This window comes from Chenopodium quinoa, unplaced genomic scaffold (assembly GCF_001683475.1).
Source record: "Chenopodium quinoa cultivar QQ74 unplaced genomic scaffold, ASM168347v1, whole genome shotgun sequence".
Classification (NCBI taxonomy): Eukaryota; Viridiplantae; Streptophyta; class Magnoliopsida; order Caryophyllales; family Amaranthaceae; genus Chenopodium; species Chenopodium quinoa.
In genome coordinates, this window is record NW_018742846.1 from 1 (window position 1) to 125,287 (window position 125,287).

At 38.5% G+C, this 125,287-nt stretch overlaps 8 protein-coding genes and 2 non-coding genes across 11 annotated transcripts; 7 read left to right on the forward strand and 3 right to left on the reverse strand.

Moving 5' to 3' along the window:
- The first annotated feature begins 13,938 nt into the window (after positions 1 to 13,938).
- LOC110726044 (glucan endo-1,3-beta-glucosidase-like) lies at positions 13,939 to 15,352 on the forward strand. Its single transcript, XM_021905513.1, has 2 exons — positions 13,939 to 14,002; positions 14,409 to 15,352. Exons 1-2 carry the CDS (start codon positions 13,939 to 13,941, stop codon positions 15,350 to 15,352), a joined length of 1,008 nt encoding a protein of 335 aa, XP_021761205.1.
- Positions 15,353 to 30,260: 14,908 nt separating this feature from the next.
- Positions 30,261 to 32,669, forward strand: LOC110726050 (glucan endo-1,3-beta-glucosidase-like). The gene is made up of 2 exons (XM_021905519.1): positions 30,261 to 30,451; positions 31,116 to 32,669. Exons 1-2 carry the CDS (start codon positions 30,358 to 30,360, stop codon positions 32,057 to 32,059), a joined length of 1,038 nt encoding a protein of 345 aa, XP_021761211.1. The 5' UTR covers positions 30,261 to 30,357; the 3' UTR covers positions 32,060 to 32,669.
- A 112-nt stretch (positions 32,670 to 32,781) lies between these two features.
- LOC110726049 (pentatricopeptide repeat-containing protein At5g42310, mitochondrial-like) lies at positions 32,782 to 37,426 on the reverse strand. 2 transcript variants are annotated; one of them, XM_021905518.1, is made up of 5 exons: positions 35,533 to 37,426; positions 35,044 to 35,196; positions 34,866 to 34,937; positions 33,995 to 34,179; positions 32,782 to 33,287 (listed from the first exon to the last, which is right to left on the reverse strand). In XM_021905518.1, exons 1-4 carry the CDS (start codon positions 37,288 to 37,290, stop codon positions 34,072 to 34,074), a joined length of 2,091 nt encoding a protein of 696 aa, XP_021761210.1. In that variant the 5' UTR covers positions 37,291 to 37,426; the 3' UTR covers positions 32,782 to 33,287; positions 33,995 to 34,071. The 2 variants fall into 2 exon arrangements, with proteins under 2 accessions (XP_021761210.1, XP_021761209.1); XM_021905517.1 differs by having other exon boundaries at positions 32,784 to 33,292.
- Positions 37,427 to 45,627: 8,201 nt separating this feature from the next.
- On the forward strand, positions 45,628 to 47,422 carry LOC110726046 (protein C2-DOMAIN ABA-RELATED 7-like). The gene is made up of 3 exons (XM_021905515.1): positions 45,628 to 45,913; positions 46,381 to 46,476; positions 46,871 to 47,422. Exons 1-3 carry the CDS (start codon positions 45,806 to 45,808, stop codon positions 47,177 to 47,179), a joined length of 513 nt encoding a protein of 170 aa, XP_021761207.1. The 5' UTR covers positions 45,628 to 45,805; the 3' UTR covers positions 47,180 to 47,422.
- A 1,072-nt stretch (positions 47,423 to 48,494) lies between these two features.
- LOC110726051 (pre-rRNA-processing protein TSR1 homolog) lies at positions 48,495 to 61,290 on the forward strand. Its single transcript, XM_021905521.1, has 21 exons — positions 48,495 to 48,726; positions 48,828 to 48,901; positions 48,989 to 49,066; positions 49,204 to 49,335; positions 51,303 to 51,353; positions 51,466 to 51,606; positions 51,689 to 51,811; positions 51,992 to 52,069; positions 52,709 to 52,801; positions 52,898 to 53,020; positions 53,618 to 53,701; positions 54,420 to 54,512; positions 54,676 to 54,859; positions 55,984 to 56,055; positions 58,066 to 58,169; positions 58,267 to 58,526; positions 58,622 to 58,708; positions 58,807 to 59,037; positions 60,004 to 60,082; positions 60,230 to 60,293; positions 60,702 to 61,290. The coding sequence occupies exons 1-21, from the start codon at positions 48,636 to 48,638 to the stop codon at positions 60,818 to 60,820; spliced, it is 2,361 nt and encodes a 786-aa protein (XP_021761213.1). The 5' UTR covers positions 48,495 to 48,635; the 3' UTR covers positions 60,821 to 61,290.
- Positions 61,291 to 62,453: 1,163 nt separating this feature from the next.
- On the forward strand, positions 62,454 to 62,524 carry TRNAG-GCC. Its single transcript has one exon. It is a non-coding gene; the product is annotated as a tRNA-Gly (tRNA).
- Positions 62,525 to 64,258: 1,734 nt separating this feature from the next.
- On the forward strand, positions 64,259 to 64,329 carry TRNAG-GCC. Its single transcript has one exon. It is a non-coding gene; the product is annotated as a tRNA-Gly (tRNA).
- A 3,534-nt stretch (positions 64,330 to 67,863) lies between these two features.
- Positions 67,864 to 68,946, forward strand: LOC110726047 (putative germin-like protein 2-1). The gene is made up of 2 exons (XM_021905516.1): positions 67,864 to 68,071; positions 68,191 to 68,946. The coding sequence occupies exons 1-2, from the start codon at positions 67,948 to 67,950 to the stop codon at positions 68,736 to 68,738; spliced, it is 672 nt and encodes a 223-aa protein (XP_021761208.1). The 5' UTR covers positions 67,864 to 67,947; the 3' UTR covers positions 68,739 to 68,946.
- Positions 68,947 to 70,989: 2,043 nt separating this feature from the next.
- Positions 70,990 to 72,883, reverse strand: LOC110726045 (uncharacterized mitochondrial protein AtMg00810-like). Its single transcript, XM_021905514.1, has 2 exons — positions 72,481 to 72,883; positions 70,990 to 71,408 (listed from the first exon to the last, which is right to left on the reverse strand). Exons 1-2 carry the CDS (start codon positions 72,881 to 72,883, stop codon positions 70,990 to 70,992), a joined length of 822 nt encoding a protein of 273 aa, XP_021761206.1.
- A 2,995-nt stretch (positions 72,884 to 75,878) lies between these two features.
- On the reverse strand, positions 75,879 to 104,330 carry LOC110726052 (pentatricopeptide repeat-containing protein At1g76280-like). Its single transcript, XM_021905522.1, has 15 exons — positions 104,175 to 104,330; positions 103,685 to 103,819; positions 103,522 to 103,582; positions 103,285 to 103,342; positions 102,187 to 102,380; positions 99,357 to 99,464; positions 97,966 to 98,148; positions 94,904 to 95,416; positions 91,460 to 91,555; positions 91,187 to 91,360; positions 83,394 to 83,621; positions 81,166 to 81,306; positions 80,893 to 81,081; positions 77,793 to 77,912; positions 75,879 to 77,023 (listed from the first exon to the last, which is right to left on the reverse strand). The coding sequence occupies exons 2-15, from the start codon at positions 103,696 to 103,698 to the stop codon at positions 76,622 to 76,624; spliced, it is 2,481 nt and encodes an 826-aa protein (XP_021761214.1). The 5' UTR covers positions 103,699 to 103,819; positions 104,175 to 104,330; the 3' UTR covers positions 75,879 to 76,621.
- Positions 104,331 to 125,287: the final 20,957 nt, after the last annotated feature.

A 125,287-nucleotide genomic window follows, 5' to 3' on the forward strand; every position in this document is an offset into this window, starting at 1 on the left:
TGTTTCGGGGTTTTTTGATGTGTCCTGTGGAGAGTTACAATTCCAAGAATGCCCTTCGCCGCCTGTACCTGCAAAACCACGAAGACTCCGGTTGGTTGGAGCTCCGCCTCCAACGATCAAGTCAGTGATGTACGGGAGGAAGAAAGTGCGTAAAAAGGATAATTACTTCTCGCGTAATGGGAGAATTCCGCAATTAAGATTGCTCGGTTTTCGTGTAAAATGTATTTATGATAGTATTGAATTGGAAGGAATTGAATTCCCATTAATGAGGATTCTCCCACTATTTATAGTGGGGAGCATTGGTTCCCCATTTAGGGTTCCTAGGACACGTGTCAACAGGGGATTGGAGCCCTGCTGACCAATGGCGAGATGCCACGTGTCGCGCTGCCATTGGCCACGTGGCTGGGGTTAAATTACCCCAAACATTTGCCCCTCTCAGGTGCTGACGTGGCAGGGTGCCACGTGGCACCTGAGAAGAGAGCTGACGGAGCATTTTTTTTTTTTGATCCCTTCGAATTCTAACTGAAGGGGGAAAAGCAGAAGGGGAAGGGTCGCGCCCCTTCGCCTTCCGAGACAAACCCTATAAATAGGGGAGGAAGCACACGAAGCCTCATTTACAAACTTCGTGAAATTTCTTGAATTTTGAGAGCATCCGGCATTTGAGAGCATCCGGTACTTGAAATTCAGAGCACACGGAGATTTGGTAGTTTTACGAGCAGCCGGTATTAGACCGCCTGTGCAATAGCAAGCAAGCAAAAGATTTTTGAGAGGGTACTTCAGATAACCCAGCCGGTATTCAAACCGCCTGTGTCTTCGCAAGCATCCCCAAGAAATTTCTTGAGGTTCCAACACTTTTCTTCTCTAGGTACCGTCTCTATTCCTTCTTGCTTTTCCATGTATTTCCGTTTGAGTCTTTTGCTTGCATTTTTGTTTACAAGTCCATAGGTAGATGGACCCTTTATACCCATACCCGGACCATAGTTGTGAACTCAGCCGGTCAATTAGTACGGCTGAGTCTAGAACTGGATCTGCCGCCTCTGATCTTTGGAATTTCCCCTTTTCAACGCCTGTATCGACCGACTCCGTGTCTGTGCAGGACACCATGGCCAGAATTAGGGGAACAACAATGGACCCCAATTACAGAGGCGGGGACTCGAACGAGTTATCGCCTGAAACTCGAGGACCAGACGGGGAGGATAGAGAACCATCCGGCAGTACCCCCGCCACCCCAAGCGATAACATTCTAGGCTCTTACAACGAGGAGACCTCTCCGGCTGAGGAGGCTGAGCAGCCAGGAGCTGCCAGTGATGCTCCCAACTCCCCAGTCGGCTCCGATGACGGATGGGTTGAAAGTAGTAGCTCCAGCTACTTAACCGTATCGGAAGATAGCGAGGAGGCGGAGAGGCCTTCGTGGCAAAGCCGAAATGACCCTTTCATGATCGCCGTCTCCTTAAAGGACCGCGCCCTCATGCGGTCTTCCCTTCTGGACTTTATTACCAGGCGGCCGCTTGGTGAGGGGTACAAGATGACCGTGCCGGGGGAGTTCGGGACGGTCGTATGGGAAGATGACCAGCCCAATGCTAATAGCTGGTTTGGATGCTACGAGGCGGCTTTCCTAGCCGGCGTCCGCTTCCCTCTTCATAACACTATCAGGGCCATACTTAGGGGGTATGTCCTTGGCATTTGGCAGCTCACCCCAAATTCTTGGGTGAATATCTTAGGGTACATCTCCGCCTACGAGATGCAGGGTCTCAACCCCGGCTGGGAGGCGTTTGCCCACATGCACTATTTGAGCCGGAGCCCAGGCGGCTGGAGGGCCTGGTATACCTTGACTACTCACCCCAAGTACATGATGACCTTGGACAAGCCGTCCAAGTGGTCGGACTGGAAGAACCGGTTCTACCTGGTCAAAGCTCCGTCTGAAGAGGAGAACAAGGAATACCGGACCTACAACCGGAAGCCAGAGCTTTTGGGGCAAAAGTGTCGGCTGCCCCTGTCCCTGATAATGACCGGGTGGCCATTCTAGACTCCGGTTTCTTCGAACTGACTTCTACCTCTCTCACATCCGGAGAGATAATAAGGGTACCCAAGAACTGGGTGCCCAAACACGAATTTTTCAAGGACGAGTGTTTCTTGTCCGCCTGCGGGCTTAGAAAAATGTGAAAAACCAAAGGTTAAGAACCCTAGCCGGTTAATTTTGCTGTCGGCTCCCCTTCTTCTCTTGATTGCAATGTAATTCATATTTCTGACCGGGTGTATTTTCGTTTTGCAGAAGAAGCTAAGAAGATGCTACCTTCCGCCAAGACACCCGCAAGGAAGGCTTCAGATATCCGCAAGGAGAATCTGGAGAAGAAACTTGCCGCTCAGGCGGCTAAAAAGGTTAGACCGCCTGACCTTCTCTATGTGCTTAGCTTTGATGTCGCTTTGGCTAGTTATTCATCTAACCGCTTGTGGTTTTGTTTCAGGATGGGGGTGTTATTCCCCGCTCTTTACAAAAACAGATCCGGCAAAGGCCGTCTATTGAGGAACCGGCACTCAAGGTGCCAAAAACTGCTTCTACCGACCGGGCTACAACCGGCGGTAAAACAATAAAGACCTCAGGCGGGTCTAACTCTGAGAAGGCCTTAGAGGCCACTCCAATAAGGACCGCAACCGGTCCATCTGCTTCTGGAAGCCAAAAGGCTTCCCAAAAAGGTACAAACCCTTTTGATCTCACATTGCTCGACATACCCATACGGGTAAAATCGTACTCCTCTTCGCAGCCGGGAGATTCTCCGATCAGCCAGCTGTCCGTTGGTGGAGCGTACGCAGCACTCACCGTCTGTTTCTGGTGCAGATAACTCACCACGCTGGCCGGACGCTGCTCAATACGCCCGGGCCATGCTAAAAGCCGTCCCCCGGGACGAGAAGGAGGCGATTCCTGGAATCAATATCTTCAATGCCGACCGGGTTATGGTCGACCTGGCCGATGTAAGTAATTGAGTACCCACCCGGCACATAATTTGTTATATACCCATCCGGTCTTTCAACTAATACCGGTTGTGTTGTTGTTGCAGGCACTGCTCCGCGTTGAGGGGCTTAAGAGGGCCTACATCCGCAAACAGGAAGAGGTAAGAAGAGCCAAACGTTCTGCGGATGACGCGCATAGCGTTGCTCATTATTCAATGATTGTGCATGACTTAGAGACTAAAGCTATAATCATGCAACAGGCGAATCAGGTCAAGTCCCTCCAAAAGGCCCTCTCAGAGCAAAAGCTGAAAATGGACAACCTCCAGGCGGCCCTGGATAACGCTGAAGATGAGCTGAAAAAGCATGAAGAGCCCCTCAAGCGGCTCGACCAGGCGGAAAAGGACAGCAAACGGCTGCAACAAGAAAATGACCGCCTGGTCAAGGAGGCTGCCGTTGCTCAACGTAATTTCCAGTCAACCCTAGAGGCTGATCAGAGCCGGCTCATAGAGGAGAATGAGCAGGACTGCCAAAACCGAATGAAGAGGGCGTTCTCCATCATCCACCCGGGTGCAGACTACAACGTCTGGGAGCTCGCATATAAATATGCAGACCTGGCCATTCTGGCTGAAGAGGAGGCTCAGCCGGGGCCCGGACCGTATGAGCAGTGGGTGGACGCTGAGTTCCAGCGTATGCAGGCGGAAGCGGCTGCTTTGGAGGCGACAGTCGAGGATGAGGATTCCGGCTCCGTTCCCAACACCGACCCAACTCATCCGGAGGGGAGCCAGGCTAAGGGCGATCGGGTAACAGTGAATGTAGAGTAGCAACGACCTCCCGGCCTGCGCGCCGTTCATTATCTTGTAATAGCGTCGGAAGGGTCGGACTACTCTGCTATTGTCTTCTACTTTGAGCATTAACATTTTCACCGGCTATGCCGGTTTATCTTTTTGTAAACAATTTTAACATTTTCACCGGCTATGCCGGCTAATTCTGCTATAATTCAACCGGTTGGTCCGGTTTTTGAATGAATTTGCTTCTTTTCATTTCTGCTGTTTTGAATGTTTTGAATGTCGCATCCTTCTTGCTTTGATAATTTTACAAGGATAGCCAAGAAAACCCAGCCGGCATTAACGCCGTCTGTGTCTTCGCAAACTAGGCAAAGAAATTTGTGAAGGTAGGCAAAGAAATTTGCGAGGGTAGACAAGGGAACCCAGGCAGTACCATTACCGCCTGAGTCTTTGCAAACTAAGCAAAGAAATTTGTGATTGTATATAAAGAAATTTGCGAGGGTAGACAAGAGAACCCAGGCGGTACCATTACCGTCTGAGTCTTCGCAAGCAACTCTACTTTTTGCCTTGTGTAAACCATGAATGTTTTTCCGCATACTTTTTGAATGAATGTGTTTCCGCATGACTTGTTGGGGTTAGGGTAGTTAATTGCCCCTGGATAGGAGACTGGTATAGACGAAATGTTGCCAGGCGGCTATCCATATGCTATAGCGCAAATGTTAAAGTTTTAGCTAAGTGCCAAGTATCAACCGTTTGTAACGGTTGCCGGTTGGGTTTTCGCAAGAACACCCTTCATAAATTCTTGGCCTAACCCAGATGCTTGTCCGCCTGCCTTCTCTTAGTCGATTAGGCGGGACATTAGGTACCGGCTGTCTGTTTTGAGATCAGCCTTTAATGGTACTCGATCCAAAGAGGGGGCCGGATGCATGTTTGGGAATGCGAACCCGCAATTCTTTGGTGCCATGGATCAATCAGGCAGTCAGGGCCGCCTGATTTTTTATCACGAGAACAATTTTCCACCAAAATGGGAGATGTTCTCTTCGATGAATTAACCCGAATGGGCGTCACCGGTTGATTCATTTAATTTCTGGGCCTGCTTGTGTTGGGCACAAGATAGGGCGCATGGGAAATAAGTAAAGGGTGCCGCCTGTGTTAAGCATAAGACATGGCGCATGTAAGCACTATATGTAAATTTTTCTCATTAATTATATAGAAATATACAAAAACTATACAATTTCTAGAAGTAGTACTTTTTGAGATTATCTACATTCCAAGTTCTAGGCAGCTTTCTACCGTCTGGGGTTTCTAGGCGGTATGTGCCGTCTCGTACTTCATCAAAGATCCGGTAGGGTCCCTCCCAATTTGGGGTTAATTTGCCTTGCTCATTGGCCCTACCAGTTTCTTCCATTTTGCAAAGCACAAAATCTCCTACTTTCAGGGGCCGTTTGTGAACCCGCTTGTTGTAGGCTCGGGTCATTCTCAGGCGGTAAATCTCATGGCGTAAAGCTGTGTTGCCCCTTCGCTCTAGGAGAGCATCCAATGCAAGCCGCATGGCTTCCCAGTTGGCTGCCTCATCATATAGCATGATGCGAAGCGTTGGCTCATAATGTTCGATGGGGAGCACCGCCTTAGTGTCGTATGTCATGAGGAATAGGGTTTCACCGGTTTCCCCTTTTTCAGTGGTCCGGATGGCCCAAAGGACATGAGGTAGTTCCTCTGCCCATAGTCCACCGGCTATTTCCACCTTCTTCTTTATACCGTCTGAGATTAGTTTATTGAAGGCCTCAACTTGACCGTTTGCCTGAGGACGACCAACGGATGCAAAACAATGGGAGATTCCTTAGTCTCCCAACCAGCCCTTGAGGACAGGCGTTTCGAATTGAGGTCCATTATCAAAGACCATAGACATTGGAACCCCAAATCGGGTGATAACGTTTCTCCAAATGAAGGAGATCACGTCTTTTGTTTTTATGCCTTTGACCGCCTCTGCTTCAACCCATTTCGTGAAGTAATCTACTGCTACCAAAATGTATCGGCGACCGCCTGATGCAGGCGTATACGGACCCAAAATGTCCATGCCCCATTTTGCGAACGGACCCGGACTATGAATGGATGTCAAGTCAGTTGCCAGTCGATGTATCAGCCGGGCGAACTTTTGGCGTTTATCACACCGTTTCACCAAATCCATGGCGTCTGCCTCAAGAGTGGGCCAAAAATAACCCTGCCGTCTGGTTCTTCTTGCCAAGGACCTTCCGCCTATGTGTGAGGCACAAAAACCCGCGTGCAGATCCTCTAGAACCTCTCTTCCCCTTTCAGGGGTTACGCACTTTAGAAACGGTTGTGGATAACCCTTCCGGAGAAGTTCTCCATGATGAATAACAAAGCTCAGAGCACGCTTCTTGAGCGCCATTGCTGTTGAAGGGTCATCCGGTAAGGTACCGTCTGCCAAGTAAGCCCGGATGGGGTCCATCCAGGTGGCGCTTCGATCCAGGATACCTATGGGGTCATGATCGATACTTATTTTCTCAATGACTTCCCAAAAAATCGTTCTAGGTGCATCACAGGAGGCGGGTGATGCCAACTTGGAAAGGGCATCCGCCTGATTATTCTCGGACCGGGGCACCTGACTTAGATGAAATTCGTCAAGTGACATGGCCTCCTCTCTGACCGCCTGCAGATATTTGATCATAGCCGGATTGGTGGCCTCGTAGTCACCATTGTACTGGCTAACAATCAATTGAGAGTCTGAGCAGGCGGCAATTTTTGTTGCCCCTGCTGCCTTACACATGCGTATACCGGCTAGCAGGGCTTCATACTCCGCCTCATTATTAGTGGCTTGGAACCGGAACCGTAGTGCATACTCAAACTTATCCCCTTCCGGGGAATGACATATAACGCCTGCACCACATCCGTTCATCGTAAAGCTACCGTCTACGAATAACTTCCAAACCTGATCAGGATTTTCCGGTTGTACCGGCCTAGTCATCTCGACAATGAAGTCGGCAAACGCTTGACCTTTCACTGCCTGCCTGGGTTCAAAATTTATTTCAAGGCTCTGTATCTCAACAGCCCACTTGATCATTCTGCCGGATGACTCGATGGTGGTCATTGGGCGCTTGAGCGGCTGGTCTGTATATAAAGTCACCGGGTGAGCCAAAAAGTAAGGTTTCAACCGTTTGACTGCGACGAACAGGGCCAACCCAAATTTTTCGATCATGGAGTACCGGAGTTCAGCATTCTTAAGCACATGGCTGATGAAATACACCGGCAGCTGATTACCGTCTCTCTCAGCGAGGAGAACGGCACTGAGGGCATGATCAGAGACGGCGAGGTACATGTAAAGGACCTCCCGGGGCAGGGGGCTCACTAGCCTTGGCAACGAGTGCAAATGCTGCTTTAGCTTTTGGAATGCCGTTTCCGCCTCTTCACCCCACTCGAATCTGGACCTCTTCCGGATGGCCTGGAAGAAGTAGAGGCACTTGTCACCTGACCGGCTGAGAAATCTTCCCAACGCCGCCAGGCAACCGGTCAATTTCTGGGCTTCTTTCACAGTGCGAGGAGACCGCATGTCTATGACCGCCTGCACTTTTTCCGGATTAGCCTCTATGCCCCTTTGATCGATCAAAAATCCGAGAAACTTCCCAGACTCAACACCAAACACACACTTCTTTGGGTTAAGCATGACCCGGTGCCGCCTGAGTGTGGTGAATGTTTCTCGGAGGTCCAGTAGGTGATCCGTCTGCAGCTTGGATTTGACTATCATGTCATCAATGTACGCCTCTACATTCCTGCCAATCTGATTGATGAAAACGCTATTTATCATGAGCTGGAATGTAGCCGGTGCATTCTTTAACCCAAACGACATCACCTTGTAACAAAATAACCCCTGATCAGTGACGAAGGCCGTCTTCTCTTGATCTTTTTTCCATAGGGGTATTTGGTGGAAACCTGAGTAGGCATCCATGAAACTCATCAGAGCATGACCGGCTGTAGAGTCGACCAGATTGTCGATCTTTGGAAGTGGGTAACTGTCCTTTGGGCATGCTCTGTTTAGATCTGTATAGTGTACACACATCCGCCAGGTACCATTCGGCTTTTTCACAAGGACAACGTTTGCTACCCAATCCGGGTAGTAGCATTGCCGGATGAACCCAGCTTCTAACAATTTTTTGACCTCAGCCGCTGCCGCCTGAGATCTCTCTTCACCGTGGTCCCTCTTTTTCTGCCTAACCGGCTTCTTTTTAGGATCCACGGCAAGCTTGTGGACAGCTAGATCCGGGCTGACGCCTGGCATCTCCTCCACTTCAAAGGCAAAGATGTCTTTAAATTCTCTTAGAAGTTGGAGCAAGTCTGCTCCCAACCGTTCATAAGCAACCGTCCCAACCTTGACAGTTCTATCAGGACGGCTGTCGTCAAGGACGACATCAATGCAGTCACCAGCCGGCTGAGGTCGTTGATCATCTGACCTTTCCCCGGCTAGTGATTGCTATTTTTCTTGTTTGACGGGGTCCGTTTGGCCCGCCTTTCTTTTCTTACCGGCTGCCCTTGGAGCCGGGACTGCTGCATCGCAGTTATCAAGGTCTATGGGGTTGCCATCTCCGGCTGCCCCCATAGTAGGTCTGACTTCAGAGAGATATCACTCCCTAGCCGTCCTCTGGTCCCCTTTAAGGGAACCGACTGTACCATCGTCCTTTTCAAATTTTACAAGCATGAGAGAAGGAACGATGACAGCTTTGGACTCATTGAGGGTCGGACGGCCAAAAATCATGTTGTAGGCGACAAGCTCTTCTACAACCAGGAATTTAATCACCATATGGCGTCCTTCCCCTTTTCACCCAGCTGGATTGGAAGATCTATCCTCCCTACCGGATGCACTACACCTCCCCCAAAGCCAACAAGCGGGTGGGGCGCCTGGTGCATGCTACTAGATTTGTACTTGAGCTTGGTCAAGCATTGATAGCTGATTAGGTCAGACGAGCTCCTGGTATCTATTAGGATCCGGCCAACTCTCTGATTGGCAACCTTGCATTCGATGACTATGGGGTCATCGTGAGGCCGTCTGACCTTGCCCCGGTCCTTTTCAGAAATAAGGACCTCAGGAAATACGTCTTTCGACGCCTGGGTCCCCTCAACTGAGTTAACCAGCTTCCTGATGTTGTCTTTGGTGCCCCGGATAGTGGGACCCCCACCGGCAAAGCCGCCTGCTATTGTGAAGATAGTCTCTTCATCCGTTTCTGAATTTGCAAGAACAACTTTTGTCGCCTGCCCTTTCTTGGCCAGGGTGTTGCCCTTGGCTTTGGGCAGGTAAGACTTTAGAGCCCCTTCATCAGCTAGACGGTCTAATAGCCGCCTGAGGCTATAACAACCATTAGTGTCATGGCCAACATCCTCATGGTACTGGCAGTATTTGCTTTTGTCGCGGCTGCCTACGGGACTTTTCATAACAGTCGGCTTGTCGAGAGACATCCGGTCCTTGATCTCCATGAGGATGGAGGAGCAGTCCTTTGTGAACTCGTACTTGGGGACGTACGGTTCAGATTTCCGTCTAAGCTTCTGAGCCGGCTGACCAGATCGGTCTGCCGCCCAGACCTCCTTTCTCTTCTTTTCTTCCTTTTTAGCCGGCTGCTGTTGTTGTGGTCGGCTGTCTCTTCTGTCGGATTTTTTGAAATCCGACGGCTGCTTTACAGCACAAAGCTCCGTCGCCTGTATGTAGGCTTCAACTTCCATTAACGCCTCTTGGAGGGTGGCTACCCTTTTCCGGACGAGGTCAAACTTGAAAGTCGACCATCCTTCAGACCTTTAAAGAATTCTGTGTAAGCCACCTCATCAGACAGTCCTTGAATCTGAATTCTCATCTGATTGAACCGCCTGACATACGACCGGAGTCCTTCTCTGTCACCCTGCTGTATTGCCCCCAGATCGAGGCTTGTCTTTTTAGCCGGGATGTTCATTGAGAAGTTTGACGTAAACAAGTACGCCAAGGTCTTGAAGTTGTTGATGCAGTCGGCTGGTAAGTTACCAAACCACCGTTGGGCAATGCCCCTTAAAGTAGCCGGGAAGCATCGGCACCAGACGGCATCATCCAACCCCTGTAGGTACATGAGGTTGGAATAGGCCATTAAATGATCTTCTGGGTTGGAGGTACCATCATAGGCTCCTACCAACACGTTTTTTATCTTGGCCGGCTGTGCCGCCTGGGTTATCTCAGGGGAGAACGCCGAGGGTTGTTCTCCCAAGTTTAGCAGGCGCTGCTGCCAGTCCATGAGTTGGAACGGCTGCTGCACATTTCTGCCAAACGGACCCGTTTGGGTAAAAGGGGATCCACCCAGCCCATTCGGCGAACCGAACAGACCAGGTTGGATCACTTTGGGTCCAGACCGGGCGGATGGTTAGCCCGTCTGACTCCCTAGACTTGTTCCCGTACGCCTGTTAGAGGTGTCACGGAAACTATCAGGAAAGGTCGACGTTGAAGTCGACGCAGACGCCAGACTTCTCTTCTCTTGGAGAAACGTCCGGGCGTCAGAAAACACCTTTTTGGAACCATCCGGCTGCAAGTGCCGGATGGGTTTTCTGGGCTCTGCTTGCGGGAAGCGGAGCCGATTTTGATCGAACCGAAGGCCTTCCCCCTCCTTCGGCTTTGGATGAGGGGTAGGGACTCGGTCTTTAATAGCCTTCTTGCTAGAAGAAGGCTTCCTGGCCGGCTGACTCTTCTTGGGAGTAGCTGACCGGATAAGGTTCTGGATCTCTCCCTTGAAACTATTCATGAAGGTCATGAGTTCGTTCCTAGTAACGGGAGCAGAATCCTCTGCCGTCTGGGCAGCCCCAACCGTGTTGCCGGCTGGGTTGCTTGGAGCAACTTGGATGTTTTCCCGTTCCTTCTTATCCCTGGAACGGGTGTGCTTTGTTCTGAAGGACCCGTCTGGGGCCACATAGGTGTTGAGTTCGTACTCATCACCGCTTTCATGGTCCGTCTGGACCTCAGGCTCAGTCGATGGCCGCATGTCCTGATCCGGTGGTACAGGGTTAGAAGCCATCTCAGACGTACTCTCCCACAGACGGCGCCAAATGTTTCGGGGTTTTTTGATGTGTCCTGCGGGAGAGTTACAATTCCAAGAATGCCCTTCGCCGCCTGTACCTGCAAAACCATGAAGACTCCGGTTGGTTGGAGCTCCGCCTCCAACGATCAAGTCAGTGATGTACGGGAGGAAGAAAGTGCGTAAAAAGGATAATTACTTCTCGCGTAATGGGAGAATTCCGCAATTAAGATTGCTCGGTTTTCGTGTAAAATGTATTTATGATAGTATTGAATTGGAAGGAATTGAATGCCCATTAATGAGGATTCTCCCACTATTTATAGTGGGGAGTATTGGTTCCCCATTTAGGGTTCCTAGGACACGTGTCAGCAGGGGATTGGAGCCCTGCTGACCAATGGCGAGATGCCACGTGTCGCGCTGCCATTGGGCCACGTGGCTGGGGTTAAATTACCCCAAACACAAAGTATGGATTAAGTTCGATAAACTACCCAAAGAAGCTTTACTAGCTCCAATGGTACAGCTATTACAAATAAAACTACTAAACATCATCCTTGCAAGAAACAGTCGGCTTGAAAAACCAAGTGTTTGCCTTCGAACATGATTTGGGAGATACCCAATGTTACCATTGTTATCTTTGCATCCCATATATCGTTGATCTTGGAGAATGGACGGAAGAGCATACAACACACAACTGTTGGTTGTTAACAATAACAGGAGCTCAAAAGGACTCTAATCCAATAGTCCTTAACATTAGGCAATAGGGGTAGGAACAACAGACGACCCAGGCTTAACAACACATTCAGAGTCACTTTGAAAAGTGACTCGGTATCCTTAATTGTGGGTACGTACCTTTGGCCTCTTCTCTAAGAAAAAGACCATTAGCATACTAAAAATCCCCAAAAGAAACTTAAGGGAGCCCCATGTTGGAAAGCAGGGCTAAGATAAAGATTTTTCAAAGCAATGAATTGAAAATCCATTACTAAGCTGAAATAAGGCTACCAAGGGATAACCTTCAAAAACTCTCTTGACCATAGAGATCAAAAGAGCTAACAACATACAAACAATAAGCCAAGACCAATCCTAAGAACCTAAACATACCACAGAAAAGGGCAGTCCCCACAATTACCCGAACCAAGAGACTTTATAAGGAGGCTAACACATCCCCCTAGCTCCCCTAAAACCATGTTACAACACATGATATAACACAACCAGCCCCAAATAGTACAACGACAAGAGCATTGAAGAACATCCAACTTATCAAACTTTTGACAGAGAACCAAAAACACAAGGAGACCACAAATCGTACTATAACACGAAACTAACTCCACCAAACTGAAAACAAACAAACTAATACACAAAGGAGCTTGACATGGAGAAAGGCTGTAAATGAGAAATAATAAAATTCCAAACAGGTAACCCTAACTAAGTCTTTACTTTTACCGTATATTTCGGTTGATCAGAAACCACACACGGCGGCGACTTAGTTAGCTTTGAAATTAAACGTATATTTCGGTTGATCCGAAACCACACACGGCGGCAACTTAGTTAGCTTTGAAATTAAAGCCCCAAATTCATGACAACCAACAACTGATTGAATATACAACACAAATATATAAGTATGTATAGATCAATATTGATAAATAATATATGAATTAGTAATAATGGGCTTATATTAACATTAACAAATCAATGATTAAGCTGCTTTCACTAGCAATAATGGTCAATACAAAAATTAAGGAATGTGATATGAATAGTATTCTATGTCATTTGCATTTCTTTTAATTTATTTTATTTCCTTTTATTTTTTATATAGTTATTTTATTAATTTTTTTTAAAAAAAATGTTATTTTATTAATTGAAAAATGAATAAATTATGATCTATACAAGAAAAGTCATTTCCTATCTCCCGCAGAGGGAATTAAAACTAAAAATTTCTTGTGATATTAACCGGTTTAGTAGCTATACAACCTAATACCTATTTTACCCGTCACATTCAAATCTATTAACACAATAAAAACCTTATATATATATATATATATATATATATATATATATATATATATATATATATATATATATATATATATATATATATATATATATATATATATATATATATATATATATATATATATATATATATATCTTACCTACTTGCACATAAGCGTTGTGCCATTAACTTTCACATAATAGTATGTAGTACGACCAACAACTGATTGGATATACCACACAAATATACTGGTGTTGATCGATATTAATAAATAATATATGAATAAAAGATATTTATAACTTGTATGATTTATTTAAATAAACATCAATTATGTCATGTATTTTTATTTTTTTACAGACATGTATTCTTATAAATACGAATGACATAAAAATCATAATATATATGTATAAAATTAAAATATGATGAAAATTAAATGATTATTATAAAAATGAGAATGTTCTTCATATTAAAAAAATTACATTAGATATTTAATTTAATTTAATTATAGAATTGTATAGAATCTTTAATTATTATTATGTCATGTATGCATAAATTTTTGGCATGCTTTTTGCTAGTTGAAAGATACGATCATCTAATAGTGGTTTTAAGCTAAATAAATTAAATTTAAATTAATATGTAAGGAAAATATCCTCTATGATTCTTTATATTGTATGTAGATACAATGTATTAGACAAATGTAGTTTCCTAACTTTGTTAAACACATTGTATTTAGACAATATAATGTACTTAATATTCCATACTTGCTATAATTTGACACAAGTAAAATTTACGTCATATTTCTATGTGAAAATCATTACATATAGAACGAAAATGATGTTGAAGAAAGTTTTATTAATGTCCAAATATTATGGATTTTATGTGTAATATTAAGGTAAATGTGTCTATTGCCTTAATCTACCAAGGAAAATATATTGCTAATACTGACAGATTGAATTGCTTAATTTAATATGGCATGCATGTCTTTCTTTAACTTTTCTGTCAAAAAAATATATGGCATGATATTGCTTTTGTACTCTCATTATTACCATAATTAAAATTACAAATAGTATAAATACATGCATGCATCGAATGAATTTTAAACAACCAACTAGAGTTTACATTGTTATTTCTCTTAAAATACTCAATACAAACATTTATCAACAAACCTGTTTGTTTTATAATGGCTGCTACTGCGTTGCTATTGCTTGTTATGGTATACTTATTTCTTAACGTACACCATACAGGTACATAATTTAATTTTAATTACAACTTGCAAGTATTAAGTTTTACTAGTGTTAGTCTAGTTGTTCTAATTTTTTTTTTTTTTTTTTTTTTCTAACTGTTTTGATTTGACTTGGTTTGGGTTGCTCTAGTATGATGTTCAATTATGACGTTATTTTTACAATAATGAATCAAGTTTTACCTATTGGATTACTCAATTTATGATTTGTAATTTTCGTAAATTTTATAATTTAAATACATAAACTAATAAAAAATTTAGTCTACGCTTTAATATAATTATTGGAATAAGTTGAAGCAAACACATTTCGGATCACTTTATTTAATTAGCTAGTCTTTTTGTTCTTTTCTTGATCTTTGTTTTTATATTTTACATAATCTAAACCTTATATTATGATTAAATACTTGCAGTGGGACAAGTTGGAGTATGTTACGGTAATGTTGCAGACAACTTACCATCCGAACTAGATGTTATTAACCTCTACAAGTCTAATGGAATAGGAATCATGAGGCTATTTAATCCCAACATAGCAGCTCTCGAAGCCCTACAAGGCTCCGGCATTAAAACCATTCTTGGTGTTGTAAACGGAGATCTTCTGGGTATAGCTTCCGACCCAGCAGCTGCCACCCAATGGGTGCAAACGAATGTCGTCCCTTTTGCAAATGTGATCAAGTACATTGCAGTTGGTAATGAAATCCATCCAGATTATCAGGAAGCCCCGGCAGTATTACCAGCCATGCAGAACATTTTCAATGCACTAGTTGCAAACAACTTAGGTGGACAGATTCTGGTTTCGACGGCCATTGATACGAGCCTACTCACAAATACTTATCCACCATCTGCCAGTGAATTCGGTAATGCAGGATACATTACCCCGATAATCAACTTTTTAACCACCAATGGTTCGCCTTTGTTGGTTAATATCTACCCGTACTTTGCTCGAATTAGTGAGCCTGAAAATATAAGGCTTGACTATGCATTGTTTACTGCACCAGGTCCTGTGTTTTCTGACAGTGGAAGGGACTATCAGAACTTATTCGACGCAATTGTGGATGGCGTGTACGTGGCTTTGGGTAAGGCGGGTGCACCGAATGTAGGGGTTGTGGTGTCAGAAACTGGATGGCCGTCGGAAGGTGGAGCTGATGCCACAGTCGACAATGCAGAGGCTTATTATCGGAACGTGATCGGCCATGTGAAGCAGGGGACTCCATTCAAACCAGGGCAAGGAATTGAGACTTATTTGTTTGCAATGTTTGATGAAGATAACAAACCAGGACCTCCAACTGAGCAGCATTTTGGACTCTTTACTCCTGATCAACAGCCTAAGTATGGTCCACTCAATTTCAATCCATAATAGATTACATTTCTAAAATTAAAAAATTGAAGTGATATTCTGATGGCAATTGTATAATTCATAGTTTACTGTTTAGTTTTTAGGAGTATTAATTAAATAGGAGTAACTTCCCATTGTTACGACTTACGAATACTAGTTTGATCTTGATAAGAAATAAAATTGTTATCTTTTGGATTTTATGTTGATTTGTATTAGTAGATAATATACTTATATTCATGTTGAAATGCCTCTAAAAAAAAAAAAGTTGAAATTTATTATGATGATATTATTCATTAATTCGGAGATTTTTTTTTTTTTTGAATAGTATATTATTCAGAGATTAGTTTGATTATACTTTCTGGGGTTAATCTATTAATTATTACTAATTAAAACAAAATGTGTTGATGTCATCAATTCCTAAAGTGTCGTATGTGTCAAGCTCTCATTAAAAAATTTCCCTCCAAACTTCAATATGATGTCATCATTTTTTGTTTTTTATTTTTTTTTAATTTTTATTTTGCCCTTTCATTTTACTTGCTAGAAATTAGGACAAAGTAGATATAAAACTAAAATTCTAAAACTTGAATTTTGTATCAATATTGTTGAATACGCCGTACTAATTTTGGATATTCCTAATACAGTACAACAATATTTAATAGATATAGATATTGTGTCTTTAACTTCCACTCTAAACGTATAAGCTCAATAGATAATGCAACCATTAAATATATTTTGTCTAACCATCATTTTAATATATTTTCAATAACATAGTAAATATTATGATGTAGCATAAAAAAATAACCATTAAATTAAAGGATTATGTACATTTTTTTTATATTTATAAAAAATATCCTTAAAAAAATTTTTTAAAAAAATTAAAAAGTTATCAGCAACAAAAGATATAAAAAAAAATATGGATTAATTACTTATCACCACCGTACAACGCACGGGTACTAATCTAGTAATTAATTAATTAAAGAATGTGGTGACGGAGAACTGGAAGAAATTTGGACGGAATGAATCAGATTTGTAACCGTTAATCTTGGCTGAAATTATGGAATAAAATAAATTCTAAAGGATACATATAAAATTAGGTCCCATTCACTTCACCTTATTTTTGCTGAACTGAAATTATTTTTACTGAAATGAAATTATTTTGGCTGAACTCAAATTATTTTTAATGAACTGAAATTATTTTTGCTGAACTGAAATTATTTTGACTGATTTTCAGTTATAATTCTTCTATAAAGTTACTGATTTTTACTGAACTAATATTATTTTACTGAACTGGACTTATTTTTGCTGAACTGAAATTATTTTTACTGAATTGAAATTATTGTTACTGAATATTATTTTTTTAAGGTGAAGTGAACGGGGCCTTACATGATTTGTTTCCTAAAGTTAAGGAAAAAGAATAAAGTAGGTGTATTTTATCCCTTATAGGCCCTGTTCAGTTCACCTTTAAAAAATAATATTCAGTCAAAATAATTTTAGTTCAGTAAAAATAATTTCGGTTCAGTAAAAATAAGTTCAATTAAGTAAAAATAATTTCAGTTCAGTAAAATTAATTTCAGTTCAGTAAAAATAATTTCAGTTCAGTAAAAATCAGTAACTCTAAAGAGGAAATATAATAGAGAATCAGTAAAAATAATTTCAGTTCAGTAAAATTAATTTCAGTTTTATAAAAATAAGGTGAAGTGAACGAGATCTTATGTAATTATAGAATTACATGTGATTTATAATATGACTAGTAAATTAGTAATGTGATACAGTATTTTATTGTATACTACATTGTTGACTATAAACCTCAGTCAAAGGGAGACCCACTACAGTACTATTATGGTTATGATCTCTTCACCTTATGTTTTGGTTGGATCGGTTCTAGTCTGATTTAAATATTTTTGAGGTCTTGTCTAAATTATTTCTACTTTAGTATGATATGAGTCGTTTTCTTTGTAACTTTTTGCATAGCTTAGTCGAGTATGATCTTGTCTAATTTTAACAAAATCTGGTAAATCATGCATACGAAGTAATAGTAAGTAGTAGTTCACTGATTACTGATGAATTTAATTTACTTCTCACTAAAGAATATGCCTATAAGAGCTAAATAGCTAATACATTAATGATGCAAGTCATGCAACATAGTGTATTGCAAGCATTACAATAGCATTACACTCTTGCTCTTAGCAGCTAAGCTTCATGGCTTTCAAACACCAATATATCCGACTCATATGTTTGCTCGCCTTAGTCCTTTCTTTCTAAGGATATTGTACCTCCCAAGCCTTGTCTTAGCTAGTAACAACATCTTGTTGATGAGAGCCCGGCATGAGCTATGGATTGCTAGCTATGGACGCGCACATAAATTAAGTTCTAATTAGGAAGGAGAAGTGTGTTTCAATGTATTCAAAGATCGAGAGAGTGTATAGGGAAAATTCAATCAAGCTTCCTTGTCAAACTTTTGGTAATTTATAATTCTGTGAATATAACACACGTCTTAATTTTGAACCGTTAGAAAGAACTTCTATTCGTAGACTTGTACTCCGTAGTTGATACTCCAATAAGCTCCTTTCATGCATTAATTGAAGTTGTTTGGGTCCAATTTAGTCCAATTGGGCCTAAGCACTAAATGATCCAATTAAAAGCCCAAGGTCAAGGTTCAACTCTCCAATTGTGCTAAAGTCAAAGGTCAGCCCACAAAGCAAGCCAATTGGGCTAAGGCCCAACCTCTCCATGTATGATGAGGTATAAAAGCCATCATATTGATACATTCATGAGGGATTCATTCTGATTCATTCATAGATTCATATGTTCATTCATATATTCTGATATATTCCATAAAAGCCTCAAGCAACAAACTCTCTTGCATAGGGTCCTCTTCTTACACATTGTACTGACTTTAGCATCGGAGGGGCCTTCCTCGGCAACACCCCCGAGGCTAGTTTACGTGTGTTTACTGTGCAGGAAACCTTGGGCCCAACATAACTTGGACCGAATCCAGCCTTCTCCATTTCAGCGGACCTTCGGCAAGGTCCCATTGTTTTCACCCGAAACAATTTGGCGCCGTCTGTGGGGAAGACTTTCAAAAATCTTTAAGCCAAATTCCTAACCAAGATCATCTTGCAATTATCTTAGCAGCAATGGCTAAGAACCGCAAGAGCAAAAGCCTCCGTCAAGGAGCGGGCGAAAAGCCTAAAACCCCTACACCATCGCCCTCGCCGGACCGGAACTCTCCCAAGGGTGCCGGCTCGGGGGGAGGATCATACAAGGAGGATTCCCTATCTCCCGTAATTCATGACTCTCATTATAGGCCGGGTCACTCTCGGTCTAGCAGGGGTGAGTCCGATCATAGGACATATTCAGTGTCCCAAAGCCAACCATCGGCTGCGCGCCCTCATTCCCACACTCGGCCGAGGACCCCTTTGACGGGGCCCAGCTCGGAAGAGGTGGCAAGAGCGCTGGCAGTACTCATGGAGGCGATGAGGGCACAAAATATGCCACCACCTCGTGATCGAACTCCTCCGCATACCCGGCATCAGCGGAGGAAGTTAGACCATGATGGTGGGAAGCTTCCTTCCTTCCGGGAACTGGAAGAGTGGGAGGAGGATTCCTGGAAAAATGAAAACCAGAGGAAAAAGAACCCTCAATTTTTAAAAGGATCCCCATCCTCAAGACCAGAAGCGCATAAGAGCAGCAGCTCAGCTTCTCGGCCAGAATCTACTCACCGAGAACCTGAGACTGTTCGCAGAAGCGTCCTTGACCGACTCGGCGGCAAGGAACCGAGCGTGCGCAGTCGCCTCTCGTTCCCTGCAGCCGAGGCCCAGACTTCCCAGCCAGGGACGAAAACCACTCCTACCTCTCTAAGAGGGCGGAGCGCGGTCCCTTCGGCCAGGAATAAGGGCAAGGCCGTTATGCTACCCGCTAGTTCACCATTCGAGCAATGGATACTGGAAGAGCGCGTACCCACGGTTAAAATACCGTCGCACATCACATATGACGGGACCACGGATCCGAAGGATCACGTGGCCTCGTATGAGACTCATATGCATCTTTGCCCCAGATCCGAGGCGACTTGGTGCAAATATTTCCCAACCACTCTCAAGGGGGTCGCGCAAGCGTGGATCTCCAAGGGAGTAAGGCAAGGCTCCGTAACAGGGTGGGATGATCTGTCCTCCAAGTTCAGGAGCAAGTTTTCCACGGCAAACCGCCGAGAGAAGACTACCGCAGAGCTCATGAGTCTGCAACAGGGGGAAACCGAAAGCCTCCGAGACTACCTGACCCGTTTCAGTAACGAGTCATCAAGCGTCTCCCAGCTGGACCAGGGGCTAGCCGTTTTCGCAATGCAGAATGGCCTTCAGCCAGGAAAGTTCCTAGACTTCATGGTCATGCATACCCCGCAGACCTTGGAGGAAGCTCTTAATGCTTCGGATAAGTTCATTCGAGCCGAAGAATGGAACAAAGCGAAAACCCAACCTCAATTCGGGGGAGGGAAACAGAGGCAAATACCCTTGTCTGAAGGCCAAGGCCATAAGGCAAAGGGAAAGTCAAAGGCCCCGGAGCAATCTTTGGCCAACGACCCAAAGAAGGAAAGATCTGCCTCATACACAAGCAGATACGAGTCCTACACTCCGCTCTCTCTTCCACGCGCCAAAATTTACAGTGTGACGAAGGAGGAGCAGAGTTACCGAAAGCCGAGACCACTCCCAGAGTGGTATCAGCGAAAAAATAAAAATCAGTGGTGTGAGTTCCACGAGTCTTCGGAACACAACACTGAGGAGTGTATCCAACTGAAGGACCAGATAGAGGACATGGTCCGGAAGGGATACTTGAAAAAATACATCGCGGATCACCGCGAGAAAAAAGAATTCGAGAGGTCAGCAAAGGACCCTCGGCAGGACCTCGACTTCCCCCGGAAAAACAGTAAAAAGCCGAAGGGGAAATTTCCTCCGATCAATGTTATCTCGGGAGGAATATACTCTCGGAGGGAGCACAAGCGCCACCTTAGAGCTTTGACTCACCAGGTGAACAACACTGACATTCAATCTCCCCAGTCGCCGGTGCCGAACATGACGTTCACAGCCGCCGACTGCCGGGGGATTACGTTCCCTCACGAGGATCCGTTGGTGATCATCGCCACGGTGGCCAACCACGACGTCAGTAAGGTCCTTGTTGACGGTGGCAGTGGAGCAAACATTCTGTTCCGAAAGGCCTACAATCAAATTAAGCTGAAGCCCAAGCACCTTACGCCGGTACCCTATCCGGTATCCGGGTTCAATGGGGCTTCAACTTATCCAGATGGGAAGGTGACACTTCCTGTCACCATCGGTTGCGATGAGGCAGCCCGGAACGTCATGATTGAATTTTTGGTCATCGACGCTCCTTCAGTGTACAACGTGATTTTGGGGAGACCCATAATTCACGAGATCCAAGGGGTCGTCTCAACTTATCATCAGCTGATGATTTACGTCTCAGACGCCGGCTTCCCCGAAAGGATACAGGGCAACCAAAAGGACGCCCGAAGGTGCAACTACCTCAAGCCATCCAGAAGTCGCCGAGATGACGACAAGGAAGAGGAGGAGAAAGAAAGAGAGCCAAGCACAAAAAAGCCAAAAGGCCTAAGTGCTTCGGCCCAAGGATCTGTGCCCAGAGAAAAAGGGCCCGAAAGGGAAAAGGCTAGCTCTTCAGCTGAGCCGCAAGAATCAGAAAGCCAGCCGAAGAACAAAAAGACTGGGACACCTGCTGACATTGGCAGCAGGCCAGATTCTGAAGAGTCCAGTCCATCGGCAATGGACATGGACCAACAGACTGAAACAGTTGAGTTGGCCGAAGGAGACGGTGAGAAATGTGTAGCAATTGGGATGGACCTTGATCCGAACACCCGTTGTGAACTTATCCAGCTCCTTTGGGACAACAGAGATGTGTTTGCTTTCTCGGCAGCTGATATGCCCGGGATAAGTTCAGACCTCATCTCCCATAAGCTTAATGTTGACCCGACGTGTCGACCAGTTAAGCAAAAGAAGCGGAATTACTCCGCCAATAAGAACCGAGACATCGCAGCCGAGGTCAAAAAATTATTGGAGGCAGGATTCATCGAACCTTGCCAATATCCAGAATGGCTGGCAAATGTGGTGATGGTTCAGAAGCCCAATGGTACCTGGAGGATGTGCGTTGACTTCACGGACCTAAATAAGGCTTGTCCAAAGGATTTCTATCCCTTGCCGAGGATCGATCAGCTAGTCGATTCGACAAGTGGCCATGCCTTGCTTAGTTTCATGGACGCATTCTCGGGGTATCATCAGATCTTTATGCACCCCGACGATCGAGCAAAGACAGCATTCGTCACGAACGCTGGGGTGTACAATTACAAAATGATGCCCTTCGGATTGAAAAATGCGGGGGCAACCTATCAAAGGCTGGTGGATCAAGTTTTCGCCGATCAAAAGGGCCGAAACATGGAAGTCTATGTTGACGATTCGATCGTCAAAAGCAAAAAACTAGAGGACCATGTAAAGGACCTGGCTGAAACTTTCGCCACCTTGAGAAAGCATCAAATGAAGCTGAATCCGAAGAAGTGTGTCTTCGGCGTGAAGTCAGGGAAATTCCTTGGGTTCATGGTCAGCAAAAGGGGATTGATGCCAATCCCTCTAAAGTCAAAGCGGCGCTCGACCTTCCTGAGCCGAAAACGAAGCGGGATGTTCAGCGGCTCACCGGAAGAATGGCAGCCCTCTCGAGGTTCATTTCCAGAGCTTCGGATAAGGGGTTACCTTTCTTCAAAGCCCTGAAACTCCCGAAAACAAAAGAGCTCGTTTGGGAGGAAGAGCAAAAAGACGCCTTTAAACAGCTTCGGGAGCATCTGGCTCAACTCCCAACGCTGGCTAGCCCAGCTGAAGGAGAAACTTTATACCTATATGTGGCCGTTAGCCCAGCCACCATCAGCGCAGTATTGCTGAAGGAAGAGAGTAAGAGTCAGCAACCGATCTATTTCGTCAGTCATACACTGACGGATGCCGAGACTCGCTATCCTCTACTCGAGAAAGTTGCTTTCGCGGTAGTAGTGGTTGCTCGGAAGCTGAGGCCCTATTTTGATTGCCATCAGATAGTGGTCTTAACTGATCAACCGTTGGAAAAAGTTCTCGGCAAGGTTGAAAAATCTGGTAGGCTAGCCAAGTGGGCTTTTGAGCTCACCGAATTCAGCATCAGCTACCGTCCGAGGGCTGCCATTAAGGCTCAAGCTCTAGCGGATTTCTTGGCCGAATGCTCATACCAAGAAGCGCTAGACAGTGAAAAGAAGGTCTGGACCGTGTTTACGGATGGATCTTCCACCGAAAACGGTTCGGGGGCAGGAGTAGTGATAACTTCTCCCGAAGGCAAATCCTTTGAGTATGCACTAAAGTTTTCTTTTAAGGCCTCGAACAATGAAGCCGAGTATGAGGCAGCAATCGCCGGCCTAAAATTGTGCATCTCCTTGGAAGCCGATCATGTCTGCTTAAAAACAGACTCTCAGCTAGTTGCATATCAGATCAGTGGCAGCTACGAGGCCAAAGAGCCCTCCATGATAGCTTATCTTGCCAAGATCAAATCAGTCATTGCAGAGCTGAAAACTTTTGAGGTTCAGCTGATCCCAAGGGGTCAGAATACTCAAGCCGATGCACTCTCCAAACTTGCTAGTTCATCTTTTACCGAGCTGAACAGATCTGTATATGTAGAAGTGCGTCGAGAGAGAAGTGTCGACGAAGCACCTGAAGTGTGCTGCGCTGACCCAGAGCCTAGTTGGATGGACCCCATCCTAGCTTTCAAGCTTCGGGGAGAAACTCCTGAGGATAAAGCTTTGGCCTCCAAGATGAAGAGAACCAGCTCTAGGTTCATTGTCTTCAGGGGGGAACTTCTGAAAAAGTCCTTCTCAGCCCCATTGTTGAAATGCGTGGGACCAACAGATGCAGATTATATCCTACGGGAGATTCACCTCGGCATCTGTGGGAACCACATTGGGGGAAGAACCTTAGCCCACAAGGCATTGAGGGCTGGATATTACTGGCCCACCATGATCGCAGATGCTAAGGAGCTGGTTCGGAAATGCGAAAAATGTCAAAAATACGCTCCAGTTATCCATCAGCCAGCAAGGGATCTTCAGCCGATCCTTAATCCACTCCCGTTTGCCCAATGGGGACTGGATATACTGGGACCATTTCCAGAGGCTGTGTACCAGAAAAAATGGCTGATAGTTGGTGTCGACTACTTCAGTAAATGGATCGAGGCCGAAGCAGCCTCGAACATTACAGAGCAAACTGTCAGAAAATTTATCTGGCAGAATATCATCACTCGCTTTGGCATCCCGAGAGTATTTGTCTTCGATCATGGGAGGCAATTTGATAACTTACCGCTGAAGCGGTATACAGATCAGTTCGGCATCAGACTGGCATATTCAGCGGTATGCCACCCGCAAAGTAACGGACAAGCCGAAGCTGCAAATAAACAGATCTTAAATGCCCTCAAGAAGAGGGTGGAAGATCAAAAGTCCAAATGGCTAGAGGAGCTCCCTGGAACCCTTTGGTCCCTTCGGACAACTGAAAAAGAGGCGACGGGTCGCTCACCTTTTGAACTGGTGTATGGTGCCGAAGCCGTCCTTCCAGTGGAAATTGGCTCTGAGAGCCTTCGAGTGCACCACTTCTCGGCTGAGAATGAGCGCTTGATGAGGGAATCCCTCGATTTCCTCGACGAAGTAAGAGACTCAGCCCGAGATAGAATGGCCGCCTATAAGCAGAGAATCAGCAAATTTTATAACCGAAGGGTCCATGCAAGGCCTCTCAAAATTGGAGACCTTGTCCTTCGGAATGCTGCTGCAGTTCAGAAAGGCCGAATCCATGGGAAACTCTCAGCTGCATGGGAAGGACCTTATGAAATTTATGATGAGCTTCAGCCAGGGACATACCGACTTCGGCAGTTGGATGGAACTGAGTTGAAAAATCACTGGAACGCTGATGTACTGAAAAAATACCATGTGTGAACCCTTCGGGGCAGAACAATCTTTGTAAGTACATTTTGAACTAATGAAAGGCCTTGGAGCCGCCATTTATATAAATGTTTACAACTTTTTATCCTTTCAAAATTTTCTTTGTTCTATCTACTCTTTAAGGGTTTTTTATTCAGCCTCGTCTGAAACCTTCGCCTTCGGGTAACTGGGTTTCAGATTGCTGACAAAACTCGTCTTTTTAAAGAACACCGGTCTTTCAGCTGAAGTCAAACTTCAGTAAGACTTGTTCTCCAAAGACATGAGTCCATGGACAATTCTGGGATATTGCCTTAACTGAGCCTTGTATCCCAGAGAGCCATTATCCGAAACATTGCCTTAAGTTGGCCCTGTGTTTCGGGTATCCATTTTTCAAAGATAGACAGAAAATCAAGGATAACAGCAACAGTTGAAAATTTTTAAATCAGCCTCGTCTGAAACCTTCGCCTTCGGGTATCTGGGTTTCAGATGGCTGACAAAACTCGTCTTTTCAAAGAACACTGGTCTTTCAGCTGAAGTCAAACTTCAGTAAGACTTGTTCTCCAAAGACATTAGTCCATGGACAATTCTGGGATATTGCCTTAACTGAGCCTTGTATCCCAGAAAGCCATTATTCGAAGCATTGCCTTCAGTTGGCCCTGTGTTCCGGATATGCGTCTTTTTAAAGAAACTGGTCTTTCAGCTGAAGTCAAACTTCAGTAAGACTTGTTCCCCAAAGACATGAGTCCATGGACAATTCTGGGATATTGCCTTAACTGAGCCTTGTATCCCAGAAAGCTAATATCCAAAGCATTGCCTTCAGTTGGCCCTGTGTTTCGGATATCCAACTTTCAGATGAAGTCAATCTTCAGTAAGACTTGTATCCCAGAAGCATTGCCTTCAGTTGGCCCTGTGTTTCGGATACCCATTTTGAAGAAGTGAAGAAATTGCTTATTCAGCGGAAGTCATACTTCAATTTCTGGGGGGCAAGAAGCACTCTCAGTGCAAGTATGTACGGCAGAATTGAAGAAACAGAAACAGTAAAGCATTCAAAAACAAAGCAAGTGAAGAAAAGAGCATCAGATTAATAATTCATGCTCAGAAATTGAGCTACAAGTTCAATTAAACTGTATCGGCAGCCGCCCACAAGCGGAAAATAACAGCTGCTGAAATACGTACATAAGAAAAAAAAATAAACTGTTGTACGACAAGGCAAGCTGAAGCAAAAAACAAGGCAAAAAATTCAGAAAGCGGCAAGTCTAAAGTTAAGCACATGATGAACCGCAAGATTCTGAAGACGACTGCCCGAGTTCCTATGCTTCAGCCTGAGGATCAGACTGATCAGCGTTGAGCCCCATGGTGGCCTCAGCCCCAGCAGCAGAAGAAGCGGGCTTTGCACTCTGCCGAGCCTCCCTTTCCCTCTGTTCAGCTTCCAACTCCATTCTCTCAGCTTCCTCTTCGGCTTCCTCAGCCTTAAGGATTTCAGCTTCGACTGGAGTTGCATACTTCATATGAGGGTCTTCGGGATTCTGGACCCATTCAGCACATTTAGACCAGTCCAGCTTCGGTTCAGCATGAAGGCAGACTCTTCGGCATACTCTGAACCCGTTTCTGAAACCCATCTCATATTCCTCTTGGGTATAGACACGGACTTTGAGTAGAGCCTCAGCATCAGTCAGCTTCTTCTGGGTCTCCTCCAAGTCTTCCTTGGATTTCTTCAGCTCATCAGCGAGCTTGGAGGAGGAACCTTTCAGCTCATTCAGCTCCTGCTGAACTTGGGAAGCCTTTGTCTGAGCTTGGGCCACTTCAACTTTTTGGGTCATCAGTTGATCCTCAGCCTCATGGAGTTTAGCTCTCTGAGCTTCGGCAGCAGCAGCAGCCTCTGAGAGTTGGACATCTTTGGCCTGGAGCAGCTCTTCAGCAGCCATTCGGCTGGCTTCAAGAGCTTCTAGACGTTGCTGCACTTCAGCTTGTGCAGCAGCTCCTTCCTGAATACGGCTCTCAACAACAGCCTTGAATTTGGAGACGTCCACTCCCATATGCTCCTGGAGGAATTTTTCCCCTTCCATCAGTGGGGGAAAAACTTCCTTCTCCATAGCGTCGCAGAAGGTTTTGAGGGCTTCAGCAGCTCTTTTCTCATACTCCTCACCCTTCTGCTGCTTCTCTTCAGCTGCTGCTTGCTTCAGCTTAGCAAGCTTTAATTCCTCTTCAGCTACCTTCTTGTCGTGCACAGCAGCGTCTACCCTATCTTGTAGGGTATCTATCAGCTCTACAGTGAGAGTCTGATTGTGTACGAACTGAAAACAGGAAGACAAAAAAAATAATATAATAATAAATAAAAAAAATAGAGCTGAATTTCAGAGGAAATGAAGGCAAGGAAAATTACCTGCATCATCAGCAGTTGGTTAGACCTGGCTGGGTCAGGAACTGATCTGCTGGATTCGCCCATCCCAGCAGTGGCCTTCAGCGACCAGATCCTTGCCCTATCTACTTCGGACATGCCAGCAAAATCGCCGAAGTAGGCTGCAGCTCCTTCTCGGTTCTGACCCCATATGAGGTCCTAGATGTGGTCTGGGATTGGAATTCGGGGGGCCGAGAAACCCATTTCTCCAGATTGCAGAGTCTGGAAGGAAGAGAAGGATGACGATGGAGCTTGATTAGCTTTGGATGGCTCAGCATCATCCTTCTCAGAGGAGTCAATTACTATGACCTCCTCTTCTTCAGGGGTGAGGACGAAAGCCTCAACCTCTCTTGCGATGTCTGTCGTGAAGCCCTCAGCACTGGACATCACGGCATCCTTGTTTTCGTGCTCAGCAGCACTCGCCTTAATTTCTTCTTGGACCGCTCCCTTAGATTCGGGAGTTCTCTGATCCACCTCCATCTCAGGAGGTGGCGGAGGGGTCTTTTGAGGTGATTGGGGTGGTGGCTGGGGAACCCTCGGCGATCCATTGCCTTCCTCGGGTTCCCTTATTGCAACGCCGATGGTCATCGGCCTCCGCTGAAAGTCATGAGGGCCGATGATGGCCATCCTTCGACGCCTTTTCAGAAGGGGCTGCTCGTCCATATCTGAGTCTGAAGACTCTCTTTGTATTTGGTCTTCGGGACGAACAGGAGCTTTCCCTTCTCTATGTCTGTTACTCTCTTCAGACTGTAACAGACAGGGGGGAGGAAGAATGTGAGTAAAAAAAAAAAAAAAAAAAGAAAGACAAAGTTGTCTGAAAACTCACCGAGGTCTTCAGCAAAGCCTCGTCTTCTTCAGCTGCTCTAGCTGCAGCTTCTGCTTCAGCAGCTCTGGAGGACCCTTCTCCTCCTTCGCAAGCTTCGAGAACCCGTGCAACCTCTTCGGCTGTACGGGCAGCTTCAGCTTCTTCGTCCAGCAGCTGAAACCAGGGGTCTCTCTTCTTCCACCAAGGCTTCTGCCTCTGATACAGAGCAACAACCTCAATTTGGAAGTGGGAAGAGTCTAGATGAACTTCCCTATGCCTCGGCTCAGTGATAGACGGGGCCCGTTCAGTTACAACTCGTTCTCGGTTGACACCAAGACGAGCGTAGTTAATGCCAACGTTGGTCTCGTCCCGCTCTGAAAAAGGAAAGGGGAAAGGTTAGTTCAGATAGGTTGGCACAGCATGAAAAAGCGAAGCGAGAGAAGAAAAAGAGATAGTTAAAAAGCCTCGGCCCCAGCCGAAGAAGCTTACCATCCTTAAACTTTCGGCTGAGGCCAACAGCTGCTAGCATGTTCTCTTGGAAAACGTAATGCGTATCGGGGAGCCAAGTCTCCGGGATATGCTGCATTCGGCCACTGCCCCCCCGGTTCGGCAGCTTGCCGAAGATATGTTGCTGATCAAGGTTCGGATCCACCCCGTTATCTGCGGGGGGACCTAGACTTCCCATTTCGGGATCAGGCTCAGCGAGGTACCGGGGAGCGCTGAAGACGCAAGGGTGGCCCGGATCTGTGGGTGCCCTAACCCAAATCCATTGACCTCTCCAGTCCTTGTCTGAAGAGTCGTTTGGCCACATGGTTAGGTATTGGGGCCGGGACTCAATCCAGTACCACCCAGAACCATGGCTTCCGTGCCCACTTTGAATATTTGGCACTAGCCGATGGAGCTTTTTGAAGCAGTGCAGGTTCGGCACATACTTGAAGAACTTGCAGACCCATAAGTATGTCATCACCCTTCGGATGCTGGTGGGAGTTAACTGACATAGAGAGATGTTGTAATGGATCAGCAAGTCTCGGACGAATACGTCCAAAGGGAACCTCAGCCCGTACTGAAGCTGTCTTGTGTACACCCCCACATACCCCGGGGGTGGACGATGGATTCTATCGGATGCCGAGGGCATTCGGCACCAATACCCATCAGCTTCAAAAATGCCGTAATGCAACTCAATTTGCTCGGCAAATCGATATTGATCGGCATTCTCCACCCACCATGGGTAGGGGCGGTTCTTTATCATGGCCGAAGCAACTTCGGCATTCTCCCATTCTGAAAACCCGGGGAGGATATCCCAAAGGACAGCGGGAACTTCATCATCCCGTCCAGAAGCGCTCGGCTCCTCCGTTCTCTGAGGAGGAGCCGAGGAAAGGGGAGTCGCCCTAATCCCTTCAGCAGGGTCAGACTCTGGCCTTTGTCCATTCCAGGTCCCAATCCTGTTCCTAGGATCGGGAATCGGCCTTGCTCTTCTTGGAGCACGGGCTCTACCTCTAACTCCTCTTGCCATTGATTATTTCGAAGAAAAAAGTCGAAAGAAAAGGGGAAGGAGTTCGAATTCGAAGAAAAATAAACTGAAATCAAAGGAATTTACCTTAATCTGAAGCGAAAGTTGCCGATTTACGAGTTCGTAGTGGCAAGTCTCAGTTTCTAAGCTTAATGCTCGGGGAATTTGCGAAGTTTTGATGCGGGTTCTTGGTTTCTCTCTCGAGAATTCTGGGTTTGTGTTGGTGAATAAGTGAGGAGAGATGACGCGCCTCTGTTTATATCTCCAGGTATGGGATACGAGGAGTCTGCGTTTTAATTTCTCTTAAATACTCCACTAAGTAACCGTTAAACACATGATCTTGTGATTAAACTGCCCATTATCCATCCAACTTCCACAATCATCTGCCTTAACCGTTGTTATCTCATTAATTACGGTTTAAATTCAAATTTTTGGATTAATTAAATCATTTACTTCCCTCCTTTTCTGAATTAAATCAAACCCGACCCGTCATCCTTCCAAATCGGATCTGGGGGGCAAGTTGTTTGGGTCCAATTTAGTCCAATTGGGCCTAAGCACTAAATGATCCAATTAAAAGCCCAAGGTCAAGGTTCAACTCTCCAATTGTGCTAAAGTCAAAGGTCAGCCCACAAAGCAAGCCAATTGGGCTAAGGCCCAACCTCTCCATGTATGATGAGGTATAAAAGCCATCATATTGATACATTCATGAGGGATTCATTCTGATTCATTCATAGATTCATATGTTCATTCATATATTCTGATATATTCCATAAAAGCCTCAAGCAACAAACTCTCTTGCATAGGGTCCTCTTCTTACACATTGTACTGACTTTAGCATCGGAGGGGCCTTCCTCGGCAACACCCCCGAGGCTAGTTTACGTGTGTTTACTGTGCAGGAAACCTTGGGCCCAACATAACTTGGACCGAATCCAGCCTTCTCCATTTCAGCGGACCTTCGGCAAGGTCCCATTGTTTTCACCCGAAACAGAAGTGTTGAATTTTCATGCAAGCAAGAACAAAAAACACTACCCTAACAGTGTGGCCGCGTGGGAAAATGGGAATTATTTGATCATAATAATATTAATTTCCAAGATGTTTTGGCATATAATGTAGAAAATAATGGGGTAATTACTGGGTCATTGCCTAACATTTTTGTGGAATAAACAAATAATAGTATTAGTTCATTGCCTAATAATGTGAATATGTGATCTATATAAAGGGGCAGAAGAAGGACACCAAAACATCAACGCATTTAACAGCGTAGTATTAGTTTTGCTTCTTCTAGTCTACAAGTAGTGTTAAACACATAGCCACTGGTTTCTTTATCATGTTTTCCATGGCTACTCCTAGCAATTCTCCCATGATCGTCGCCACGATACTGTTCAATATAGCATTCTTATTCCTTAGCTTACACCCTGCAGGTATAAATATACAGATCTATCTAATAATCTCATCTTTGTTGTTTTTAATGTTGGTTATTGAGTACGTCTTGCTGCATATATATAGTACATAATCGATACTTGAAAGTTGTACTGTTTTTTTTTTTTTCTTTTCATTAGATAACATTATTTTCAAATTTGCAAAAAATATCAAACAAGCCAAAAAAATTACCCTTACTCTACCTCTATATGTACACTTAGATGACGAGTTGAGTAGCAGAAATTTTTATTAATGCTCTATAGGCGAAGTATAATTGAGAAGGTGTCACAATGCACGTATGTACACTGATCTGACCTTTATGACCTCTCTAAAACATAACAAGTACGGAGTATTAAACAACATTATATTGGAGATGCCAAATCAGTAATTTAATTAGGTTTAGGAAAACATTCATTTTATGATGGACCATTCAAAACGTACTCAAATTGAATAAAGCATTTATATACAAGTCTATAGTCGATTATTTTATAGAAAACAAATATGTTTCGATTTGAGCCTACAATTTAATCGGATCAAACAAGGTCAAGTCAACTCAAATGGAAAATTGGGTCTAGTAAATTTTGTATGGTCTAAATCATACGCGTTCATCCTTAAGCATGTACTCAGCTCAGTACTAATCAATGTGCAATAATTGAATGAATGCAGAGGCGCAAATTGGAGTATGTTATGGGGGCAATGGAAACAACTTACCATCCAAGCAAGACGTCGTTAACCTCTACAAATCCAACCAAATAGGAGCTATGAGGATGTATGCTCCTGATCAAACTCTCCAAACCGCCCTACAAGGATCAGGCATCAAAATCATCCTAGGTGTCCCTAATGACAACCTTCAGTCTCTAGCGTCGGATCAATCAGCTGCTAACCAGTGGGTTCAAACCAACGTCGTTCCTTATGGATCATCAATCAAATACATCGCGGTAGGGAATGAAGTTCATCCGTCTGATCAACAAGCCTCATCAGTCCAACCAGCAATGCAAAATGTTCTTAATGCGTTGAATTCAAACGGTTTAGGTGGTCAGATGAAGGTTTCTACGTCCATTGACACAACCTTAATCACAAATTCTTTTCCACCATCCAACGGCCAATTTAGTGACTCGTCATATATCACCCCCATAATCAACTTTTTAAAGAGCAATGGTTCACCTTTGTTGGTTAACATTTATCCTTATTTTGCTTACATAAATAATGAGGGGCAAATCCGTCTCGACTATGCATTATTCACTGCCTCTGGTACAGTGGCCAATGATCCTAATAATGGATTGAACTATCAAAATCTATTTGATGCACTTGTAGATGCAGTGTACGCGGCTTTAGGGAGGGCCGATGCACATGATATCGCCATTGTAGTGTCTGAGAGTGGATGGCCATCAGAAGGTGGAGACGCTGCCACGGTGGACAATGCAGGAACTTATTACAGGAATTTAATCAGTCATGTGAAGCAGGGGACTCCTTTGAAACAACAAGGAATTGAAACTTACTTGTTTGCTATGTTTGATGAGAATAACAAACAAGGAGCTCCCACTGAGCAGCATTTTGGACTTTTTAGTCCTAATCAACAGCCCAAGTATGGCCAACTTAATTTCAATTGATAACCTAAGGAACGAATATAGTGCTGATAAACATGTATTTCGTATTTTGGTACTTATAAACTAAATAACAGGGATATCCCCGGATGTGATAACTTACAAAGACTAGAATTAAAAATGCTCTATGCTCCTATTTATCTTTACATCTCTTACCTATGTTTGGATTTAGTTGTCACGTTGTCTCAATCTTTTATACATACTTATTTTGCATAAAGATGTGACCTATTTTGAATAAAGACATTATAGTAGCTGATTGATTTTTTTTTTTCCTTTTAAAGTAGTTCAACCAATACGAAGCATTATTTATACACCACTAAGTAGTACCGATGACAAAACGATAATCTCACTCTCCACAAAACTTTGAGGATAAAATAAAATAAAAACTTCTCCCCTAAGTGTTTCGCTCCTCCTATGCTTACCATGTACCCACTTTCTCCGGCTATACTCACCGTAGAATTCATCTTGCTCTTTATTTTCTCCATTTAAATGTAGGGCTCATCTAAAGGGTGCTCTTTTTTTTCCGACGACCGCCACAAAGTTCAGGTAATTTGATGAAGCTATCAGAAATTTTAGGGTAAATAATTAGATGGAGTGTATGTCTTTCCCCCTTATCAATGCATAAAATCAACCATAAATACAATTATTAAATTATTTATAATAGTTTGAAAAATATATAGAAACAATAACAAGAACTCACACCTTGAGAATTAATCACCAAAGATATTTTAAATATAGCATGAGAGAATAGGCAAAAGTCAAACTGTTGGAAGTGAAACCAAAGGAAGTATAACTTAAATTATTCTAGTCTCTCTGACTAGTCGACATAAGCAAAGTTACAGGAGTTTATTGGTTATAAACATATACTGTAATAGAATCTGAGATAGATTAAGGCAAGAGGCATAAATCGAACTATAAGATTACATCATGGAACATATTTGTTATCAGGTGTACAAAAGAATAAGTCAATGTGATGCTGTTATTCAAGTAATTGAAGCTTTTGTCCAAAAAAAAAACAAAAAAAAAAAAAAAAAAAAAAAAAAAAAAAAAAAAAAAAAGGTAATTGAAGCTTGAAGCATGTACACATTACAAACTATTTTACAATAAAGGTGTCCTAAATTCTAACTAGGTCTGTTATGAACTTCTGATTTCTGCAACTATGGTGAATCACAGTAACTTCAGGCAACAGGGATAAGTTTACAAATGAATGTACACGATCACAGATCTTTACGACCTGCACTGTGAAACATATCCAGAAGAAAATAATGTTTAGCAGAAATATTTTTCAGCAAAATAAAATTTGCTTGCAATATACAGTATGATTTAGTAGTTTTATCACTAGCTTTTATTTCATACAGGATAAATGAATGGCAGGTTATCATTTTTGCAAATACAAGTGTCAAATTTTCAAAGATGACTCCTTCAGCCTGCCAATTCTGGCCCGTCTAGAAGGAGCCACTGCCTCCATATGTAATTAGTAGTCACATTGTCTCATACCCTCACAATTAAGGATCGAACATAATTTCACAGAATGACCCTAAGGCTATAAAAAAATGTGTTTTCTTCATCATTTCTGCATCACTTTATGTAGGTAATGTCATTAGGAAATTTAATCACTGTTAAGAAGGTGACAACATTTTGCAGACAATGAAACTACTAATTCTGAAAGGATGGAGTATATACTATTCTCTCCTGACCATTAACCTACTGACAGTAATTATGTAATTGGAAGGCTACTTATCATCTTTTGTACAGAAAGGTTTTGAGGGAAACTGAACCAATATGCAGTTCCTTAAATCTCTGACCTTTATCAAAGCTTTTAAGAAAATTAATTTGTACTTTGTATGTGATTAAATACTTATCATCTGACTAGACTGAAAATAAACGTTTTTAGACCTACATAACAGATTCTGAGATACTTCGGAGAGTTAGGAAGACTAACCCATCAAAAACAACAGATATGTTCAACTTTGTCACATATCATCAGGTTTTGCTGGAAGATTGATTTGCAATAATTATCATCTCAGCATCCGCTTCATGTACTTCAGCGCAGATCTTAACATTGATCTAGCCTTCCTATCTGGGTTACAGCCAGACAATATCATTTCTTCATAGACAGAAGGAACCTGAAGTATAATAAACAATTAGTACATATATCACAATATAAAGAGTGTTCCATTTTTCAGATGTTATAATGTTGATATATGCAACCTTTCCTCCACTGCATCTTGCTTCTAGTACAAACACCAAGTCACATATTATAATTAGTACATATATCACAAAATATAAACTGTATTGTCGTTCTGTATTATGCTGCAAGAAGTGCATTAGAGCAATAAAGTGGACAAGTGCCACATACAATTCTTCATTAGTTATATGAAACCAGATAATCCTAAATCTGCCAGGGCAGGACTGCTTAACTAGTTGACATGGCTGGTCAATTTGATAAAAACAAATGCCCAAACTCTAGAACCACAACATAGCAATCAGCAACTCAGCATGAGAAAAGAAAGAAAAAGTTCATTATTTTTTTTAGTTGTTCAGTAAAAACCCACATATGGGACATTAGTTGACATAAGAACAAAATATGCCCTGGTCAAGTCCCAATACCACATTGATGACATCTAGCCGAAAGTATAATGCAATAGAACCCTTTATCTAACAGCAAAAAGCAGCACTCAGGAGTCAGGACTACAAGGGATCACAAGAGAGGATGTATAATACAAGACTAGCAAAAAATAACAAATGCAGAAAATGATTGTAGACTTTCTATAGATTTGTATACGATGTACAAGAATGTAGAAATTATTACCTTATCAAACTTTTCAACACGGATTAATGCTTTCATAAGGGTTGTATATGTAACTACATCAGGTTTCAAGTCCTGCAAACACAGCAAATAGAATAATTAAGCAGAAAATAAGTTAATTCATTGAGGCAATGTGGATACAAGCATACCAGCAAAGACAATAGCACAACACAGAACTTACATTTTCTTTCATATACTGTAAGACAGAAAATGCTTCAGTGTCCCTTCTGTCCTCCCCGAATGCATTGATCAATGCATTGAGAGCTAAAATACTAGGCTTGAGGCCATCTGATCGCATGAGCCTAAATGCATTAATTGCTTGGTCTGATAAACCCTGCAAGTCAAGAAGGTACTTTATACACATAAGATCAACCAAAGCAATACATTAACTAACCGCTGCCTAGTATTAAGTGCGTAAAGCAGGAAGCATTGATTCAGTACAATCTTCAAAACAAGTGACTCCCACCCCACTGCCATGTTTGCCACAATTAAAGGCCTTATCATGTCATCATACTATGATCTAAAACTTTCTCATACAAACAATTTGCACTACAATTCATCAATAGATCCTCAACTCAACACATATAATCACCAGATTTTTATATTTAACTTTTTGTCGATAATTTATGAGAAAAATAGCAAGAATTTGAAGAAAAATCACAATTCATACCCTTTGAGCATAGGCATTGATCAAGGCATTGTACATGGTCTCCGAAGGTTTCAATCCATTCGCTTTCATAACCTCTAGGCATTCAAGAGCCTCCTTAAATCTTCCTGATTGCCCGTATATATCAACCAGAGTGGTATATGTCACGACATTAGCCAATAATCCTTGACCCTGCATCTTTCCCATTAAAGTCTTAACCTCTTCCCATTTCTCCTGCACACCATAACAGTGGATCATAATATTATACGTAGTTATACAAGGCGTGCGCCCACTTTCTTGCATCTCTTTGAACAACTCCTCTGCCTTATCATATCGCCCACACTTACAATGGCTATCGATCAATGTATTCCAAGTACAATTGTCTGGCTCGATCCCCTCCAATTTCATCTTCTCAAAGGTATCCATAGCATGATCCATACAATTATACTTCCCTAAAGCATCAATCATCACATTATAAAATAACCTATCAGGCTTCACCCCACAATTCCTCATCTCCCTCAATACTTGAAACGACTTTTGCCAGTCCCCTCTATCGCGATAACTAGCTAGAATCCTACTAAACACGAACGAATTAGGCCCTACATTACTAGCTTCCATTTCTTTCAACACAATCCTAGCACTCTCCCACCTCCCGGCATTCGCATAAGCATCAATCAACAAGCTATAAGTATGTTCATCAGGCAAAACCCCAATCCTTTCCATCTCCGAAACAATGGATTCAGCATCCCTCAACATACCAGCCTTCACATACCCCCTCAAAACCGCGTTATAAGCTCTCGTCCTAGGCCTCAACCCACCTTCCTTAAGCTCCTCGAACACGGCCTCGGCCTCCTCGGCCCTCCCGGAATTCCCCAACGCCGAAATCACCGATATAAGCGTAGCAGTCTTGGCACTCAACCCATTCCCCTGAACCACACCCAAAAACCACAACGCCCTATCAACATCCCCAGACTTGGCAAACCCAACAACCAAATCATTCAAAAGCTGAGCATCAAGCTCAACACTATCACACCTCATCTCCTCATACAATCTAACCAAAACCGACGAATCCCCATGATTATTATTATTCGTCCTCGCAATCGACTGCACAATCAAGCTATAATTCACAAAATCAGGAGGATACCCATCTTGCCGCATCCTCGACATCAGATTTAGGGCTTTCTCAAGATCATCATTTCGAGCGCAAGCTCCAATCAATGCATTATAAGTTATCGGGGTCAATTTCTGGCGCTGCGAAAGGAGAAACGCTTCGTAGAGCTTCTCCGACTTCCCCAAAGCGTGGATTAAGATGGAGTAAAGCAGCTCATATGAAAAACAGAGATTGTGTTTCTGCAACCAGGTGACGACAGCGTAAGCGGTGGAGATGGTAGTGGGAGAAGAAGCGAGGGATTTGAGGAGGGAGTGCCAGTAGTGAGTGGGAACAGCGCGGTATGACTCGGCGAGTTGGAACTCGGTTGAGTCGAGTGAGTTGGGAGGTGAGTTGGTGGGAGTTTCGGAAGGGGGAGATGGGGTGGAGAGGTAGTTGATGAGAGGGGAGAAGTCGTAGCGGTTGCGAGAGGTGGGGGGGATGTCAACGTCGTCGTTGTGGAAGTCGGTGGTGAGGTGGTCGGAGAGGGTGCCGGAGAAGGTGGTGGGGAAGGGTGGTGGAAGAGAGAGGGTGCGGCGGAGGAGAGGTGGAGAACAGAGGAAGGAGTGGTGGTTGTGGAGATGGGGTGGAGGGAAGCGGGTGGGGAGTGGAGGAGAAAGAAGGAAAGTGTTCATGCTTCAATTGTGGAGTGAGTGAAAGGTGGAAGAAGATGATGATGTGGAGGGAATAGATTTTTGCTCTTTTTTGGGATGTTAAATTATCCACGATTGCAAAACTTACCTCTTATAACATTAATTTCATCATTAAAATCCTTAATTATAATAAAATGACATATAATATGATATAGTTTAGTGCCTTAGTGGTTAGCAATATAGTTTTGAAACTTGAACCCTTGAGTTCAAACTTTGTCCAATCCATATTTTTAAGCACATAAATAAAATATTTGATTAATTGAGGAACGTCTTTTGATATATAATATAAATTACTATGGAGTTTTTTTCCTAGGATTTTTTTTAAAAAAAAAATTTCCCTAGGATGGTAACGAGCTACCAAAGATAATCAGGAAAAAAAATCGAAAAAAAAAAATTGACTATCATTGGAAATAAGCAATAATATAGGGCTATCATTGAGAATTTCTCTTTTTTTAATATCTTGTCTTTTATGAATCCATTATACAATAAATTACCTACTTTTTTCGTGTTTTAATAAGCTGAGACACGACTTTAACTATTAATTTATCTAATTATATGTCAGTAAAATTATAAGAAAATTGATATAATCAAAGTATACATTATAACGAATCCAACAATATATTATACAATAATATCTTTTTTTCATATAATAGTAAATTAAACAAGTCAAAACAACTTTGTGAATAGAAATAGTAAAAAAATCAAAGTGTATCACTTCTTAAAACAAGGAGGGAATACTGATTTCTTAATTAAATGTCAAAAGGCAATAAAGATAATTATTTCGTCATTTTTAAAACAACTTTGTTGTTATGGTTTAAGTGGTTTTACCTTCTAAGTACCGTGCCTTTTTATCATTCTCACATAAACAAGCACACGATTAGCATTCCTCATACATTGTTTTCACAAATTGAAGGGGCATGCGTAGCACGTGCTCCCATAACTATTCAAGTCAAAGTTAGTATATAACTACTCAAAAAAAAAGTCAAAGTTTATATTTTCTATTCTCTTCTAAATGCAACACTTCTCATTTTTACGCTTGTCAATACGTTATTTCAATCATTAACTACTTTGTGGCCCGGATGTTGCACCAGATTGCTACTTTAATTATTCCTTGTGCTTATATGTATTGATATTTATTATAACACCCTAGAAATTCCTTTCCTTTAAAATACCTGTTTTGCTCTTTTAAAAATACGAAATAGGAAATTCTAAGACATTACCGCCACCGCAAAAACGGCTAAGGCAATTATCAAATACACACAGCGGAAGACTTTCTTTAAAAAACCATTCAAAACAAGTAAACTTAAAAGTCAAACCAAACGAAAGTAAAGTAAAAAAAAAGTCAAACGAGGTCAACCTACAACTTGGAACCATTAAGGCCCACCGAAATAAATATTAAAACCTTTGTGTTAGTCTCACAAGCAAATATATGATAATCAAAGCAAATAAACCACATCATATTCTTATGAAAACTAAACATAATTCGCTCTTCACTCATGCCCATCATGAATATGCTTCATCACCTGAAAACCTTCTCTTTACTTTGTCCCCACTACTCGCCATTAGAAATGGGTCGTTATAGGGCCAAGATAAAGACAAGGCCAACAAACATACAGACACACAATCAGCAATGTTGAGTACATAAGCGTAAACAGTACACACTAACATGCTTTATTCATCCTATCAACACACCACTTACCGTATTGCACCTATTTACAATCATACGACATACAATACAACCAACCAATAAATAGATAAATTGCTTATTTAATTTGATTACGCATCGAACGAGTTTCTTACCAAATCCCTGCCCCAAAGAATTGGGGTAAACTACATCGGGAGCTAACCGGGTAGGCAAATGTCACATGAAAGTGACGGACGTCTTGCGCATAAAATACTAAAAGGAAAATACAGCGTCTTATACTCCCAGTAGAAGTTTTGGTTAAATATAAAACCCTATAACTCCCCCTATATATATATGTTCATACTCAAGGTATATACGTTCCAAGAGTTTTGGTGCGTAATCTCTTTCACTTTACGTTGTTTACATATTTTTATACTTGGTAATGATTCTCAAATCATAACACAATCAATCATAATAAATTATTCAAGCAATCAAACATACCAATTTAATTCTTGAATAATTAGTGACCACATAAATTGAATGTTGAACCCTTTACAAACTACCTCGGCGTTAAATAACACCTTAAACGCATAAAACACCGCAAATCCTATCCCTCGGTGTTTAGAACACCTTAAGTGCACTTAGACACCGCAATATATTTTAATCTTGTGTACTAAGACACTCAATAGCTCAATTCTCATGCTTAAAGCATCAATAAAAATTATATGAAACATAATAACATTTCCTTTCGATATTCCAAACCAATTTAAATATTTAGTTTAATTAAAAATGCTCTTAATCACGCCAATAATAAAATTTTGGTTCATAATCAACATGCCAATATAATTAATTTCAATCATCAATTCACCACAAATAATCCATACTTTACAAATCAATTACCAACATCAACCAAATCAACAATATCAACCAATACCTATCATGATGATAGTACCTTAGAATTAATTAATCAAAGTCTAACAAGCTTTTACACACTTAAATAATTACCGAGTACGCGAACATACCTCGAATATGATCTTAAAATCACCACGGCTATACGAAATCACTCACTTGGAAGTCTCCTACAGCACAAAATTACAAAGAGACATTAGTACCGATTCATAATAAATTTCCAACAATATATACACTTTTTAAATCACTTTTAAACCCTCTAAAACATGATGAAAATTATTTAAACAACCTACTTTTATTCCCAATTAATGGGTATTTAAAATTCTTTCAAGAAACATAATTCTAACCTTTATATAAAAATTCCAGCATTATAAAAAATTATAAACTTACTGTAATTATGTTTCAAAATACCAATTTCAATTGTTTCAATCAATTACAATCAAATCCGATCCATCAATATACATTAAATTAGAAATCTAGGGTTTTCAATTTGGGGCTTTTTAATTCAAAAACTAAATCTGAATATTAATTACATATTAATCATAATTAGAACATCATGAAATCATCAAACACATCAAAAATTAATAATTAAACAAGGTTGGATTGATTTAAAACAAAATAGAGAGAGAGAGTTTTTTTTTTTAAAAAAAAAAAAATACAACCGCACACACGGGAGAGGACTGCTGCCACCTCCATGCCGGCGACTTTGTTGCTTGTGGCGGTGGCCGGTCGAGGGAAAGTGGTGGTGGTGGTGGTCGGCCACCTTGCGTGTGTGTGTGTGAGGTGAGAAGAAAAAGGGGAGGGGAAAATTAAGGGGAGGGGGAAAATTAAGGGGAGAGAGAAAATATGAGGAGAGTGAGTGTGTTTACCTTTGGGTATTTTCCACCTTGGGTATTTTCTAACTTGCTCATAAGATGGGTATTTATACCCTCTCTCAAAACCCTTCTAATAACCTAAATTCCCTTTCTACCCTTAATGATTTTTTTCTCCTATTCAAACTAGTCCTTTTCGATTGACCTTAAAACTTCCTTTTATAAAATAATATGCCCCAAAGTTTCTAAATAATAAATTAAAATATTTCCAAAGTAATTAAATAAATAAAAATGGACCTTTAATTAAAATAAACCTTTTTAAATTAATAAAATACCAATTCATTTTGAATTATTTAAATATTTCATAAAATAATATTTTAAATTCAAATACGTATAAAAATACAGGGTATTACATTTATGGTATCTTATTTTTAATCAGATTAGATCTTGTGATTTGCAATTATATACATTTATTTTCATATTTATTACATGGTTGATGTGATTAGATAATCATCTTTCTTATAAACTATAAAGTGGGATGAATTCAACGATCCCACATGACTTCATTTTTACTTAACCAAAAATCAACAAAGCTAATCAAAGTAGAGTATATAAGTAATTTAAAAGCCAAATGTTGCATTTAAAAGATAATGAAGAAAGTATATACTCGATAAATAGAAAAGTCAAATTATTCATACAAATAAAAGGGCCAAATGGGGAGTACGTTGTCTCGTTGGTAAGATTTCACAATGATACAATTGGCCTTCTTTGGTAAAGGCTTTTTGAGAGATTTTACCTTATTGAACCTATAAGAGGTTCTTCTAAAAAAAAATTGATAATAACCTATAAGAGGTTCTTCTCAAACTGCACCAACTGTATTAAATCAGTTTGGTTTGCTCCGATTTGGTGACTAATATGGCTTGGTTTGAGGAAAATCTCACACCATATTTTACAGTTTGGTTTGGTTTTAGCTATGGTTCTATTTTTTTTTTTCATTTTTTTTAAGTGTTTACTGTTTAGAGAGCCACAAAGGCGGGGTGAGATCGATTCCAAGATCTCCTGAAACCGTGAGGGAAACTCTAACTACTTGAGCTATCCCTTACTCTCGTTTTTTTTATGTTTGGTTATGCAAGGCGAATAAGGAATAATTAAAGGGAAATTTTTTCTTCTTTTTCTAAAATTAAAGGACAAAGTTGGAAAAGAGGGTTATTAGTCTTCGCCTATTAAACTAAGTGAATAAGAATTAGTTGGTGGGTTATAAGAATCAATAAATAATGCTCGAGCCATGCCCGAATTTTTAAATTAATACATATAATAAATCAAAATTAAGAAATTTACTTAATATAAATTGATATTTTGATGCTTATTCGGCTTAGGTTTTAATAATAGACCTTTTCTAACAAAAAAATTAATAAGGAGAAATAGAATTTAGAAAAAAAAAATAAAAAATTCAATGTATTCATGTATTCAATTATTGATATCTAGTATATGATAATGTTTGATTCATTGTTATTAAAATCAACTATCCCGATCCACCCAAGTGATTTGAATCGTACTCAAAATTATTATGTAGTAGAATTGCTCGTAGAATCGTTAGAATTGGTGGAATTGGACCGATTCTACGAGTCTACACCGATTCTAATGATTGTACCCTACAAAAATCCTGATATTCCGAAGCCCATAACTTTTGATTGCAAAGTTAAATTAGGCTTATAATATACCATTGAAAAGCTCTTGAAATCTACTTTCTAAACCAATTGTTCTCGCATCCATATCTTTTATATATTATATGATATGGCCAAAAGAGTGAAAGGGTGTCATATTTGAGCCTAATTTTTATTCAATTGTTTATCTATTTTCAATATAAATTGAAACTAAGGTTATAAAATATCAATTTTAAACTCTTTCAAAATGCTATCCAACCATTTTAATTTCATGGACAAAATCATAGATTAATGAGTCTTATGAGTTCAACATTGACCATTAGCTATATAAAAACACTCTTATCACATAAGTTTATTATGGTTGTCATATATTAGCTTATCTTCGAACTAAACTTATTTGACGCTTAGTATATATTTACCATTGGATTATTTACTAGGAGAAACAATTTTAAGTGTCAAAAAAATTACTTTATTTGTTCGTTATTTAACATTAATTGTCTCGTACTCTTGTGATTGACTTGCTAGGTTATAACATGTACCAATATCTTATGATTTTATAGTGTTCTGTGTCTATTTGAACTAGGAGCGTGTGATAGTACTAATAAAACGAGTCTAAGTTTGTATTGTTGATATTATGGTAGCAAAACTATATTTTATATCATACTTATTGCTTGAAAGTTATTTTTTGTCATTTAATATCATTTTGAAACCCAATTTTTTAAATTTGTATAATCATACGATTTTACGATTCAATTCTACCCCACTTACCGATTCAAGTTAGAATCCCGATTCTAATAACTTTGGTTTGATTTAAACCATTGAAAAAAAAAAACTAAAGTATTTGGGACTTGGAAGGGATGATAAATGTTTTTTTGAGGGAGTTCTGCTTTAATATAATACTCCCTCCGTTTTTTTATTTTATTTGCATCACTTTCATAAATAGGTGGTTTTTTTTTAATTGCATCACTTCTATATATAGTAACTTTATACTATATTCTATTATTTCTCCCACCTACTTTAAACCACACTCAAATTAATTTATCATTTCTCTCTCTCATGGTCCCCACTACTCTCTCTCACATACTTTCACTTTCATGGTCCCTCATTACTTTACTATGATAAACTATTCATCCACATACATCATTATAGTATAACAAATTATTATGATGCAAATAAAATAAAAAACGGAGGGAGTGTATAGATAACCGAAACCCACCAACAACACAACATGCCTAAAAATTCTTTCGTATTTTTTACAATCTCATTTTTCCCTCTCTTTCCTCTTTTAAAATCACTATATTTTCTTTTTGAAAGGAATGTTGTCATTCGAACAAGTGTATTACTCCGACAGAGAGTTCGCAATAAATTAGAAAAACTAATTATTCAGTGAAGTCAAGTGATCGAAATGCCTAGCTGGAGGCCACTTCTGATCAGTAAAATTAATATAATTAATCTTACAACATGCTCACACCCAATCGTGTAACCAAACAAAGGCGACAAATTAATCCGAAGGATTAAATAAGTCGACAAGGATTTTATGAACTTAGACGTCGGATTTCGAGCTTAGAGTGTCGAAGTCGAGCGTCGAACGTCAAGTCAATTCTAGAAATCGACGAGACGACAAATAAAGTCATACGACAAGTCAACACCTAGTCGTAGCCTCGCAAATGGCCTAGCTAGCAGTTAGGCATGCGAGGGCTTGGCAAGGCTAACCGGGTGCCTGCCGCAAGCCCGACATGCATCGCAAGGCCAACAGCTAGCAAGGCATGCTGGGCCTAGCTGGCAAGTGCAGCGCCCAACCGCATTGCTTGTGAGCCTTGCTGGTTGGGGCTATACCTATAAATACCAATCTTGGAAGTTGGGAAATATACACTTTGAGTTGAACTCAATAAGACATCTCCCAAAAGCGTGAGAAAACCGTTAAGTTCGTAAAACTCAAGTTTTTGGTTTAGTCTCGTCTAAGCTACGAGATAGAAACCTTGTTGTCTAGGCGGGTTTTGGTTCCACACGGTGCTCACACGTCGTAAAATCCAACACTTTTAGTGTTTGCTGAGTTTTTACTCGAACTACGGTAGCAATTGTGCTTCTCAGGGGAAAATCAAAAGTCAAAGTTATGGGTTAATTGACCCCATTTATTTATTTTTCTTAAAAAAGTTGTTAAAATATTTTAAAGATGATTTATATAACATTCAGTTATTTAATATGAATAAGATAATATAAAAATTATGAGTAATCTAACATTTAATTTGTATTAATACACGTAATTTTATACGTGTCAACGATGTGCAATATAATATACAAGTAGTTTCACTTAATTTGTTACTTTATAAATAATTTTAATATAATTTTTATTATGTTATTTGAATCCAATTATTAAAAAAAATACTGGATTTGCCCTTGGTTATTTCTTTTGTTTTTAATAAATCTAGTTAGATGTGAGTTGAGGAATGAGGTATCAATTTTATAGTTGATATGATTCATATGTAGCTGATCTTCTTGATTGATCGACAATTTTGATTTTCTTCCACTGGCTGCCTCTGATTTTGGTTTTTTTAGGAACAATTGTGAAGTTTCCGCTAGTTATCAATTACGACTATTATTCTATGCCTTAGTTTAATCTTTTAAGGTTTGGATAGTAATTTTGAATAATATTATCTTTTCTTTTCTGTTAGTTTCGGCGGTATTATACTATTATGTAGCCTATTTTTTTGGCATATTTTTATAATTAGTGTTTTATACGCACATGGGTGTATACTGTGCACCTAAAATCTCTTTGATAAACAAGCTAATGGCGTCATTTTTCTCTTTTTTCTTTTCTAATCTGAAGAGAGACAGGTGAGAAATTGTTGGCCATATCACCTAAGAACGATGAGGATAAATTTTTTATAAAACTATCAGTTGAACCTATGAGTTTGAGATTAAGTGATGAGTCTCTATGAATTTATATATAATATATAGTACTTCGTAAGTATTTTACACACCGAAAATTTACGTCAAGGATATTTTAGTATCTTCGCTAAGAATTACATTTTGATAATTAACGTAAACTACATAAACTCAAAATATACAGGTCGTTAAAGGTTTAGATCAAATTTTTAGGAATAAGTCAATTGTCAATTAATAAAAAAAAAAAAAATTCCTTATCAATTTATAGTAACGTTTTCCTTATTAGTGATCTTGTTATACACGAAATGCCTTTAAAGGAACAAACAAGTGCAAATGTGCAACGCACATCGACACATTACCCCCCACGAGGCCACTAGTCCACTACTATAATATATTAGTCCATGTTCATATAACCTTGTATTAAGATATTAATTTCTCAAATCTAACCATTGAAAATTCGTCCTTCATCTAAATAAATAATGAAGGAAATGTCATATAAAACAATGCAAATCATTGAATTTCTCAACGTTTACAACTCTCATCAAATCATAGATCATCAAAACATCTAAGAAGCAAGAAAAACAGAAGAGCAAGAAGAAAGAATGAATATTTTAGGCGCATTGAAGATCACCGTGAAGAAAGGCATTGATCTCAAAGTTTGTGACGCTTTTAGTAGCGACCCTTATGTTGTTATCACCTCTGGCTCACAGGTAACATTGCATCTAGCATTCTAGCTAGTACTTGCTAACTAAATCTTAATTCAACATTTCTTTAGTTTATACTAGTATTACGAAAGTATAACATATTCTTCATCTAATCTTGAGTTTATGTCGTTTGGCCTGGCATGTCTAACCATTTTTTTCTTTCTTTCTTTCTATATGGGATACGTGATCTAATATTATAGATTTCATTAAATTCGGATTAATCTAGATTCAAATTTGAGATTAAACTCCAACCAAGGAAAAACTTTCCTTACAATATCATAAGGGGCTTTTGATTGGTTCTACACACTCTCGTATAGATGTTTGAATCATAAGCATTGCTCCATATTACTTGTTTTGTTTCAAAATAATTTTCATTTGTGTATTTTCGAGATCTAAAAGTAGTTATAAAGTATATTTAAATATGATCAAAACTTATGTTGGCACACCTAAATTTTCTTATTTGATTGGTGCAGAAATTGAAGACTCGTGTGATAAAGAATAATTGCAACCCTGAATGGAATGATGTTTTAACTCTTTCAGTGACTGATCCAGATATGCCTATCACATTGGTGAGTTAAAATTTTATATTCTCGTTATTTCTTTCGTAATTCTAAACAACTAAGATTTCTACTTAATAATGAACACAACTTGAATTAGGTTGGAATTTCACGCTAAAATCATGTTGAAATAAAATCTTATCTTAGGGATTTCATAGTAAATATATATAGATGAATGGTTTCAACAACATATTAGACGAACTCACTATGACCATTTTATCCATTGGTGAAACTTGATCCAAATGAATTACGGAATAAAACAATTGGTTGTATTTTGTGCATGTTATAAGCTTATAACTAGTGGCACCATAAATGATTTGACCAATACATAGAAGACAATTCATTACTACTCTATCTTTTTGGAGAGTGATAATAATTAACTTGTATATTTGCATATTTTTTACAGAATGTGTTTGACAAAGATAGATTCTCAAGACCGGATAAAATGGGTGATGCCAATGTCGACATTAAGTCATACATAGAGTGTATGCAAATGGGGATAAAAGACCTCCCAATTGGAACTGCTGTAAAAAAGATACAACCTGATGAAAGTAACTGCTTAGACGATGAAAGTAAGGTAGTTTGGATTGGCAAAGGCAAAATGGTTCAAGAAATGACTCTAAAGCTACAAAATGTGGAGAAAGGAAAAATACAAATCAAAATTGAATGGCTTGATCTTCCAGGTTGCAAAGGATTACCTAAGTTAAATTCTTGATACATATTGTATGTGTTATTTCCAAGTGTATGTGTCTTTGGTCTCAAATCTCGATATTATATTACAAATTTACAAGCGTCATAATTATATATACTCCGTATCATATTTGCTTACATGGAGAATATAATTCCAATGCTCGTTTGTTTCTTGTTGCATTGTATGTCACATAAGGTGAAAATTGTGCATTATATTTGTTTAATCAAATATGGAATCCAAAAGTTGAAAATAAATGGACAATTTTTTATTTTTTTTTTGAAAGAAAATAAATGGACAATTTAGTTCATATAAATATGAACGGTTGTATTATTTACTGATTATTATATCATGCACTTGACATCGTGTTCTTAAAGAATGATATATTTTTTAAACTACAATAATAAACATGTTATAACTAGGAAATATATAAGAAATAACTAGGACATTATCGCCATTGTTATAACGACCAAGGCTTTTAAAAAAGACACACAACGCAATCCCAAATTCCATGAAAATCAAACCTAAAAATTGGAACCTTTGTATGCCCTTTCAAAACCAAATCAATATTTAAAAACCATTACGCTAGCTAGTCTCATCAAGCAAATAAATAACATTCAAAGCAAATAAATCATTCATATTCTAATAGAATTAGAACAAAGTTCGCTCTTCGCTCAAGCCCTAACAGAACATGCTGCATCACCTAAAAGACTTCTCTCTAAACTATCCCTACTACTCGCCATAAGAAATGGGTCGTCATAGGACCAAGATAATTAAAGACAAGGCCAAACACACACAATACAACAATTAGCAATATTGAGTACATATATAAGCGTAAACGCACTAACATGCATACAACCTAGCATCACTCAATTTACCTTTAGTACTGAATTCAATACACTACCATTTGTAAACATAAGACAATTTATTTATTTTGATTACGCATTGAACAAGTTTCATCCCTGTCCCAAAGAATTGGGGTAAACTATTCCAGGATCTAATCGAGTAGACACCAATGTCACTTAAGAGAGACAAACGTTCCCGCGCATAATAATAATAAAAGGAAAGTACAACGTCCTGTACCCTTAGTAGAACTCATGGTTAAATATAAACCTCCATAACTTCCTTCTTTAACCTGTCTTATAATAATTTAATGAAATTCTACCTTAATAAAAAATTTATAAATTTTATTTATATCAATTATTTTGAAATAGAGGAAGTGATAACACGTAGTTAAAATTAATACGAAATTTAATTTATAAATATTGCAAAGTCAAACAGTTGCGATCTTGCATATTTAGAGACGAGGGTAGTAAAACCGTAAAAAAGTGGATAGTTTAATTGTACCCCGATTAGTGAGTTTGGCGGGGTAGGGTTTTAGGTTAGCAAAACTTAAAGTTTGTTAGGGTTTCTCAGTCTCTCTTTCTCTTCTTCCCCTTTCATCCGTAAATGATCTCTGTTTTGTGAAGCAGCAGCAGCAGCCATGGGAGGTTCTCGAGCTCAAGTTAACAAAACTCATAAAACTCGTTTTGCTTCCAAATCTTCTCGCAATATTCACAAAACTTCTCTTAAAGGTTTCATTTTTCTTTCAATTTCCCCTGTTAATTACCTTCAATTTGCCTCAATTATTCGTTCCTTTTCAAGTTTTAATCTTTAATTATTGTTATGAATTTAGATAAGCATCAAAATGCGAAATCGGACCGTTTCGGTAAAGGCGCTCGCGCTGCTCGAATTCAGCGTAATAATATGGTAATTTTTTTTGTGTAATTTCAATTATTTGACTGGTTAATTTTTATGAATTAGTGCAATTGATAGCTGATTGATTATTTTTGTTAGATACGCGATCAAAAGCGGGCTGCTGCATTGAATGAAAAGAGGGCATTGAGTGGATCAGCTAGTCCACCTCGTGTTATTGTGAGTTTGTTAATTTTATTTTGGTTTTTGTAAATGATAAAATCAAAGAATTAAGCTTGAAATTTTTTAAATTTTATTTTGTATGATTTTGGAATGCTTTAATGCTGTAGCTTATTGCAAATTTGATTAAATTTTAGGTTCTGTTTGGTCTGTCTGCTCATGTTGACTTGAATTCGGTCGAAAGGGATTTGTTGGGATTACTATCAACAAAATGCAGCAATGAGGCATTCCCTACTGTTGTCTCTTCCGACTACAAGATGAGAGCCACGGTAAGGTCTTTGTTGGGTTACTCCCAAATTGGCTGTTTTATGTTGATTGATTGGGTTGGATCATGTTTTTTCTAGAATGCGAAATCAAATGTGTGCCTGTTATTAAAAAAGTTTGATATTTGAGTTTTATTCATCGCTCTTTATGTAGATAATATGAAATTGTCGTATAGAAGTTGAAAGAATTTGAATTCCCTAGACACTATTGCTTTGCTTCACTGCTTATTTCTTTCTTAATGAATCAAGTTGTGATTACGTGACACTACCTTACAGATTACTATTTCATTCATTAAAATGAAATGAAATATGGAACAAATGGTGCATGGTTCCAGTTTAATATTCTGCGTGAAGTATGTCCTACAATTAGATTGTATCTTGGTTGGGAATTTTGAGCAATTTTTATGCTACTGATCTCATACACCAAACATTTGAATCATTTGAATGTTCTTTATATTAGCTAGACATTGTAAGAAATGCACTAATATAGTTGAGGCTTTTATTTTGAATAAATGGTGCCTCCATTCATCTTTATCTCCTCAGACCAGCTGGTGGTGAGATATACTGTGTTGTCCTGGGTTTAGGGTTTTTGGGTGAATTATTGGAGTTGTCAGAGAAAACAGAAAAATTAGTCTGCCTCAAGTACAGGATTAGGGAATTAATGAAATCAATAAAATGCAAGAAACATTTGTAATTTGATGTAAGGGCTTATTTTGAGAATTCAGTGATATTATGTACCTGGGGAAAGAATTTTGTTAAAAATTGTCCTGGTTTAGGGTTTTTGAGTGAATTATTGTTGTTGTCAATAAAAGAAAAAAGTCTGTCTCAAGTACAGGATTTAGGGAAAAGTGATGAAATCAATTAAATGCAAGACAATAAGTGTCATTTGATGTATGGGGTTACCGTTGAAAATTTTGGTGATACTATGTACCCTGGAAAAGATTTCCGTTAAAAGCCTTTTGCCATATGCTATTCCAATCTTTACTAAGAGACAAAGAAGACTTATTTTTGTTTAGCCAATAATACAAAGGAAACAGCACACAAGGTTAGGGGGACAAAGTTTTCTGTCAATGCAGCTGGAGAAGGACAAATTTTAAGTCTATTGAAAGTCTTTGAGTCTTTGAAATTTAGAATATGACTTGAGTTTACTTTGATATGGGGGATGGAAGATGAGAATTTTCCTTTATTTATTGTGTTATTTAAATATTCACTGTAATTTTATATTCATCCTTACCCAAAACAGCTGAATCTTTAGTGAAAGTTATTCTAATTATTAAGATACTAAGAAGCACTTTTGCGCATGTGCTTACTCATTGTCACTAATTTTTGTAAATAAGAAATCATTGTAATATGCAACCCTTTGTTTTTGTTTTTATTACAAGGGGTTGAGGGAGGAGGTGGTTCGGTTAAATTTGTTTTTGAACCTGCTAGCTATAGAACTGTGAGATAAGTAACCCCTGCACAATAATGTCTTCTGGGATAAAAGTTTAATGCTAGTCATAATTTTCACTCCATCATAAGTGCTTTTGGAGGATACTGGAAGCTTCATTATACATATGGTCTCCCCATTTCTGGGCCATGAACTTGCGCAAAATACTTTAAAGTGGCCAAGTGTGACACTTGCTTAGGGGTTGAGTGACATAGGGTTAAAGTATTTGTGGATTAATCTGAATTCAGAGCTCAGGCACCAGAGGTCTGAGTAGGGGGATGTTTAGCTTAAAGATATTGATAGGTCAAGGTTACAAACAATGAATATAAGAAATCAATATTAAATGTCACTGCTGTATTGAATGGGACTTTGTTCATAGAAAATTGTGTTCTTAGTCTCCATTCTCCAATTCTCTTTTTTTGCTAGCCTGTTCAGAATGTGTTTGAAATGGTAGGTTTTTTTTTTTTTTTTTTCCTTTCTTGTGATTGCTGCATTTTTCTGCCGCATGTTACAAAGCATATTTAATACTGATTGTTGGGTGTAGGTGCTGAAAGCTCCTCACGGGGATCTATCCTCATGCATGGATATGGCCAAGGTACTCATTTGTTCTTTTTTTTTTCTTTTCTTTTGAATTCTGTTACATTAATTCAAAATGCTATGTAATTGTTTGTAGCTGTCACTAATTATATGTGAACATATCTGCTTAGGTTGCTGATTTGGTGGCTTTTGTCACATCAGCGAGCTCTCCATGTGAAGGCGGTTCATCTGATTACATCGATTCATTTGGAGTGCAGTGTCTTTCTGTTTTCAAAGCCATAGGCTTACCAAGCACTGTCGTATTGATCCGTGTAAGCAGACAAATTTTTGTATACTTTTAGTTAAAAGAAAGAAATTGTTTCACTGTTTGGTAATTAAATTTTCTTGCTTCAGGACCTACCTAGTGACTTGAAAGGAAGAAATGAATCTAAGAAATTATGTAATTCCAGTCTTGCTTCTGAATTTCCTGAGCAATGTAAATTTTATCCGGCAGATACTAAGGATGATCTCCACAAGGTAATGTCTGCAAGTTCTGTATTGCAGTTGTGATTTGCTGCTTTTATAGTTTAGTGAAGTGAGATACGTTTAAAAATAGCTAGGGCAATAGGGATGGGCTTTTGACTTGTATCAAAATTTTCTTCTTCCAGTGAACTGTTTTTACCATACTTGAGCTGTATTTCATTGTTGTTGGTGCAGTTCTTATACATTCTGAAGGATCAAAGGTTGAAACCTCCTCACTGGAGAAATCAGCGAGCTTATGTTGCTTCTCAAAAGGTTAATTCCTGAATTTGTAACTTTTAATTACCTTGCTATATGAAAGCATCCAGCCAAAAGGGATAAAGTAGATACATCTTGAAGTGTGATGCATTTTCATCAATATGTTTTTTAATTGTTACTAGTGTATTATCCAAGGGCAAGGTGCGTCTTTTTATTTTTTATTTTGTAGCTTTTAGCAAAAGCTAGTGCATTAATAATGCGAGGATGTAAGTCAAAACGTCTGTAATAAACTAATCTTAGGAGGGGCATTATGGGTAGTCTAGTATCTTTAGGTTAAGTCTTTAGTTTTATTATAAATAGAGAGAGGGAATAAAAGGGAAAGGAGGCAGAATTTTGTATTAGGGAAATCTAGAGAGAGTTATGGCCTCAAGCCATTGTTAGAGAGTGATACAGAGGTAACCATGGCCGTAGACCGTACCGCTCTGATACCTAGTGTAATAGACTGAACTTTACAGACCGAACTCACATAAAAGATTGATTCCTTGATTAACCAAATAATCTGATTTTTTTTTGTTTGTTGCAGGTGTTTCATATAATAGTTTTAATAAGAAATGCTCTTTGCTTCATGATATTGTTTTGTACTTCTAGTTAAATTAATCTTAACCTTTATATTGATTTTCTTTCAAATTTCTGCAGCTTGAGATGCTTGATCATGATTCTGTTTCTGGAAAGTGTACCCTCTGCATCACCGGTTATATCCGTGCTCTTAATCTCTCTGTAAATCAGCTGGTAATTGTTTGCAGTTTTCTCTCCATGATTCTTATTAAAACTTATGTTTCACAGTTCAAAGCCTAATGCTTTAGTATAAATTTTCTGGTGAACTAGGTCCATGTCTCTGGAGCAGGTGATTATCAACTAAGCAAAATTGATATCCTCAGGGACCCTTATGCTCTAAATCCCAGGAAAGAGCACGACACAATGGATGCTGATGATATGCCTGATCTGCAGGTTGGTAACATTGTCATGTAATTAGTAGTTTCTCCTTTACATTAAAACGCAATAAAAAAAAAGACTACTCTTTTTATTGGCATGCTAAAGTAATAGATTAGAGATGATTTTTGGTGAATGATCTCATAGTATTAAAAAAATGCTAAAGTAAAAGCCTCTTACGTATTCTTTAGTGATATAATGTGAGTTCAATTTTCTATTGAATCAGCTAAGCCTTATTCGTATAACATGCTATTATGCAAGTAGTAATCTTGATTTGGAAGGTGATTTGCCATCCTTTAGGAAATTCTGATCCTACATTATTTCATTTTTCCTTTATTGTAATTTTTCTGCCAAACTCGTGCTTCAAAATGCCTTTGCATCTTTATACCTAAAGGAGAAGGTAAAACCATTTAGCCTCATATAACCAAAGGAATAAGATTGATAAAATAATCTATGTATTGTTTTATCAATTTTTTCAGTTTCTCCTCCCTGTACTAGTTCTCTCCATTTGTTAATACTTTTTCCAGATGGTATTTCGCATGAGCCTTAAATTTGCTCTTTTTGCTACAATACTTGTTTCATACTCTCACTATGATTTCAATTTTTTCATTGTAGGTGATCAGCTCGTTAGTGCCTGATAGTTCAAAGCAAGAACCATTACATGTCGAAAATGTTCCAGATCCTCTTGCCGGAGAACAGGTTGGTGGATAACCTCTGGTGCTTTCCTTTCCCTCTGATATTCTGAGTCAGCAATTTAGTCTTTATATTGCTCCTTAGTCCATCCCCTTCCCCCTCTCATTCCATTTGATTGTTATCTTGATATCTCAGCTATTGATTGTTAGCTAATAATTGTGTTGCTGAGTTTATACTTTCATATTTTCATGTGTATTTGTGCAAATATGGTTTGAAAAATTTCAGTTTTGTAAATGAAATGTTGTTTCACTAAAGTTCAGCTTGCTCTTTTTTATTTGATATCTTCGTTCAGTTCAGCTAGCAAATCTTGTAGGCTCGTTATTGACATTGCTTATTGGTCACGACTTCAGAATGATCCTTGTTGGAATGATAAACTGTAGGAACTACATAATACAGTATAAGTTCATAGCTTATTATTGTCAATACATACCAACAGGTTTTATTTATGACTTGAATCCATTCCATGAAGCCATGAGAGTCTTTGATTGTCAGTCTCACAGAAGATGCTTTAGTAATGTTTTTATTGATACATCCCTTTCTGTCAGCATGTAATACTCAAATTTATTTTGATCAAATACTTGTTCAATCTGTTACCTAGTGATCCATTATTGTTTCAATTTGGGGTAGTATTAGTTTTAGAAATGCATCAGGGATGGAAGTATAATTTTGTTGTGATTTGAATTGATTTTATAGTCCATTTTCATAATCCTACATCTTCTATTAGACATGGCCAACTGAAGCAGAAATGGCTGAGGCGGAGGAAAATCTGAAGCATAAGAAGAAGAGGAAACTTCCACCTGGTACTTCGGAATATCAGGTTTGTCTCAGCCTTTTGTCAGTCATCTTTTTCTCTTCTCTGCTTGAATCTCTAGAGATGAGCTCATGTGGTTTGAACTTCTCTATAAATTCAAGTCTTGGTTGTTTTGGTTTAATACCTTATATTTGGTGCTTAACAATTCACAAATATCTGATTTCTTCAGGCTGCTTGGATTGTGGATGAGAGTGATGAGGATGATTTTGAAAGTAATGACGAGTCAGAGGGTGGCATGGTCTTGGATGGGGTAGAAATTGGTGTTGCTTCTAATGACCTTGATGAAGATCAAGGTTCCCTTGACCTCGGAGAATCAGATGGAGAGACAGAGACTGATTCAATGATGTTGGTAAGTTTAGCTGTGAACTATCTGTATTCATCTATATTTTTTTATAGAAAGACAGCAAGGGGATGTCTTTTAAAGTCGAGATATGTCAAATATCACTTGGAGGGTATTCAGTCTTCTACTTGACCAGGGTTGTACAAAAGCCTGTTGAAAGGGACTTGAAACATCGAGGGAAAGCAATACCCTCAATATGTGTAGGCATCAATATTGAGTCATGCTCACTGAAGATTTATGTGCTTTTATTTGTTCTTTGTTGTGGCTTGTGGGCAGCTGGGCACTTATGTATGTGTAGGTGCTGAATAGCTTTGTCTGTATGCATCACTTTGCAAGGAATTAATATTTAGGGGAAGGGCATATTAGTCATAGTCTAGAGTTTGTTAGGACAGTTTTTCTATATATAGGCCTCATTAGGAGGAATAAGGATATGTTGAATATTGTGTGAAGTTTGTTATTGGGAGAGAGTGAGTCTCTCGAAAGCTCATATTAGGAGAGCATCCACCTCTCGAAAGTGGAATTATCATCCAATTTAGTGTAATTCTCATCTAATCAATATAATCATCATCTTCCTTCTGTTTTTCTGCCATTTATACTGCTGTAATCAAGCTAATTCCTAGCACACTTGTGTTACTGGAAGTTGTGAATGTGTGATGATTGTAAATTCATAATGGGTGAACAATAAGATAGTTCTTCAAATAAGAAATCTATTTTTATTTAGTGGCTGCTCTGTGTTCTAACTAATACCTAATTACATTAGTCAAGCGCTTGATTTCCATGTGTTATCCTCATTAGAATGTGGTTACCCCTAAACCTTAATATCCCCTTCAGTAAAATAAAATCATTTGATATTTTGATGTAGTTTAAAATTGGAAAGCAGTGCAGTATGGAATGAAACAAGGTTGGATAGAAGTTGCTGCGTTCCATGCTTAGCTCGTATTTGGTGTAACACCCTAAATAACGTTAACTAATTACAATTACGTAAATGACCGCAGAAACCTATTTCCTTAAAGTATTTATGGTTATTGTTTTCAGATGGTTACCATTTCTTCTGCCTGTTTACTTTATATTTGTCTTTATAGATCTTTTATGCCTGTTTCATCGCATTTAAAATAACTAATGCCATATTCTTTACAGGATGGGATATGACTAGGGAGCAGATAGAAGATGATATCAAGAGATTAAAAGATGCTCATGCAGAAGATGAGGGTAATTCCTTTTGTTCCAGATGGTTTTTTAATTGCTCTCTAGTCATCGATCATTTTATACATTTTAATTTAGCACTATGCTTTAATAGGTGTGAACATGTCAATCGAACATACTCATGCAGCATTATTTTTCTGGAATGCTAAGATTTTTATGGTGATTCTACTAATAGATGAGATTGTTGGCAAACTAGCCCATCACTTGTTTAATCTCTTGGTGTTAGATCATACTATCCTCTATTTTAAATACATCAATACTACTGCTCATTATTCAAGCTTTTCAATCAAGGGGATCTCAATATTAAATTCACTTATTTAGAGTAATTAAGGCATGTTTAAAAACTTGTTGATTCTTTTCAACAGTGTGCTCTCTCTCTCTCTCTTTCTTCTTATTCTATATCTCTTCCGTTTTTATCACCATCTTTTCCATGCATTCCTCTCTTGACCTCCATCCCCTAATCCTCATCCTAACACTCTATAAGTCCCTTCAAGGCCTCGACAACTCAGTAATTCAGTTTTGAGGGGTATTAGGGTAATTTCGTCGTTCCTTAGTAATTGATGGTTGTGGTAATGTGTTTGGTTACAAATCAGTTTATCTTTTAAAGTTAATGGTTATCTACTTTAAACTTTTCCGTTTCCTTTGTGAAGCTGTAGCTATTAACTTAAAAGGGGCTCTTTGGTGGGAGGGATTTAAGAAAAGGAAAGGGGATTTCCTTGGTGGGTGTTTGGCTGCCCTATTGTTTTTATTTCCTTTTTCCTCTTTTTTTCTTTTTGGATCTCCCAGGCATTCCTTTACATTAAATTACAGCTACAATCCAGGATTTGAGAATGCCTTTCTTTCCTCTAACTCTTCTTTACTCCTTCGCCTCGTGACTTTGTTCTTCCATCTCTGACAACTAACTCTTCTTACCACCTTCTGTGGCTTCCCATTGCCACCACATCTATGTTCTCTACCACAGACATTGGACTGTTAATTATTGCAGTTCATAAACACCCAAGACTCCTCAATTTCCCTCTAAAACTTCACCATTACTAGGCAATAACCTCACAATTAGCTACTGACATAACATGAAAGCTCCTCCTAAACACCCTAAAAGCTGTATATACATGAGAATAGATCCAGGCTTTGACAGAGATGACACATGGGCTGATATGGCTGAAGTATCATGGCTGACATGATGACAATGACCGCACCTACTGTCTCCCACACAACCGAGATTACCACTACATTGCAGTTCATGACCACCCAAGACTCCTCTTTTCTTCTACAAATCGACCATCGCCAGGAAATAGCCTCACAATAGCTACCAAAATAACACTATCAATCCTCCCAACCACCTTAAAAGCTGTGTATACATGAGAGTGAGTAGATCTAGGCTTTGACAGCGGTACCATATCGCTGTGGTTGAGTAAAATGGACGACACAAGATGCCAATGACTTTAATGAGTGTTGTGTGAAGGAAGGTGAGAAATATTATGTGCCTGTAAAGGTTTGGGTTAAACTTGGTGAGTGCATGGAGATTGGGTCAAAGCAACTTGAAGCTGAGAAAGACATGGGCTTATTTTTAGAGAAAATGGGATGGACTTCTGTAGAAAGTGGTAATTGATTGTTGTCCCTTTTGTGAACAAAACAATATTAATGAACTCTCTTTCTTGATATCTTTGCCCCCTTTGTCTTTCTTGATTCCTTTACCTTTAATGTGAACTTTAGATGTATCAGGTATCCAACGTTATTCTTTTTCAAATGAAGATATGACCTTGAATATGTTGGCATGAGCCTGGTGATTTAGAGTGGTTAAAGGTTCTTGTAATGTTCCTTGCATAGGAAGAAGTATTTATTCTATTTATACCTTACTGAAGAGTAAATGTAGACCTCACTTTGAGTCAATTGCTATCAATATTGGTTATATTTAACTTTTGTGAACCGCGTATATTCTTTGATGGCTTCTGTAATACTTCACCGCTTCCATTGGAATCAATTGTTTTGCTTATTAGTGGTGCAACTTGACTTCAGAATACCCAGATGAAGTCGATACTCCAATTGATGTGCCTGCTAGAAAGCGTTTTGCCAAGTACAGAGGCCTGAAGTCCTTTAGAACATCATCATGGGATCCAAAGGTGATCTTTTTGTGCCGCTTGACATGACTTTTACTGTTATTACTTTTGATGATCATTACAATCTAAATTCTCTCTCTCTCTGTTTATCTCTGAGTAGGAATCCCTACCTCAAGAATATTCAAGAATATTTGCTTTTGATAATTTCGCAAGAACTCGAAAACATGTGCTTGCCAAAGCCTTGGAACGAGACAATGAAAGTAAGGATGAGACTGTTTCTCCTGGTACATATGCAAGGCTCTATATAAAAGAAGTACCACAAACTGTTGCTTCATATTTATGCCTGCGTGCAAAAATGATGCCCATCATATCATGTGGGCTCTTGCAACATGAGTCCAAGATGTCTGTTCTTCACTTCAGGTATCTACTATCTAGTTCTGTTAGCTCCTGTTTTTTTTTATCATATCTGAGTATTTCTGTCTACTTCATAATCACATAATTTACTGTCTTAATAGCATTAAAAAGCACGATAGTTACCATGAACCAATCAAAGGGAAAGAGGAATTGATATTTCATGTTGGTTTCCGACAGTTTGTTGCAAGGTAATTTTTCTGAAAAAAATCCCAGCTGTTGAAGCTATATTTTTTATTTTATGGATAATTTTGTTATGATACTAAAAGCCTTGACTTGTCTTCTGAAGGCCAGTATTTTCCTCCGATAACTTCAATTCAGACAAGCACAAGATGGAGAAGTTTCTTCATGCCGGACGCTTTTCCGTAGCTTCGATATATGCTCCAATTTCATTTCCGCCTCTTTGTTTGGTAGCCATGAAGAAATCAGGAGTCATGGGCTCACCTGTTTTGGCTGCTGTTGGCTCTTTGATTAGCGTTGATCCAGATAGAATAATATTGAAGAAGATTATTCTAACTGGGTAAGTATATCTTCACTTTCCTACCAGATGTATAGATCATTACGATGCTTGTAAAGTTGATTTGACTATTTCTTTGCTTTGTTAAGTCAAGTATCTGGGTAATTTTTATTGTGAGCCTCCTTGCAAAGATATGTTTAGTTGTTTACCATTTCCAAAGAGGCAAATTATATTTTCAACTAGGTGCTCCTGAAGTTTTGTAATTGCTAATCCTTGTTTGTTGAAGTTACTGTTGCATTTTTAAGAACACCTAGTTTGAACTGTTGAGCTAAGATTAATAGGACTTGGTTTAGAAAGCTGCCTTTTTTCTTATAGATTGATAATGTGAAGACAGTTAGACCTGATCGTAACTGGCCTGGCCTGGAAACTGTCTAGGTTGGGCTGAAGTTGGGTCCCTTTTTAGTTTTGGGGCTGTACTGGCTTGATTTTTGAAAAAAGGGCTCTGGATAGGCCTAAAAATTCATTTAAAGACCAAAACCCACTTTTGTCTAGAAAATCCCATTCTTGCTCTGTTTTGTATTTTGGTCAATGCCACGCCCATGATCACCTCTACTAGTAGCCCAGGTCCCTGAATTTCATCTGTATCATATCTCTTGTTGCTCTGATCTATTGTCTACTTTTTGTAGCATTGGGAATTGTAATATTTTTCTTTATTACGTAACGTAGGGTGCACTTGTAGTTTTTATTTATTTATTTATTAATGTATGGGCTCGCTTAGTATGTGATGTCATAATATTTTAATTTAACCAGTCATTGAGATGTGATCATATAGTATATATTTTTGAAGAATCTATTATTAATTCTTTTTTGAGATTTCTGTTTAATTTGTCATTATTTTCATCTCAATACCTTTAAATGGTTCTTTTTTATGTTGATATCACTAGTTTAGTTGTTTTTTAGTAGCAAACTTGTTTTCTTCTCCCAATCCTGTCTTTTGGTTGTGACGTGCAAAACCTTAATTTGATGCAGTTATCTCCAAAGAGTTTCTAAAGTCAAAGCAACAGTTAGATATATGTTCCACAGTCCCGAAGATGTAAAATGGTTCAAGGTATGGTACTTTGTCTTTTGCTTCTCCATCCCAACTGCCCCTTTCTAGTTTGTAGTGTCTTTTTTGTGAGGGAGATAGCTATTGATTATTTTAGCAAAGTTTAATGGCTTTACTGGTTGAGCTAATTTGAGTGTTTATATACTGCAGCCTGTAGAATTATGGACTAAATGCGGACGTCGTGGACGTATAAAGGAGACTGTCGGTACACATGGTAAATTTCGTCTTCTCAATGTCCCAATTTATCGAGTTGTAGTTTCCTCTTTTTTACACACACGACTACCACCACCTTTTGTGCGGTTGAGAGGAGATTTTTCAAAGGAACCTGTTGCAACTTTCCTTTATTTAATTTTATTGTTGTATGCCTGCATCTTCTTGAGTACCAAGCTACTAGGTCAATATGTTTCTAAAATTCCTTGCTGTCAAGCACTGATGATTTTGAAGTGTGGCTATACTTTCAATTACATGTAAAAATGCAGTTTTTGTGAATTTGGCCATTTTTTTAAACGATATTCAGATATATTGTATCCATTTTCAGATACATATAAGCATATACTTCAACTATTATTTTCTTTTCGCGTGGGAGATCAGGATCATTGATATGTTTTCTGTTGCTTTGCAGGGGCAATGAAATGCCTTTTCAATGGAGTCCTTCAACAGAATGACACTGTGTGCATGAGCTTGTTCAAGCGTGCATACCCCAAGTGGCCAGAACAAAGGTTTCCGTTGTCAAATCTTTGAAATGATGGTAACTAGGGGTTGAAATTTGATAATGGCAGATTCTCAATGCAGCACAGGACATAACTGTCCGCTGTGATCGGGAATGAAGCACTGGTTCAGAAATTGTTCTTCAAAATTCATTTTTCCTGTATTTGCTTGTATGGCGTAGAGTAGCTTAGTTATTCTTAATATTATACAAATACATCTGAACCCACTGGTTTGAGGGCATAGATTTTTGTTAAATTAGTGAATGCAAGTGTTTTGATAGGCATTTACACCGTGAGTTTATCAGAAAGGTAAACGAAAGAAATTTTGATATTGTGGATTCACATTGTAATATTCTTACTGGTGCAATATAGTATTAACTAATGCTTCATTATTCAAAGGCCCTTTAATTTCCTGCACAATTCCTGATGCTTGTATGGATTTACATTAGAAGAAGGCTTCAAGGGATAATTGTATCATGAATGTGCTAGCCTATTTGTACCTTATTTAAAATTCGTTAGTTGTTGGCCACTTTTGCCTAAATATGTTTGTTAAAGTAAACATGAATAGATTATAGTATATACAAGTATTTGTAAAACATCTATTTATAGTTGATACTATGAAAATATACATCCAAGGCTTGTCAAACAATATTATACACAGTTTGTTATTAACACATTAGTTAAATATATGTATGGTGTACGTGTAAATATAATTTTATTGAACAAGACAAAAAGACTGCTACTGAAAAAGAAACAATGGTAAAACATGTTTTTTTTAAAGTTTGGTGTTTTAATCAAGCTTAGTTAAACATTTTTCTTGAAAGTTTGGTGTTCTAATCAAGCTTAGTTCTAACACGATATATTCTTTGTTCAGCTCATTGACTTATTCATATACTATGTTATAAATTAGATTCATTTAAAGTCAAACTTAAAACTGGTGAACTAAATTAATGAGAGTATAGTCTACTAAACTTTTTATTTTTTTTGAACAAAAAATGGTGGTCATCAACATGTAAAATGTAATGACCAAATTTCTTTTTTTTTTTAGGCTCTGTTGTTCTAACGGAAAACAACTATTGTGAAAATGATTTTCCATGGAAAATAATGTTCAAGGGAAAACATAATAGTAAAAATAGTTTTTTTTTTTTTTTTTTTTTTTTTTTTTTTTTTGTTTGTTTCCATACAAAAAAAATTATATAGAATGGGAAAAATAGGAGTGGAAGGGAGAAGATGGATGAGATGGGAGGTAAGGGATGTAAGGAGAAGGGATGAAAATGTGGCATACCTTCCTTTTAGAAGGAAAACCAAAAGCATTTTTTACTTTTGGGAGAACTATTTTCCATCTTTGGAAAATTGATTTCCATCCCTTTACAAACCAAACAATGGAAATTGAGAAAATCATTTTCCAGGAAAATATTTTCCGTCAAAACAAACGGAGCCTTAATTTTTAATTTTGATTTAATATCTATTTTGCTAAATTCTAACAACAGTCATTTCCCTCATTTTAAAAAAAGGAAAAAAAAAAATTCTAACAAGAGTAAATAGGTTTCAATAAGTAATATTGTTTGTATTTTGTTATAAACTTAATAATTAAATATTGTGTATAAATGCTAAATTAAATGATTTTAATACTATATATGTGTATAAATGTAGTAAATATTCAACAAGCACCAGTGGTCTAGTGGTAGAATAGTACCCTGCCACGGTACAGACCCGGGTTCGATTCCCGGCTGGTGCATCAAACATGCGAGCAGTGATGACGACTGCGCACAATGTGGTGCTACATCCAGATGTGAGGTGAGGCTAGGAGTGCCGCCTTTGTGGGCTATCAATGATTTTTATATTTGTATGTAGGTCCTTTGACACACTTACTATCTTATAATCAATTATTTTATTTTTATATTTCCACTATATCCCTAAACATTGGGAAATTCAAATGCTCTCTTTACAATTCAAAAAACTTTGTGGACATACTACATCTACAAAAACAGCTAGCAAACATCAATCAAGTGCAAGTGGTCTAGTGGTAGAATAGTATCCCACCACCGCAAAGGCCCCGGGTTCAAACCCCAGATATTAAAAAAAAAATAAACATGCAAGCAGTGATTAAAACTGCATACAATGTGGCACAAAAGGGTTCGCCACCATCTTCAGATCTACCTGAAGAGGCTATGTGTGCATCTGAGCTTGCTTATTTTTGTGTTTTTGCACAGCTCAGCGCCTTTGCGGTCTAGCAATGACATCTTTTGGTGTGCAGACTATCAGGCTATCACGAGTGCTAATCCACAATAGCAGTCATAAATTGAGCAGTTATCAGATGACAAATATAGATGGAAGCAGTACAGTAAGGCGCTACTATGAGAGTAATGACAGTGGCCAACCCATCATAAGCAACAATGCAACTATATTAGTGGTTTTAAAGCTAGTGCATACTCAAAAGATAGTGTTGAACTCAGGCAGGAAGATTTTGTCCCAGCAGTCTAGTGCAACTATAACAGATTATTTACATATCTTTGTAATATAATCATTATATTATCTGATTATTTTTAGCATTAGTCAGCTATATACCTGTAAATTTCAGCTTTAACCATTCAATTTTCAGATCTGTAGAACGCCGTTTTTTCTACCGACTCAATGTATGTAGAACTCTTAGTTATTAGGTGGTGGAGCTTATATAGCTAACATGGTAGCAAAACCTTCACTGGTTTTCTCTCTTATCTTCTACGTCTAACTGATGGACTGATGGTTAGTAAAACCGAATTACTAAATACACAATGAACCAATTATAAATCACAATATCTTAATTTCAAAATCTTCTAAGTTATTCTGAACTATATAAAGTTCAAGTAATTAGCTAGCTTTAATGTTTGCACCCTATCATAGTTATATTCCCTCTGTTTACAAATTATATTCCTCTATTTCTATGTTAGTAATTTATACAAAATACATGTCTTATACAAAAGTAAAATTACATTTGTTCAAGCCACTCCATAATCTATGTCATGTTGGTCCTTTAACACACTAATACACTATCTTTTAATCAATTTATTTATTTTTATTTTTCCAATATTTACCAGCACTAAATCCCTTAATATTGGGAAATTCAAATGCTCTCTTTACAATACTCAATTCACTTTGTGAACATACTGCATCTACAATAACAGTTAGCAAACATCAATCAAGGGCAAGTGGTCTAGTGGCAACGAAGACCCGGGTTCGAACCCCAGATCTTTAAAAAAACATGCAAACAGTGATGAAAACTGCATACAATGTGGCACAAAGGGTTCGCCACCATCTTCAGATCTACCTGAAGAGGCTATGTGTGCATCTGAGCTTGCTTATTGTTTTGTTTTTGCATAGCTCACTTCCTTTCCACCATCAATCCTCTTAAAAAAATAAAAAAAAATTCTTGCACAAAAAATCATTTTCTGTTACATAATATCAACAAAAATAACCAACAAGAATTAAAAAAGCACCAGTGGTCTAGTGGTAGAATAGTACCCTGCCACGGTACAGACCCGGGTTCGATTCCCGGCTGGTGCAAGGCTTAGGCAAGCAGTGATGAAAATTGCATATTATGTGGCACTTAGGGTTCGCCACTACTTTCAGATCTACTGGAAGAAGCGAAGTATGCAACTGAGCTTGGTTTTTATTTTTTGACTAGTACTCTCCCTTGTATTGCTCACCACTCGATTAGCCCAGCTTCGAGTGCAATTTACAGAGCATGTCTAGCCGCCAAAGCCTCAGCAACATCAGGATTTCCACCTCCATCCATCGTTTGCCAAGTAGCAGCCATTACTTCCCCCACACTATCACGCATAATCCCTCCTAAGTCCTAACCCATACTTCCCAATTCTGAAACAAGCTGCATCAGTGTTAATTTTGTAGCAGCCTGCTGCTGGGCCATTCCAACTCTTGCAGATGGGATCAGGATCAGCCACGTTTCTCACAGTTTGTTGACGAACGTTTGCCTTTTCATACTCCCCAAAACGCTCATCGCTTTCCTAATCACTTCAGATAGCTCAATTCTAAAGAATTGGGGAAGTTTTTGAAATTCCTATCTCAATAAAAAAAAAACCATTCAAAAATTATAATCTAACCAATTACAAATACATATTTCATACTTGACGACATTCAAACCATCATTTCACAGAGCTCTATCTTAAACCTTCTGCAAACTTTGTGATTCCAGTATAAATTACTCCACATTTTAAGTTTCAGAAATTTTCACCAATGGAGATGACCACCAACACAGCCAGCGAGCTGATTCCTCCACCATCATCACACCGCCTCGACGCCGTAAAATTCCTGATCCAATGCTCCGAACACCTCCAAACAACTCCGATCGTCAAATACTCCGCTCTCTCGCTCTTCGCCCATCGCTTCTTCCCTTCTCTCTCCTCCTCCCGCCACCGCAACCACCACCACCATTGGCTGCTCAAGAAACCCTTGTATTTCCCTCAATTGCAGCTATTCTCTCTCATCTCACTCTGGATTTCCAGCAAAACCTACGATTCTCCCCCTCTTTCTCTCAAATCCCTAAAATCAATCGGCGATCAACACATCAAAGATCAGCATTTCACTAAAACCGATTTCGTCGACGCCGAAATCCTGTTTCTGCAATCCTTGAGTTTCGAGGTCGGAACGATGAAGAATTCGGTGTTTTTGGTGATTGAAGAGTTGTTGATGAAGCTTAAAGAGGTGGCTAGGGTTGGTGAGATGGTGAGCTTTGAGGTTTGTTGCGATGTCATGGATTTGATGTACGAGAATGATGAGATTTCGAGGATGTTTGTGGAATCTCCGGTGTATCTTGCGGCGGGAATTGTGGTGGCGGTTTATGCGATGACGGTGCCGAAGCAGCGGTGCGAGTTTCCGATTGTTGGTTGGGTGAACTTTGTGAGTGGTTGTAGAGAAGTGGATGTGATGTGGGTTGTTAAACTCATACTTCAACATGTATGTTCGTAGGATAAATTGAATTTGTAATTTGTATTTCCCGCCAAATTGTAAAATGACATTATTGTGTTTGAGAACCAATTTAGTCCTATGTACTCTCGAATGCTTTATCGTATACTATCTCTCTTTCATAATTTTTGTAACTTTGAAGGGTGCAGGGAACTCTAGGCAAAATTTGTTTGTGAGTGTAAGATAGAGAGAAATATAGGAATGCATGTGATGAGAAGAGAAATAGAGAGAAATGACAACCTAAAAAGAAAAGAAAACATTAGTTGTAAATAATGTGTAGCATTCATTTTTGGCAAAAATTGCAAAAAATATGAAACGGAGGTAGTACTTGAATTGTGGGAGCAAACATTACTCCTTTAATTTAGCATATACTCCCTCCATTCCCATTTGTTTTTTACGTTTTCATTTAAGGCGTTCCTATTTATTCCTTACATTTAGGATTTTTCTATTTTAAAACATAAAATTTAGACAACTTTACCCTTACTTTATTTTTTAATATCCCATGTAGTCCTCAATTTTGCATGTGATAGTGTACTTTTTCCAATTTTATAGTGAATGAAGTACTAATTTCAATGTTTATAATTACTTTCTCTCTCCTCTTCAACCTTTTCTTTTTCATTATTTTTTTGGCAGTAATAGTCCCTTTTATCATCTCCCAATGAATTATGATGACAAAAATGATTGAATGTACTCACTTTATCAATTTTCCTAAATAACCGCACATAATTCTAAACGTAAAGAACAAAAGGGAACGGAGGGAGAACTTGAATTGTAGGAGCAAACTTTACAATGGAGTTAATGTTATTTCTTCCAGATGTTGATCAACTCAAGTACTCAACTTAAATGTCAGGATATGATCCTTGAGTCCTTGCTATGGAACCATCTGCCTGAGTAGCCTTCACAGCTCTCGAGTATTTCCTCTAACCATAAATCCGTAACCTAGCCTATTGTCTTCTCATCCGCAGGTGCACTTTTCACTGATATGGGTTCTTTTTATATGAGCACCAAGGTGAAGCAATCCTTTCTGAGCCTCAGTTCTTCCCCACCCACACTTGTACGATAAACAACTCGAGCTACAGAACACAAATGGCAGACTGGCAGTCTAGTACGTTTCTGTCTTCTCAAAGCCGCCGTGTGTTACTGCAAACCTGAGCTATTCCATTTTAGGAAGTGCTTGTGGAGGAAATTGTCACTGCTAACACTTTTCTTGAAAAAGTGGCTACTTATCATGAGCCGAGGAAATTATGATCATGTAGTGCATAAGGTCATTGGTGCATTACTCATTTGATACTTCATGCTTAGCAATATTACTGAATAAATCATATGTAACAGCATTGTGCAGGGCTGTATGCATATATTTCCTGTACCAACTATTGCAAATTTGCAATGAAACATAGGGAGTCTTCAATCAGTCCACAGATAGAGAATTCTGGCACAAATATCTACATTGCTGTTAATTAAGCACGCGGTCAAAAATGATATGAATCTGAAAGACGAATGTTTACATGAAATTAAGCTACATATTTTCATTGTTATTATAAGTATCCCCCAGTGAGAGATTTGAGAGTTCGATTTTTAACTGGCGTATGTACTCTCCTTAAGACCAAAATAAAAACTAGCATAACATCACAAGTCTAGTATGCACCAAGCTTATGAGGTCAAATGTATTCGTTGACTATAAATTCTATAATAATAATCTAAAATCCCTACTTTTGGCTAAGTCATAGTTATATACAGTATTACTTCGTGAAAAAACATTAATATATTATCAAAAAAAGGACTGAATATTAATCTGAGAAAGAGTCTCAAATATATATTTTATTTTTACCAATTCACGCCGTCTTACACTGATTTCATAGATTTATAACAACAAATACTCCAAGGATTGTTTGTGAGCACAGAAATTGGCAGGCAATACCAAGTCAGTACCTGCTCAAAAGAGTAATATAAGTTATAAATCAACTACCTTAAGGACTTAGTTAACATGACATGGTAATATTTCTTGACAAATTTACGTGCTCTAGAAAAATATGACCAATTCAACTCCAAATCAATATAATCCACGATCTAAACCTATAAAAAGGGTGCTTTCCCAAGCAAGAAACCATCACTGCTTACAAGTTCTCCAACTCATACAAAAGAAATAAAAGTTCATTATCTTACAGCAGAAACTACACGATAACTCAGACATCAGAAACCATGGCAGCTCACAGATTCTTTGCATACTTAACTCTATTAGCTCTAACATCTAGTGTAGCCTTTGCCACTGATCCTACACAGCTCCAAGACTTTTGTGTCACCACAAATGACCCTAAAAATGCATGTAAGATTTAATTCCTGTTTTAACTGCATGATATTCCAATATTTGTATCTAAGTAGGAGTTAATTGTTTTTTTTCTAAGCAATAACACTGATTTATGTTCTGCTATTTATTATCTGCAGTGTTCGTAAATGGGCTATTCTGCAAGAATCCAATGGCAGTTACAGCAGAAGATTTCTTCACCAACGGGCTAGACAAACCTGGTAACACCAACAATAAGTTAGGCTCAGCAGTGACTCCAGTGGCAGCAGCACAACTGCCTGGACTCAACACCCTTGGCATATCACTTGCCAAGCTCGACTTTGCCCCATATGGCCTTGTTGCTCCCCACACACACCCCCGTGCCACTGAGGTTTTCACAGTGATGGAGGGTACCATCTATGTTGGTTTTGTGACCTCTAACCCAGCAGATAATAGTGCAAACAAGCTCTTTACTAAGGTTCTCAAAAAGGGAGACGTGTTTGTTTTTCCACAAGGTCTTGTTCACTTTCAGCTCAATGTTGGCAAAACTCCTGCTTTTGGCATTTCTGCTTTGAGTAGCCAGAATCCAGGTGTGGTCACTGTTGGTAACGCTGTTTTTGGCTCTGAAGCACCTATCTCGGTTGATGTTCTTTCCAAGGCCTTTCAGCTTGATGCTAATGTCATCAAGTACATTCAGTCCAAGTTCTAACTGACTGAGAACAGGCACAACAATGTAGTGCAAAGTGATTTCATTATGTTTGCAGATGTTTTGATTTTCTAATAACATTGTTTATTTGTTTTTAATTTACAAAAAAAAAATTGAATAACTTCTTCATACAGTATAAGAAAGTTTATCGCAGTATAATGTATACAATGTCTGATTAATATTAGCCATGGAAAAGAAAGCAATTGAATCATATGTTAGCTGTGCCTTTTGTCTTCTGTTCCCTGAACTCCAATCCCAGCTCTCTTATGCATCGTCAAGGTGCTTACTACCAATGTTGCTTAAACTCTTCAGACCTCCCACGCATCTTATGAGAACCAAACCACCTTACAAAGTCATCCACTCTACCATTGGTCTTCCGGCCTCTTCAATTCACCAAACCATATTTCAACTATCTCATAATATACATAAACAGTCTATAAATTTCCCATGCCAACTCAATTTTTAGCTTAAATACTTCTTGTATATCAGAAAATATCCTGACCATCCCGAAATTTCAGAGACTTCCAGCTTTATAAGGTTATTGAGATGGTATAATCACGGTGAGGTAGGATGGATGATATAAAACACGATACTAAGTGAAATTGAGGAAGACTACAGCTCCCAAGTTAAGGAAATGTTGAATGATAAACACAAAGTGTATTAATTTAGAGTACTCACACCTCGTAACCCATCTTCGTTCCAAATAAGAACGATCAATAAAACTACAGCTACAATCTTGCAGACAGCTAAGTAACACAACAATACTCAATGATGAACTTAGAGATAAGCATGTTTATTTGATTTAACAGAATAAAATGGACATCAATAAAACCACAAACTTGTGGAATGCAATTACAGGTCATTGATGAGTACTAGAAATTAATGCACAATTTTGTCACAACTTCATTGCTGAACGCACATTCTATATCATGAAATCAGAAATAATCACATACAAATGTTATTGCATGGACTCACACAGTCACACCCATATATGTAAAAACTTACAAGGAATGTGTTGGAAATTAAAGTAAATTCTATTTTCTTTTAATAATTTAAAATTTGAAGATAAAAATTTATTTTTATTTACTTTAAATGCTCTTTTAACTTAGCCGTTGGATATTTTGTTGGTTTTGCTTAAGTTGTTAATTGCTCCTATAATCAAGGAACAACTTAACAATAACTTTTGATATTAGAGTTGTGAAAGAATTTTAAGGAGCATGTTCTCCTTTTTTTTAGCAACATCCTTAACCTCTTTCCTACGTACACTTTTACAGCTTCTATATATATGTTGCAAATGATTCCGGCCAAAGGTAGAGCAAAAACAGTCCACAAAATTTCCTATTATATTAAAATCAAGCAATATCATAATTATTACGGAGCATTGGTGTAATTTGGTTCGGGGGTCTTTTGCTGCATACAATCGATCCAACGGGTTGTCGTATTTTGGGAGAGGAGCGCATAAATACATTCTACCAGTTCAGTGGGGCATTTTCTCCCTAAGGATAGCGCGTTGCGTGCAACAACCCAGGCTATTCTAAACTCATTCTTCTACTATTATTTTACCTTTGTGCTACTTGATTGTTAGGCGCTGTTCACTTTGCTTTAAAAAAATAATATTCAGAAAAAATAATTTCAATTCAGTAAAAATAATTTCACTTCAACAAAAATAAGTTTAATTCAGTAAAAATAATTTCAGTTTAGTAAAATCAGTAACTTTAAAGAAGAAATATACCAGAAAATCAGTAAAAATAATTTCAGTTCAACAAAAATAATTTCAGTTCTGTATAAATAATTTAAGTTCAGCAAAAATAATTTCATTTCAATAAAAATAATTTCAGTTCAGCAAAAATAAGGTGAAGTGAACAGGGCCTTATTATAAGTACTGTGATATTTGACTAATAAAAATACTACTAGTCTACTACTGTTCCATATTTGTGTTTATTATTTTTGGCAATTATCCAACAGAATGATCACAGAATGTTTTGGAGAAAAAAAACGATAAAAATCATACAATATCTAAACAGAAGGAATTTTCTTTCTGAATATGTAGAATTGATGAATGCTCAAGCTTGTATTCATTAGGCAGCAAAGCCACAATATATAATACAATCCTACGATTCTTAATTCTAGTCAAACAATATCTTTAGAGATAGAATATCAGTAGAATCTACCAAAATACATCCTATATTTTACATAATATATCTTAACATAAATATATTCCCATATAATATCTTGATATATCTCAATACCCCCCTCAAGTTGGAGCATGAGATTTGAAAATGCCCAACTTGGAAAGTAGATAATCAAATTGAGATTTCCCGAGTGCCTTTGTGAAAATATCCGCTAGCTGTGATGATGTGGAGACATGAGTAGGAAAAATCAAACCTTCATTTATCGCATCACGAACAAAGTGACAATCAACCTCGATGTGTTTTGTTTGCTCATGGAAAACAGGATTCTTAGCTATGTGTAAAGCTGATTCACTACCACAAAAGAGTTTTATAGCATTAGCATGTTGCACACCCAAACTTAACAACAAACCTTTAAGCCACTTTAATTCGCAGGTGATTGCTACCATTGATCGATATTCTGCCTCCGCGGAAGATTTAGACACTGTATGCTGCTTCTTTGTCTTCCAAGAAATAGGGGATTGCCCTAGAAAGACGAGCCAACCTGTTAACGAGCAACGGGTAAGAGGGCAAGCTGCCCAATTTGAATGGGATTTGTTAAACATCGCCCGCAAATCTCCACATAAAGCCCACAAATTAAACATGGTTTGACAATTTTGCCCATTTCTAAAATCGTACCCAAAGTGAACAAATCTCGATCTAACAAATGTGGAGTCGTACTGGGTTGCCCAGGGAGGCCAGAGAGGCGAGGGTCGCCGGAGATACGTCGTCTTCGACGGAAAACGAGGTGGCGTCTAGTTTGGACGCCGGAACCATGGCAAGGACGTCCAGGCAAGGCGCCACAACCAGTGCACTGGCGTCCAGGCCAGACGCCACAACCAGTGCACTGGCGTCTAGCCCAGGCGCCTCAACCAGTGCACTGGCGTCCAGGCCAGGCGCCACCACCAGTGCACTGGCGTCTGGTTTGGACGCCGCCCTTACTTTTTAATTTTTTTTTTTTTACCTTTTTTTTTTTAAATTACGTTTATTAAATTTATGTTTTGATTTAGGATGTGGAAATTTATGTTTTTTATTTGATTTTATAAAAAATATATATACTAGACTTATAAAAAATAACACATAAAATTAATAAATATTAAAAAAAAAAAATCAAACACATTAAAAAAAAAATTAGAAAATTTTTCTGATTTTCCAAAATAAAAATTTAAGGCAGCTGGGGCGCCTGGCCAGGACGGCCCGTGGCTGGTGGTGGCGCCAGGTCCGGCAGCCACGTCCACCGGCCTGGCGTCTGGGCAGGACGCCCAGCCACAGTGACTGGCGCCTGTCCCAAACGCCACTCACCGTGGCTGGGCGTCCTGCCCAGACGCCAGGCCGGTGGACGTGGCTGCCGGACCTGGCGCCACCACCACCTTGCCGCCACGAGCCACCACTACCTTGCCTCCACGAGCCAACCACCTTGCCGCCACGAGCCTCGACATCCCCGTACTTTGATTTTTATTGAGGTTGTGTTTTTTTTTAAGGTCAAGGGCAATATTGTAACTTCAATATAAGTTTGTGGGCTTTATGTGGAGATTTGCGGGCGATGTTTAGCAATCCACATTTGAATCCACACCAACCTTCCAAAGTTAACTCACTATATGCTCTCAACAAAATGCCCTGACCCGGAGTGCCTTTCAAATAACGCACTACTCGAAGTGCTGCTTCCCAATGTTCAATGCGTGGCTCTTGCATGAATTGGGACAATATGTGCATCGAATAGGCTAAATCCGGTCGAGTGACCGCAAGATATATTAAACGCCCCACAAGCCTGCGGTAAACTTTGGGATCTTCCAAGAGTTCGCCACTAGCAAGTCCGAGCTTGTGATTTTGCTCTATCGGAAAACCACTTGGCTTAGCACCCAACAAACCTGTTTCAGAGATTATATCCAATGTGTACTTGCGTTGGCATAAAAACAAACCAGATGAACTATGATCAAGTTCTATACCCAAGAAATACTTGAGACCCCCGAGATCTTTCATTTTAAAACAATCACTAAGATAGGCTTTGAAAATTGTAAGTGCTGCGGAATCATTTCAAGAGATAATAAGATCATCAACACAAACTAAGACATTAATTTGAACACTGCCTTTAGTTAATGTGAAGAGAGAATAATCTGAATAATATTGAAGAAAGCCATACCCTTTCAAAGCCGACACCAACTTAGCAAACCAACGTCTAGGAGCTTGTTTCAAGCCATACAACGATTTGCGTAGTCGACACACCAAAGATGGATCCGAACTCTCAAAGCCAGGGTAATTTCATATAGACCTCTTCATCAAGGTCACCATGCAAGAAGGCATTATGGACGTCCGTTTGATGTAATTCCCAATTCTTGGATGCCGCTATTGCAAGAAATGCGTAAATTGTGGTCATCTTGGCAACAAGAGCAAATGTCTCATTATAGTCAATTCCTGCTTCTTGATGATTACCAAATACCACTAATCGTGATTTGAGATGCTCAATATCTCCATTGGACAAATATTTGGTCTTATAGAACCATTGACTGCCGAGAGCACACTTCTCGGGAGGAAGATGCTCCAACGTCCATGTATCGTTGTCCTCCAGAGCACATATTTCTTCTTTCATGGATTAACGCCATCCTTCATGTTTCATTGCCTCCTTAAAAGATTTTGGGTCTTTACCCTTGATAATGGCTGCAAGAAATCTCCGATAATTTACAGAAAAATTGTCAGAATTTATATAATGTGCTAGAGGATAAGGGGTACCTAAGGAGTGATTGGATGTAGAAAAGGAATCGGAGGACGAACTATTAGCAATAACCGTGTGAGTCAGAAAATCTCGATGCTTCACATTTGGGAATTTAGTACGAAATCCTTGTTCCATATTCTCGTTGGATCGATCCAAAGCTGCCAAGGAAAGCCCACTTGATGTTGATAAATCAGCGGACTGTGATGAGATGGGCTGATCTAGAATTACTGAAGAATGCCCATTCGGTGCTGAAAATCCAGCAACCTGGGCATATTCTTAGATAGGGTGCATCTAAGATGGATGCACCACTCATCAAATACCCCATTTTATACACCAATCACACACATATATTATGTACTACTAGAGTACTGCTGTATATTACTTCATCTCCTTCCTTCAATCTTCTTCCTATTTTATTTCTTTCCTTAGTTCTTAATTTTTATATAAATTTTTCTCTTTTTTCCAAATTCTTTTCTTAATTCTTAATTTTGGTTGAAATTTTCTCTCTCCACTGTGTTTGGCATTATCTTCTTCTTTTAAGATTTTTTCTCTCCTCCATTTTTTGTATTTTCGTTGATTCGTGATGGTTTTAATTGGAATCTTGAAGAGATTGTTGATATAAGTTAGTTTATGTTATTGATTTGTAATTTGGTTTAATTGGTTATATATGCTGAATTTGTGATTGATATTGCATATATAATTTTTAAGGTAATTTGCCAATTTGTAATAGGTGATGAACACAAATTGATTTTAGTAATTTTCTCTTCAATTTTCTTTCCAATAATAATTATAATCAAAATTTTCATCAAAATTTCAATCATAATTTTCATCAAAATTTTATTCTCTATTTTTTCCTCTTTCGATCTTCATTTTCTCTCTCCTTTGTAATTGTATTTTGTTTAATTTCTATCAATTTGATCTATGTATGAATTTCGTTTTTTTTTTTGTGGTGATTTTGTAATGAATTTTGATCAATTTGATTAGGTTCGTGAACATGTAATTCATATGAATTGAACTTACGGCCTGTAATTATGAACACAAGAAAATTGAAGAAATAAAAAAAATAAAATGATTATGAAACATACGCATTATAAGCATTAAAAATATGAATATGTGCATTTTAGAAAATGAACATACACATTCAAAATATGTACATATGCATTGGTTCATTTTTTGAATGTGTATGAACATAATTAATCATTTTAGAAGGTGAACATATACATAAAAAATATGACATATGGATTTTAGAAAGTGAACATATGCATTTCAAAAAGTTTACAAAAGGATTTAAAATATGAACATAAGCATTTAAGAACGAAAGTGAACATATGCATAAAAAATATGAACATATGCATTTCAGAAAGTGAACATAAGCATTCAAAATATGAACACAAGCATAAACATACAAAACGGACAAAATGAGAACATTTTATGAATATTAAGAATATTTATCATATGAACAACAAATAATAATATTATGAACATTTCAAAACATTTTATGAACATAAGGTATCCGTTTGATTTCACTAATAAATTTTTTAACAGTTCTAATAAAAATTTCGAACAATTGAGTATCGAACAATATTCAAATAAAATTAAGTGATATTCATATAACTTCAAACAAAATTAAGTGAAATTTACATAAAATTACCTTTTTTTGGGAGAATTCGTTTGATTTTCATCTCATCTCAAATATTCATGATTGTTTTGGAAGAGAGAGAGTGAATTGTGTTTGATTGTAAGAGAGAGAAAAACAAAGAGAAAAGTAATAAATTTCAGAAATTTAAGTTTGAGAGTGACGATTTTCTTTTTTTAAAATTATATTTAAAATAAAATACCTGTTGGAAGTGACGGTTTTGTATAAATGACAATTGGGTGATATGTTCAACTTTTTGGATGGGCTAGTTTTGATTTGGGCTTTTTTTTTTATGGGGCGCGTTCGAAATTGGGCTTATGGGCTGGTGTTGCAGCTAGCCGCACAAGGCTGCAGCTTAGACCAATTGTAACTATATTTTTTTCTTACATAAAACACAAAATATAGTTAAAAAAATGTGAGATTACTAAAAACATTCAAATGGCGCACTTAAAAAAACAGAAGCAGAATATTCATCCATGTTAAAAATAGGCCATATTAGATAGTACTAAGTTCATGAGGCAGACTAGAACACCAAACTATAACAATACAAACCAAACTAAAATTTGAAAAGAAAAAAAAAAAATTCATATCAGAATATACTAAAAAATGTAAAGAGAACAATACTTAAGTTATGCAAAAACATTTGTTTCGTTATTATTGAAAAAATATACTCCGTAGTAGTTAATTTAAATAAAAACCAGAATTAGCAACCATATACAAGTACGAAGTATATCATTACAAAAAGACAAGCAAATGGTCCTCCTTGAATTCTTTAACATTTCCTATAGATAATTAAGACAGATTTCATCCAAAAAAGAGAATTACAATCCTTTACATGTACTGCTTTAGCCATTATTAACCATCACACACTGTATTTTTGAATATTGAAATACCAAATTAAAATACTTCGTACATCTGAGTCCTGTAAGAAAGGATGCCCTCTCAACCTATAGTCACATCGCCATCGAGCTGTTGTCATCATTCAAATAAACATGACTGACTGGAAACTCTTTGGTATGAGATTGTTTCTCCTTGTTCATTGCAGGGAGAGGAAAATCTTTCAGCGAGTAACCACCTCTCTATCCCATCATAAGCAGTCCAAAAATGTAAGAAGGAACCTCGGGTGATGCTGATAGAACAAAAATTGCACAAGCATATCAACCAACACTTCAGTTCCAATTAGGAAAAGAGCAGATGACTTGATGAGAGCGTTTCAATTGCATTGTATGCTTCATTTTCACTTGACACCAGCACACCACAATATATTGAGAAAGAGACCTCCTCAAAATACATGGCAGGAGTGGAATCCAGTCAATTGGCTAAAAGCTTCATTTCCAATTCACCATATGACAGTCAAAGTTCATGTGCTCTTTCACAAGACATCTGTTGTTTGGGCAGCAACACTCACAAGTCGTTTGGCCCATGGACTCTCATCAGGCACCCATGAAATTGAGGACCCAACAAAGGAGCACCATCTTAGATTCAACAGAGCAGCAACAAGGTTCTCGGAATCTCGGAACATCTGTAATATACGTGTGTCAGCATTTTGTTCTTCACTAAGAATGAGATTCTCATACAACCTTCTCATATCCTTGAGAGTCTCATAATCTAGGGAGATCATTCGCAAGCTCAAGACCTGCAACGCCTCTACTGCAGTGCCAAGAAACCCTCTCTCAACATAAGCACTAAATACATGACTACAGGTTGATTGATCTGGTTGGATCTTCTCCCTATGCATTGCCTGAATCACAATCTCGATAACATCGATCCTTCCCTGCATCATTACATGAAAGCAAAAGTGCTCACAAGATGCTCAAAATCATAAGCAAGAAGGAGATTAACACACTAGCTGCCTTGCGGCAATTGAGCATTTTCATAAAGAAAGCAATAGGAAAAACATTGGTTAAACTGCTAGCCCTAAAAGAAACAAAGAAAAGAGGGGGAAATATAAAGGAAAGCATATTTTAGCATTTGTTCAAACAAGACAGGAAAATAATACAACTTTCCAATAAGGTAGTTGAGATGCTGCAAATCGTGCTAATACAATAAACATAAAAAATAGACATATGGAAAGATGCAATGCACCCAGTAAACGAGTAATTCTATCAGCCTTACCTTGGATATTGCTATAATTTTTTTATTGGATATAGATATACAGAAGATTGAAAAGCTCCCAGTAGACTTTGAAACATTAATATTTTTCTGGAAGTATTTATGAAAATAAGATCGTCAAGGCAACAAATTGCATAAAATAGGATTAGATGATAGGGCCATGTTTGGCTACACTTTACAGTGATCCTCAAATTCAAAGGAACTGCAGATGCAAATATGCAATCACACGATTCATAGCTTGCTTCACTCCACAGCAGAGATAAGGGAACCTTGAATTTTAAATGTATTTAAGGCACCGATCTATATACTAGGCAATCATAATATTGTTTTGCTTAAAGTATGTAGGGGTTCCGACTACCCTTACATGTATAACAAAAGATTGAACAATTAAAATAGGAAATATGTTTGACGGAACATAAATAAATACCTACCTTTAAACTTGCTTTTAGAAGAATGGGATTGAAAAGCAATACATCAGGTTTCTTTCCTTCTGATATAGCTTGCTCAAGAAGATCCACAGCATCAGTGAAAGCATCATATTCCAACAGAATCTGAAGACGTAAAGAAAATTAATGCAAACACAAAAGCTTGCATCACAGATGTTTGGGTACTCAAGTGCAACGGAACTACAAATATCGTAGCAAGAACTAACAAACCAGAAAACATGATCACAATTTTAAAGCTTGGGTTGCAATTTATATCTTTTGACTTGGTGAGACTATACAATTTTGAAAAGCAAACACCTCTAAAAACATAAAGCTCTTAGAGGTAATTATAAGTCAAGTTATAAAGTAAGACAACAGTATAGCACTTTCCATCAATGAACATTTCTTTAGATACATCACATAGCACTATAGCAGTGATGTCAATGTTAACAGCAGCTGTATATATAAAGGTAACTGGGTAAAAAATTCATGGATAAAACTTAAGCTCTCAACAGCTCGAAAATTCACAATTCCATAATAATCTAGGTATAACTTTCATACAATCAGTTATGAACATACTAAACTATTTTTTTCAAAACAAATATATATATATATATATATATGTGTGTGTGTGTGTGTGTGTGTGTGTGTGTGTGTGTGTATATTTGTTATCCCAAAGGAAAGAGGGGGAGGAAAGATAAGCAATCTATTATCACAATAAGCTCATATCAACAAAATACTTCCCCTGCTTTGTTAAAGCAACACTTTCTTTTTCACAGACCCGAATGCAAACCTTTGACAAGTGATTTTACAAGATCTCACATAGTAATATATTTATGTCAGTAAATACTGTGAAATACTCTACACATTTAATGAATTTTACAAGATCTAACACGGTAAAAAATTTATGGGATATTCTACATGATAGCTTCATACTATCACAAATTCCACTTGGTGGAACATATTTATTTTGTCATTTTCTCAAGTGACCCTGTGGTTATGCACGTACACATAATGCGCCTCTTGGCTCATTTAAATGGCTAACCCATCATTTAATAAATGTTTGTTTAACTTTAATCATAGAATTTCTAACTAGTTATAGTAAACAACTTAACATCCCTCTTGACCAACTTACCACCCCCAACACCTTAACCAACCAACCGGTATCCACAACCAAAACCAAACCCACCAAAAACCACCACTTAAACCCCAAATAACCCACCCACCCATTGAAAAACTCCACACCACCCATAAAACCACCACCCAAACCTTTTAAAACCACCATTTAACTCTCCAGACGACCACCTAACCCTTTGAAAACTACCTTCACCTTGAGTCCTTCACTCCTATCTATATTTTCACGTGTATTCCTTTAAATACTAAATCTAGTGAAGATCAGAGGGTGAGGAAGTGGTAGCCAAAGTTGGTTGAGTATGGTCATCAGATGTAGTCAGTGGGTGAGGTGGTGGGTCAAAGGTGGTGATGTAGGGCTGGTGGCCTGGTGGGCTTGGTTGGGCCAAGCAAGGGGGCAACATGGTTAGGGAGTTGTAGAATGCATTAACTATACGGGTAAGTTAGTATTTTTAAATTGAAAATTTTAGAAAATAACACCACAAAAAAACACAAATTTTAATTATAACACCACAAAATTTAAAAGTTTTATTATAACACCACAAAAAAACCAAAAAATTCGATTTCAACACCACTTACTAACGCCATCCAAAAAACCATTAGTGGGCCCCACATAGTATAAGTGTCAGCTATATATTGGATTAAAAAAACAGAAAAAAAAAAAAATGAAAAACCCTAAAATCCTAACCCAGCCACCGTACTCACCACCGGCGTCGGTTCCCCCTGCCCACCGCCGCTGCTGGTTCCCCCAGCCGACCACCCTCAACCGACTGACCACCTGAACGACGCACCACCCTAACCCTTAAACGCCGTACCCAGCTCAGCCTTAGCCCCGATTTAATTCGGTTTCTGGAAACGGGTTAGGGTTCAGGTGAGAGCGGTTTTTGAGTTGGTGTGGGTTGGGGTTTCGACGACGGCTCTGGGTAGGGGAGAGGGTTTCGACGACGATGGTGTGAGAGAGGATTTCGGCAACGTGGGTGGTTTTTGGGTTGTGTGGGAGAGGATTTCGGCGACATGGGCGGTTTTTGGGTTGGTGTGGGAGAGGATTTCGGCGACGTGGGTGGTTTTCGGGGAGGGGGAAGGAAAAATTCGGCGGCGTGGGGTGGTTTCACCAGTTTTGGTGGGGGAGATGGGTGTCGGCGGCCTGGTTTACGGTGTCGGCGACTGAGGCAAGGTGGCGCCGGTGGTGGGGCTAGCTGGGTTAAGGGATTTTCTTTTTTTTTTTTTTTTCTTTTTATTAATTCAATTTTTTAAACCTATAAGCTACTGACATGTGTCAAATTATGGGCCCCACTAACGGATTCCTTCCAAGAATCTATTAAGTGGTGGTGAAATCAAATTTGTGAGTTTTTTTTAATTTTTTTTTTGTGGTGTTATAATCAAACTTTGTGTTTTTTTGTGGTGTTATTTTCTAAAATTTCCTTTTAAATTTTAAGCCTAAATTAGCCATGTATATGACAATTGGCACATCCTAGTAATATATGTAAAAGCAAAGAGTCATGAAAGAAAACGGCAAAAAAACTAAATAAAAAAACCACCAAATGGAATTTGCAAACATACTAGGCCACCATGTAGAATTTATCTCTAAAGTTTGACCACCAAAAGGCAAGTGTTGCAATAGATTAAAAGGAAAAAAAAAAAAGGTTGAAAGTAATAAAGGAAATTCCCAAAGGCAGGGTGGCAGACATAAGCCTATGCCTCAAAGTACAAACTGCAACACCATTCACGAATTAATCCTAGCGTTACAATTGAAGGCAAATGAGCTATGACTTCACGTGAAAATGTATGAATTTGATTGTGTGAGGAATATGGTCCACCTCATACTCTCACCCTTTGCTTTACCTCTAGCTTAGATTCACAATGATTAGAGATGTAGAGTGAGCGGGTCAATCCACATACTATGCCAACGTCAACAAATAAAAAGTAAAAAACTAATAATTACTATGCTTTGAGACAAATTCTAATGAACCAATACCTTTATAAGTGCAGTATATGTTAACATCTGAGGAGAAAAGCCATCACGAACCATCATCGAAACCAAAGCACATGCAGACTTGAAACAACGAATATTTGAGCAGCAATCAATCATAATATTGTAAGTAGCGGCATCAAGCTTGATCCCACATAGTTTCATTTTTCTGAAAATTTCAATTGCCTTGTGATTCTGCACAATAAGCAAAAAATTAAAGCAGTCATCAATGGGGAAATAGATTCCTGGCTGATAGAGAAGATTGTAGGAAGAGCACACCTCTTTAGCCTCAACAAGTGAATGCAGTACTGTATTATAAATATCTGTTCCAAGATAATTATTGACCAAGGACTGGCTTTCTGCTCGATGCAAGTACTTTAGCAGCTCCTGCACCATCCCTTCTGAGCCAAAGGCTTTTAACTTCAGAGCATAGAAACCCAGGGGTGAATTGACATGAAAACATTATATATTTGGATAATACAATACATAAAGCATGATACATTTCAGAAGAACAAAAGCACCCCATCTGATTTAAGGGCTGCCAACTTCAAAAAAGATGAAGCCAGAGGAGAAAATCTAATACATTATATTCAGATGATAAATTGCACAGAGCATGATGTGTTTCAGGAGAACAAAGCACCCAATTGTCTCACATCTATATTCAATACATATAACCTACTTGAAAATTTATAAAATTCAACATATAATAAATAAATTCAAACTACAGATGATATTATAGAAACTATTATGACAGATGAACCTTAATGAAGCTAACAATTTTCTGCCTTTTAAGTTTTTATACAGCAACTCCACAGTAGCAAATAATTCAAACCAACCTGCAAAACATACTTGACCCATCATCGGACAAAATTTAAGCTGTTAATGGCACCATAAAAAATTTAAGTCCCAACTAAGTTATGTTGTATAGTGGCATGTGCAAGTCAGTCAATGCCCTTCTAGAGAGTAAGTAAGAGACTCATATGAGGCAACAAGGTAATGCTATGACATATAACAATCTATTCTACTCGGACTCTTTATTCCACCTCAAGTATTTATGTCAGATCATCGACATTGCAACAGGGGCATGGAAACTTCAGTAATTCATTTTGGGTAAAAATCAAATAACTTTTCACAAAAAAGAAAAGTCAAACACATAGATAGGCACTCGGGTCCATCACAACTCACAGGTAATCTAATCTGAGTAATATAGTCATATAGATGACAGTTCTCCGCGTTATCCTACTTCAATTCTCCCAAAACCCCCTTGGAATTAGCATCACAAGAAAACATAAAATGGCCATAAACTACAAAACATCTTCAACTTATGAACATGGCAGAGGTGCAATATCTCAATGGTATTGGTGTTGTCCACCTAGATTAGTAACTCAACCATTACTTCAAGGTAAATTAATGTCAAATACCATAAAATGTTCAACTTTTTAGCAATTCACTACAGCAACATCCACTTGAACATCGAACTAGAATCTACAATAACCAAAAAAAAAAAAAAAAGTTCATAGCTTATGATGCTTCATATGGCGATGCAAGGTCCAAAGATATGACTTTATTTAAGGATTAAAATGTAATTTTGCACAGAGGAAAAAAAAAAAAAAGAAGCGTGTATTTAAAATGACATTACCATTGATAGGAAGTGTTGCAAATAAAAGAAAACGGAGGAAGTACATATAAAATTCAATAAATGTACCAGTATAATGATCATAAATGGAACATGGATTTTTCATCTCAATCAAAGGAGTCCAACAGTTCACAGCCATGTTAGAATTTTATTAGAGGTCAAGCCCACAAGGAAAGCAAACATCATTTGTGCATCAATGTAACCAGTCTGTTTTTGAGTCCTATCCTCATTACGGCAAGCTTACCAATGATTATGTGAATGACCTCAGACAACCAAAATATGGGAAGGATGATCAACCTCAACTTCATTTAGAGCCACAGCCAGCAAAATCTAGAATACATGGTATAAAACGTAGGAGATGAAGCCAATATGCCCTACCTCAATTTCAACAACTTTTAGCAATTTTTAAATCCTTTTGTTGCTATAGAGGGGAGCAGTGAAATAAATCAATGGGCAAAATGCACAAAGCTGTCACATATCTACGTATACCAAGTAAGAATAATGAAGATGCTAAATCAAAGTCCATATATTCCAATTGCAATGCAGGATAATCAATCAGCGAAATACAATGTGTATTATCAACTTGTTTATCCACCAACAACACATGGACTAGCTATCGTAGAAGATAAGAAACCACAGTCAACACTTGTTAAACAAAATTGCAAGAATATGCAAAGACCATCATCACAATCAGAAGCTCACTACTCAATGATCATTGTAACACAAATGAAGAAGGAAAGTATATTTCAACATATACTTGGTAACACAAATGATAATATGCACACCTAGCCACAAACATTGCATTCGAAGAAAAGTTAAACCATATCACAATAAAAAAAAATAAAAAATAAAAGTTTTTTTTTTTTTTTACCAAATTATTCATCGAATGCTGACTGTGCTGAATTCCATTTTGGAGCATATCCATTTCTATGATGTTGATCCTTTTAGCAACATCTGCATGCGATAACAAGTTACCTTCTTCATATGGGGCATTGACATTCCCAAATAAAGATAATAGCAGCTCATATGTTGTGATATCTGGCTTAATTTTCACTTTTCTCATCTTAGCCAACATTTTGATAGCACGTTCAGGTTGATCCTACAGATATCAGTGGTGTCAAAATTACATATCAGTGAAGCAATTCTTCAGCAATAGCAAAGTATCAAGATGATGATAGGAAACCAGCCTCAGTTTTATCAAATTATATAAATACTTTATGCCAAGATTTCAGTCCCACAACCTGCTTTAAAAGCGAGTCTCATGGAGTCATGGTACTTCCAAGCGTGTTATTATCCTGAACTTGTTCCCTCAAGAAAACGTGGAATACAGGAAATGAATGCTAGAACAGTTTAATACTACAGTGTCTTTTCACAAGTATCCTACATTGTGGGAAAAAGTCACTTACTTAGCATTGTTAACTTGTTATGGGCTAAGGTGGTAGGGGCAAATTTAATGAGATTTGGATACTTTGTAATATTGGTTTTTCTGTTTGATTAGCTTGTTTTCTTTCTCTGTACTTCAATCTATAATATACTTTTTTTATATTAAAAGTGATCCCTTAGGTCCTGCTTGACGTCGAGCACAAAAAAATATATCATCACTCTTCAACTTCTCCCCAACACCTGCATGAACTCCAAAGAGGACAGGTACAGCAAGAGTGATAGACAGACAAGACTACGATTACACCACCCTAACAAGAACTAAGCTCTAATCACCAGTTTAATTTATGAGATTTTTTTCAAACACCCGGCTTCCAAATACATTTTTTTCCATAAAGGGACTAAATAGATGTAAATTTCAAGAATCTGACACCCACTTAAGAAGAAAAACAATATGGAACCCCAAAATCTAGACTACCTAAGACTTATTCAAGCCTAGAGTACAAATTCATTGGTTTGTAAAATGATAAGCACAATTCTTAATTCTAGGCATCAAAAAGAATTAACACAATATCAGCTACAAACAAGAATCTAAAGACAACCACAACCACACGCCCTCTACATAGTGTACTCCTTTCTTCAAAATAATATATTTTGATAAATCCAATTTTGGAGTACAAGCAAAATCTTATAAGCACTCTTTTCTTTTTTCTTTTTGACAATAAAATTTACATTAGAACTAAAATATATTATAAGGAGTCCTCATGAAGTAACCTAAAATATATTATATAGCTATCATTAATAAAGTCATTGCTGACATCATTATATGTCAACTTGTGAAAAAGCTATTTATAACATCAACCTTTTTAACTTTTTCCCTCTGAAGTTCTAAGGCTAAATAAACAACTTTTAAAAAAAAATGAATGAAATTATAACCACATATTCCGAACAAAGATTAGAGACTACTTTATACTTCCTTCATTCCAAAAATACTTTAACAATTACCATTTTAAGAATTTTCAGAAAAATAGTAACATTTCCCTATTTGCACATGTTTTCTCTCTTTCTCTCTCCTCATCACATGAATCCCTATCTTTATTCCTCTCCATCTTTCTCCTCTTTTTAAAATCCGTGTCACCCCACCCATTTTGTAACATCAAGGGAACAGAGGAAGTATAAAATAAATAATTTTATTTAAATCGTGCAAGGCGCGGGATTAACCTAGTACACAACTACAAATCAGCCTAATATCTCGTCATCTTCCCTATAGGAAAGTTTGGGAAAGCTCAAACTGTTTAAGCCCATAATGAAGCTAACCCACCAAGAAAATTCTCTTAGACACCAAGTTCCCAGGATCTAAACCACACATAGTCCTAAAACCCAAGTATAACCTTGTCACCTCGAGATTATCTATTTTCACCTCACTCCACATGAATAAAGTCTCTCATAAACCTCTGAAGACTTTTGGCTACACCCAGTGGAATAGTGAGGGATATAACAGAAGAAAACTAGACAAAAATGTTTGAATAAAAATAACAAAACACCAAGGCATATGCGCCCTCTTCCATCATCAAGAAGAGAAAACACTTTCTAAGGTAAACAACTCATATTTACTATTATTATTTTACATCTACAATTAATCCTACGGATCCCTAGGGTTGGTAGAATTGGTAAATTCTTATACTTCCATATAGAGGCCTCCAAGATTACAAAGAATAATAATTTAAAATGGAAAAGGAATAAATTTCTTGTTCTTGATTCAGTAATATTAGTACAAACTAGCTTAATAGCATACCAGCTAAATTATCAAGTGCAAATTCATGCCTCGCAAGTCGCAACTGTAATAAGGATCTTAAACTTCCAATTAGTTTCTATTATACTCCCTCAGTTTCATAATAATTGCAATAGTAGGCATGGCACACAGTTTTAGGAAAATTAAAGGGTGAGATCCAAAGTAAGAGTTTAATAATATAAAGTATGGTTGGAAGTAGGCCTGGTTATTGGGTAGGGCTACCCAATAGCAAAAGTGTCGGGCCTAATATTAAAGGGTTTTGACCCTTTAATTTTTTAATGGACAGGGCTTTTATAGGGTCTTATTTTATAGGGCTTTTATAGGGTTTTATTTTATAGCCCAATAATTTAGTAATTAAACTAAAGAGCCCAATAATAATTGTTAGGGTCAGCAATCAGCTACTACCTTCTCTTCCATTTTCTCTCTCTTCTATTTTCTCTCTCCTCCATTGAAGCGCACTCAGAGTTCTCCATTGAAACGCAACTTCGGAATTTTCCATTAAAGCACTCAGAGTTCTCCATTGAAGCGCAACTTCAGAGTTCTCCATTAAAGCGCACTCAGAGTTCTCCATTGAAGCCGCGCACTTAGAGTCTCAGGTAACATCATTTTCTCTCTCTTAATCTGTTCTTCAATTTTAATATCTGATTGAAGATCTGGTTTAGGTTATATGATGTGATCGAAAATCAATTCAAATTGGATTTTCTTCTGGGTGATTTTGCTTCTTACTTGAGCTTGGAGAGTGATAAAAGGATTGTGGGTAATTTTGCTACTTATGAGTCTGCTGTTCTTGGTGTTGCTAATGCTAATTTATTTTGGTGTTTTTAATTATAATTTGGGAGTTTTTTTGCTTGATTATAATTGTGTTTGATCTGAACTCATAGATGAATGAATATAACCCTTAATTTTCTGTGCTAATCATGTCACATATTTTCTGCACTTGTGCCATTGGATGTTTTCATTTCTATATTAGCTACAATTTGAAAATACTTGAATCAAATCAAACCAATAAAGGCTTGATAAAGTATACTATTAATCCATATATATTCATACAAAGCCCATATTATCTACTAATATATGTAGTACTTTGATAAAGATGGATAAATTTAATTTATTGTAAGTTGGATTGATTTTAATTTTTTAGTTCTAAGTTTGACTCATGCAAATTTGGACCTTATTATACTCACTGGCCCACATTTTGGAAGGGTAATAGCAACAAAAAAATTCAGTACAGAGTTTCTGTTTTTATTAATGCTTTCTTCTTTAAACCAACCTTTGAAGGCTTTTGTATTTGTCTATTCAGTTCTACCTTGTTTTGATCAGGTTGTCGTAAGTTTGAATGATTCCAAACCTATACCACTAGTAAGTTAAAGCTTGTTTGGGTGGAAATTTTTGGGAAATTTTGGAAGTATTTCACTATTTTAGGAATGGAATTCTTGAAACTTTATTTGATTAAAAAGCCACAGATTTGATTCCTGTACTTGATACCTGCTAAAGGCAATATAAACTAGATCTAAATGATATAACATGGTGAACAGACCATATAAGATTCTGTTTTCGGATTTTGCTATTCTCCTGATCGAACTCCTAAATGTGCTGGCAGGACAAAACAATTAATATGGATGATGATACTACTACTACTACTTCTACGGCACCTGATGATGGATATAATGAATACATCACTCCGCAACGAAAGAGAAAGAAGAGGTCTAAAGTTTGGAGAGAGCTTATTGAAGGGAAGAATGTTCAAGGTGAGAGAATTGCTACATGTGTACATTGTAATTCTATTTTATCTGCACATCGTGATAGTGGTACATCTCATTTGAAGCGTCATTTAGAGAGGTGTACAAATAGGCCTCTAGGACTTACATTTGAGGAAGATAGTGATGAAGAAAATTTTGTTTTTGACATGAATGAACTTCGAAAAGAGATTCTTAATTTCATTGTTGAGGGAGGTCATTCATTCACTATGGTTGAAGAACAAGTATTTAGGAGAATGATGAAAAGAGCTACCCCTAAGTTTAAACCATTTGGCCGTGCAACCACAAAGAGAGATTTATTGAAGGCTTATGTATTGGAGAGGGATAAATTGAAAGATTTCTTGTCTAATGTTTCGGATAGAATTTGTTTAACAACCGATAATTGGAAATCAAATCATACTAGACAACATTTCATTTGTGTCACTTCTCACTTTGTTGATGATTCTTGGAAACTCCGTAAAAAAATTCGTAGGTTTAGGGCCTTAGCTCCTCCATATGATGGGGTAAGTATTGCTAATGAGATTTGTATGTTTCTTTGCCGGTGGAAATTAGATGATAGGATACTCTCTATCACCGTTGTTAATGCAACTTATAATGATGCAATGATATCTTGTTTGAAGAGACGTCTTGTTCCTAGAGGAGGGTTAAGTTGTGGTGAGACATTGTTTCATGTGCGGTGTTGTGCCCATATTATTAATCTTATTGTGCAAAAAGGATTGACTTGTATTAGTGGAATTTTGGATAAAATTCGTTCATTTATAAAGTTGATCATCAAATCTTCTCATAGAAGTGAAGAATTCTATGATTGTGCGGAGAAGATATTTCACCTTGATGTAAAAAGGAAATTGAACCTTGATATGCATGTTCGTTGGAATTCCACGTATAAAATGCTTGACACTTCTCTTTACTTCAAAGATGTTTTTCTTCACTTAGTCATGCTTCATTTCAATCATATATTCCTTTTGAGGATGAGTGGGAAAAAGTAAGCGTGATTCACAATTTTTTGGAGTTGTTTTATGAGGTTACATGTTTTCGGCGGTGAATTATCCTACTTCTAATGTGTATTTTAAAGGTGCATGGATGGTGCATCGCCATTTGCTTGAGGCGGAGAAAGGTCCTTATGATTATTTAAAGGAAATGGTGAAACCAATGCTTGAAAAATTTGACAAGTATTGGTCGGTTGAGTTAGTCAGTTGAGTTCAGCACTTTACGATTGATTTAGTAGTTTTTTCTAGTTTCAAATGTTTATGAATCAGAGACTCTTATGTAGAAATAAAAACAATGCAATAATAAGATATTTTGTAGATTTCATCAGCTTTTAGTGATTTCATACATTTCAATTTGTTCAACTTTCTCAAGAACTCTATGTAAATTCATCCATAAATATTGCTTGATTAAGTATTGAGTCAGAGTTAGAATTTACACTACAATTTAAGTTCCTTGAGCAATCTTGGTAATTTTGCCCAAAAGGTTAATGGCCCGTTTTACTTTTACCTCGACCCTGACCCGACCCGACCCGCCCCGCTAAATAGTCATCATGACCCGCAACCGACCCACCCCGCTAATGACCCGCACCGACCCGCCCAATAACCACCCCTAGTTGGAAGGGATATATTTAATAGTTAGTAGGAAAGAGAAATAATAAAAAAAAAAAAAAAAAAAGTAATGTAAGTGGGGTTGGTAGGGGGGAGAAAGAATAAAATAGTGTTGGGCCCTTAACAAATAAGGAAGTGGTGCATTTATCATGAAATGGACATAAAAGGAAAGTGTTGCCATTATTACGAAACGAAGGGAGTAGTAAAAATCATACCCCCTCTTTTTTATCTTTTTTCTTTCTTTTAAGTGTTACACTTTTATCATATTTTAGATAATTTAATTGACTTTATGATAAAATAAGATGTAAGTGGGGTAGCTAAGGTATTAAAAATGATAAGAAAAGATAGTGGAGTTAATAGTTTATTAAAAAGTAAGAGGTGTGAAAGGGAAATAAATAATAAAAGAATTGTCAAAAACTACCTAAGAAAACCCAAATTTTGTGAGAAACTACCAATTAAAATAAACGTTGTAAGAAACTACATAATAAAAGATAAGATGTTGTAAAATACTAACTCTTGTCGGATTCCACCATTGACCTAGATTTCCGGCGTTGACCCACCTCAAAACATCCCCAAAACCATTGCGAGGATTGGTTTTCAAGGTGGTAAGGCTATTTTTGGGTGGTTAGGGGATATTTCGAGTTCGTGGGGGTAGTTTCAAGCTACGAGATGGTGGTTTTTAGGGTAAGGGGCGGTGATTTTAGGGTTGGAGGGTAGTTTCGGCGTGGTGGAGGCAGTTTTAAGCGGATTGTGTTGGCTTTGGGGATGAAAGCAGTGGTTTCAGGGGTGTTTTGAGGTGGGTCAAAACATTTTTATTAAGTGAACGATGGAATCCGGTCAGAGGTAGTACCTTTTATTAAATAGTTTCTTACAACATTTTTTTATTAGGTAGTTTCTGACAAAAAAATCCTAATAAAAAAGTAGTAGTGGGTTTGAGAGGAGATCATGAGAAGAGAGAGAGAGAGATAACATTAAAATGTAATAGCTGCCAAAAATGGAAGTGTAACACTTAAAAAAGAATAGTTGCATTTAGAAAGCATAACACTTAAGAAAAAAGGAGGGAGTATTACTTGTTTAGCAATTTAATGATTGAATATGTTGGAAGGATAGAATGATATATAAATCAATTCAACACGCTCCAAATTTGTTGTCGCCCTTTCTTATCCAAAGAAAAAGTGAATATTCTTGCACGTGTACTTATATGAAAATTTTCAAATAGAGTAATGATCCATCTGAACATATACAAGGACAACAAAACCAAATTCTGTAGCATAATCTTACCCTCATATATGGATTTTCAAGATTTGGTGTGCTACAATTATTTCCTTAGTAGACCTCCTAATTCACATAGGTATACAACAACAACAAAGCGTTAGTCCCAAAATGATTTGGGGTCGACTAACATGAATCGTCACAAGGTTCGTCCGATATAGAAAAAGGGATATAATAAGATAATCAATTGAAAGAGATTGAAAAGGTGTGTAAAGTGAGAAAAAGAAAAGGCACCCAAGTAAAAATTAAATTATTTTGAAAGAGAACAAAAAATAAAATTCAAGAAAGTTTTAAAGAATTGGTAAAAATGAATGTAACAAACATAAAGGTTTGAGAAAATTTTAACAAAGGAAATGAATAAAGTTCATAAAACACGACTTGGGTAAAATAATAAAAGTAAATACTAAGATAAAACAAACAAAAGTATATACTTCGTATATAATCATATATAATTATGACACATTGTTGAAGTGAATGTTCTCCCTCCACACCACCATATCAAACACCATATTTTCCTCAATCTCCAAAGCACTCATATCACTCTCAATCACCCTCATCCCTCTTAGGTTTTCCCCTACCCCTCGCAATCCCAAGACTTTGCAACTCTTCAAGCCTTACTGCAGCCTCACTTGCTCTCCTTCTTACATGGCGAAACTATCTTAAGCGATTCTCCCTCATCTTGTACTCAATCGATGTAACCCCTACTTTCTTTCTAAATCTCATTCCTCAAACAATCCTTTCTTTTATGGCCACACATCCATCGCAACATACACATCTCCTCCACATTCATCTTATGCACGTTGCAATGCTATACAGCCCAACATTTTGTACCATATAACAAAGCTATAATAAAGATAAATGTATTTACCATCACATCACATGCTCTAAGAAAAGCATTGTACGGAAAAGCATAAGGACTTGCTGCAATCTGATTGAGTAAGTCTTCAGCCAAATCCAAGTGCAAAGCTCTGCTGCAGCATATCGAAAGGGTCGAAAGAGTGGAATCATATGGCTTCAAATTTTTAACTCGCATTACTTTTAGCTGCAAATGTTGTCATACGGGCAGCAGAATTAGTGCTCTTGATTAATTTAATATCAAGAGCAAGCAGCAAACCAGATAAGTATGAGATTTACAACTTACTAGTTCCAAAGTATCGTTGATGCCTCTGCTTGGGATAATCGCTTTGGCCAAACCATCATAAGTATGGGATGATGGTTCCAGCCCAAGATTTTGCATCTAGAGATATATGGACAATAAATTTAGTATTCTGTATTGAACAATATATATATAATGACTTGAGACAACAAAAGCGGAATTCAGAAGAGAAATGCAAAATATAAAGCAAGTCCAAAACAGCAAAACAAATGATGGCTTATGTATGGCAACAGAGCAGTAAACACAGGACACATTGCAACATCATATTAAACTCTATCCCAAACAAATTGTTCAAACTTCAAAGGAACCACTATTGACACCAAAAGCATTAGCAGATCAAGGAACACCATGAACACTAGAAAATGTATAACCGTCTTAGGCTGAAATCCTAGGCCAGAAGATAGGGTTAGGGTTTCTCTTAAACAAGTAATGATAATTCATTGGTTAATAGAAGCATGGAAATGTAATAATTAGCTCACAGAGGATACAAACCATACAATTTCATGGGGTACTTCATATCAACAAATACACTTTTCTTGGAACATAGCAGTCACATTCATGGCAATAAATATGTAGCATATGGGCTGATCTGTAATGATTTTCTAGGCTTACTGAACCAATATCTTCAAATCATAAAAGATTATTAGGTATCAGCGAATCAGTGATACAGAGTCATTACAAGCCAGACATCACCAGCATGACCAAGTCATGCCATGTCAACAACTTATAATATCACAACACTGCAATAAATTAGCTCAAGTGGCAGGTAATCACAAAGGACACAAACCCAACCACAATTTAAAACCCAAGAAAGCCTGCTCAAGTAAATAGAATAAGAATATAAGTTTTTTGAAATAGGCCATATTAGTTATAAATAATTCCTTGTAGGGATGGCAGGTGGGTATTAAAATGCGGGTCCCGCACCGCGCCCGCCCCAGTTAGAGCGGGTATGGGTCTAACTTTGGAGGGTAAGTAGGCGGGTATGGGTACAAAAGTCATACCCACCGTGGGTAGCGGGTAGGTGGTGGATTTGATGCCATACCCGCCTATTACCCGTCTACCCGCCCAGTTACCCACCTACCTGCCTAGTCACCCGCCTATCCGCCCAGTTACCCGCAAACTTATTACTATTATTTTTTATCACAAATTGATTACTACCTTGTATAATATGCTACTACCTCCGGTCGCTATTATTTGCAACTTTTACTATTTTTGGCCGCCTAGCATTATTTGCAACTTTTCAATTTCTTTCCCTTTTTAACAAACTTTTTTGATTAAAAAGACATTTATATAGTGGTCCCCCTTTTTATTTTTTCTCTCTCCTCCTAACCACATGTACAAAATCAGATTTTAATATAGTGGTCCCCAATTTTATTTTTTCTCTCTCCTCCTAATCACATGTACAAAGTACCCTTTCCTTTTATTATCAAATTATGCTTCGTGAACCGTGAAACCCTCCAAAGTTGCAAATAATAGCGACTGGAGGTAGTATTAAAATATTTAGATATGGCAAAATGACATATTTATAGAAAATTTATGAAACAAATGTTGTTAGGTTGGCGAGTAAAAAGCAGGTGGTGGATATCCACATGGGTGGGGTGGATCTAGGTTTCTACCCGCTTAGGTGGGTGTGGGTGTTATAATTTTACCCGCCGCAGGTAGCGGGTAAAAAAATTTTGGCGGGTATGGGTATGGAGGAGGGGTACCCGCACCGCCCAATTGCCATCCCTACTTCCTTGTACACAAATAAAAAGGAGTAGGCAACAAAACCCGAAGATCTTGTCCTTTTTGATCAATTATTGCTTCAAATTTCAGGTGTAATAATTTCATCACATACACATTCTGTCAAATGGGAACACTTTGTCTATAGTTGTACACTAGTATACAAGAGCTTTTTGCAAATGCATGCAAAAAGCTGCTTAAATTAGGGTTATTATATGGTATAGCATGAACCTGCTCTTCAATCGGCTACACCACCTATGGCTAGTGCACCATGGGTTTATACTAGAGGAGTACTAGATACCTAAGTCGTGTTAAATGCTAGTGAACTACAAAGTACAAACTCAATATAGGGAAGCAAATACAGCATTGTGTGTGTGTGTTGGGGGGGAGGGGGGGAGAATAACGTGACCCAGTCTTTCCATCCATACTCAGCAAATTGCTAAGAAACCAGCTTTCACACTTCAGCAATCCAAGCCATCTTCATCCTCCTTTTCAAATTACCAAGCTACAAACAAATCTTGCACTTACCAGGTTTACCTAACTCACCCCAAACAAAGCTAGTGTTAGAGAGAGAGAGAGATGGCTGACAAAAACCATCTCATCTTCAAACACACACAAGCTAAAGTAAATTGTAAGGTTCAACTTACTCCTTTAAAGCACATCCCCGTACACAAACTGAACCACTCCAGACATGCTTTTGGAGAAGCATTAGACAGGGAATTAACAGAAATTAGGGTTCATGTATAGATCTACAGAAGAAATCAAAACATTCCTTTTGTTGTATAAAAGAATCCATTGATGCACTACATTTACAGCTATTATGTAAATGTCTTAAAAGCCATTAATCCTTAGAAGCAGCAGACTTGTAACCAATCCTTACTAATTCTTCTTCCCAAGAAATGATTTCTCTGAGGCTGTTTGGCTCAGAGCTAAAGGTCCAATAGCAGAGATCGAAATTTGAGTAGCTAAATACTAACTTCGTATTTCAGAGAAAAGTGAGAGTATTAGGAATATCTGAGTTGGGAGCAGAAAAGTTCTGCAATTTGAATAAGTAAATCCCTTCATTTTTCAGTTCTAGCACTTACTGTAACTCTTATTTCTAGGAAAGTTTGAAAAAAGTGAGTGCAAAGGTGGATAAATTAAGAACCATGGAATAAAAGAATATAAAAACTGAGTAAGAAGGTGAATAAAGTAAGAGCCATGATATTAAAAAAAAAAAAATTGCAAATGCTGTGAGGTAAAGAAAAAATGGGTAATAATATATCTATAATGGAAAGTGAGTATAGCCAAAAAAAATGGAGTACGATTAATTCCCCAAGGCTTGTGCAGTACATATCCCCTCCCCAGATTTTCTGCAATCTACACATCACTAAGTAAGAAATCTTCCATGTTTTGGTGAACAGAAAGGTCTAAAGCAAAAGAATGCCAAATAGCAGATATCCCAAAAATTTTAATCACAACGTGATCCCGTGAAGATCTGAATGTGGAGCAGATTTTTTTCCCACTATATCAACTAAAATATTCACGAAGTTTAGGTTTCAAGGCAACATATCCTCTACAAAAATATTTCCAACTCTAAAGACACTTATAAAAGAAAGAAAGTTAGAAGCAGCATGACTACAGTGTGACACTTCTCTAAACATCATCATAAATATGTTCAGATTCACCCAAAAAGTACAAGAATGTGAAATGGTACAAAATTATTACCTGCACAATCAATTGCTGAGCTAATTTAGGCTTTTGACGACCACATGCATGTATAACATCATTGAAAGACCACCTCAAGATCTTCTTTATGGGTTCCTTTCTCGGATCCTTAAGCATTTTTATCACAGTTGAGCGGTCCATGTTATCTTCGGCATGTAAAGGACTACACCGCAAAGCCTCAATTGAGTCCATAATCATTCCTTCACCATTAGAAGAGGCAGAATTGGCATGTTGGTCCTTATGCAGGTTGGAGCACACCACACTGCCAGAAGGGATAGGAATGTCCAGCTGTGGGCAATAAATCTTTCCCTCCACAGATGTACGCAAAAGGATGTGTTCTATAGACACCAAAACAACCATGTGTTGCAATGTTCTATATGCAGATTCTACATCCTTCAGACGTGTAAAAGACCATATAAACTTCCTCAAAGAAATAAAGTTCACTTTATAATGTTTGCAGTGGTCTTTCCAAATTTCATGCACAACAGACAAATTTTTCTGCCAAACTGCAAGCTGAAAGCAGTCAGTTAGAACCAACAACCATTCTATAGACTGCAAAAAAGTAATAGTCATTCTAAGACCTCAGAAATGGCACTTAATAGAACTAGTAAATTGCCCAGAGAACTAGAGCATAAGCTAAACAAACCAAAGGCTGACACATAGTATATAAAACAATATCATAGAATGACTAATATGAACAATATTAGAAATGATATAATTATATGAACCATACAATTTAGGCAAAGGCATCATGTTGTCTCCCCACCTTCACAACTACTGCATTCAAAAGAATAAAGAGGATGCATGTTGGCTCATAAATCATAATTTATAGGTTAACAACTTTTTTCCTCCCACCCTACAGGAGACTAAATATGGTTTGAAGCTTCTCAAAGGTGCCACTTACTCGTCCACGCTTACTAGTGGGAACATTATCTCTTAGCTTGGTGTGGTCAGTGATCATCAATTAATATATGCCTCTAAAAGACAAATTATTTGATTCATTATTCCCATGAGCTGTCATCTCTACCAATCTAGCCCTTGTCTATCATATAATGTAACAACTTATAAGACACGTCGTATTGTTGCATTCCTGCTATATTGTTAAGCATAAAATGCCCCATGAGACTCAAACCCTGCTTCCAACAGAGATAAACAGGCAGTACTTAGTCTACTTGCAAATAAAAGGAGGCACAATCCTATCACAATATGTTGGATTCAGTAAGAGAGGGTACAGACCCAGAAGTAAGCTAGCAAGCATCATCAACATGACATTATGGTTAGTCTTGTGACTCTTGTCCACCACAAGATTTTCTTCACTAAAAAACTGTTATAATGGGTTACGAATCTTACGATACTATTATAAATATACTTTTAAAAAGAAATATAATGTGTTATAACTTTAAATTCTACTTAAATAAATCTGTGTAAGGGAGCCATATTCCACTTTAACTTAGAATTAGAGCAAGAGTATGAAGTTAAAACATGTAAATTTCACATACACCCACCTTCGATCTTCCCCAACACTTTGTATATATATTTTTCATTTTTCTTTCTACTCTGAACAGCACATTCTGGCCAATACCTCCTGACTCAATAACAGAACTTAAATACGCCCTAATCCAAGAAATTTTCTCTCCCACTCAAAGCACCTACAAGACTAGAAGCGCATAGCATGCACCTCATTATATTTTAGGCCTAACTTGAAAATGTTCTTTTAATAAAGGGGATGTCTAAGAAGCATACGAGGATTTTGAAAAACCTTTATTGATATAATTGATAGGAGTTGCACTTAATTTGTTGCGCATTTAATTATTTGTATGACAGAACTAAGTCTCCCACAAAGTTTAACATTGGATTTACTAAGATAAATGCATGGGTTCACCACAGCAAATCAATCACCAACCCCTAAGCTGCTATACAGAAATATATATACAAAATATCTCAGGGATCCAATGAAGACATTATATGAATTGGAAAAGGGAAAAGAAAAAAAAATTACACATTAATTTGCTTACAGACTATGATTTTTTCCTAGAAGAAAAAAAATTTTAGTTTAAGGTCATTATGTTCGTCTACAGTTTACTGCTGTGTTGATTCCAATGAAAGCTTTGGTTTCACAGACATTGGCAATTAGTTAATGAGTCAGGCTACGAATTATAATTTTTGTAACATTACTTCATGTTTTGGCTTCAATTCTAAGTTCCATATAAGGTGCTAATGGGCTACTCTTTAATCATTACACCATCTAATGAGTTGAAATGAAAAGAACATGCTCCTATTCTTTGCTATTTTCTACAGTTAGCAAATAGGTAGTGTCATATATAACACCCATACTAATGATAAGCAAATAGGTAGTGTCATATATAACACCCATATTAATGATAACTTGTAGAACCCCTCACACAATCCCAACCCATGTAAATAAACACTTGAAACTAAACTAATCCCCGGCTACTCATATTTTAGCTGCTTGATTAGAATTGTTAACTTCATACCGAATGACTTTTCTAAATCACTATCTAATGCACCATCAAGTTGGTTTAGGATTTCCGACCTTTTAGTGTATTTATATTTCATTGGACTAGTACAAGTATAGCAGCGTCTTGCCTTTTTTGGTGTTGAGTGTTGAAATATCTATAAGTTTAGTCAAAAAGGTTGGCGATATATTCATGTTCGAAAAATCGTTGGTATTCTAACACTTTACTTGAAAAGGTTGAAATGATTGTGTTGACTTCTATTAGTTCTACAGCTTAAATGGGTGACACAACTCTCAATACTAACATGGTTATTTAGTCTGGTTCTTGTCATATTACCATATACAATTGGCTTCTGCCAATTCTAAATAATTTTCCATTTTTACTCTGCTCATCTTTTTTTTCTTGCACACTTCATTTTTTCCTTCAAATATCCTACAATAGCACTGCAATTTAACCGACCAAAGATAAAATAAATAAACTACTAAATAAAACCAGTATATTTTGGGTAGAAAAAAAACTTCTAAATATTAACAATTAATCTTGTGAAGATGATTATTTATTTTATTACACATTTAAATTATATACCTTGAGAAGTGCTGAATATGTAACTTCATTCTTCCCCAGGCATTGGCTCTCCATCAAATCCAAGCACTGATTAAAAAGCACCACATCTTTCATTTTTGTACATGCTGACAACAAAGAATTGCACAGAGGGAGAATAAAACTTATACGATCATTTTCTCCAATAAATTTCACCAGATGAAAAGCCTGAAAAAAATATATAGATAAAAAAATAAGATTTAACTAAACATCAGCAATACAAATTTTAACATCAGCTATTAATAATACATGGGTCATGCATAGTACACGAACACACAACTGGAAAAGGTACATCGTTACCAACAGCCTGAAGCTGTGCACTGCCACATGCTATTAATCAAGCAATTCATGAGCTAAGATGAACGAGCAAGTTTGGAATCTTAGTTTGTAATACATCTCCAAAGCACCTCCTTCGTCCAAGCCAAGAGAACCACCAGGCATGGGTGTTCAGCTAAGGTGTTCAGCCTAGTTCAGGCATGGGTGGTTGGCTAGAAGAACCACCAGTGAAGAACAACGAAGAAATCAAGGCCACGAAGAAGGGATCTAAGGAAGCGAAGTCCGTCAAGGTAATAATACTACTATAGCAATGATAAGGGAAACTATATTCTCCCGTTGCCAGAGTACATGGCTAGATGTGGGAATAAGGTTCATTGAAAATATCAAAACTTCCTTATTCCCTTGGACTACAAGCACTATTAAGCGTATCGAGTTAGGTAAGGACAGTAAGACCTTATTGACTCAAAGGTTTGATGAATCGTGTTAGGATCTTTGGAGTTCCAACAGATTTAGGAGAAGCCCTAAGGATTTGGGAGTTACGCCCAACCATTACAGATTGCTAACAGAACGATGTAAGCAAAGAGAAGACAAGGGGCCCCATGATCATCTTTCCTACCCTCACGAGACTAAGTTGCACAGTGAAGAAATGCTATGGTCTTATGGTATGTTCGAGTGATAAGATACAAGGATACTCACAGTTACAAGATACCCTGGCAGCCCCACAAGGTTTTCTTTACCTCAGCAAAATTGGTTTCAGGGTCAGTCGGTGAGTCCTCATGAAAAGCTTCAAACGTTGAGTTGCAAGGAAAGTTCAAACCCCTTATACACCTTGTTTTCTCATGGAAAGTTGAGACAATTACTATCTTATATCCATACTGCTTCCGATGCAATTCCTCCTTTCTTGATTATGCTAGTCTTAGATGTCTAATAGAGTTTTATAGGGTGCAGAAAATATTTTTGGTTTAGTCCTGCTTTAAGGATGAATAAGTTTTGACACTTTTAATAATTGCTAAAACTTTACTTTGAACAAAAAATATAAATAATGCTGATTAAAAGTATTTAACAAATTAATTGCATACAGGCTGACAAATACTCCATACCTCTTCCAAGTAACCACCATTACATAGAGCACGAACAATAAGCATATAGTGTTTCCAGCTCAAAGCAATATCATGTCCTTCAAGGACTCTCCAAATTTCCATAACAAACTGCAGCAGGTAATAGATTGCATTAATAAAAAGTAATACATTACCAGCTACAATACATGAAATACTGAAAAACAGTTTCAGCTGTAACAAACTACATCAGGATTGCAGGTAATTAAACGATAAGTTGATTCAAAAATTAATTTGGACATAAAAACAAGGTGTAACTGCTTATTGAAAATATATATTTCTAGGCTTCCCTTTGTTAATTCTCTCATCCCTTGAAGTATTCATCAAGGAATCCATTTTCAAACATTCACCAAACTTGACAAGCAATTCCCTAAAAGCTGTTCTAAGTCCTTACTTTTAATTCTTTCCTTTTCCTTTAATATTTACAGTTGTGCCCCATTATCTACATCATTTAAGAGTTTAATAACAGCTGCCCAAATACAATTGTGTATACTATGCAATCACTGCTACAGCCCAATCGCCATATGTTACCACAGCTTTCCAGAAGAACAAAAAGAGGAAGTCCATTAATCTATCAACTTAAGACTAAAACAGGAACCCCAAGTACCACACATAGCCACGAGGCAGCTCCCTGTAGTTTGTCTTTTATTTTCATTAATTTAAATTCAATAATAAGTTTGAGAGACTCCACATTGACCCACTAAGCCATATCCTGAATCAAATCTATTTAGGCATCTTAAATACAAGGCATTGCCAAGTGCTCTTGTCATACCTTACCTGTCACCACCTCCATGTTCTTTTTTGGTAGTTACACTATTTATCTCCATCTGTTCCATTTTGTTGATTAAACATTTGCTATTTTTTTCTACTTTGGAGAACGTTTTCAATGGTTACAACATATATATACTACCTCCACTTCTAAAAATCCTACCCACTTACTATTCATGCATGTGGCACCATATTTCATGATTTATACTCCCTCCGTTCCTAAATAATTGTCACACTTCCCTCTTTTGTTCAGACCTTGAATAATTAACCCAGTACCAAAAATGGTAAGGACACACTAATATTTAATTGTTTTCTACCTTACACAATGGCCCACCACTTTTAAGGTTTATATTAAAATAATCCCCACCCCCATTCAAATATTCCACTAACTTCACTCTACAATGGCTCATGCAAAATTTCTATGAATATAGTAACATTCCACTAATTTCACTTTACAATAAACAATTAACTAAGACTACCCCACCCAAACATTTCTTAAACTCTGTGCCCATTTCAATGTGTCAATTACATGGGAGCAAAGGGAGTATAAAAGAAACAAATTAGCATGTGCGATCTTATTGGATTTTTCCTAGCGTAAATTTTGCAAAAATCAACTTTGTATAATTTTCACTTATACATAATCGAAGACGTTAATGACCAAAGATGCACATTGGAGATCGTACAAATGCAACGTGAGTCGAACTTTGCAAGGAGTAAGGCTAAAATGAAAACAAGAAACCAATCTAAACCCTCATATCATCATAATCACACGGTCAAGATGTTCCATGTGCTCATTAATGGCATTTTTGTATTTCCACACCTTTTCAAACCGATTCTTAATATCTTTACTTTTTAAGCAATTCATTTACATTTCGATTGATTTCATTTACTTATTAAAATCGAAACTAGAACTAGTTTTGTAAAATTGCAAAATTAGTAAATGTATGTAAATGTATACATATATAACACGAAAATTATGTTATATGAAAATTGCAAAATACGTAGATGTCATTATATATATATATATATATATATATGAACACCATACTTATATGAGAACTTATCTAAAAATTTTGTACATGCGAGTAAAACTTAGAACATACGATTAAAGATTTTGAACACGTGATTTAAAATTTAGAACATATAAGTAAAAATTTAGACCATCTGCATAAGTAATAATTTAGAACACCATTTAAAATTTAAAACATGTGAGTAAAAATTTAGAAAATCTTATTTTAAAATTAGAGCACATGAGTAAAATTTAGAATATCTGATTTAAGATTTAGAACATGTGAATAAAAATTTAGAACACCTAATTTAAAATTTAGTACATGTGAGTAAAATTTAGGACATATAGGTAAAAATTTAGAACACATGATATAAAATATAGAACATATGATTTAAAATCTAGATCGTCTGATTCAAAATCTAAACATATGATTAAAAATCTTAGAAAACATGATTTAAAATTTAGAACATATAAATTAAAAAATTTTAAGAACTAATTTAAGATTTAGAAAATGTGAAAAATAATTTTGAACATCTGGATTTAACTCATTTAAGATTTAGAACATGCAAGTAATAATTTAGAACATCTAATTTACTCATTTAAGATTTTGAACACGTGAATAGAAATTTAGAGCACCTGATTTAAAATTTAGAACATCTAGAGTGTTCTCACATAAAGGAGGGGTTCTCACGAGTGCATATATATTCATAAATATATTTCAATATTATTTTTGTTGTTAGATCAATAACTAGCATTTGACATTCTTTTTAGATATAACACGAGCACAGCTATGTTTTTACCCAAGGACAAACGTATAAATAGCTCGGAGAGCACTAAAGCTCCTGAAGCGCGCCTGGCATGCCTTTAAGATGTACGTGCTTCGGGTATGCCTTTAAGAAAGCGCCTCACCTAGAGCATAAAATGCGCTCTACCTTAATTGCCTAGCGCCTAGACATGACTTAGACGCGCTTTTTTATACCGAGGACAACTCATTCACAAATTACAACATAAAATTGTCTCGAGGATAGCTACACTCACCAATGGATCCGGTAATCTTGCACAGTATTCAAGAATATAAACAATATCTTCAGCATTAATTGCATGGATTGCAGCACCAGCATCCGAAAGCATATAAGAAGCTTGGCTTCTGTGACCTAATTGAAGAGCATTGACTACTTGAAGACCTAAGGGATTGGTCATTGTATCTCCCATGTAGCCAAAATTAAAGGGATCTGCGAACAAAAGCACAATTGAAAGTTTGATCCACAATAATGAGAAGAGAAAAGAACAAGAAATGAAAGCATCATAGCAATGATCAACTTCTAAGCAATCTAAAGTTCTAGACATTCTATCATGAACAACTTAAATTCAATCTGCAGCAAACTATAAGCACATACATATGAACAATTAAACAATCAAATTTTTAGTTGCATATGGTATACAATTTTCCTTCAAAGGGAACTATTAGTAGCAAAAATAGTTTACTATTGAAATGATAGAACAAATATGCTTTGAGTACCTCCTGCAACCAAGTTTCTAATTGTATGCCAAATAGGATTACTATAAATCTATAATACTATTCTGAAAAGTAAAGTGATAATAAGTAATAACATGACTTGTGAAAGATAGAAACAATGATTTTGCAGCTTTTTATTCATCATGTATTATTTCTTCATGAATCTGTAGCAGCAAAGTTTCTGCAATGATTGTTTACTACAGTTCTATTTCTAGAAATTTGTTGTTAAACTTACTCTCAAAGGGGTAATGATTATTCATCAAACTCGCAGAAGCTATAACAATGAACACACCAAAAACAATTGCAACACTGTGCTTGGAGTCCAGCAAAAATAGAATCGACAAGTGTACAACTAGCAATAGATACCAGATAATTGAAAATGTAAAAACAAGCGAGGTGTAAAACTGTAGTGAGACAGGAAAGCTCTGGACATCTCCAACGTTTACAGTATTACATTTATTTATGAGAATGACCATAATAAATAAATTTGAGGATATCTTGAGTAGACAAGACTCCTCAGAAACCTTTCATGTTCTTGTTTAAATACAACACGGCAATATATATATATATATATCAAAATCAGAAAGAAAACTTAGATCAGCCGCGAAATTCTGCCTTGCCTTTTGTGCCAGCGATAGTTTGGAATGATTCCACCATAAGATGTCCATTATTCTTCCCCTGCAACAGCATAAAAAGTCAATCATGATCTATGAACCATTAATCTTACTTCATTTTTGTTATATATGGAGCACTTTGACAACTTTGTCTGATAATCGCCACGATCAGATAAAACCTATCTAGATAACACAGCTGCTTACGCCTAAACATGTATGTCTAAGAGACCAGAAAATGCATACCCTTTTTGGCAATAATGGTCCAGAAAACAATTCAGCAATGGACCGCCGAGGGCACTTTAATCTGTACAGCAAGAACAACAAAACCATACGATAAGAACAATTTGGAAGACAACCATTGAAATAGGCGGCAGATAAACAAAAGAAATGGTATAGAAGCTCTCACATTGTCCGATACATTCCAGAACTTCAGACAGCATAGCCTAACATACAGTAAGATTTAGTTGAGCAGTTTTTATAGCAAATGAGCATTGAAAGCCAAATCTCTCCACATTCGCTGCTCACGAATCGAACAAAGTTCCTGCTTGACACAACCATTTGACCTTTCTCATCAATAAAACCACCATATAATTACAATTTTCACAATAATTGACCTTTGGTCTCTCAGACATTTATCAAACATTCCAGAACTTTAGCAGAGGCAGGGCCAGGAAGATAAGGTCTAATTTAATAGTTGAATCCTAACATTAAAGGATTGTGCAATACATTAGCAACCAAATTTGATTCAACTATCAATTAAAGCTCATAATTTTAGGGATATGTGATTCAATCATCAAATTTCTAGCAACACATACAATCGCTGGTTATATGATAATCTTTCATAATCTTAGACTGTGAAATTGATATGATAATTACTAAAAGAAACAACAACTTACCTTAGAAGCTGCTGATAACAAATAATTTGTAATGGAGAACGTCAACTGCGATGTTGAGTGCGCTTCAATGGAGAACTGAGAGAGAGAGTGCGCAAGAGCAAGAGCAAGAGCAATTCACTAGGCAGAGCTATGTTCATTCGTTTTTTTGATTCCTTATTATTGACAATTTGACAGAGCAATTCAATGGGTTGGAGGCCTTGGAGCCCCATTAATAAATAACCTGCCCAGTTATATTTGGGTCAGATCCGTCCGATAAATAAATGGGCTGAGTCTCTATCGCTTGTCCAATTAGAGCAACTCCAATGACTGTAGATAGGGACTTGCTTGTAATATTAAATAATCTCTAGCTACTACTAGCTTGACCATTAGAGTTAGAAAATGCAATTAGCTTAGCTAACAAATTAGCTTTGCTTGGAAAAAAAACTTACCAAAGTTAACAAAAAAAATAGAATAAATAACATGAAATATAAAAAGTTAATTAAGGAAGTGGGATTTTTTTAATTGTAAGCTAATAGCTAGCCATTGGAGCTCAAAGTAGCTAAAATGACAATTAGCCTATAAGTTTATGTGGCATGCGCAAGCTAATTGTCAGTGGAGTTGCTCTTATGGGTCTCCTTAATGGGGCGGGTCGGGCTTAATAATGATTTTAAATTAAAAACATCAATTTTGCTTTTATCCTTCTATTTTCTCAAATATTATTGGGAAATTCTCTTTGGTAACATCAAATTTTTTATATTTCTCTATGGTAAATTGTAAGAAAATTTATTATCTTTGGTAACCAATACCAAAGAGAATCACTATTTTCATTAAAATAGTTAATCATAGTTACTTTTTTTAATTTTTTTAATAATTAAAATTACGATTTTTTCACCAAATACCCTTGATCTTTTCAAAAATTCACCAAATACCCTCAAGTTTTTCAAAATTCACCAAATACCACTGACGTTTGTTACTATTCACACCTTGACCTTAAATTACCCCTGACGTTAATTCGTTAGTATAAAACTTAATTCACCAAATGCCCTAACTTTGTAAAATAATTACACAAAATACCTCTATTTTTTGAGGTACAACGGCTAGTTTGAAATTTGGGAAACTAGCCGTTAGTTTTATTTCACACCCTCTTTTGCATAAATACTCAACGCATAGCAGTCCTTTTTTTTTTTTTTTTGCTTAACCACAAATTTTAACACCATGAGTTATATCTCTAGGTCCTCCTCCTCAATGTATGAGTATTCTTATGTGAGAGTTGCAAACAAATATTGTAGTTGTGGGAGGAAATTTGCAATTAGAAGTTCCGACTCATCATTAAATCCACAAAGGCTATATTACAAGTGTGATGCGTGTAACAACTTCAAATGGTGCAAAGGTGTTATTGATGAAAGTTGGAGCAACCAGCACCATGAATGTCATAGCAAGGGAAGGGGAAGCACAGAAAACAAGGGATAGGCAAGGACAAATCAATTTGAATGAAGAGTTGAAGCAATTAAAGGAGAAGATCAAAAAGCAGCAAAAACTTGTTAATGTACTCATAAAATTAGGGATAGTGATGGTTGTAATCATTGTAATTGTAATGATGAAGTGATTGGGTTGTAACAGCAAAAAAAAAAGTTGAATAAATAATACAAAGACATTTGTTTTCCAAAAGTAATAGCAATTTCATCCAAGAAACCAAAAAATTACAGTAATTCATTCTTGCACAATTCATGTTCAAAAAATTTTGTTGCTACTCAAACATAAAAACATATTATGATGTTCAAAGTTCAAAAAACTTATCACATTGTACTCAAAAATATATGTTGCAGCAATTCAGTCATGGGGTGTAGTTCATGCAGCCTTCCTTGATCTCTTGTTAGTTGTTGACTTGGTCTTAGATGTGCTAGCTTCATCAGTTGTCTTCCTTTTCCTTGCAGTACAAGTTAACATGTTATGCCCCATTTATCTGCATAAGCTACATTTAACTGTACTTGTTCTCTTTCCTTTCCTTGCTTCATTTGGCCCTCTTTTTCTTTGTTTCGAGGTCTCCCAGCACTTCTCTTTATGAATGGAGGCTGTATTTCAGGGAGGTTGAAGGAATGCCACTGACTTGGATCAGGCATGGGGTGCATATGCTCTGCATATACTTGTTTGTATGCAGCCCCCTTGAAGTAAGCAGACACAAAGTCTGTAGCTTGCATTCTTTCATGGTAAATGACCCTTAACACATGCTTGCAAGGGATCCCAGAGTGCTACCATTTCCCACAACCACAACAACCACTTTGCAGCTTAATTGGAAAATGAACATGCCTCTCCCTGACCTCAAATTCCCCACCACCACAAGTTGTAGTATAGCAGAACCTAGACTCATCACTCCTACTTTGCAAAATCTTAGTTGCATACTCAGTCAAGTCATCAGGCCCCGTAAAAGTTGCTTTCTCATACCTAGATCCAATTCTTTTCATGCACCACTACCTAATAGCTAGAAATACAAAATAAGGCAGATATTTGAATGGTTCATAACATGCATATTAAGTGAAAACAGGTGCTAGTATTAAGTTAATAAAAAAAATCAGCATGTTACCTTCAAGGAGTGTCAAGATAGGCAGATCTCTGTAGGGTTTAGTGCATGCATTGAATGACTCCAAAAAATTTAAGGTATTATGATCATAGCTAACAGCTAGTTCAAATATATGCCTTGACCATTGTTCAGTGTAGTTCTCCAAGTACTCTACAGCCTTTGGATCATACTCTTTGATCTTCTCAATTGCCTTGTTGAAAACATACTCATTGTATGCATCAACTGCTATCCAAAAGAGCTTGTGAAATGTTGTTCCTCTAATTCCTTCTGTTTTGCAGTTCATGTACAAGTGTTGACAACATACTCTTCTAGTAGCTCTAGGAAAAGTTTCATGCACTGCTGAGTCAACTCCCTGCAAACAAATTCACATAAAAAAAACCCTTAGTATGACAATTCATTTCAAATGTTAGATAGTCAAGACAAGTTAATTACATAATACAAAAGCATTACCCTCATCAGTCAGTCCAGTCATCTCTGTTGCAACCTTCCTTTTCAAACAAAATCTTCAGATTTCTTAGAAAGTAAGACCAACTGTCACAGCTCTCAGTGTCAACTATCCCATAAGCAATAACAAAAATCTCATTATTCCCATCAATACCTACAGCAGTACGTTAAGAGAAGGCCTTTAAAATATCCACTAAGGTGGGCACCATCAATCCCAATTAATGGCCTACACCCTTTCAAAAAATCCCCTCACTTGACCTGCAAATGAGAAAAAGCAGGCTCTAACTTTGGGATCTCATTTCTTGTTTGTTCTGTCCATGAGATAAGAGCATAACTACCAAGATTTGTTTCCTTTACCATCTCTGCTTACCTAGGCAAAAGTGAGTATGACTCTCCAAAGCTTCCATGTATTTTCTCTTTAGCCATGGCTTTGACCTTATTGAACAACCTTGTCTTCACCTGAATTCTGTATCTCCATACATAACTTCTGTAAAGCATCAACAGGTATTTCAGGGTTTGCTTCAATGACTCCTTTCAAATGCTTGCAAAGCCATTCTGAAGTTACCACTGGGTTCACCTCCAGCCTACCACAAGTCTTATGCTCCCCACTTATCTTCTTAATTACCCAAACTTATCTTATCAGTCATCTCTCCAGCAAAAATCCTCCAGTCACAAGTATCAATTGTACATCTGGCTGCATACTTTCCCTTGTCAGATTTTTCAACAAACACTCCAAATCCCTCTTGTATGCAATAGTCTTTAAAGACTTCAGTTAATGACTGTCTATCTGGAAAAATTAACCAAGGTTCTAAACTGATAGACCCAAACTCTTGATGGGTCCAAATTTTGCCATTCAAATATGTTTTGTCCATACTTGAAGATCCATCAAGGTAGTCCTCAAATTTTTTTTTCAGGGATATTGTTGTAACACCCTAAAAATTTCTTTCCTTTAAAATACATGTTTTTCTCTTTTAAAATACGAAATAGGAAATTCTAAGACATTACCACCACCGTGAAAACGGCTAAGGCAATTATCAAAGACACACAGCGAAAAACTCTCTTTAAAAACCATTCAAAACAAGTCAACTTAAAAAGTCAAATCAAATGAAAGTAAAGTCAACCAAAGTCAACCTACAACTTGGAACCATTGTAGGCCCTTAATAAAACCGAGATAAAACCTTTGAAAACCTTTGCGTTAGTCTCACAAGCAAAATATATAATAATTAAAGCAACAAATTAAAACCACATCATATTCTTATGAAAACTAAATATGATTCGCTCTTCACTCATGCCCATTATGAATATGCTTCCACACCTAAAAAGCTCCTCTTTACTTTGTCCCCACTACTCGCTATTAGAAATGGGTTGTCGTAGGGCCAAGATAAAGACAAGGCCAAACAAACATACAACACACAATCAGCAATGCTGAGTACATAAGCGTAAACGGTACACACTAACATACTTTAATCCTATCAACACACAACTTACCTTGTTGCACCTGTTTTCAAGCACACAACACAACCAACAAATAAATAGGCCACAAAGTTGCTTATTTAATTTGATTACGCATCGAACGGGTTTCCCACCAAATCCCCGCCCCAAATGAATTGAGGTAAACTACACTGGGAGCTAACCAAGTAGGCAAATGCCACATGAAGTGACTGGACGTCCTGCGCATAAAATAAATAAAAGGAAAATACAGCGTCATGTACCCCCAGTGGAAGTCATGGTTAAATATAAAACCCCATAACTCCCCCCATATGTTCATACTCGAGGTATATACATTCCAAGAGTTTTGGTGCGTAATCTCTTTCACTTTACATTGAATTGTTTACATATTTTTAGACTTGGTGACAACTTTTAAACCATAACACAATAAATCATAATAAATCACTCAAGCAACCAAACATACCAATTTAATTCTTGAATAATTAGTGACCACATAATTTAATGTTGAATCCTTTTTAAACTACCTCGGTGTTAAATAACACCTTAAGCGCATAAGCACCACAAATCCCATCCTCGGTGTTTAGAACACCTTAAGTGCACGTAGGCACCGCAATATAATTTATCCCTGTGTACTACAACACTTAATAGCTCAATTCCCATGCTTAAAGCATCAACAAAAAATACATGAACTACAATAAAATTCCCTTTCTATAATCCAAACCAAATTAAACATTTAGTTTAATTAAACATGCTCTCAATCATGCCAATAATAAAAGTGTAGTTCATATTCAACATGCCAATATGATTAATTCCAATCATTAATTCACCACAAATAATTCATACTTCACAAATCAATCACCAACATCAATCCAATCAACAATTCCAACCAATACCTATCATGATACTACCTTGGAATTAATTAAACAAAGCCTAGCATGCTTCTACACACTTAAATAATTACCAAGTACGCGAACATACCTTGAATATGATCTCAAAATCGCCACGACTACACAAAATCACTCACTTGAAAATCTCTCACAACCAAAATTACAAAAAGACATTAATACGTATTCAATATAAATTTTCAGCAATATATACAATCTTTAAATCACTCATAAACCCTCTAAAACAAGCTGAAAATTAATTTTAAACCCTTACTTTTATTCCCAATTAATGGGTAATTAAAAATCCTTTCAAGAAACATAATTATAGCCATTATATAAAAAATTCAGCTTTATAAAAACATGTAAAATTACTGTAATTATGTTTAAAAACATCTAATTTAATAGTTTCAATCACTTACAGTCAAGTTCCATCAACACACATTAATTTAAAAACCTAGGGTTTTCAATTTGGGGCTTTTTAATTTGAAAACTAAATCTGAAAATTATATACATAATAACTATAATCAAAACATCATAAAAATATCACACAACCCAAAAACAATAATTAAATCAAGGCTAGATTAGGATTAAAACAAAAAGAAGAAATTTTTTTTTTTTAAAACACACGCACTCAAGGGGGAAAAAGGGAGGGTGGCTGGCGCCACCTCCCACGGTTGCTGCTTCTGCCGGCCCTATGCTGGCGGCGACGGCCAGCTGTGGTGGTAGCCGGCCACCGTGGTGGTGGTGGTGTGTGTGGTGATGTGTGCAAAATTAAAAGGGGGGGGGGGGAAATTAAAGGAGAAAGAAAATAAGAGGAGAGAGAGAGAGTTTACCTTTAGGTATTCTCCACCTTGGGCAAGATCTAACTTGCTCATAAGATGGGTATTTATATCCCCTCTCTAAAACCCTCCTAAGCTTAAATTCTCTTTCTACCCTTAATATTTCCTTCTTCTATTCAAACTAGTCCTTTGACTTTCTTTTAATACCATTGACTTTAAATTTTCTTTTATAAAATTATATGCCCCAAATTTTCTAAATAATAAAATAAAATATTTCTAAAACAATTAAATAAATAAAAATGGACCCTTAATTAAAATAATTCTTTTTAAATTAATAAAATACCATAAATAATTCATTTCAAATTATATAAATACTTCATAAAATAATGATTTAAATTAAAATATGTATAAAAATACGGGGTATTACAATCATCACACAAGCAGCAATTTTTTTCCTCATCCACTATGAAATCAGCAACATCATCTTCATCATCCATGTCATTGCCTGACATAATGTAGTCATCATCCTCACTATCATCATTACTGTCAGAATCAACCATCTCCTCTGTCCTACCTCCATTTCTTCCTAACCTCCTTCTACTAATGTCTTGAGCCTTTGGAACACTTACCCCCTGTTTTGCAACAGTCTTTTTAGACACTTTAAAGCCTTTAGGTCTAGATTTCCCTTCTTTTTTTGGTTCAGCTTGTGTTGGTTGTGAAACTGGTGGTAGGAAAGGTTGGGGTGGAGCAGTTGGTTGTGGTGGTGTAGTTGGTTATGGTAGAGAATTTGGTTGTTGTGGAGCATCTTTGTTTGTTCCTTTTTCGGGGCTAGTTTTTTTCCTCCTACAAGCCATTTTCTTCCTAGGTGTTTTGTTTTTCTGGTTTGGAGGTGATGTTGGTTAGGATTGCTTGGGAGGAGTTGAGGGTTAGGAGGCTTGTGGTTGAGATTGTCTTGGGAACACCTCATCAGCAACTGGAGTGTTATAAACCCTCAAATACTCAACTCCTGAATCCTCTGCATTAACAACAGGCACCTCAACACAAACAGTATATGCTTTTTTTTTTTCTCTAAGCTGCCTCTCAGCCTCTAATTCTTCTTCAGCCCTCTTATTTTGTTCCATCCTACACCTTTGTTTCTCTGCTTCAACTTTAATCTTTCTTTGCCAACTAGCTTCAGTAGACTTAAACACAATTCTTGGAACATCTGTTGCCTCTATCCATACTTTTATGGTTTCCTTACCCTCATTTCACTCCCACATTTTCAACAAATCAGTATCATCACACAACTCCAACTTCCTATTTGTTCTAGGTTTATCAATGAACAAAGTGAAATATTGAGGGAGGTCGACATTTTGTTTTACAGAATCCTCGAGCATGTACTCAAACAACTCCATTAAATTACTTCTATCAATGTCTTCAATCAACACATCAAATGCATCATGTTAATGAATAACCTCCAGCCTCACACGAGTCATCCTATATATGCACACAACAAATATACACTGAGTGCAGAACAAAATACAACTAGCAATTTACTCCTTTACATTCATCAAACACATTCATCAAACAATAACAAATATAAATCAACCACATTCATCAAACAATAACAAATATAAATCAACCACATTCATCAAACAATAACAGATATAAATCAACCACACTCATCAAACAATAACAGATATAAATCAACCACGTTCAAGTTACACTTATCAAGCAAACACATGCAACTCATCATTTCAAAACCCTAAACCCCAAATCAATTTTCACAACAAATCCTAAAAAACGAGCGCGATTTCAAGATCGAAAGAGAGAATAGTACCTTGCGCGAGTTGCCAAACAACAAATGCAATGTTCTGATTATACTTTTGCTTCAAAGTCAACCTACCCTATTGTAACATGTCGCAAAGCTTCTTTCTACCCACAATTCAGTCTCACTAACTCTTGGGTACTTTGTTGTTGCAGGTTTGAACTTCAGACTTTGGAAAGATAGGAATTTTCGTGATGATTTTTTAGGGTTTCTTCTTGCTGAAACCTTGAAGAACAGAGCAAGAGAAGAAGAGAAATACGAAGGGTCAAATTTTTATTGGCTCTTATGTTCAATTCAGGGAGTCAATGGTATTCATGGCGCCATTTAAGACAATAAGGGCTAAATGGTAAATTTGTACTATCGGAACATTAACGTTAGGGGTAATCTAAGGTCAAGGTGTGAATAGTAACAAACATCAGTGGTATTTGGTGAATTTTGAAAAACTTGAGGGTATTTGGTGAATTTTTGAAAAGATCAAGGGCATTTGGTGAAAAAACCGTTAAAATTATTTCAAAAAAAAAATAAAAACCATCCCTTCCCTTTCTGCCCAGCCACCCCTTCCCCTTCCCGTACACTGTCCGGCATCCCCCCCTCCCCAGAAGCGTCCGGCATAACTTCCTTGCCGGTGGCCAAGCCTCTCTTCTCACCCCGATTTCATAAAAACTGCAATTTTTTATTGGTTGGCCATATCTCGGATTGATACAATTCGGGAAATTTTTGAATGACTAATTATTTTTTCCCCTTTAAATTTGTGGAAATTGAGGTGATTGTGTCGAATTAGTAATAGTTCTATAAACTGATAGAAGTTATTGATTATGTAGCTAAGTAATGTTGCATTAAGCAGGTTAAATTTTCCGAAATTCGGTTGTGTGCCTGTTACATTTGTGATTATGGATTGAAAAACTCCAAAGGGACTTTATTGGGTTGTAGTGTAGATTGGCGCTGCTCGTGTTTGATCTGGGTTATTAGTCGAATTAGTCCCCCCCTCATTTGCTGCTGCTCTTGCTGTTGCCGCTGCCCGGGTTTGATCTGGGTTCGAATTAGATTTATTTGGGTGATTTCGTTGAGGTTTTTGGTGGTTTTGGGTTTGGGGGCGCTTTTTGATGGTGGGGCTGGGGGTGTCGGCATGGATCTCGCCGGCGGGGGAGGAGTTGGTGATCGACGGGGGAGCGTGGGCTGGTCGTCGGCGGGACAAAGGGGAGGGGGATACCGACAAAGGGCTAATGGTAGGGGTGAGTTTAATTTTCTTAAAAAAAAATATTTATAATAATTTTAAGTGTAATATAAAAATAAAAATATAAACCTAACAATAGGTTTTTTTTAACCTAACCATAGTTAATATTTATTTTAAAATGATCATTAATGTCGTAAGTGATAAATATAAATAGCTTATGATTACCAACGATAATAAATTTTTATACGGTTTACTAAAGTGAAAATTAAAAATATAGTGTTACTAAAGAGAATTTCCCAATATTATTTTCCCACACCAAATCTTGTACTCCCTTCGTTTTCATATGATAGCCACATATGAAACAATCACATAAAATAAAAAAATAATAATAATTAGAATTTAACATAATTAGTTTTGACTCATTTGAATTTTTTTGATTTTTTTGGGGAAAGCACCAGCCATAATTACATAATTCAAGTGAGGGATTTCCTTACTTAGAGTCATGTCATCAATCCACAATTAATTAATACCCCTTAAAACTTTTTACCTCGAAGATGTTTTGAGTATGGGGGAGGTTGACTATCTGGATCAGCAGCCGGAAATCTCTTTGTTGCTTGCTAGATACCCAGACGGTTGCCCGGATGTACCCACTTGAAGAGCAATTGAAATTTGTTGGAGCAACCTGACGTTCCTTTGAAGCGTTGCTTGATAATACCCCAGACGGTTGACTGGCTGTGAGTGTATTGAAAGCAAAGGGAATCTTTACCCCTTAAAACGTTTTTGAGTATTTCCGGTTGTATAGCCTGTAAAGAATAATGGACTCACCCAACACACACACGGCACGACCTAGGACAGTTGTCAGCCGGTCATCGGATACGACTGAGTCTAGGACTGGGGATGTCGTCTAAGGGTGTTTGGACCACCCTTACTCTTCCACGAATCCGACCGTCTCTATTCATGTGCAGGACAGAATGGCTCGGACGAGACGGACGACTGTAGACCCCGACTACCGATCAGACGGCTCAGCCGAAGCTCAGGCTAACCTTGTACATTATGACAATCCGGGTGTACTTAGCACACCTAGTGATGACATTTTAGAGGAGTCCGAGTATATAGGCAGTGAGGAGACCGTCCAACAGTCAGACTCTGAAGAGTCTTCTCTAGAATCGGATGCCCCCCCAAGGGGATGAGGAGGCATATAAATGGCCCTTAATCAATAATCTAACAGAGGCGCACATGTCCGCCTGGGATGTTGTCACTCTGAACGCTACCTTCCATGGATTTATAAAGAAGTGCTCGGTTGGGGAAGGATGGGAGATTATAGTACCGCCTATGGAGGCAACTGTCATCTGGGATGACGACCTTGATCATGCCGATGACTATTTCGGCTGCTATGAGGCGGCATTTAAAGCCGACCTCCGATTCCCCCTCCACAATGCAATAAAAGCCATTCTAAGAGGCTACGACCTTGGCGTTTGGCAGCTAACACCCAATTCCTGGGTGAATACATTAGGATACATAGCTGCCTGCGAGATGCAGGACATCACACCAAGCTAGGAGGCGTTGGCGCATATGCACTACCTCAGTCGTGCCCCAGGCGGCTGGAATGCGTGGTATACATTGACCACGCACCCGGAGTTCATGATGACGCTGGACAAGCCGTTAAAGTGGAGCAGTTGGAAGAGAAAGTTTTACTTGGTTTCTTCTCCATCTTTGTGTCTAAACCACCGGCTGGGTCACTACAATAAGCACCCGGCTCTCCTTGGAAAGAAATGTGCCCTTCCTAAAGTACCGGAAGAGGCCTGGATGCAAATAATGGAGACGGGGCTCATCAAAAAAACCTCAATGCCTTTGGATGATGAGACTAGAATCATTGTCCCCAAGAAATGGGTCCCTCACTCGGACTAGCTAAAGGACGAGGCGTTCCTTTCCGCCTGTGGCCTTAGCACAATGTTTAGCAGACGTATGGTTACTGATAACTGGCACTTTATGCCGCCTGTATCATTCTTGAATGGCATTTAACTTTTTGATTCTTTTTTGTAGAGAAAGGATTAGAGATGGTGCTCCAGAGAAGACGCCTGCTAAATCAGCTGCTCAGATCCGAAAGGATCAATTGGAGAAGAAGAGGGCCCAACTAGCGGCCAAGGACGATGGCGTAAGCTCCGGTTGAGCTCTTTTTACCATCTGTATAGTTTGATGTCTATTCTGATATTAACTGGTTGTTATGTTTCTTTTCAGACGGGGAGCAAGAATGTTCCTTGCTCCCTAACAAAAATGCTAAAAAGACCGGGCGAGGAGCCTTCTCAACCTCCTTCCAAGACAAGGAGGGTTCCGGCTGTCCCTACCTCTTCTAGAAGGCCGCCTGTGCCTGACAGTCCAGCCTTAGCAGGCAAGAGCCTGAAAGACCTTGGTCTAAACACTGGGCCGGCTGAGGTTGAGACGAGGGAGCCTGAGACGCCCTCGGGCCGGCAGCTTGCTGTAGCAACCGGCTCCAATGCGGCTGGGGTAGGGTGACCCCTCAACCTGAAAATCAAGGTAAGGCCTTCACCGGTGATCCCCCCTGGCCGCTTGGGCCTATGCGATTCAAGTCCCAAACTACCCAATCAGGGGATTCTTCAGGCAGCCGGCAGAATATAGGTGATGCCTATGCTCAATACTTAACAAATAACTCTGTTGGTGCAGATGCCTCTTCCCGTTGGCCTGACCTCCAACAATATGCAAAGAGGATGCTGAGGACCTTCACCTGGTCCGAGAAGGAGGCGGTGCCAGGTCAACATTAACCGCATCAACTCGCTGCTTGCTGAGGTAATTTGCCGGTTGGGGTACTTTCGTATAATTTACTCTTTTTGCCGGATGTACCATAATTGGGAGACTGACCCTTTTCCAGCTAATTTTGCAGGTGATGCTAAGGGTAGATGGCCTCAAGGTTCCCTTGAGGAAGAAGCAAGAGGAGGTAAGAGACGCCAATAGGCGGGCGGCTGACCTCATTGATGTTACTCAATACAACAATTTAATGTATGAAATACAAACTAAAAGTCAGGAGATGAAACAGGAGGAGCTTATGAAGGAGCTCACTGCGGCTGCTAACACGGCCAACAAAAAGGCGGCTGACTTTGAGCTGCAAGTGAAAAACCTCCAAGCCGATATCAAAGCGCTAGGGGATGCCGACAAGGAGAACACCCAACTAAGGGTAAACGTCTCCCGACTGAAGAATGAGCTGGCCTAGATGCAGGCTGACCACAAAGCTGAGCTGGCGGTCGAGCAAGACTGGCTGGTTGCTGAAAACGAGCAGAACTGCGAGGCTTGCATGAAAATGGCATGGTCCCTCATCCACCCGGACACCAAGTGGGAGTTTTTTAAGCTAAGGTACAAGTACGCCACTGAGGTGTACGATGCTCAGACTCTTGGTATTGAGAAGTCGACTCCCTTCGAAGAATGGGCTGGCATTGCAGAGGAAGATCAGGAGGAGGAGCAAATGGAAGAACGAGCGCCTGCTGATGCTAATTAGGCCCAACAAACTCAAGATGCTCCTCCATTCGGCCAGGGCCAGACGTCTCAGCCTCCCCCGCAGCAGTGACCCTTGTTGTTTCCTTTTATCTCCGGCTTGCACGCCGTGTACTTTTGATGTATTTTTTTTCCCCGAACGTATGTCCGGCTGACAATCATTTGGCTATTAACCACTTTTTATGAATATGAATTTTGGGCCAGCTGGGCCGGTTTTGCTTCCATTTGATATTGCTTCAATTTTTGCAATTTTCTAGTATGCTCGTACAAATCTTTTTCTATTTGCCAAGTGACTCAGCACATGCGGTATGCCGGATGCACTGGCTTATTTGCTCCTGGACGGTTGTTTGCTTGGTAGTTGCCCCACCCTAAGCGGGCAGACGTCTAATCAAGGATCCGAAAAGGTAACAGACGGTCATTGACCATATTTAAAGATGTAGAATTATTTTCTAAGTTGGATTAGCAGACGGTGCCGGCTTGGGCCAACCTAGATTATTCGTTTAACCGACTGCGAGTTACCCTTTGGGTAATTTGTCATCGCCGTTTGTTAGGGTGCAGGCAACCATTGGCCGAGCGTAGGCATCTTAACTAGGTTATGAATTAGCTGCTAAGGTTTTGACCTTGCTTAATTTGGATTTGTAACCGGTTGTAGTGCCTTTGGGCAAAGACCGGTTATATATGACCAAGATATCAATTACCGTTTGTGTTGCTTTGAAGCAACGCCGGTTTTATCGAGGTTTTGAGTTATTCAAACGACCGTGAGTTATCTTTAACCTAGTTAGTCGGTTAAAGCCGTTGAGTTATGATTTATAGAACAATGTACCACCCAAATGGGATATGCTCTCTTTGACGAATTCACCCAAATGGGCGTCGCCGGTTGCCTGCTCATGTTGGAGCAAGCGGTTTGAAGGCTATTCTGCCATTGGCCTTATAAATAGCTGCTAAGTTTGGGACTTAACTTATATCTACTCAAGTTAAAGCAGGCGTATGCTCGGTTGTGCATTGCATAGATGGGACTTTGTACAAGAAAACATAAATAAAGCATCTTTTCATTAACATGCTCTATTTACAAAGATTTGCAGGTCTTTAGAAGTAGTACTTTTTCAAGTTGTCTACATTCCAAGTTCTGGCTAGCTACCTACCGTCTGGAGTTTCCAGGCGGTAGGTGCCGCCTCTAACTTCTTCAAAAATCTGGTAGGGGCCTTCCCAATTAGGGGTTAGCTTTCCTTGCTCATTGGCCCTACCGGTTGCCTCCATTTTCCGTAGCACAAAGTCCCCCACTTTTAAGGGTCGTTTGTGCACTCTTTAGTTGTAGGCTCTCGTCATTTTCAAACGGTATATTTCATGACGCAATGCGGCATTGCCCCTGCGCTCCAGGAGTGAATCCAATGCTAGACGCATGGCCTCCCAATTAGCCTCTTCATCATAGAGCATGATTCGAAGTGTTGGCTCGTAATGTTCAATAGGCAGGATGACTTCAGTGCCGTATGTCATGAGAAACGGGGTTTCACCGGTTACCCCTTTTTCAGTTGTTCTAATGGCCCATAGGACATGAGGCAACTCATCTGCCCATAGACCGCTAGCTCTTTCAATTTTCTTTTTAATGCCGTTTGAGATGAGCTTGTTGAAGGCTTCAACTTGGCCGTTTGCTTGGGGACGGCTGACTGATGCAAAAAAATATGAGATCCCTTGATCTCCCAACCAACTCTTGAGAATAGGCGTCTAAAACTGAGGGTCATTGTCAAAGACCATAGACATAGATACCCCAAACCGGATGATAATGTTCCTCCAAATGAAGGAGATGACATCCTTTGTCTTTATGCCCTTTACCGCCTCTGCCTCAACCCATTTGGTGAAGTAATCTACAGCAACCAGGATGTACCTCCGTCCGCCTATAGCAGGCGTATATGGACCCAGGATGTCCACGCCCCATTTTGCAAATGGAACTGGGCTATAGATAGCCGTCAGATTAGTAGCCGGACGGTGTATTAGTTTGCCAAAATTTTGACACTTATCACACTTCTTCACTATTTCCATGGCGTCTGCCTCAAGAGTGGGCCAAAAGTAGCCCTACCGCCTGGCCCTTTTTGCTAGAGTTATGCCGCCTATATGTGATGCACAAAAGCCCGAGTGCAGATCCTCTAGAACCTCTCTCCCCCTTTCAGGGGTAACACATTTCAGCAGCGGCTGGAGGTAACCCTTCCTGAAGAGTTCTCCATTATGGATCTCAAAACTTGTGGCCCGCTTCTTCAGTGCAGTCGCTTGTGAAGGGGCATTCGGAAAAGTGTCGTCTTCCAGATAAGCCCGGATGACATCCATCCAGGTCGAGCTTCGATTAAGAACTCTAATGGGATCACGTTCAATACTTCTTTCTTCCATGACTTCTCAAAAGACTGACCTAGGCGTATCACAGGAGGCGAATGATGCCAGCTTAGAGAGTGCATCCGCCTGATTGTTTTCTGACCTGGGCACCTGACTTAAATGAAATTCGTCAAGTGTCTAGACCTCATCTTTGACCACCTGAAGGTATTTGATCATAGCCAGATGGGTGGCCTCGTAGTCACCATGGTATTGGCTACCAATCAACTGAGAGTCAGAACAGACATTAACCTTTCTTGCCCCTGCCGCTTTACACATGCGGATACCGGCTAGCAGGGGGCCTCATATTCTGCCTCATTATTTGAGGCTTGAAACTTGAACCGTAGTGCATATTCATATTTGTCCCCTTCCGGAGACTTGCAAATTACGCCTGCACCACAGCCGTTCATAGTAGAGCTCCTGTCTACATATACCTTCCAAAACTAATCAATATTTTTCAGCTAAACTGGCCTTGTCATTTCGACAATGAAGTTGGCGAACGCCTGACCTTTCACTGCCTTTCTTAGTTTGAAAGTTATTTCCAGACTTTGCATTTCAATAGCCCATTTTAGCATTCTGCCGGATGACTCCAAGGTTGTCATTAGCCGTTTGAGGGGTTGTTCTGTGTAAACCACCACCGGATATGCCAAGAAGTAAGGGTTCAATTTCTTGATTTCCATGAAAAGAGCAAGGCCAAATTTTTCAACCAAGGGGTACCGTAGCTCAGCATTCCGAAGTACATGGCTAATGAAATATACCGGGAGCTAAATGTTGTCTCTTTCAGCTAGAAGAATGGCACTGAGGGCATGATTTGAGACGGCCAAATACATATAGAGAACCTCTCCTGCTATAGGGCTAACCAGACGTGGCAACGAGTGGAGGTGCTCTTTCAATTTCTGGAATGTCGCCTCAGCATTTTCCTCCCATTTGAATCTAGTCTTCTTTTTTATTGCCTGGAAGAAGTAGAGGCACTTGTCACCTGACCGGCTGAGGAATCTCCCTAACGCCGCCAAACAACCGGTAAGTTTTTGAACTTCCTTGACAGTGTGGGGTGACTTTAGATCATGTCAATTACCGCCTGTACCTTTTTTGGGTTGGCCTCTATCCTCCTTTGATCAATCAAAAATCCGAGAAACTTCCCAGACTCAACACTAAAGACACACTTCTTGGGATTAAGCATGACCTTGTGCCGCCTGAGGATGGTGAATATTTCTCGGAGGTCAGCAAGGTGATCCGTTTGTAGCTTAGATTTGACTATCATGTCATCAATGTACGCCTCTAAATTCTTCCCAATTTAATTAATGAAGATTGTATTAATCATTCATTTGAAAGTAGCAGGCGCATTCTTCAGCCCAAACGGCATCACCGTATAACAGAATAACCCTTGATCAGCGACGAATGTCGTCTTCTCTTGATCTTTTTTCCACAAGGGTATCTGATTGAAGCCTGAGTAGGCGTCCATGAAGCTCATCAAGGCATGACCGGCTGTAGAGTGGATAGCTATCCTTCGGACATGCCTTGTTCAGATCTGTGTAATCAACACACATCCGCCAGGTACCATTCAGCTTTTTTAATAAGGACAACGTTTGCTACCCAATCCGGGTAGTAACATTGCCGAATGAACCCGGCATCCATCAGCTTCTTGACCTCGGCGGCAGTCGCCTGAGATCTTTATTCGCTGTGATTTCTCTTCTTTTGCCTAACCGACTTCTTTTTTGGATCCACGGCGAGCTTGTGGACAGCAAGATCCAGGCTGATGCCTAGCATCTCTTCCACTTCAAAAGCAAAAATGTCTTTGAATTCTATCAGCAATTGGTGCAAATCTGCACCTAACTTGGCAAAAGCAATCGTTCTCACCTTAACGGTTCGTTTCGGACGGCTGTCGTCAATAATAATGTCGATATTTTCACCAGCCGACTAGGGACGAAGATCATCTGACCGTTCCCCGATCAGTGATTGCTATTGCTTTTCTTTTTTACGGCCACCAAGTGCTCCGCCTTTCTCTTTTTGTTGGCTGCTTTGGGAGCAGGCACGACTTCCTTGAAGTCATCAAGGTCAATGGGTTCCTTGCCTTGGCCGGCTGCGGCCATAGTAGGCTTGATGTCTGAGAGTAGGGGTGAGCAAAGACCCAGGGTACCCGGTACCGGACCCAAAACCGGTTAGGACCCGCCGGGTCCGAACCCGGAACTGGTCTCACCGGTTCTGGGACCGAGTCCAAAATATCGGACCCGGTTGTAACCGGTTTCGGGACTAGATCCTGAAATTTCAGACCCGGTACCCACTGGGTACCCGGTTTCTATTATAAATTAATTTTTTTTAACTTCAATACCCAAAATTAGGCCCATATCTTATTCCTAACCCTAGCCCATGTATATCATTGATTCTCACTCACCTCACCGCCATTTCACTGTCTCTTTCCTATCTACTCTCTCTGCCATTCCCCCTCTCTTTCCTCTCTACTCTCTCTCCTCTTCCCCATCATTATTCACTGTTTTTCTTTTAATATTACTTGCTGCTTGCTAATTTTGGTTTAATTTGTGTATAATTGTGAGTGAAAGTGGAATTGCTTGTCAAATTATCTGATCACATTGTTTGATTTTTGGTAATTGTTCGTTCGAATTAGGTTTTGTGGTGTGAAATCTGAAATTGCATGTCAAATTTACTTGATTACTTTTTTTTTTAATTTTCGTAATTGTTTGTCCTAATTTTGATTGGGTCTTCGATTTGATAGATCGAATATTGATTAGTTGTTGATCTCCATGTGGTTTGATGATGGTGTATTATTCTATTGTAATTGAGGTCTTGTAAATAATGTCACAAGGCCATCGTAAGAAGTCGTTGAGCCACCGCAAGGTCACCGTCGAGCTGTTATAATTATCAAATTGAAGATCTAATTTTAAATTTGGTTAAACTTTATATTTATTTTTATTTTATTAAATTTTCAGAATATTTTTTTAAGTTTAGTTGTAATTTTAGATTTTAGATTGTAATTTTAGTTGTAATTTTCAGAATTTCATCCATTTTTTTATTTTAATTTGTTTTTTTTAATAGATGTTGTAAATAAAATACATTTAAAATTAAAAGAACCGGGTACCCGGATTAGGAACCGGTTCCGACCAGTTTTGGGACCAGTTCCGCCACCACGGGACCCGGTTACAACCAGTTCCAAAATCTTGGACCCGGTTATAACCGGGTCCGGTTCCGGGTCCATTAAAACTGACCGGGTACCTGATTTTGCTCACCCCTATCTGAGAGATAGCACTCCCTTGCCGTCTTCTGATCCCCATTCAAGGACCCCACTGTCCCATCATCCCTCTCAAATTTCAGTAGCATGAGGGATGGGATGATGATTGTCTTGGACTCGTTGAGGGTTGGACGACCCAAGATCATATTCTTAGTGATCAATCCCTTCCTCTTTTCTCCTATCCGGATGGGTAGGTCAATCCTCCCCACTAGATGCACTACCCCCCCCCCCCCCAAAAAAAAAAAAACCAACTAAGGGGTGAGAAACTTTGTGCATGCTGCTAGGCTTGTACTTGAGCTTCGCCAAACACCAATAGCTGATAATGTCAGACGAGTTCCCGGTATCAATGAGGATCTGACCCACTTGTTGGTTAGCAACCTTGCACTCAATGACTATAGGGTCATCACGAGGCCGCCTGACCTTGCCCCGGTCCTTCTCAGAGATGATGACCTCAGGGAAGAAGTCTTTCGACGCCTGACCGTCATCCACTGAGTTGACCTCCAGCTTTCTGATGTTGTCCTTGGTAACCTGGATCGTAGGACCCCCTCCCGCGAAACCGCCTACTATAATAAAGATTTGCTCTTCATGAGTGTCAAAGCTTATAGCAAGGTTGTCAGGCTTCTTGGACGATTGTCCTCTGTTTGTTTAGGGATCACCCTTGGACTTTAGAATGTAGGACTTCAAAGCCCCCTCGCTAGCCAGATGATCCAATAACCGCCTGAAGCTATAGCAGCCATTGGTGTCATGGCCTATATCCTCATGGAAATGGCAGTACTTGCTCTTATCCCGGCTTTTGATGGGACTCTTCATTGCAGTCGGTTTCTCAATGGTCAACTGGTCTTTAATCTCCATGAGGATGGAGGAGCAGTCCTTGTTGAACTCGTACTTGGGGACGTAAGGCTTCAACTCTTTCTTTTTCTTCTGGGACGGCTGACCAGAATTCAACGCCACCCAGACTTCTTTTCTTTTCTTGCTCTCCTCTTTTTTAACCGGCTGAGCTGACCGGTTGTCTTTTTTGTTAGACTTTTTAGGGTCCGACGGTTTCTTGATGGCACAGAGTTCCGTCGCTTGTATATAGGCTTCGACTTCCATCAAAGCTTCTTGGAGGGTAGCCACCCTCTTTCTAACTAAGTCGAATTTGAAAGTCGACCCATCTTTCAGACCCTTGAAGAAGTCTGTGTAGGCAACTTTGTTAAACAGCCCTTGAATCTAAATTCTCATCAGATTGAACCGCCTTACATAGGACCTTAGCCCTTCTCTATCTCCCTGCTGAATAGCCCCCAAATCAAGACTTGTCTTTTTAGCTGGGATGTTTATAGAGAAGTTAGTCGCGAACAAGTATGCAAGCATCTTAAAGTTGTTGATGCATCCGGCTGGCAGATTGTCAAACCATCGTTGGGTTATACCCTTCAATGTTGTCGGGAAACATTGTGCCAGGCGGCGTCATCCAACCCCTGTAAGTACATGAGGTTGGTGTAAGCCATTAGGTGGTCTTCTGGGTTGGTGGTACCGTCATAGGTTCCAACCAACACATTCTTAACCTTGGCCGACTGAACCCCCTCGGTTATCTCCCTAGAGAACGCTGACGGCTATTCTCCAAGGTTTAGCAGCCGGAGCTGCCAGTCCATTGGCTGGACATTTTGTGCCGCCTGACCCCCGAAGAAGGCTGGCTGCATGTAAAGTGATCCATACGGCATGTATGGCTGTTGGGGCACATACGAAGCCGACTGGATGATCTGAGGGCCAGTACGTGCGGACAAGCCGCGTGACTGACTCTCTCGGTTTGTTTCCGAATACTTCATCGAAGTATTCTGGAAACTGTCTGGGTAAGTCGACGTTGAAGCTGGCTCAAACAACTGTTCACTTCTCTTCTGCTGGATTAACATCCGGGCATCTGAGTAAGTCTTTTTTGATCCATTCGGATGAACTTGCCGGATGGCCTTCCTTTTCCCTGATTTAGGGAAACGGAGCTTTGATAGGTCGATCATGGGCCCATCTATCCCCTTTGGCTTAGGGTGAGGAGTAGGCACACGATCCTTTACGTGCTTCTTCCCTGAGGGAGAAGGCTTCCTGGCCGACTAACTCCTGTTGGTGCCAGTCGACTTGTTTATCAGGCCCTTGATTTCCCCTTTGAAACTAGTCATGAATTTCATGAGTTCGTCTTTAGTAACGGGAGCAGCACCCTCCGCCGCCTGGGGTTGCCCAACCGACTTGACTGATGGGTTGCTTGGACCAGCTTTGTCTTCGCCTCGTTCCCTTGTTTCCTTGGAACAGGTGTGTCTTGTTCTAAGTGACCCGTCTGGGGCCACATAGGTGTTGACATTGAAGTCGCACACCTCTCTTAGTCTGTATAGACCTCTACTCCGGCCAAAGGCCGGTTCGCACTAGCAGGCGGTACAGACTGCGGTGAAGCCATCTTAGAAGTACTCTCCCACAGACGGCGCCAAATGTTTTGGGGTTTTTGGAGTCCCTCGGGAGAGTTACAATTCCAAGAATGGGCGTCGACCGTCTGTACATGCAAAATCACGGAAAACTCCGGTTGGGTGGAGTTCCGCCTCCGACGGTCAAGTTAGAACGTGTCCTAATGTATAAAAGTGCGGAACGTAAAGGTTTTTCTCTCGGATTCCGAGAGATTCTGCAATTAATATTGCTCGGGTTTAGTGTGTATATTTCTGAACATGCAATAAATGAGGATTTTCCTCTATTTATAGTGTTTGGGGATCAGTCCCCCTTTCATGGGTTTGAGTGCCACGTGTCACCAGAGGATTGGTTCTTCCAGAACCTTTCTGGGGGCTGACACGTGTCAGCATGCTATTGGGCCACTTGGACCAAGTATTTTTACCCTAAACAATAATGATGATGATGATGATGATAATAATAATAATAATAATAATAATAATAATAATAATAATA

Bases quoted from the DNA above. Each gene is read 5' to 3' on its own strand.
- LOC110726044 (XM_021905513.1), top strand. From the start codon at position 13,939: ATGGCTGCTACTGCGTTGCTATTGCTTGTTATGGTATACTTATTTCTT. The intron at 14,003-14,408 runs GTACATAATTTA...AAATACTTGCAG, and splicing joins TCTTAACGTACACCATACAG to TGGGACAAGTTGGAGTATGT.
- LOC110726050 (XM_021905519.1), top strand. From the start codon at position 30,358: ATGTTTTCCATGGCTACTCCTAGCAATTCTCCCATGATCGTCGCCACG. The intron at 30,452-31,115 runs GTATAAATATAC...GAATGAATGCAG, and splicing joins CCTTAGCTTACACCCTGCAG to AGGCGCAAATTGGAGTATGT.
- LOC110726049 (XM_021905518.1), bottom strand. From the start codon at position 37,290: ATGAACACTTTCCTTCTTTCTCCTCCACTCCCCACCCGCTTCCCTCCA. The intron at 35,197-35,532 runs GTATGAATTGTG...CTTGACTTGCAG, and splicing joins TCAATGCCTATGCTCAAAGG to GGTTTATCAGACCAAGCAAT. The intron at 34,180-34,865 runs GTAATAATTTCT...ATTATACTTCAG, and splicing joins GTGTTGAAAAGTTTGATAAG to GTTCCTTCTGTCTATGAAGA.
- LOC110726046 (XM_021905515.1), top strand. From the start codon at position 45,806: ATGAATATTTTAGGCGCATTGAAGATCACCGTGAAGAAAGGCATTGAT. The intron at 45,914-46,380 runs GTAACATTGCAT...TGATTGGTGCAG, and splicing joins TTATCACCTCTGGCTCACAG to AAATTGAAGACTCGTGTGAT. The intron at 46,477-46,870 runs GTGAGTTAAAAT...TATTTTTTACAG, and splicing joins CAGATATGCCTATCACATTG to AATGTGTTTGACAAAGATAG.
- LOC110726051 (XM_021905521.1), top strand. From the start codon at position 48,636: ATGGGAGGTTCTCGAGCTCAAGTTAACAAAACTCATAAAACTCGTTTT. The intron at 48,902-48,988 runs GTAATTTTTTTT...TATTTTTGTTAG, and splicing joins GAATTCAGCGTAATAATATG to ATACGCGATCAAAAGCGGGC. The intron at 58,709-58,806 runs GTAATTTTTCTG...TGTCTTCTGAAG, and splicing joins TTCCGACAGTTTGTTGCAAG to GCCAGTATTTTCCTCCGATA.
- LOC110726047 (XM_021905516.1), top strand. From the start codon at position 67,948: ATGGCAGCTCACAGATTCTTTGCATACTTAACTCTATTAGCTCTAACA. The intron at 68,072-68,190 runs GTAAGATTTAAT...TATTATCTGCAG, and splicing joins AAATGACCCTAAAAATGCAT to TGTTCGTAAATGGGCTATTC.
- LOC110726045 (XM_021905514.1), bottom strand. From the start codon at position 72,883: ATGAAAGATCTCGGGGGTCTCAAGTATTTCTTGGGTATAGAACTTGAT. The intron at 71,409-72,480 runs GTTGGTGTGGAT...GCTCGTTAACAG, and splicing joins TAGTGAGTTAACTTTGGAAG to GTTGGCTCGTCTTTCTAGGG.
- LOC110726052 (XM_021905522.1), bottom strand. The intron at 91,556-94,903 runs GTAATAATTTTG...ATATATCTCTAG, and splicing joins CTCAGCAATTGATTGTGCAG to ATGCAAAATCTTGGGCTGGA. The intron at 77,913-80,892 runs GTATTGGTTCAT...TTACGTCTTCAG, and splicing joins CATATACTGCACTTATAAAG to ATTCTGTTGGAATATGATGC.